The sequence below is a fragment of the Eleutherodactylus coqui genome, chromosome 8, assembly GCF_035609145.1.
Source record: "Eleutherodactylus coqui strain aEleCoq1 chromosome 8, aEleCoq1.hap1, whole genome shotgun sequence".
Lineage (NCBI taxonomy): Eukaryota > Metazoa > Chordata > Amphibia > Anura > Eleutherodactylidae > Eleutherodactylus > Eleutherodactylus coqui.
The window spans coordinates 166,123,450-166,267,628 of NC_089844.1; the positions used below are offsets into that span (position 1 = coordinate 166,123,450).

The 144,179-nt window shown below is 47.1% G+C and overlaps 1 pseudogene; it reads left to right on the forward strand.

The window, feature by feature from the left end:
• The first annotated feature begins 76,627 nt into the window (after positions 1 to 76,627).
• Positions 76,628 to 117,342, forward strand: LOC136577999 (sulfotransferase 1 family member D1-like; annotated as a pseudogene).
• The last annotated feature ends 26,837 nt before the right edge of the window (positions 117,343 to 144,179 follow it).

A 144,179-nucleotide genomic window follows, 5' to 3' on the forward strand; every position in this document is an offset into this window, starting at 1 on the left:
TTGCTTTTGTTAGTATCGGGTTTCGTGCATTAACCGTGTCCTGTATGTGGGAATATAGTACAGATATTTTCCCTGTTGTGGTGGTGGCTTTTCCTATTATGTCCGCTACTATATTAGTTGTCACTGCTATTTCTGTCGAGTTTTTTTCCGCTTGTATAGCGTGTCTAAGCTGCAAATATTTGTAAAAGTCACTATTGGGGATGCTGTAATTCTGTCTTATCTGCTCGAGGGTTTTTAGTTCCCCCCCCCTCCAGTATCTGATCCATTCTCCTGACTCCCCTGTCTTTCCACCCTTGGAAGCCTCTTAGCTTGTTGATTTCTGGCAGGTGTGGGTTATTCAATATGGGGGTATGCTGGGTGCAGCTTTTTATATTGAACATATTTCTGGTCTTCCACCATATTTTATGTGTCATTGTTAGTGTGGGGGCGCTTTGACCGTTTTTTTTAAACGCTCCACGTTCCAGGGTTTCGAGCAGGTGTGACCCCCTGAAAAAATTTTTAAGAATTCTAAAACTAGCATCTTCTGTCTCCCATCCCCTGAGATGCTGCAGCTGTGAGGCCACGAAATACGAGAACGGGTTGGGCAAAGCTAGTCCTCCCTTTTCTTTTGAGTTGCATAATAGTTCCAATTTTATCCTGGGTGTCTACCCTCCCCATATGAGCTCTCTAAATAATCCCTTGACCTTGTGGAAGAATTTTTGTGTTATCCAGTGTGGGGAATTGTGTATTAGATATAGCAGTTGGGGCATCCATATCATTTTTATTAGATTCACTCTTCCTATGATTGTCATGGGTAGTTTCCGCCATATGTGAAGTTTTTGTTTCCATTTTTCCATAAGTGGTTCTAGGTTTATTTTCCCGTATTCGCTGACGTTTTTCGTAATTTTAACTCCCAGGTATTTAATTATTGGGGTGCATTTCAGGGTTAGTTCTCTATTAGCAATTTGCATACCTGGGGTATCTACCGGTAGTATTTCGGATTTCGTCCAATTGATGGTGAGTCCTGAGAAGGTTCCGAATTCTTTTATTGCTAGCATCGCGGTTTCCAAGGATTTTTCCCCATCCCCTAAGAATAATAACATGTCATCCGCGTATAGAGCGATTTTTTCCTCTATATTTCCTCTTCTGAATCCCACTATTTCCTGATGTGCTCGAATTTTGCATGCCAGGGGCTCTATTGCAAGCGCAAACAGCAGTGGCGATAGTGGGCACCCTTGCCTTGTCCCTCTATGTAGTGGAAAGGCTTCTGAGGACCCCCCGTTAATGGTCACATCCGCCTCCGCTCCAGCATATAGAAGTTTTACCCGTTGCACAAATATTGGGCCACAGCCCATTTTTTCTAATACCTTCCACAAGTATTGCCACTCGACGCTATCGAACGCCTTGGCCGCGTCTAATGAGCATATGGTTCTATCTCCGGTGTTATCTACGGGTATTTGTAGGTTTAGAAATACCCTACGGATACTCGTTGCCGTTGATCTTGCTGGTATAAATCCACTCTGGTCTGGGTGCACCAGGGTGGATGTCACTTGTGTTAGCCGCTTTGCCAGAACTTTTGCTATAATTTTGACGTCCGCGTTTAACAGCGATATTGGTCTATACGAATCCATCGACAGGGGGTCTTTTTCTGGTTTTAGCAGAATTATTATTTTTGCTTTTCGCATTGTTTGTGGCAGTTCCCCTTCCTTCTCCGCCCCCACCAATGTCTCTAGAAGTTGTGGTAGTAAGGTGTCTGCGTGTTGTTTATAAAATTCTATTGGGAAACCATCCTCCCCTGGGGCCTTGTTATTTTGCATGTCTTTTACCGCCTCCTGCATAATATTACATTTTCAAACAAAACAGCAAGTTCCTCACCGTTCACAGGTAATAGCTCACATTATTGTGGTCGGTGCCTAAAACCTACAACTGGGCACTGTTAGGTCAGCAAGCGGATGTGGACCCGTTTTGCCACAAACTGATTTGGCTTTGGACTAAATCTGGAGGCTGCACTTGGGATACCTCGGTTTTCACCTCTTGCACCTCAAAGGGGCATTTGGTCTTCGCTGCGGGGTACCCAAGCCGTTACTCGCAAAAGTAGTCTCAGTTATGTGGCAGCTGACACTAACATAAGACCAAGGTGCAAAACCTATTAATGCTATACTCACCTCAGATGAAGCCTGTTGCAAAAAAAAGGATTACATTGTGAGCCATTACTATGCTTCCTAAGAGCAACGTGCAATACAATTACGTAAAGTTCCAACTTTTATCTATTGGCCAACTATACAAAGTTTCTGACAAGGCCTTCAATTAAAATGATCTATACTGCCGATCTGCTCATAAGTCTCCTCACTATCCCACACCCCAAACCACTTTTCGATACAGTCCACTCCCTCCTCAGCCCCAAAGAACTGGCCACCGTGACGCATCTCAGTGCTGAAGAGCAAGCCGCCCATGGCACTACACAAATAAGGATTACTATTATTTTATTATTATTATGAAGGGATCCCTAAGGTCCAAAGGCCCAAGTAAAACACAAACTTTCCACCCACTACAATTACACCTTTGGCCCGACACTTTGTAGCTATTTTTCCTAGATTGCCAGCAAACAGATGAATGCACACCTAGCAAAAAATTTAAACTAAAAGGCATAGGCCTCCTCCATATCCCCTCTAGCCCACCTTTCCATCTCCAAACGTGGTGTGCTTTCTACCATTAAAGGTAGGTAGAAAAAAATGTTCTTTCAATCTGCTGACTATCTAGGAGAAATAGAAGGACCATCTAGTAGAGCTCCTCAATATCACATATGCAGACCGGACAAGTTTACAATTTTTACCCTAATCCTTAAACTAATATTAAATTTCCAAACAAAACAGCAAGTTCCTCACCGTTCACAGGTAATGGCTCACATTAATGTGGTCGGTGCCTAAAACTTAGAACTGGGCACCGTTAGGTCAGTAAGCGGATGTGGACCCGCTTTGCCACAAACTGATTTGGCTTTGGGCTAAATCTGGAGGCTGCACTTGGGATACCCGGGTTTTCACCTCTTGCACCTCAAAGTGGCATTTGGTCTTCGCTGCGGGGTACCCAAGCCGTTACTCGCAAAAGTAGTCTCAGATATGTGGCAGCTGACACTAACATAAAACCAAGGTGCAAAACCTATTAATGCTATACTCACCTCAGATGAAGCCTGTTGCAAAAAAAGGATTACATTGTGAGCCATTACTATGCTTCCTAAGAGCAACGTGCAATACAATTACGTAAAGTTCTAACTTTTATCTATTGGACAACTATACAAAGCTTCTGACAAGGCCTTCAATTAAAATGATCTATACTGCTGATCTGCTCATAAGTCTCCTCACTATCCCACACCCCAAACCACTTTTTTATACAGTCCACTCCCTCCTCAGCCCCAAAGAACATGCCACCGTGACGCATCTCAGTGCTGAAGAGCAAGCCGCCCATGGCGCTACACAAATAAGGTTTATTATTTTATTATTATTATGAAGGTATCCCTAAGGTCCAAAGGCCCAAGTAAAACACAAAATTTCCACCCACTACAATTACACCTTTGGCCCGACACTTTGTAGCTATTTTTCTTAGATTGCCAGCAAACAGATGAATGCACACCTAGCAAAAAATTTAAACTAAAACGCATAGGCCTCCTCCATATCCCCTCTAGCCCACCTTTCCATCTCCAAACGTGGTGTGCTTTCTACCATTAAAGGTAGGTAGAAAAAAATGTTCTTTCAATCTGCTGACTATGTAGGAGAAATAGAAGGACCATCTAGTATAGCTCCTCAATATTACATATGCAGACCGGCCAAGTTTTCAACTTTTACCCTAATCCTTAAACTAATATTACATTTTCAAACAAAACAGCAAGTTCCTCACCGTTCACAGGTAATGGCTCACATTATTGTGGTCGGTGCCTAAAACCTACAACTGGGCACCGTTAGGTCAGCAAGCGGATGTGGACCCGCTTTGCCACAAACTGATTTGGCTTTGGGCTAAATCTGGAGGCTGCACTTGGGATACCCCGGTTTTCACCTCCTGCACCTCAAAGGGGCATTTAGTCTTCGCTGCGGGGTACCCAAGCCGTTACTCGCAAAAGTAGTCTCAGTTATGTGGCAGCTGACACTAACATAAGACCAAGGTGCAAAACCTATTAATGCTATACTCACCTCAGATGAAGCCTGTTGCAAAAAAAGGATTACATTGTGAGCCATTACTATGCTTCCTAAGAGCAACGTGCAATACATTTACGTAAAGTTCTAACTTTTATCTATTGGACAACTATACAAAGTTTCTGACAAGGCCTTCAATTAAAATGATCTATACTGCTGATCTGCTCATAAGTCTCCTCACTATCCCACACCCCAAACCACTTTTTTATACAGTCCACTCCCTCCTCAGCCCCAAAGAACATGCCACCGTGACGCATCTCAGTGCTGAAGAGCAAGCCACCCATGGCGCTACACAAATAAGGTTTATTATTTTATTATTATTATGAAGGTATCCCTAAGGTCCAAAGGCCCAAGTAAAACACAAACTTTCCACCCACTACAATTACACCTTTGGCCCGACACTTTGTAGCTATTTTTCCTAGATTGCCAGCAAACAGATGAATGCACACCTAGCAAAAAATTTAAACTAAAACGCATAGGCCTCCTCCATATCCCCTCTAGCCCACCTTTCCATCTCCAAACGTGGTGTGCTTTCTACCATTAAAGGTAGGTAGAAAAAAATGTTCTTTCAATCTGCTGACTATCTAGGAGAAATAGAAGGACCATCTAGTAGAGCTCCTCAATATGACATATGCAGACCAGCCAAGTTTACAACTTTTACCCTAATCCTTAAACTAATATTACATTTTCAAACAAAACAGCAAGTTCCTCACCGTTCACAGGTAATGGCTTCCATTATTGTGGTCGGTGCCTAAAACCTACAACTGGGCACTGTTAGGTCAGCAAGCGGATGTGGACCCGCTTTGCCACAAACTGATTTGGCTTTGGGCTAAATCTGGAGGCTGCACTTAGGATACCTCGGTTTTCACCTCTTGCACCTCAAAGGGGCATTTGGTCTTCGCTGCGGGGTACCCAAGCCGTTACTCGCAAAAGTAGTCTCAGTTATGTGGCAGCTGACACTAACATAAGACCAAGGTGCAAAACCTATTAATGCTATACTCACCTCAGATGAAGCCTGTTGCAAAAAAAGTATTACATTGTGAGCCATTACTATGCTTCCTAAGAGCAACGTGCAATACAATTACGTAAAGTTCTAACTTTTATCTATTGGCCAACTATACAAAGTTTCTGACAAGGCCTTCAATTAAAATGATCTATACTGCTGATCTGCTCATAAGTCTCCTCACTATCCCACACCCCAAACCACTTTTTTATACAGTCCACTCCCTCCTCAGCCCCAAAGAACATGCCACCGTGACGCATCTCAGTGCTGATGAGCAAGACGCCCATGGCGCTACACAAATAAGGATTACTATTATTTTATTATTATTATGAAGGGATCCCTAAGGTCCAAAGGCCCAAGTAAAACACAAACTTTCCACCCACTACAATTACACCTTTGGCCCGACACTTTGTAGCTATTTTTCTTAGATTGCCAGCAAACAGATGAATGCACACCTAGCAAAAAATTTAAACTAAAACGCATAGGCCTCCTCCATATCCCCTCTAGCCCACCTTTCCATCTCCAAACGTGGTGTGCTTTCTACCATTAAAGGTAGGTAGAAAAAAATGTTCTTTCAATCTGCTGACTATCTAGGAGAAATAGAAGGACCATCTAGTAGAGCTCATCAATATCACATATGCAGACCGGACAAGTTTACAACTTTTACCCTAATCCTTAAACTAATATTACATTTTCAAACAAAACAGCAAGTTCCTCACCGTTCACAGGTAATGGCTCACATTATTGTGGTCGGTGCCTAAAACCTACAACTGGACACCGTTAGGCCAGCAAGCGGATGTGGACCCGCTTTGCCACAAACTGATTTGGCTTTGGGCTAAATCTGGAGGCTGCACTTGGGATACCCCGGTTTTCACCTCCTGCACCTCAAAGGGGCATTTGGTCTTCGCTGCGGGGTACCCAAGCCGTTACTCGCAAAAGTAGTCTCAGTTATGTGGCAGCTGACACTAACATAAGACCAAGGTGCAAAACCTATTAATGCTATACTCACCTCAGATGAAGCCTGTTGCAAAAAAAGGATTACATTGTGAGCCTTTACTATGCTTCCTAAGAGCAACGTGCAATGCAATTACGTAAAGTTCTAACTTTTATCTATTGGACAACTATACAAAGTTTCTGACAAGGCCTTCAATTAAAATGATCTATACTGCTGATCTGCTCATAAGTCTCCTCACTATCCCACACCCCTAACCACTTTTCGATACAGTCCACTCCCTCCTCAGCCCCAAAGAACATGCCACCGTGACACATCTCAGTGCTGATGAACAAGCCGCCCATGGCGCTACACAAATAAGGATTACTATTATTTTATTATTATTATGAAGGGATCCCTAAGGTCCAAAGGCCCAAGTAAAACACAAACTTTCCACCCACTACAATTACACCTTTGGCCCGACACTTTGTAGCTATTTTTCCTAGATTGCCAGCAAACAGATGAATGCACACCTAGCAAAAAATTTAAACTAAAACGCATAGGCCTCCTCCATATCCCCTCTAGCCCACCTTTCCATCTCCAAACGTGGTGTGCTTTCTACCATTAAAGGTAGGTAGAAAAAAATGTTCTTTCAATCTGCTGACTATCTAGGAGAAATAGAAGGACCATCTACTATAGCTCCTCAATATCACATATGCAGACCGGCCAAGTTTACAACGTTTACCCTAATGCTTAAACTAATATTACATTTTCAAACAAAACAGCAAGTTCCTCACCGTTCACAGGTAATGGCTCACATTATTGTGGTCGGTGCCTAAAACCTACAACTGGGCACCGTTAGGTCAGCAAGCGGATGTGGACCCGCTTTGCCACAAACTGATTTGGCTTTGGGCTAAATCTGGAGGCTGCACTTGGGATACCCCGGTTTTCACCTCTTGCACCTCAAAGGGGCATTTGGTCTTCGCTGCGGGGTACCCAAGCCGTTACTCGCAAAAGTAGTCTCAGTTATGTGGCAGCTGACACTAACACAAGACCAAGGTGCAAAACCTATTAATGCTATACTGACCTCAGATGAAGCCTGTTGCAAAAAAAAGGATTACATTGTGAGCCATTACTATGCTTCCTAAGAGCAACGTGCAATACAATTACGTAAAGTTCCAACTTTTATCTATTGGCCAACTATACAAAGTTTCTGACAAGGCCTTCAATTAAAATGATCTATACTGCTGATCTGCTCATAAGTCTCCTCACTATCCCACACCCCAAACCACTTTTCGATACAGTCCACTCCCTCCTCAGCCCCAAAGAACAGGCCACCGTGACGCTTCTCAGTGCTGAAGAGCAAGCCGCCCATGGCGCTACACAAATAAGGATTATTATTATTTTATTATTATTATGAATGGATCCCTAAGGTCCAAAGGCCCAAGTAAAACACAAACTTTCCACCCACTACAATTACACCTTTGGCCCGACACTGTGTAGCTATTTTTCCTAGATTGCCAGCAAACAGATGAATGCACACCTAGCAAAAAATGTAAATTAAAACGCATAGGCCTCCTCCATATCCCCTCTAGCCCACCTTTCCATCTCCAAACGTGGTGTGCTTTCTACCATTAAAGGTAGGTAGAAAAAAATGTTCTTTCAATCTGCTGACTATCTAGGAGAAATAGAAGGACCATCTAGTAGAGCTCCTCAATATGACATATGCAGACCGGACAAGTTTACAACTTTTACCCTAATGCTTTAACTAATATTACATTTTCAAACAAAACAGCAAGTTCCTCACCGTTCACAGGTAATGGCTCACATTATTGTGGTCGGTGCCTAAAACCTACAACTGGGCACCGTTAGGTCAGCAAGCGGATGTGGACCCGCTTTGCCACAAACTGATTTGGCTTTGGGCTAAATCTGGAGGCTGCACTTGGGATACCCCGGTTTTCACCTCTTGCACCTCAAAGGGGCATTTGGTCTTCGCTGCGGGGTACCCAAGCCGTTACTCGCAAAAGTAGTCTCAGTTATGTGGCAGCTGACACTAACACAAGACCAAGGTGCAAAACCTATTAATGCTATACTCACCTCAGATGAAGCCTGTTGCAAAAAAAAGGATTACATTGTGAGCCATTACTATGCTTCCTGAGAGCAACGTGCAATACATTTACGTAAAGTTCTAACTTTTATCTATTGGACAACTATACAAAGTTTCTGACAAGGCCTTCAATTAAAATGATCTATACTGCTGATCTGCTCATAAGTCTCCTCACTATCCCACACCCCAAACCACTTTTCAATACAGTCCACTCCCTCCTCAGCCCCAAAGAACAGGCCACCGTGACGCTTCTCAGTGCTGAAGAGCAAGCCGCCCATGGCGCTACACAAATAAGGATTATTATTATTTTATTATTATTATGAATGGATCCCTAAGGTCCAAAGGCCCAAGTAAAACACAAACTTTCCACCCACTACAATTACACCTTTGGCCCGACACTTTGTAGCTATTTTTCCTAGATTGCCAGCAAACAGATGAATGCACACCTAGCAAAAAATGTAAATTAAAACGCATAGGCCTCCTCCATATCCCCTCTAGCCCACCTTTCCATCTCCAAACGTGGTGTGCTTTCTACCATTAAAGGTAGGTAGAAAAAAATGTTCTTTCAATCTGCTGACTATCTAGGAGAAATAGAAGGACCATCTAGTAGAGCTCATCAATATCACATATGCAGACCGGCCAAGTTTACAACTTTTACCCTAATCCTTAAGCTAATATTACATTTTCAAACAAAACAGCAAGTTCCTCACCGTTCACAGGTAATGGCTCACATTATTGTGGTCGGTGCCTAAAACTTACAACTGGGCACCGTTAGGTCAGCAAGCGGATGTGGACCCGCTTTGCCACAAACTGATTTGGCTTTGGGCTAAATCTGGAGGCTGCACTTGGGATACCCCGGTTTTCACCTCTTGCACCTCAAAGGGGCATTTGGTCTTCGCTGCGGGGTACCCAAGCCGTTACTCGCAAAAGTAGTCTCAGTTATGTGGCAGCTGACACTAACACAAGACCAAGGTGCAAAACCTATTAATGCTATACTCACCTCAGATGAAGCCTGTTGCAAAAAAAAGGATTACATTGTGAGCCATTACTATGCTTCCTAAGAGCAACGTGCAATACATTTACGTAAAGTTCTAACTTTTATCTATTGGACAACTATACAAAGTTTCTGACAAGGCCTTCAATTAAAATGATCTATACTGCTGATCTGCTCATAAGTCTCCTCACTATCCCACACCCCAAACCACTTTTCGATACAGTCCACTCCCTCCTCAGCCCCAAAGAACAGGCCACCGTGACGCTTCTCAGTGCTGAAGAGCAAGCCGCCCATGGCGCTACACAAATAAGGATTATTATTATTTTATTATTATTATGAATGGATCCCTAAGGTCCAAAGGCCCAAGTAAAACACAAACTTTCCACCCACTACAATTACACCTTTGGCCCGACACTTTGTAGCTATTTTTCCTAGATTGCCAGCAAACAGATGAATGCACACCTAGCAAAAAATGTAAATTAAAACGCTTAGGCCTCCTCCATATCCCCTCTAGCCCACCTTTCCATCTCCAAACGTGGTGTGCTTTCTACCATTAAAGGTAGGTAGAAAAAAATGTTCTTTCAATCTGCTGACTATCTAGGAGAAATAGAAGGACCATCTAGTAGAGCTCATCAATATCACATATGCAGACCGGCCAAGTTTACAACTTTTACCCTAATCCTTAAGCTAATATTACATTTTCAAACAAAACAGCAAGTTCCTCACCGTTCACAGGTAATGGCTCACATTATTGTGGTCGGTGCCTAAAACCTACAACTGGGCACCGTTAGGCCAGCAAGCGGATGTGGACCCGCTTTGCCACAAACTGATTTGGCTTTGGGCTAAATCTGGAGGCTGCACTTGGGATACCCCGGTTTTCACCTCTTGCACCTCAAAGGGGCATTTGGTCTTCGCTGCGGGGTACCCAAGCCGTTACTCGCAAAAGTAGTCTCAGTTATGTGGCAGCTGACACTAACATAAGACCAAGGTGCAAAACCTATTAATGCTATACTCACCTCAGATGAAGCCTGTTGCAAAAAAAAGGATTACATTGTGAGCCATTACTATGCTTCCTAAGAGCAACGTGCAATACATTTACGTAAAGTTCTAACTTTTATCTATTGGACAACTATACAAAGTTTCTGACAAGGCCTTCAATTAAAATGATCTATACTGCTGATCTGCTCATAAGTCTCCTCACTATCCCACACCCCTAACCACTTTTCGATACAGTCCACTCCCTCCTCAGCCCCAAAGAACATGCCACCGTGACACATCTCAGTGCTGATGAGCAAGCCGCCCATGGCGCTACACAAATAAGGATTACTATTATTTTGTTATTATTATGAAGGGATCCCTAAGGTCCAAATGCCCAAGTAAAACACAAACTTTCCACCCACTACAATTACACCTTTGGCCCGACACTTTGTAGCTATTTTTCCTAGATTGCCAGCAAACAGATGAATGCACACCTAGCAAAAAATTTAAACTAAAACGCATAGGCCTCCTCCATATCCCCTCTAGCCCACCTTTCCATCTCCAAACGTGGTGTGCTTTCTACCATTAAAGGTAGGTAGAAAAAAATGTTCTTTCAATCTGCTGACTATCTAGGAGAAATAGAAGGACCATCTAGTAGAGCTCATCAATATCACATATGCAGACCGGACAAGTTTACAACTTTTACCCTAATCCTTAAACTAATATTACATTTTCAGACAAAACAGCAAGTTCCTCACCGTTCACAGGTAATGGCTCACATTATTGTGGTCGGTGCCTAAAACCTACAACTGGGCACCGTTAGGTCAGCAAGTGGATGTGGACCCGCTTTGCCACAAACTGATTTGGCTTTGGGCTAAATCTGGAGGCTGCACTTGGGATACCCCGGTTTTCACCTCTTGCACCTCAAAGGGGCATTTGGTCTTCGCTGCAGGGTACCCAAGCCGTTACTCGCAAAAGTAGTCTCAGTTATGTGGCAGCTGACACTAACATAAGACCAAGGTGCAAAACCTATTAATGCTATACTCACCTCAGATGAAGCCTGTTGCAAAAAAAAGGATTACATTGTGAGCCATTACTATGCTTCCTAAGAGCAACGTGCAATACATTTACGTAAAGTTCTAACTTTTATCTATTGGACAACTATACAAAGTTTCTGACAAGGCCTTCAATTAAAATGATCTATACTGCTGATCTGCTCATAAGTCTCCTCACTATCCCACACCCCAAACCACTTTTCGATACAGTCCACTCCCTCCTCAGCCCCAAAGAACATGCCACCGTGACGCATCTCAGTGCTGAAGAGCAAGCCACCCATGGCGCTACACAAATAAGGATTACTATTATTTTATTATTATTATGAAGGGATCCCTAAGGTCCAAAGGCCCAAGTAAAACACAAACTTTCCACCCACTACAATTACACCTTTGGCCCGACACTTTGTAGCTATTTTTCCTAGATTGCCAGCAAACAGATGAATGCACACCTAGCAAAAAATTTAAACTAAAACGCATAGGCCTCCTCCATATCCCCTCTAGCCCACCTTTCCATCTCCAAACGTGGTGTGCTTTCTACCATTAAAGGTAGGTAGAAAAAAATGTTCTTTCAATCTGCTGACTATCTAGGAGAAATAGAAGGACCATCTAGCAGAGCTCATCAATATCACATATGCAGACCGGACAAGTTTACAACTTTTACCCTAATCCTTAAACTAATATTACATTTTCAAACAAAACAGCAAGTTCCTCACCGTTCACAGGTAATGGCTCACATTATTGTGGTCGGTGCCTAAAACCTACAACTGGGCACCGTTAGGTCAGCAAGTGGATGTGGACCCGCTTTGCCACAAACTGATTTGGCTTTGGGCTAAATCTGGAGGCTGCACTTGGGATACCCCGGTTTTCACCTCTTGCACCTCAAAGGGGCATTTGGTCTTCGCTGCAGGGTACCCAAGCCGTTACTCGCAAAAGTAGTCTCAGTTATGTGGCAGCTGACACTAACATAAGACCAAGGTGCAAAACCTATTAATGCTATACTCACCTCAGATGAAGCCTGTTGCAAAAAAAAGGATTACATTGTGAGCCATTACTATGCTTCCTAAGAGCAACGTGCAATACATTTACGTAAAGTTCTAACTTTTATCTATTGGACAACTATACAAAGTTTCTGACAAGGCCTTCAATTAAAATGATCTATACTGCTGATCTGCTCATAAGTCTCCTCACTATCCCACACCCCAAACCACTTTTCGATACAGTCCACTCCCTCCTCAGCCCCAAAGAACATGCCACCGTGACGCATCTCAGTGCTGAAGAGCAAGCCGCCCATGGCGCTACACAAATAAGGTTTATTATTTTATTATTATTATGAAGGGATCCCTAAGGTCCAAAGGCCCAAGTAAAACACAAACTTTCCACCCACTACAATTACACCTTTGGTCCGACACTTTGTAGCTATTTTTCCTAGATTGCCAGCAAACAGATGAATGCACACCTAGCAAAAAATTTAAACTAAAACGCATAGGCCTCCTCCATATCCCCTCTAGCCCACCTTTCCATCTCCAAACGTGGTGTGCTTTCTACCATTAAAGGTAGGTAGAAAAAAATGTTCTTTCAATCTGCTGACTATCTAGGAGAAATAGAAGGACCATCTAGTAGAGCTCCTCAATATCACATATGCAGACCGGCCAAGTTTACAACTTTTACCCTAATCCTTAAACTAATATTACATTTTCAATCAAAACAGCAAGTTCCTCACCGTTCACAGGTAATGGCTCACATTATTGTGGTCGGTGCCTAAAACCTACAACTGGGCACCGTTAGGTCAGCAAGCGGATGTGGACCCGCTTTGCCACAAACTGATTTGGCTTTGGGCTAAATCTGGAGGCTGCACTTGGGATACCCCGGTTTTCACCTCTTGCACCTCAAAGGGGCATTTGGTCTTCGCTGCGGGGTACCCAAGCCGTTACTCGCAAAAGTAGTCTCAGTTATGTGGCAGCTGACACTAACACAAGACCAAGGTGCAAAACCTATTAATGCTATACTCACCTCAGATGAAGCCTGTTGCAAAAAAAAGGATTACATTGTGAGCCATTACTATGCTTCCTGAGAGCAACGTGCAATACATTTACGTAAAGTTCTAACTTTTATCTATTGGACAACTATACAAAGTTTCTGACAAGGCCTTCAATTAAAATGATCTATACTGCTGATCTGCTCATAAGTCTCCTCACTATCCCACACCCCAAACCACTTTTCAATACAGTCCACTCCCTCCTCAGCCCCAAAGAACAGGCCACCGTGACGCTTCTCAGTGCTGAAGAGCAAGCCGCCCATGGCGCTACACAAATAAGGATTATTATTATTTTATTATTATTATGAATGGATCCCTAAGGTCCAAAGGCCCAAGTAAAACACAAACTTTCCACCCACTACAATTACACCTTTGGCCCGACACTTTGTAGCTATTTTTCCTAGATTGCCAGCAAACAGATGAATGCACACCTAGCAAAAAATGTAAATTAAAACGCATAGGCCTCCTCCATATCCCCTCTAGCCCACCTTTCCATCTCCAAACGTGGTGTGCTTTCTACCATTAAAGGTAGGTAGAAAAAAATGTTCTTTCAATCTGCTGACTATCTAGGAGAAATAGAAGGACCATCTAGTAGAGCTCATCAATATCACATATGCAGACCGGCCAAGTTTACAACTTTTACCCTAATCCTTAAGCTAATATTACATTTTCAAACAAAACAGCAAGTTCCTCACCGTTCACAGGTAATGGCTCACATTATTGTGGTCGGTGCCTAAAACTTACAACTGGGCACCGTTAGGTCAGCAAGCGGATGTGGACCCGCTTTGCCACAAACTGATTTGGCTTTGGGCTAAATCTGGAGGCTGCACTTGGGATACCCCGGTTTTCACCTCTTGCACCTCAAAGGGGCATTTGGTCTTCGCTGCGGGGTACCCAAGCCGTTACTCGCAAAAGTAGTCTCAGTTATGTGGCAGCTGACACTAACACAAGACCAAGGTGCAAAACCTATTAATGCTATACTCACCTCAGATGAAGCCTGTTGCAAAAAAAAGGATTACATTGTGAGCCATTACTATGCTTCCTAAGAGCAACGTGCAATACATTTACGTAAAGTTCTAACTTTTATCTATTGGACAACTATACAAAGTTTCTGACAAGGCCTTCAATTAAAATGATCTATACTGCTGATCTGCTCATAAGTCTCCTCACTATCCCACACCCCAAACCACTTTTCGATACAGTCCACTCCCTCCTCAGCCCCAAAGAACAGGCCACCGTGACGCTTCTCAGTGCTGAAGAGCAAGCCGCCCATGGCGCTACACAAATAAGGATTATTATTATTTTATTATTATTATGAATGGATCCCTAAGGTCCAAAGGCCCAAGTAAAACACAAACTTTCCACCCACTACAATTACACCTTTGGCCCGACACTTTGTAGCTATTTTTCCTAGATTGCCAGCAAACAGATGAATGCACACCTAGCAAAAAATGTAAATTAAAACGCTTAGGCCTCCTCCATATCCCCTCTAGCCCACCTTTCCATCTCCAAACGTGGTGTGCTTTCTACCATTAAAGGTAGGTAGAAAAAAATGTTCTTTCAATCTGCTGACTATCTAGGAGAAATAGAAGGACCATCTAGTAGAGCTCATCAATATCACATATGCAGACCGGCCAAGTTTACAACTTTTACCCTAATCCTTAAGCTAATATTACATTTTCAAACAAAACAGCAAGTTCCTCACCGTTCACAGGTAATGGCTCACATTATTGTGGTCGGTGCCTAAAACCTACAACTGGGCACCGTTAGGCCAGCAAGCGGATGTGGACCCGCTTTGCCACAAACTGATTTGGCTTTGGGCTAAATCTGGAGGCTGCACTTGGGATACCCCGGTTTTCACCTCTTGCACCTCAAAGGGGCATTTGGTCTTCGCTGCGGGGTACCCAAGCCGTTACTCGCAAAAGTAGTCTCAGTTATGTGGCAGCTGACACTAACATAAGACCAAGGTGCAAAACCTATTAATGCTATACTCACCTCAGATGAAGCCTGTTGCAAAAAAAAGGATTACATTGTGAGCCATTACTATGCTTCCTAAGAGCAACGTGCAATACATTTACGTAAAGTTCTAACTTTTATCTATTGGACAACTATACAAAGTTTCTGACAAGGCCTTCAATTAAAATGATCTATACTGCTGATCTGCTCATAAGTCTCCTCACTATCCCACACCCCTAACCACTTTTCGATACAGTCCACTCCCTCCTCAGCCCCAAAGAACATGCCACCGTGACACATCTCAGTGCTGATGAGCAAGCCGCCCATGGCGCTACACAAATAAGGATTACTATTATTTTGTTATTATTATGAAGGGATCCCTAAGGTCCAAATGCCCAAGTAAAACACAAACTTTCCACCCACTACAATTACACCTTTGGCCCGACACTTTGTAGCTATTTTTCCTAGATTGCCAGCAAACAGATGAATGCACACCTAGCAAAAAATTTAAACTAAAACGCATAGGCCTCCTCCATATCCCCTCTAGCCCACCTTTCCATCTCCAAACGTGGTGTGCTTTCTACCATTAAAGGTAGGTAGAAAAAAATGTTCTTTCAATCTGCTGACTATCTAGGAGAAATAGAAGGACCATCTAGTAGAGCTCATCAATATCACATATGCAGACCGGACAAGTTTACAACTTTTACCCTAATCCTTAAACTAATATTACATTTTCAGACAAAACAGCAAGTTCCTCACCGTTCACAGGTAATGGCTCACATTATTGTGGTCGGTGCCTAAAACCTACAACTGGGCACCGTTAGGTCAGCAAGTGGATGTGGACCCGCTTTGCCACAAACTGATTTGGCTTTGGGCTAAATCTGGAGGCTGCACTTGGGATACCCTGGTTTTCACCTCTTGCACCTCAAAGGGGCATTTGGTCTTCGCTGCAGGGTACCCAAGCCGTTACTCGCAAAAGTAGTCTCAGTTATGTGGCAGCTGACACTAACATAAGACCAAGGTGCAAAACCTATTAATGCTATACTCACCTCAGATGAAGCCTGTTGCAAAAAAAAGGATTACATTGTGAGCCATTACTATGCTTCCTAAGAGCAACGTGCAATACATTTACGTAAAGTTCTAACTTTTATCTATTGGACAACTATACAAAGTTTCTGACAAGGCCTTCAATTAAAATGATCTATACTGCTGATCTGCTCATAAGTCTCCTCACTATCCCACACCCCAAACCACTTTTCGATACAGTCCACTCCCTCCTCAGCCCCAAAGAACATGCCACCGTGACGCATCTCAGTGCTGAAGAGCAAGCCACCCATGGCGCTACACAAATAAGGATTACTATTATTTTATTATTATTATGAAGGGATCCCTAAGGTCCAAAGGCCCAAGTAAAACACAAACTTTCCACCCACTACAATTACACCTTTGGCCCGACACTTTGTAGCTATTTTTCCTAGATTGCCAGCAAACAGATGAATGCACACCTAGCAAAAAATTTAAACTAAAACGCATAGGCCTCCTCCATATCCCCTCTAGCCCACCTTTCCATCTCCAAACGTGGTGTGCTTTCTACCATTAAAGGTAGGTAGAAAAAAATGTTCTTTCAATCTGCTGACTATCTAGGAGAAATAGAAGGACCATCTAGCAGAGCTCATCAATATCACATATGCAGACCGGACAAGTTTACAACTTTTACCCTAATCCTTAAACTAATATTACATTTTCAAACAAAACAGCAAGTTCCTCACCGTTCACAGGTAATGGCTCACATTATTGTGGTCGGTGCCTAAAACCTACAACTGGGCACCGTTAGGTCAGCAAGTGGATGTGGACCCGCTTTGCCACAAACTGATTTGGCTTTGGGCTAAATCTGGAGGCTGCACTTGGGATACCCCGGTTTTCACCTCTTGCACCTCAAAGGGGCATTTGGTCTTCGCTGCAGGGTACCCAAGCCGTTACTCGCAAAAGTAGTCTCAGTTATGTGGCAGCTGACACTAACATAAGACCAAGGTGCAAAACCTATTAATGCTATACTCACCTCAGATGAAGCCTGTTGCAAAAAAAAGGATTACATTGTGAGCCATTACTATGCTTCCTAAGAGCAACGTGCAATACATTTACGTAAAGTTCTAACTTTTATCTATTGGACAACTATACAAAGTTTCTGACAAGGCCTTCAATTAAAATGATCTATACTGCTGATCTGCTCATAAGTCTCCTCACTATCCCACACCCCAAACCACTTTTCGATACAGTCCACTCCCTCCTCAGCCCCAAAGAACATGCCACCGTGACGCATCTCAGTGCTGAAGAGCAAGCCGCCCATGGCGCTACACAAATAAGGTTTATTATTTTATTATTATTATGAAGGGATCCCTAAGGTCCAAAGGCCCAAGTAAAACACAAACTTTCCACCCACTACAATTACACCTTTGGTCCGACACTTTGTAGCTATTTTTCCTAGATTGCCAGCAAACAGATGAATGCACACCTAGCAAAAAATTTAAACTAAAACGCATAGGCCTCCTCCATATCCCCTCTAGCCCACCTTTCCATCTCCAAACGTGGTGTGCTTTCTACCATTAAAGGTAGGTAGAAAAAAATGTTCTTTCAATCTGCTGACTATCTAGGAGAAATAGAAGGACCATCTAGTAGAGCTCCTCAATATCACATATGCAGACCGGCCAAGTTTACAACTTTTACCCTAATCCTTAAACTAATATTACATTTTCAATCAAAACAGCAAGTTCCTCACCGTTCACAGGTAATGGCTCACATTATTGTGGTCGGTGCCTAAAACCTACAACTGGGCACCGTTAGGTCAGCAAGCGGATGTGGACCCGCTTTGCCACAAACTGATTTGGCTTTGGGCTAAATCTGGAGGCTGCACTTGGGATACCCCGGTTTTCACCTCCTGCACCTCAAAGGGGCATTTGGTCTTCGCTGCGGGGTACCCAAGCCGTTACTCGCAAAAGTAGTCTCAGTTATGTGGCAGCTGACACTAACATAAGACCAAGGTGCAAAACCTATTAATGCTATACTCACCTCAGATGAAGCCTGTTGCAAAAAAAAGGATTACATTGTGAGCCATTACTATGCTTCCTAAGAGCAACGTGCAATACATTTACGTAAAGTTCTAACTTTTATCTATTGGACAACTATACAAAGTTTCTGACAAGGCCTTCAATTAAAATTATCTATACTGCTGATCTGCTCATAAGTCTCCTCACTATCCCACACCCCAAACCACTTTTTTATACAGTCCACTCCCTCCTCAGCCCCAAAGAACATGCCACCGTGACGCATCTCAGTGCTGAAGAGCAAGCCACCCATGGCGCTACACAAATAAGGATTATTATTATTTTATTATTATTATGAAGGGATCCCTAAGGTCCAAAGGCCCAAGTAAAACACAAACTTTCCACCCACTACAATTACACCTTTGGCCCGACACTTTGTAGCTATTTTTCCTAGATTGCCAGCAAACAGATGAATGCACACCTAGCAAAAAATTTAAACTAAAACGCATAGGCCTCCTCCATATCCCCTCTAGCCCACCTTTCCATCTCCAAACGTGGTGTGCTTTCTACCATTAAAGGTAGGTAGAAAAAAATGTTCTTTCAATCTGCTGACTATCTAGGAGAAATAGAAGGACCATCTAGTAGAGCTCATCAATATCACATATGCAGACCGGACAAGTTTACAACTTTTACCCTAATCCTTAAACTAATATTACATTTTCAAACAAAACAGCAAGTTCCTCACCGTTCACAGGTAATGGCTCACATTATTGTGGTCGGTGCCTAAAACCTACAACTGGGCACCGTTAGGTCAGCAAGTGGATGTGGACCCGCTTTGCCACAAACTGATTTGGCTTTGGGCTAAATCTGGAGGCTGCACTTGGGATACCCCGGTTTTCACCTCTTGCACCTCAAAGGGGCATTTGGTCTTCGCTGCGGGGTACCCAAGCCGTTACTCGCAAAAGTAGTCTCAGTTATGTGGCAGCTGACACTAACATAAGACCAAGGTGCAAAACCTATTAATGCTATACTCACCTCAGATGAAGCCTGTTGCAAAAAAAAGGATTACATTGTGAGCCATTACTATGCTTCCTAAGAGCAACGTGCAATACATTTACGTAAAGTTCTAACTTTTATCTATTGGACAACTATACAAAGTTTCTGACAAGGCCTTCAATTAAAATGATCTATACTGCTGATCTGCTCATAAGTCTCCTCACTATCCCACACCCCAAACCACTTTTCGATACAGTCCACTCCCTCCTCAGCCCCAAAGAACATGCCACCGTGACGCATCTCAGTGCTGAAGAGCAAGCCGCCCATGGCGCTACACAAATAAGGTTTATTATTTTATTATTATTATGAAGGGATCCCTAAGGTCCAAAGGCCCAAGTAAAACACAAACTTTCCACCCACTACAATTACACCTTTGGCCCGACACTTTGTAGCTATTTTTCCTAGATTGCCAGCAAACAGATGAATGCACACCTAGCAAAAAATTTAAACTAAAACGCATAGGCCTCCTCCATATCCCCTCTAGCCCACCTTTCCATCTCCAAACGTGGTGTGCTTTCTACCATTAAAGGTAGGTAGAAAAAAATGTTCTTTCAATCTGCTGACTATCTAGGAGAAATAAAAGGACCATCTAGTAGAGCTCCTCAATATCACATATGCAGACCGGCCAAGTTTACAACTTTTACCCTAATCCTTAAACTAATATTACATTTTCAAACAAAACAGCAAGTTCCTCACCGTTCACAGGTAATGGCTCACATTATTGTGGTCGGTGCCTAAAACCTACAACTGGGCACCGTTAGGTCAGCAAGCGGATGTGGACCCGCTTTGCCAAACTGATTTGGCTTTGGGCTAAATCTGGAGGCTGCACTTGGGATACCCCGGTTTTCACCTCCTGCACCTCAAAGGGGCATTTGGTCTTCGCTGCGGGGTACCCAAGCCGTTACTCGCAAAAGTAGTCTCAGTTATGTGGCAGCTGACACTAACATAAGACCAAGGTGCAAAACCTATTAATGCTATACTCACCTCAGATGAAGCCTGTTGCAAAAAAAAGGATTACATTGTGAGCCATTACTATGCTTCCTAAGAGCAACGTGCAATACATTTACGTAAAGTTCTAACTTTTATCTATTGGACAACTATACAAAGTTTCTGACAAGGCCTTCAATTAAAATGATCTATACTGCTGATCTGCTCATAAGTCTCCTCACTATCCCACACCCCAAACCACTTTTCGATACAGTCCACTCCCTCCTCAGCCCCAAAGAACATGCCACCGTGACGCATCTCAGTGCTGAAGAGGAAGCCACCCATGGCGCTACACAAATAAGGATTACTATTATTTTATTATTATTATGAAGGGATCCCTAAGGTCCAAAGGCCCAAGTAAAACACAAACTTTCCACCCACTACAATTACACCTTTGGCCCGACACTTTGTAGCTATTTTTCCTAGATTGCCAGCAAACAGATGAATGCACACCTAGCAAAAAATTTAAACTAAAACGCATAGGCCTCCTCCATATCCCCTCTAGCCCACCTTTCCATCTCCAAACGTGGTGTGCTTTCTACCATTAAAGGTAGGTAGAAAAAAATGTTCTTTCAATCTGCTGACTATCTAGGAGAAATAGAAGGACCATCTAGTAGAGCTCCTCAATATGACATATGCAGACCGGACAAGTTTACAACTTTTACCCTAATGCTTAAACTAATATTACATTTTCAAACAAAACAGCAAGTTCCTCACCGTTCACAGGTAATGGCTCACATTATTGTGGTCGGTGCCTAAAACCTACAACTGGGCACCGTTAGGTCAGCAAGCGGATGTGGACCCGCTTTGCCACAAACTGATTTGGCTTTGGGCTAAATCTGGAGGCTGCACTTGGGATACCCCGGTTTTCACCTCTTGCACCTCAAAGGAGCATTTGGTCTTCGCTGCGGGGTACCCAAGCCGTTACTCGCAAAAGTAGTCTCAGTTATGTGGCAGCTGACACTAACACAAGACCAAGGTGCAAAACCTATTAATGCTATACTCACCTCAGATGAAGCCTGTTGCAAAAAAAAGGATTACATTGTGAGCCATTACTATGCTTCCTAAGAGCAACGTGCAATACAATTACGTAAAGTTCCAACTTTTATCTATTGGACAACTATACAAAGTTTCTGACAAGGCCTTCAATTAAAATGATCTATACTGCTGATCTGCTCATAAGTCTCCTCACTATCCCACACCCCAAACCACTTTTCGATACAGTCCACTCCCTCCTCAGCCCCAAAGAACATGCCACCGTGACGCATCTCAGTGCTGAAGAGCAAGCCGCCCATGGCGCTACACAAATAAGGTTTATTATTTTATTATTATTATGAAGGGATCCCTAAGGTCCAAAGGCCCAAGTAAAACACAAACTTTCCACCCACTACAATTACACCTTTGGTCCGACACTTTGTAGCTATTTTTCCTAGATTGCCAGCAAACAGATGAATGCACACCTAGCAAAACATTTAAACTAAAACGCATAGGCCTCCTCCATATCCCCTCTAGCCCACCTTTCCATCTCCAAACGTGGTGTGCTTTCTACCATTAAAGGTAGGTAGAAAAAAATGTTCTTTCAATCTGCTGACTATCTAGGAGAAATAGAAGGACCATCTAGTAGAGCTCCTCAATATCACATATGCAGACCGGCCAAGTTTACAACTTTTACCCTAATCCTTAAACTAATATTACATTTTCAAACAAAACAGCAAGTTCCTCACCGTTCACAGGTAATGGCTCACATTATTGTGGTCGGTGCCTAAAACCTACAACTGGGCACCGTTAGGTCAGCAAGCGGATGTGGACCCGCTTTGCCAAACTGATTTGGCTTTGGGCTAAATCTGGAGGCTGCACTTGGGATACCCCGGTTTTCACCTCCTGCACCTCAAAGGGGCATTTGGTCTTCGCTGCGGGGTACCCAAGCCGTTACTCGCAAAAGTAGTCTCAGTTATGTGGCAGCTGACACTAACATAAGACCAAGGTGCAAAACCTATTAATGCTATACTCACCTCAGATGAAGCCTGTTGCAAAAAAAAGGATTACATTGTGAGCCATTACTATGCTTCCTAAGAGCAACGTGCAATACATTTACGTAAAGTTCTAACTTTTATCTATTGGACAACTATACAAAGTTTCTGACAAGGCCTTCAATTAAAATGATCTATACTGCTGATCTGCTCATAAGTCTCCTCACTATCCCACACCCCTAACCACTTTTCGATACAGTCCACTCCCTCCTCAGCCCCAAAGAACATGCCACCGTGACACATCTCAGTGCTGATGAGCAAGCCGCCCATGGCGCTACACAAATAAGGATTACTATTATTTTGTTATTATTATGAAGGGATCCCTAAGGTCCAAATGCCCAAGTAAAACACAAACTTTCCACCCACTACAATTACACCTTTGGCCCGACACTTTGTAGCTATTTTTCCTAGATTGCCAGCAAACAGATGAATGCACACCTAGCAAAAAATTTAAACTAAAACGCATAGGCCTCCTCCATATCCCCTCTAGCCCACCTTTCCATCTCCAAACGTGGTGTGCTTTCTACCATTAAAGGTAGGTAGAAAAAAATGTTCTTTCAATCTGCTGACTATCTAGGAGAAATAGAAGGACCATCTAGTAGAGCTCATCAATATCACATATGCAGACCGGACAAGTTTACAACTTTTACCCTAATCCTTAAACTAATATTACATTTTCAGACAAAACAGCAAGTTCCTCACCGTTCACAGGTAATGGCTCACATTATTGTGGTCGGTGCCTAAAACCTACAACTGGGCACCGTTAGGTCAGCAAGTGGATGTGGACCCGCTTTGCCACAAACTGATTTGGCTTTGGGCTAAATCTGGAGGCTGCACTTGGGATACCCCGGTTTTCACCTCTTGCACCTCAAAGGGGCATTTGGTCTTCGCTGCAGGGTACCCAAGCCGTTACTCGCAAAAGTAGTCTCAGTTATGTGGCAGCTGACACTAACATAAGACCAAGGTGCAAAACCTATTAATGCTATACTCACCTCAGATGAAGCCTGTTGCAAAAAAAAGGATTACATTGTGAGCCATTACTATGCTTCCTAAGAGCAACGTGCAATACATTTACGTAAAGTTCTAACTTTTATCTATTGGACAACTATACAAAGTTTCTGACAAGGCCTTCAATTAAAATGATCTATACTGCTGATCTGCTCATAAGTCTCCTCACTATCCCACACCCCAAACCACTTTTCGATACAGTCCACTCCCTCCTCAGCCCCAAAGAACATGCCACCGTGACGCATCTCAGTGCTGAAGAGCAAGCCACCCATGGCGCTACACAAATAAGGATTACTATTATTTTATTATTATTATGAAGGGATCCCTAAGGTCCAAAGGCCCAAGTAAAACACAAACTTTCCACCCACTACAATTACACCTTTGGCCCGACACTTTGTAGCTATTTTTCCTAGATTGCCAGCAAACAGATGAATGCACACCTAGCAAAAAATTTAAACTAAAACGCATAGGCCTCCTCCATATCCCCTCTAGCCCACCTTTCCATCTCCAAACGTGGTGTGCTTTCTACCATTAAAGGTAGGTAGAAAAAAATGTTCTTTCAATCTGCTGACTATCTAGGAGAAATAGAAGGACCATCTAGTAGAGCTCATCAATATCACATATGCAGACCGGACAAGTTTACAACTTTTACCCTAATCCTTAAACTAATATTACATTTTCAAACAAAACAGCAAGTTCCTCACCGTTCACAGGTAATGGCTCACATTATTGTGGTCGGTGCCTAAAACCTACAACTGGGCACCGTTAGGTCAGCAAGTGGATGTGGACCCGCTTTGCCACAAACTGATTTGGCTTTGGGCTAAATCTGGAGGCTGCACTTGGGATACCCCGGTTTTCACCTCTTGCACCTCAAAGGGGCATTTGGTCTTCGCTGCGGGGTACCCAAGCCGTTACTCGCAAAAGTAGTCTCAGTTATGTGGCAGCTGACACTAACATAAGACCAAGGTGCAAAACCTATTAATGCTATACTCACCTCAGATGAAGCCTGTTGCAAAAAAAAGGATTACATTGTGAGCCATTACTATGCTTCCTAAGAGCAACGTGCAATACATTTACGTAAAGTTCTAACTTTTATCTATTGGACAACTATACAAAGTTTCTGACAAGGCCTTCAATTAAAATGATCTATACTGCTGATCTGCTCATAAGTCTCCTCACTATCCCACACCCCAAACCACTTTTCGATACAGTCCACTCCCTCCTCAGCCCCAAAGAACATGCCACCGTGACGCATCTCAGTGCTGAAGAGCAAGCCGCCCATGGCGCTACACAAATAAGGTTTATTATTTTATTATTATTATGAAGGGATCCCTAAGGTCCAAAGGCCCAAGTAAAACACAAACTTTCCACCCACTACAATTACACCTTTGGCCCGACACTTTGTAGCTATTTTTCCTAGATTGCCAGCAAACAGATGAATGCACACCTAGCAAAAAATTTAAACTAAAACGCATAGGCCTCCTCCATATCCCCTCTAGCCCACCTTTCCATCTCCAAACGTGGTGTGCTTTCTACCATTAAAGGTAGGTAGAAAAAAATGTTCTTTCAATCTGCTGACTATCTAGGAGAAATAAAAGGACCATCTAGTAGAGCTCCTCAATATCACATATGCAGACCGGCCAAGTTTACAACTTTTACCCTAATCCTTAAACTAATATTACATTTTCAAACAAAACAGCAAGTTCCTCACCGTTCACAGGTAATGGCTCACATTATTGTGGTCGGTGCCTAAAACCTACAACTGGGCACCGTTAGGTCAGCAAGCGGATGTGGACCCGCTTTGCCAAACTGATTTGGCTTTGGGCTAAATCTGGAGGCTGCACTTGGGATACCCCGGTTTTCACCTCCTGCACCTCAAAGGGGCATTTGGTCTTCGCTGCGGGGTACCCAAGCCGTTACTCGCAAAAGTAGTCTCAGTTATGTGGCAGCTGACACTAACATAAGACCAAGGTGCAAAACCTATTAATGCTATACTCACCTCAGATGAAGCCTGTTGCAAAAAAAAGGATTACATTGTGAGCCATTACTATGCTTCCTAAGAGCAACGTGCAATACATTTACGTAAAGTTCTAACTTTTATCTATTGGACAACTATACAAAGTTTCTGACAAGGCCTTCAATTAAAATGATCTATACTGCTGATCTGCTCATAAGTCTCCTCACTATCCCACACCCCAAACCACTTTTCGATACAGTCCACTCCCTCCTCAGCCCCAAAGAACATGCCACCGTGACGCATCTCAGTGCTGAAGAGGAAGCCACCCATGGCGCTACACAAATAAGGATTACTATTATTTTATTATTATTATGAAGGGATCCCTAAGGTCCAAAGGCCCAAGTAAAACACAAACTTTCCACCCACTACAATTACACCTTTGGCCCGACACTTTGTAGCTATTTTTCCTAGATTGCCAGCAAACAGATGAATGCACACCTAGCAAAAAATTTAAACTAAAACGCATAGGCCTCCTCCATATCCCCTCTAGCCCACCTTTCCATCTCCAAACGTGGTGTGCTTTCTACCATTAAAGGTAGGTAGAAAAAAATGTTCTTTCAATCTGCTGACTATCTAGGAGAAATAGAAGGACCATCTAGTAGAGCTCCTCAATATGACATATGCAGACCGGACAAGTTTACAACTTTTACCCTAATGCTTAAACTAATATTACATTTTCAAACAAAACAGCAAGTTCCTCACCGTTCACAGGTAATGGCTCACATTATTGTGGTCGGTGCCTAAAACCTACAACTGGGCACCGTTAGGTCAGCAAGCGGATGTGGACCCGCTTTGCCACAAACTGATTTGGCTTTGGGCTAAATCTGGAGGCTGCACTTGGGATACCCCGGTTTTCACCTCTTGCACCTCAAAGGAGCATTTGGTCTTCGCTGCGGGGTACCCAAGCCGTTACTCGCAAAAGTAGTCTCAGTTATGTGGCAGCTGACACTAACACAAGACCAAGGTGCAAAACCTATTAATGCTATACTCACCTCAGATGAAGCCTGTTGCAAAAAAAAGGATTACATTGTGAGCCATTACTATGCTTCCTAAGAGCAACGTGCAATACAATTACGTAAAGTTCCAACTTTTATCTATTGGACAACTATACAAAGTTTCTGACAAGGCCTTCAATTAAAATGATCTATACTGCTGATCTGCTCATAAGTCTCCTCACTATCCCACACCCCAAACCACTTTTCGATACAGTCCACTCCCTCCTCAGCCCCAAAGAACATGCCACCGTGACGCATCTCAGTGCTGAAGAGCAAGCCGCCCATGGCGCTACACAAATAAGGTTTATTATTTTATTATTATTATGAAGGGATCCCTAAGGTCCAAAGGCCCAAGTAAAACACAAACTTTCCACCCACTACAATTACACCTTTGGTCCGACACTTTGTAGCTATTTTTCCTAGATTGCCAGCAAACAGATGAATGCACACCTAGCAAAAAATTTAAACTAAAACGCATAGGCCTCCTCCATATCCCCTCTAGCCCACCTTTCCATCTCCAAACGTGGTGTGCTTTCTACCATTAAAGGTAGGTAGAAAAAAATGTTCTTTCAATCTGCTGACTATCTAGGAGAAATAGAAGGACCATCTAGTAGAGCTCCTCAATATCACATATGCAGACCGGCCAAGTTTACAACTTTTACCCTAATCCTTAAACTAATATTACATTTTCAATCAAAACAGCAAGTTCCTCACCGTTCACAGGTAATGGCTCACATTATTGTGGTCGGTGCCTAAAACCTACAACTGGGCACCGTTAGGTCAGCAAGCGGATGTGGACCCGCTTTGCCACAAACTGATTTGGCTTTGGGCTAAATCTGGAGGCTGCACTTGGGATACCCCGGTTTTCACCTCCTGCACCTCAAAGGGGCATTTGGTCTTCGCTGCGGGGTACCCAAGCCGTTACTCGCAAAAGTAGTCTCAGTTATGTGGCAGCTGACACTAACATAAGACCAAGGTGCAAAACCTATTAATGCTATACTCACCTCAGATGAAGCCTGTTGCAAAAAAAAGGATTACATTGTGAGCCATTACTATGCTTCCTAAGAGCAACGTGCAATACATTTACGTAAAGTTCTAACTTTTATCTATTGGACAACTATACAAAGTTTCTGACAAGGCCTTCAATTAGAATTATCTATACTGCTGATCTGCTCATAAGTCTCCTCACTATCCCACACCCCAAACCACTTTTTTATACAGTCCACTCCCTCCTCAGCCCCAAAGAACATGCCACCGTGACGAATCTCAGTGCTGAAGAGCAAGCCACCCATGGCGCTACACAAATAAGGATTATTATTATTTTATTATTATTATGAAGGGATCCCTAAGGTCCAAAGGCCCAAGTAAAACACAAACTTTCCACCCACTACAATTACACCTTTGGCCCGACACTTTGTAGCTATTTTTCCTAGATTGCCAGCAAACAGATGAATGCACACCTAGCAAAAAATTTAAACTAAAACGCATAGGCCTCCTCCATATCCCCTCTAGCCCACCTTTCCATCTCCAAACGTGGTGTGCTTTCTACCATTAAAGGTAGGTAGAAAAAAATGTTCTTTCAATCTGCTGACTATCTAGGAGAAATAGAAGGACCATCTAGTAGAGCTCATCAATATCACATATGCAGACCGGACAAGTTTACAACTTTTACCCTAATCCTTAAACTAATATTACATTTTCAAACAAAACAGCAAGTTCCTCACCGTTCACAGGTAATGGCTCACATTATTGTGGTCGGTGCCTAAAACCTACAACTGGGCACCGTTAGGTCAGCAAGTGGATGTGGACCCGCTTTGCCACAAACTGATTTGGCTTTGGGCTAAATCTGGAGGCTGCACTTGGGATACCCCGGTTTTCACCTCTTGCACCTCAAAGGGGCATTTGGTCTTCGCTGCAGGGTACCCAAGCCGTTACTCGCAAAAGTAGTCTCAGTTATGTGGCAGCTGACACTAACATAAGACCAAGGTGCAAAACCTATTAATGCTATACTCACCTCAGATGAAGCCTGTTGCAAAAAAAAGGATTACATTGTGAGCCATTACTATGCTTCCTAAGAGCAACGTGCAATACATTTACGTAAAGTTCTAACTTTTATCTATTGGACAACTATACAAAGTTTCTGACAAGGCCTTCAATTAAAATGATCTATACTGCTGATCTGCTCATAAGTCTCCTCACTATCCCACACCCCAAACCACTTTTCGATACAGTCCACTCCCTCCTCAGCCCCAAAGAACATGCCACCGTGACGCATCTCAGTGCTGAAGAGCAAGCCGCCCATGGCGCTACACAAATAAGGTTTATTATTTTATTATTATTATGAAGGGATCCCTAAGGTCCAAAGGCCCAAGTAAAACACAAACTTTCCACCCACTACAATTACACCTTTGGCCCGACACTTTGTAGCTATTTTTCCTAGATTGCCAGCAAACAGATGAATGCACACCTAGCAAAAAATTTAAACTAAAACGCATAGGCCTCCTCCATATCCCCTCTAGCCCACCTTTCCATCTCCAAACGTGGTGTGCTTTCTACCATTAAAGGTAGGTAGAAAAAAATGTTCTTTCAATCTGCTGACTATCTAGGAGAAATAAAAGGACCATCTAGTAGAGCTCCTCAATATCACATATGCAGACCGGCCAAGTTTACAACTTTTACCCTAATCCTTAAACTAATATTACATTTTCAAACAAAACAGCAAGTTCCTCACCGTTCACAGGTAATGGCTCACATTATTGTGGTCGGTGCCTAAAACCTACAACTGGGCACCGTTAGGTCAGCAAGCGGATGTGGACCCGCTTTGCCACAAACTGATTTGGCTTTGGGCTAAATCTGGAGGCTGCACTTGGGATACCCCGGTTTTCACCTCTTGCACCTCAAAGGGGCATTTGGTCTTCGCTGCGGGGTACCCAAGCCGTTACTCGCAAAAGTAGTCTCAGTTATGTGGCAGCTGACACTAACACAAGACCAAGGTGCAAAACCTATTAATGCTATACTCACCTCAGATGAAGCCTGTTGCAAAAAAAAGGATTACATTGTGAGCCATTACTATGCTTCCTAAGAGCAACGTGCAATACAATTACGTAAAGTTCCAACTTTTATCTATTGGACAACTATACAAAGTTTCTGACAAGGCCTTCAATTAAAATGATCTATACTGCTGATCTGCTCATAAGTCTCCTCACTATCCCACACCCCAAACCACTTTTCGATACAGTCCACTCCCTCCTCAGCCCCAAAGAACAGGCCACTGTGACGCTTCTCAGTGCTGAAGAGCAAGCCGCCCATGGCGCTACACAAATAAGGATTATTATTATTTTATTATTATTATGAATGGATCCCTAAGGTCCAAAGGCCCAAGTAAAACACAAACTTTCCACCCACTACAATTACACCTTTGGCCCGACACTGTGTAGCTATTTTTCCTAGATTGCCAGCAAACAGATGAATGCACACCTAGCAAAAAATGTAAATTAAAACGCATAGGCCTCCTCCATATCCCCTCTAGCCCACTTTTCCATCTCCAAACGTGGTGTGCTTTCTACCATTAAAGGTAGGTAGAAAAAAATGTTCTTTCAATCTGCTGACTATCTAGGAGAAATAGAAGGACCATCTAGTAGAGCTCCTCAATATGACATATGCAGACCGGACAAGTTTACAACTTTTACCCTAATGCTTAAACTAATATTACATTTTCAAACAAAACAGCAAGTTCCTCACCGTTCACAGGTAATGGCTCACATTATTGTGGTCGGTGCCTAAAACCTACAACTGGGCACCGTTAGGTCAGCAAGCGGATGTGGACCCGCTTTGCCACAAACTGATTTGGCTTTGGGCTAAATCTGGAGGCTGCACTTGGGATACCCCGGTTTTCACCTCTTGCACCTCAAAGAGGCATTTGGTCTTCGCTGCGGGGTACCCAAGCCGTTACTCGCAAAAGTAGTCTCAGTTATGTGGCAGCTGACACTAACACAAGACCAAGGTGCAAAACCTATTAATGCTATACTCACCTCAGATGAAGCCTGTTGCAAAAAAAAGGATTACATTGTGAGCCATTACTATGCTTCCTAAGAGCAACGTGCAATACATTTACGTAAAGTTCTAACTTTTATCTATTGGACAACTATACAAAGTTTCTGACAAGGCCTTCAATTAAAATGATCTATACTGCTGATCTGCTCATAAGTCTCCTCACTATCCCACACCCCAAACCACTTTTCGATACAGTCCACTCCCTCCTCAGCCCCAAAGAACATGCCACCGTGACGCATCTCAGTGCTGAAGAGCAAGCCACCCATGGCGCTACACAAATAAGGATTACTATTATTTTATTATTATTATGAAGGGATCCCTAAGGTCCAAAGGCCCAAGTAAAACACAAACTTTCCACCCACTACAATTACACCTTTGGCCCGACACTTTGTAGCTATTTTTCCTAGATTGCCAGCAAACAGATGAATGCACACCTAGCAAAAAATTTAAACTAAAACGCATAGGCCTCCTCCATATCCCCTCTAGCCCACCTTTCCATCTCCAAACGTGGTGTGCTTTCTACCATTAAAGGTAGGTAGAAAAAAATGTTCTTTCAATCTGCTGACTATCTAGGAGAAATAGAAGGACCATCTAGTAGAGCTCCTCAATATGACATATGCAGACCGGACAAGTTTACAACTTTTACCCTAATGCTTAAACTAATATTACATTTTCAAACAAAACAGCAAGTTCCTCACCGTTCACAGGTAATGGCTCACATTATTGTGGTCGGTGCCTAAAACCTACAACTGGGCACCGTTAGGTCAGCAAGCGGATGTGGACCCGCTTTGCCACAAACTGATTTGGCTTTGGGCTAAATCTGGAGGCTGCACTTGGGATACCCCGGTTTTCACCTCTTGCACCTCAAAGGGGCATTTGGTCTTCGCTGCGGGGTACCCAAGCCGTTACTCGCAAAAGTAGTCTCAGTTATGTGGCAGCTGACACTAACACAAGACCAAGGTGCAAAACCTATTAATGCTATACTCACCTCAGATGAAGCCTGTTGCAAAAAAAAGGATTACATTGTGAGCCATTACTATGCTTCCTAAGAGCAACGTGCAATACAATTACGTAAAGTTCCAACTTTTATCTATTGGACAACTATACAAAGTTTCTGACAAGGCCTTCAATTAAAATGATCTATACTGCTGATCTGCTCATAAGTCTCCTCACTATCCCACACCCCAAACCACTTTTCGATACAGTCCACTCCCTCCTCAGCCCCAAAGAACATGCCACCGTGACGCATCTCAGTGCTGAAGAGCAAGCCGCCCATGGCGCTACACAAATAAGGTTTATTATTTTATTATTATTATGAAGGGATCCCTAAGGTCCAAAGGCCCAAGTAAAACACAAACTTTCCACCCACTACAATTACACCTTTGGCCCGACACTTTGTAGCTATTTTTCCTAGATTGCCAGCAAACAGATGAATGCACACCTAGCAAAAAATTTAAACTAAAACGCATAGGCCTCCTCCATATCCCCTCTAGCCCACCTTTCCATCTCCAAACGTGGTGTGCTTTCTACCATTAAAGGTAGGTAGAAAAAAATGTTCTTTCAATCTGCTGACTATCTAGGAGAAATAAAAGGACCATCTAGTAGAGCTCCTCAATATCACATATGCAGACCGGCCAAGTTTACAACTTTTACCCTAATCCTTAAACTAATATTACATTTTCAAACAAAACAGCAAGTTCCTCACCGTTCACAGGTAATGGCTCACATTATTGTGGTCGGTGCCTAAAACCTACAACTGGGCACCGTTAGGTCAGCAAGCGGATGTGGACCCGCTTTGCCAAACTGATTTGGCTTTGGGCTAAATCTGGAGGCTGCACTTGGGATACCCCGGTTTTCACCTCCTGCACCTCAAAGGGGCATTTGGTCTTCGCTGCGGGGTACCCAAGCCGTTACTCGCAAAAGTAGTCTCAGTTATGTGGCAGCTGACACTAACATAAGACCAAGGTGCAAAACCTATTAATGCTATACTCACCTCAGATGAAGCCTGTTGCAAAAAAAAGGATTACATTGTGAGCCATTACTATGCTTCCTAAGAGCAACGTGCAATACATTTACGTAAAGTTCTAACTTTTATCTATTGGACAACTATACAAAGTTTCTGACAAGGCCTTCAATTAAAATGATCTATACTGCTGATCTGCTCATAAGTCTCCTCACTATCCCACACCCCAAACCACTTTTCGATACAGTCCACTCCCTCCTCAGCCCCAAAGAACATGCCACCGTGACGCATCTCAGTGCTGAAGAGCAAGCCACCCATGGCGCTACACAAATAAGGATTACTATTATTTTATTATTATTATGAAGGGATCCCTAAGGTCCAAAGGCCCAAGTAAAACACAAACTTTCCACCCACTACAATTACACCTTTGGCCCGACACTTTGTAGCTATTTTTCCTAGATTGCCAGCAAACAGATGAATGCACACCTAGCAAAAAATTTAAACTAAAACGCATAGGCCTCCTCCATATCCCCTCTAGCCCACCTTTCCATCTCCAAACGTGGTGTGCTTTCTACCATTAAAGGTAGGTAGAAAAAAATGTTCTTTCAATCTGCTGACTATCTAGGAGAAATAGAAGGACCATCTAGTAGAGCTCCTCAATATGACATATGCAGACCGGACAAGTTTACAACTTTTACCCTAATGCTTAAACTAATATTACATTTTCAAACAAAACAGCAAGTTCCTCACCGTTCACAGGTAATGGCTCACATTATTGTGGTCGGTGCCTAAAACCTACAACTGGGCACCGTTAGGTCAGCAAGCGGATGTGGACCCGCTTTGCCACAAACTGATTTGGCTTTGGGCTAAATCTGGAGGCTGCACTTGGGATACCCCGGTTTTCACCTCTTGCACCTCAAAGGAGCATTTGGTCTTCGCTGCGGGGTACCCAAGCCGTTACTCGCAAAAGTAGTCTCAGTTATGTGGCAGCTGACACTAACACAAGACCAAGGTGCAAAACCTATTAATGCTATACTCACCTCAGATGAAGCCTGTTGCAAAAAAAAGGATTACATTGTGAGCCATTACTATGCTTCCTAAGAGCAACGTGCAATACAATTACATAAAGTTCCAACTTTTATCTATTGGCCAACTATACAAAGTTTCTGACAAGGCCTTCAATTAAAATGATCTATACTGCTGATCTGCTCATAAGTCTCCTCACTATCCCACACCCCAAACCACTTTTCGATACAGTCCACTCCCTCCTCAGCCCCAAAGAACATGCCACCGTGACGCATCTCAGTGCTGAAGAGCAAGCCGCCCATGGCGCTACACAAATAAGGTTTATTATTTTATTATTATTATGAAGGGATCCCTAAGGTCCAAAGGCCCAAGTAAAACACAAACTTTCCACCCACTACAATTACACCTTTGGTCCGACACTTTGTAGCTATTTTTCCTAGATTGCCAGCAAACAGATGAATGCACACCTAGCAAAAAATTTAAACTAAAACGCATAGGCCTCCTCCATATCCCCTCTAGCCCACCTTTCCATCTCCAAACGTGGTGTGCTTTCTACCATTAAAGGTAGGTAGAAAAAAATGTTCTTTCAATCTGCTGACTATCTAGGAGAAATAGAAGGACCATCTAGTAGAGCTCCTCAATATGACATATGCAGACCGGACAAGTTTACAACTTTTACCCTAATGCTTAAACTAATATTACATTTTCAAACAAAACAGCAAGTTCCTCACCGTTCACAGGTAATGGCTCACATTATTGTGGTCGGTGCCTAAAACCTACAACTGGGCACCGTTAGGTCAGCAAGTGGATGTGGACCCGCTTTGCCACAAACTGATTTGGCTTTGGGCTAAATCTGGAGGCTGCACTTGGGATACCCCGGTTTTCACCTCTTGCACCTCAAAGGGGCATTTGGTCTTCGCTGCAGGGTACCCAAGCCGTTACTCGCAAAAGTAGTCTCAGTTATGTGGCAGCTGACACTAACATAAGACCAAGGTGCAAAACCTATTAATGCTATACTCACCTCAGATGAAGCCTGTTGCAAAAAAAAGGATTACATTGTGAGCCATTACTATGCTTCCTAAGAGCAACGTGCAATACATTTACGTAAAGTTCTAACTTTTATCTATTGGACAACTATACAAAGTTTCTGACAAGGCCTTCAATTAAAATGATCTATACTGCTGATCTGCTCATAAGTCTCCTCACTATCCCACACCCCAAACCACTTTTCGATACAGTCCACTCCCTCCTCAGCCCCAAAGAACATGCCACCGTGACGCATCTCAGTGCTGAAGAGCAAGCCGCCCATGGCGCTACACAAATAAGGTTTATTATTTTATTATTATTATGAAGGGATCCCTAAGGTCCAAAGGCCCAAGTAAAACACAAACTTTCCACCCACTACAATTACACCTTTGGCCCGACACTTTGTAGCTATTTTTCCTAGATTGCCAGCAAACAGATGAATGCACACCTAGCAAAAAATTTAAACTAAAACGCATAGGCCTCCTCCATATCCCCTCTAGCCCACCTTTCCATCTCCAAACGTGGTGTGCTTTCTACCATTAAAGGTAGGTAGAAAAATATTGTCCAGTCTGTGGAAAATCTAGGAGAAATAATGCCATTGTTATCTGTTGCCACAAGTCTACATCTCTGATTCGTGTCCTTCGTTATGTTATTTTTTCACTTTGCCTCCTACACCTCTTTTATCTCTCTATCGGTCTAGTCCTGCTGGTCACGTCAGTTATATATATATATATTGGTTGGTTTTTTGTTTGTATTTTGGGTTCTAAGGTCTGATTTCTCATTGGATCTGTCAGCTCCTGTTAACCCTCTCGACTCTGCTTTACTTCATATCATATATTTTTTGTGTGATTGGAGGTGATTTATTCATACTGCCCCCCTATTTTTGTGCAGTCTGTTTTCCTTTTCCATTCTTACCATCTTGCCCCTGATAATCAGGCTGCAATTTGCGAAACGCATTGGGAATTTTTTCTTTGGACATCATTTTTTATTTCCTTTTGTGTTAAATGTACCTAAGCACAATTATACCAATTGTGTGCTGCTTGGCTGCACGAAACACCTTTGGGCTATTAGTGCTGTGTGTCCCTCTTAAGTGTTGTTTAGGTAATTTGGGGACATATATCTAAGTTTTGTACCCTCATACACCACCACGCAGGATTAGCGCTTTGAGACAGGAGATCATATAAGCACAGTGGCAGCTAATAGGAGTTCATGTTGGGCATTCTTTGATTAGAATTGACCTCCATGAAAGTCCACGTTCTATCTGTGGGCTCCCCTTGCTCTTTGTAGTCCGGTCTAGAACCATTTCATTTATTATATGTTTTTCACGAACCCCATTGAGGTTACTGTACATCTGGACCTCCTTGGTATTTTTTGTTTAGCCCTCACTTTGTGAGGAAGGAAAGAGTAGTTTTCTGCCACAAAAACAAATTCTTCTAGAATCCCCTTTTCTCCCCGGAGGTCGGTACGTACTTGGCTTGCACAAATCTAAGGACCTGTATTGTCTGGCTGGCCTACCCTTGATACCGAGTGAGGGCGGACTTGTTACACACTACTACAATGAAGTCGCCCGACCTCGTAGTGTCTCCACAATATGCTACATGCTGTTTGTCTTCATTTTGGTTACAAACCCCAGTGTTAATTGTATTTAATAAAGTTAATAGTTTGAGGGTGTTCGGTGACTTTAGAATTGTACATTCCCTTTACCTTCGGTGATTTCAGTGTTTAGAAGAAGTAGCCATGTGCATCAATCTGGTTTGGATTTGGCAGTCTGAACGTATTCTAAAGTCTGCACTATATCGTGAATTGGGTATTGGGGATAGGAATTGTGGATTCCGTGAGCGTTTCATCTGCGGTAATACATGAATAAGTCAAACGTATTGGATTACACAATTCTGCTGACATTAGCAGGTCGGAATTGTGTAATCTGTTCGCTGAAAATAACGCAGCATATTCTATTTTACCGTGGAATCAGCGACATAAAGCTTGTTGTTTTCTTGGGTTTCGGATATACATGCAGCTTGTATCTGCGGGTATCCGTGTCATCACTAAGTGATGGCACAGAAAATATAAGCAAACAACCAAAACAAAGGTGTACTGCACTTAACCGCCTGCAGGAGTATGCGCTCATGCACAGTACATAACACAGCCGGACGCAGGGTCATGGCATGTGAGCCTGGCTTTAGGCCCAATGTCCACGGGCGGAATTAAATTGCCTCTCGTGGAAGATCCTCAATTCCAGCCGCCCATAGGGATGCATGGGCGTCCATGCTGGAATTCAAGTATGCGGATTTGTTTTGCAGACCTTTTAATCCGGAAAACAAATCGCAGCATGCTTCATTTCAGTGCGGTTCCAGTCAATGGGAAGTCAATGGAAACCGCCTGATCCGCAGCACACCCGCAGCTGACACTGCAGACGGGCCACAGATCCCACGGGAAAGCAGAAGTTTTAAAGCAAAACTCTGTACTTCACATTTCCGATGGTGAGCCGTGCGGACCATCTGCAGCACAGATGTCCCAGCAGAAGAGAGCTCTGTGCAGAATCTGACCACCGGGGTACACGAGGCCGGACTGTGACTTAGCAGAGCCCAAGAGCTGAAGATACAGGCATTTCTTCTCAAGAGAATATTTCTTAAGCACATCAGTATTTATAGCAAGACAGAAAGATACAATCACATATCAGTACGAGGGCCGCTTCAGACGGCCATATACACAACTATGCTCGCCAGCATGGAGCGTAGTTGCGCATGAACAAGGTTTTTCGCCTGATGTTCAAACTCCACGCCATAGCGAAGGAATTTTGAAAAAAATAGCGGGTAGATAGGTCTTGGCCGATCTTTTGCACACATAGTTAATAGTACGTGCGGGAAAGATAGGGCAGGTCCTACCTCTTCCCAGCCGTACAATTAACAGGCAAGAATCCTGAGAGTGAAAACGAAACCACTGAAATCCATTGAAATCAGTGGTTTCCTTTAGTCCTAATATGCGGTTATGATTATCACTTTTATAACATTGTGAGCTTAAAGGGGTTCTGACACGAAAAAAAAATTTTTGCTCCCCTTGCCTGGCCAGGACCGATCGCCAGGCATGTCCCCTCCATCTGGCTTCTTCATCTGTGGCTTGTACAACCAGAGTAGGAGATGTCAAAATGACCGCTTCCTGCTCTGCTCCGTCCGCCAGCCACTTCTGAGGTGAACGGGCGGGCCGCCCACAGCAAGCACGTCACAAGCAGTGCTAGCTGTGGGCGGCCAGTCCGTCCTGGCTGAAGTCGGAGTTCTGCGCATGCGCAGTGGAGACGCGGCTCGTCCTGACTCCTGTCAGAGGGCACCTCTCCACTGCGCATGTGTGGATTTCCGGAGGGGGGGGGCGGCTCGTCGGAGGATGAAGAGGAGCCTGCTGGGAGATGACCCCTGCTGCAGAACAACATCGGGAACAAAGGTAAGTGTAAACTTTTTATGCTTTAGCAGCCATTGATCGTGGGTTCCCTGTGTCCATTGGGCAGACCAGGGAACAATGGCTGCTGAAGCATAGAAATCTGATTCATGTCAGAAGCCCTTTAAATACATCAGTTCAGGTCTAGTATACCTCTAAATAATGCAATCCCCATATAACAGACACCAGCTCTACCCAGTGATAATGATTACAATGCAGTTACCTCCAGTGATGACAGGGGGCGTCTCCTCTGATTGGGGTTTTTCACTTTCTCTTCTTTCTGTCTGGGATTAAACTGCCCTGGCAATTTCTTCTAAGCACAAGTTGTCCTTGAACACTCCCCATCCTGCTGCTACTTCTGCTGCCCCTCTCAGTGCCTCACACAGTAATAGCGCCCACCACAGGAGGAGCCGTTTTTTTTTAAAACCCATAGAAAGAATGAATTTTTTAATTCCATTTTAATTCAATTTCCTTGTTTCAAAAACAGGGAAAATCGCTAATGGGTGCTAACACTGGTGTGAACGACCATTACTATGTGCAGATACAGAGGAGTACAGTAACTTTGTGGGAGCACACAGGGCACTATTTTGTGGAGGTACACACAGGGCACTTACTTTAGTAGGCATAGAAGGTGTATTATTTTCAGGTTTACTATGAGAGTTTTATTACCAAATGGGGTGATTATGGCACAGTGTTTTTGTTTGTTTACGTTCAATTTCCGTTTTTTTTTAAACGGAGCAAACAGCGCGGTCTGCGGCGCTATTTGTTCGGCGCGGTCTGCGGCGCTATTTGTTCGGCGCGGTCTGCGGCGCTATTTGTTCAGCGCGGTCTGCGGCGCTATTTGTTCAGCGCGGTCTGCGGCGCTATTTGTTCAGCGCGGTCTGCGGCGCTATTTGTTCAGCGCGGTCTGCGGCGCTATTTGTTCAGTGCGGTCTGCGGCGCTATTTGTTCAGTGCGGTCTGCGGCGCTATTTGTTCGGCGCGGTCTGCGGCGCTATTTGTTCAGCGCGGTCTGCGGTGCTATGTTTCAGCGCGGTCTGCGGCGCTATTTGTTCGGCGCGGTCTGCGGCGCTATTTGTTCAGCGCGGTCTGCGGCGCTATTTGTTTAGCGCGGTCTGCGGCGCTATTTGTTCTGTTTATAAAATGGAAACTGAACGGAAGCGAAAGGAAACATTATTATAAAAACCCATTAAAATAAATGGGCCAAAAATGTAAACATTTAATTCCATTTCTCGGCTCCTATAGAGGAACAGAAATCTCTATCGCTGAGCGACTGCCCCAGCGGGCAATATGCATCCCCATACCCGACTCCGCTTTCTGCTCTGAAGCAACGGACGGAGAGCAGGAGGAGGAGTTGGTATGTGAGTAAAAACTGCCGCGCGGTGACAGCGGCTCAGCGGGACCTGAAAGCCATTAAACAGATGACCGCCATCACTGCTGTTCGGTTGCCCTAAATACTGAGGTTTTAGTTTACATAAAACAACACACACATTAACATCTTTTGTCTTAAAAGAAAAACCAATATAAAAAAGAATGGTCACCGCTATCTCTGTCCGGCAGCCATCTTATCCAATCTGACTTTAACTCCAAAATTGGCCATTATAACACAAATCCCCACTATAACCATGCCGTACGTTCGCCCCCACTTATGGTTTCCTTCAAAGCGCCGATTGTAAATGTAAGAATGTATACTAATATTGACCCCCATAGTGGCCACAGTATTAATAGTGACCCACCCACAGTGACCCCAGTAGTAATAGGGTCCTTGATAGTGATCCCAGTAGTAATAGGAAACCCCAGTAGTGATTCTGTCCCCCATAGTAGCCCCAGTAGTAATAGTGACCCCCATAGTGGCCTCAGTAGTAATAGTAATCACCCACAGTGACCCCAGTAATAATAGTCACCCTAATAATAATAATAGTGAAACACATAGTGGCCTCAGCAGTAAGGATCTCCCATAGTGGCCCTGTAAGTAATCCTGCCATAGTGACCCCAGTAGTAATAGTGACTCCCCCATACAGGCTGCAGTAATAAAAGTGATCACCATAGTAGTGTCCCTATATTGGTGGCCCCAGTAATAATAGTGCCCCATGTAGTGGCTTCAGTAGTAATAGTCCCCTATATTGACCCTAGTAGTAATATGTGACCCCCATAGTAATCCCAGTAGTAATAGAGCCCCCTACATTGGCTCCAGTAGTAATAGAGACCTTTCCTAATGGCCTCTGGCCAGGCAGCATCCCTACAGGTGTTCCACTCACCTTGCTTGCAACTTCTGTCCGGCGTCAGCCGCTTCTGAGCCTGTGACTGCTGACCTCTCCCCTCAGCATCTGTGCTGCATGCCGGACGGCGCACAGAGACATCGGGGAAGAAAGGTCAGCGGTCACAGGCTCCACACTGGTGTTGCTGGACCAGAGTTGGTTGGGTAAGTGGAAGGCTTGTCAGCGTGCTGCACAGCCGGTGGGCCACATAAAATGAGTTGGCGGGCTGGATTCGGCCTACAGGCCTTGTGTGTGACATGTGTGGTCTACAAGGTATGCCTGATGCTATTTGGCATATACTGTCACCATGGAAAACAATGCAGTGTTTAACTGTATCCAAAAATAATGGCGCGCAAGGCGCCTTCATTTGCAGATCTTAGGAACGTGAATGCATTCCTCCCAACCTTCTAGGATCCTTCGCAACAGTCCCGGATTTTGGCAGTTGTCCCATCTACCCAGGATGCAGGAGGCATAATATCCACTGGGGACCAGTGGAAGTGCATATATAAATTATCTAGTTAACAAGAACCAAATCCAGTAGTAGCATACCCATTGTGGTCCATTGTCTATCTTCATACCTCACATGGGACCTGGGAGCTGTCAAACCGGTGTGGCCTAAAAAGAAAACATGAGTCAGGTACATTTTGACTTAGGGTGACGACCCACTACAGTTTTTTTTAACTGCGAAATTCCCTGCAGGGGTCTATGGGACTTGTAATGTTAAAATCGCGATCGCGCAAAATCACGATTTCGCAGTAAAAAAAACTGTAGTGGGTAGTCACTCTTAAGGGGATCTTAAGTTATGGTTCTCATAGGACAAGTTCCCCAAATTTTTTTATACTAACCTCCTAGTGTAAAGGTACCTTAAGGCCTCCTTCCCACAAACGGATTTCCACCGTGTAATTCGCGACGGAAATCCGCTGCATTGCCCGCAGCTATTAGGTTCTATTGAACCTAATAGCTCAGGGCTCACGGTGCCAAATTCCACCGCGGAATTCCGCACTGTGAATTCACCCGTCCTCACCCGCGGCATGCTCTATTTGCCGTGTGTGTACGCGCGGACGGCTTCCATTGCAGTCAATGGAAGCCGTCCATTCATGCTATCTTCTGCTGTAGCACAGCGGAAGATAGCGTGAAAATGCTTCCACGCCCACCGCCGCCGCGTCGTATGACGCGGCCGGCACGTCATACGACGCGGCCGGCACGTCATACGACACGGCCTGCAGCATCATGTGACACGGCCGGCTGCGTCATGTGACGCGGTGAGCGTGTCACATGATGTGGCGGAGGTGGGCGGGGAAGCATCATGCGGGAGCGAGGACGCCGGATCCGCAGGTAAGTATGGGATCTCCTGGGGGGCGCCGTGACGGGCTCCGCCGCGGAATTTCGCGGCGGAGCCTGTCACGGCCGTGTGCAGCCGGCCTAACACGGGGTAATTACCTTCCAAGTAATTGCTTCAAACAGTGCTTACGAGTGATAGACACGGCCCCCGACATGGCACTCGCATTGTGTGAAAAATATGGGGGAAAATCACCCATTATTCCCTATGGGAGAAAAAAACCTACCGCATGAAACTCACAGGTCCATTATTTATTGTTCTGCACCCAAAGGGAAGAATGGCCGATTCTTCAACAGAATCACTGAAAAATTTGCTACAATTTTTCTCTCCCATCACACTGGTTTTTTTCTGTGCATCTCTCCATATAGAAGCATCCTTAACCCCTTAAGGACAGGACCTGTTTTGGGCTTAAGGACGCAACGATTTTTGGCAGATTTTAATCGCCATATTTCAAAAGCCATAACTTTTTTATTTTCCGTCGACGCGGCCGTATGAGGGCTTGTTTTTTGCATAGCAAACTGTAGCTTTTATCGGTTCCAGTTTTGGGTACATGGACTACATTGTAAAACTTTTAGTATTTTTTTTTGATCGCAGGGAGAAAAAACGCAATAAATCTGCCATAGATTTTTTTTTTTTTTAAAGCGTTAATTATGCAGCATTAAATGACGCGAACTACTCTTTCTACGGGCTGGTACAATTACGAGGATTCCAAAATTCTTATATTTTTTTAGGTTTTTGCACTCCTCTGCAATAAAAACGCTTTTTTTTTTAGAAATCTTTTTTTTTCTAATTCTGCATTCAAAGTCCTATAACTTTTTTATATTTCCATGTATGGAGCTCTGTGGGGGCTTATTTTTTGCAAGAGAAGCTGTAGTTTTTATTGGTACCATTTTGGGGTACATACGGCTTTTTTTGATCATTTATTTTGTGGTTTTGGGAGGCAAAATGCTAAAAATTAGCATTTTGCCTCAGTTTTTTAGTTTTTTTTTTAACGTTTTTTGCCGTGCATGATAAAAAGCATGTTCAACTTATTGTACGCTTCATTAAGGACACGACAATACCAAATATGTGGGATTTTTTATGATAATATGAGAAACAGCCTCAAAAAAGGGTTTTTTTTACATTTTAAATTTTTGTACATTATTTTGATCTTTTTTTTTTTTTACACCATTTGTGTCCCTCTGAGGGATTTACACCATACAAGCTCTGATCGCTATGATAAGACATTGCAGAACTTCTCTCCTGCAATGCCTGATCACTTATTACAGCGATCATAGGCAACAGCAATACAGGACGCTGGTATCTGGCATCCTGTTACCATGGCAAGCAGCCGGGCTCTCTGCGATTATATCATGAGAGCCCGATAACATCACAGAAGGAGTGCGCTCCCTCTGTGAACTCCTGCTATGCCGTGATCTACATAGATCGCGGCAGGGAAGGGGTTAACAGCAGGGGGCGCATCTCCGATGTCCCCCGCTGTTGCAGCAGGAGGCCGGCTATCAGTGACAGCCGGCTCCCACTACTGGATAGCGCGAGATGGCTTATGATCTCGTGCTATCCACATGACGTCAGGGTACGTCCAGTTGTGGGAAGTACCCCGCAACCATGACGTACCCTTATGTCATATGGAGGGACGGGGTTAATGATGATGTATTGCAGAATATTGTACATGAGATCAGATGATCACTAGTTAAAGTCCCATACGGGGACTAAAAGAAGTAAAAAGAAGATAACATTTTTCTATAATTATTTGTACATTGAAAATGATTGACAGTAAATAAAAAAAAATCCAATTGTTTATTCGGCAGATTGAACGCCGTCAGTTTAATGAAAAAAAAAACACAATGCTAGAATTGCGCATTTTTGGGTCACCAATAAAAGATTAAATAAAGGTAGATAAAGGAGATTAAGCAAGAAAAACAATGTAGTAGATGTGCAATTTCTTTATGAATGCATAACAATACTACCCTGGACGTTCTTAATTGCCTGCAAGAGCGGAGCTGCCCAACGTGATCCACTGCCCTGCGTGGGGTCTGTGCGGCACGAATGTCGCCAACCGTCTACATCTTCTATCAATAAATACTTTTGAAGCATAAAATATTCCCGCGTCTCTTCATAATATTCTTCAATAAACGATGTTTAGAGTTCCGAGTAATAGAATGCGGCTCAGACTGGGATTCTTGTAGTTTCTGTTTCCCCATTGGCTGCGTTCCTCCTTTCTTCTTCAGCTCATAAGACGATTGGATCCGGCGCTCTGGATAGCTTTTTCCCTAAAACAGTCAATTAAAATTTCTGATTGTTCTTTATAAACTCGAGGTGAGGAACAATTCCGTCTGATCCGTTTGAACTGTCCAAACGGGCCGTTAACCTTCCACTACTTGGCGTGGCAGCTGAAAAAAATCTAAAAAACTATTAGAATCAACGAGCTTATGTTAATGCAATTTAGAGAGAAAAAATAAAATTTAATTATTTTACAAATATGTCATTTTAAAGACAGGATTTTTTCCTATAGTGCACATGAAAATGAGAAATTACACCTCAAAATGGATCCCCCAGTTTCTCCCGTGTTCAGAGACATACCCATTGTGGCCCTAATCTTATGTCTAGATGAACAACGGGGCCCGAACCAAAAGGAGCAGCCAGTGGCTTTCAGAACAAACATTTTGCTTGCAGGTGATTTAGGCCCCATTGCCCACTTGTAGAGCCCTTGAGCCACCAACATGATGGAGAACCCCCACAAATGACCCCATTTTGAAAACTAGACCCTTAACGAATTAATCTAGGGTCTTCTTCAAAGCAGAAAAAAATAATTATGATTTTCATTCTTTTGGCAATTGTGTCATTTTAAAAACAGCTTTTTTTGTACAGCACACACATGAATGAAGACTTGCACCCCAAATTTGATACCCCTGCTTGTCCCGTGTTCAAAAACATACCCATTGTGGCCCTAACCTGCATACAGGACACATGGCGAAGCCTATAATAGAGGGAACACCCCTTGGCTTTCAGGGCACAACTGAATAAATTCTATGCCCCATTGCCCACTTGTAGAGCCATTGAGCAGCCAAAACAACAGAGAACCCCAACAAATGACCCCATTTTGAAAACTAGACCCCGTAACAAATTCATCTAGGGGTGTACTGCATATTTTGACCCTACAGTATTTGAATGAATCTAAGCAAAGCAGAAGGAAAACATTACGATTTTCTTTTTTTTTTGGCAATTGTGTCAATTTAAAAACAGCTTTTTTAGTACATCACACACATGAATGAATTCACCCCAAAATGGATACCCCTGTTTTTTCAGAAACTTACTCACTGCAGCCCCAAGCTACTTACAGGACACATGGCTAGGCCTATAACGGAGGGAACACCAATTGGATTTCAGGGCACAACTGAATAAATCCCAGGTCCCATTGCCCACTTGTGCAGTAACAAAATTTGACTCCCTGAAAATAACCCCCCCCCCCCCTTCGCCCCATTTTTTGGCGTTCCCTGAATCTTAGATAAAAAAAATAATAATGTAAAACTGTGTGCTATGTCCGAAGACAGGGGTAATTCCGGAGGCTGGTTGGGATGGACACATGGGGCAATAAAACCGTGTATCCCCCTTCTCTCTCGCTTTTTTGGGGGGTATTGCTTGAACTCGGCCGCAGAGATGGGGTGTAAAAGGTGGCGCTCTGTGAGGCTTTGTAAGCTTGCTGAGGTGCGGCGGTCTCACACAGAAGGCGCTCAACAAGCTGCTCCTGGAACTGCAGGAAGGCGAGCGTTCCCGGGGCTTCTTGTAAATTACAGGTAGCGCTCTAAATAATGCCGGGCTCACATAGCTGTATGTGGAATCCGCTTGCGGAGGCCCGCAGTGGATCCCAGCTATGAGCCCGGCCCAGGGATCTTAGTTATGTAATGTCATCTCCCCTCACGGATACGATGCGTAAGGGGAGATGAAACTAACTTTTTTTTTTACACTTTTTAACTTTACCTGATCCCCGTTATCCGATGGATAACAGTTATCATGTGACCAGTAACATCTCCCTGCACTCAGCTATCTTTGACAGCCGGGTGCAGGGGACTTTTAGATTTGCTAGGCTCTCCGAGCTTCTGTGCATGTGCCACATGAATAACAGCGATCACAGGGCCAGGGACCGCTCACCGCAGTCCCCGGTGACATCTCCTGCCTCTCGGCTACCTTCAGGAGACCGGATGGTCTATCTAATGAATATTCTTTAATTTGCCAGCAGTCTTGCCCCATATCTTTTGAAGATCTTTAACCACACAGTTCAAAAGGGCTCGCTTCCCTCCGAAATGATAAACGCATCAATCATCACACTCTGGAAAGCAGGTAAGCCGCACACGACTCCTGGAACTTTTAGGCCCATTTCTTTATTAAATTCTCACGTAAAAGTTTTTGTAACTATTTTGGCCTCACAAAACATTCTACCAAGCTTAATTCAAAATGGTGTGTTGGAAGCGGAGAAAGAAGCATCTGACCGGAAAGGACGTCAGACGCCAGAAGCAAGCCGGGAGCAGGGTGGAAGGGGCCATCAGAGCGGCACAGGAGCCGTCGCCAGGAGACCGAGGGAGCCGTTGGAGGATTTCCCACTGAAGGATCCGTCTAGCGGGCAGAGGTAGTGGAGCGGATCCCGGAGCGGCATCAGGGCAGAGAGTGCGGCTGCAGGGAGAGGGGTCCGGACGCTGAGCCTGACATTATGGGCTGCTGAAGAGGAGTCTGCTGCTGCTGCTAAGGGCTGATAAGTATATTCTGTGTGAGGGCCCGCCAGTAAGTGCCTGTGTGTGAGGGCCCGCCAGTGTCTATGTCTGCGTGTGAGTGCCCGTCAGTAAGTGCCTGTGTGTGAGGGCCCGCCAGTAAGTGCCTGTGTGTGAGGGCCCGCCAGTAAGTGCCTGTGTGTGAGGGCCCGCCAGTAAGTGCCTGTGTGTGAGGGCCCGCCAGTAAGTGCCTGTGTGTGAGGGCCCGCCAGTAAGTGCCTGTGTGTGAGGGCCCGCCAGTAAGTGCCTGTGTGTGAGGGCCCGCCAGTAAGTGCCTGTGTGTGAGGGCCCGCCAGTAAGTGCCTGTGTGTGAGGGCCCGCCAGTAAGTGCCTGTGTGTGAGGGCCCGCCAGTAAGTGCCTGTGTGTGAGGGCCCGCCAGTAAGTGCCTGTGTGTGAGGGCCCGCCAGTAAGTGCCTGTGTGTGAGGGCCCGTCAGTAAGTGTCTGTGTGAGGGCCCGTCAGTAAGGGTCTGTGTGTGAGTGCGATGTAAGTGAAGCAAAATTGGGTGACTGAATGAGAGCAAGCAGTAAGTGTGTGAGCATTTAAAAAAAAAAAAAAAGTGTGAGCAATTGCCAACGGGCAGAGGTGTGTTTGGAGTGTGATCTAGTCTATCTTCACTACTGCCAGAAGTAAATTGTAGATCCCCATTAGGATGATCTTCATGCCTGTCAATGTCATCCAGTGTGCTACTTGTGCAATGTATGCGGTCCTTGATCAGCCGATCGAGGGTGCATACTGTTGCACAAGATGCGTGCACGTTGCACATTTAGAAGCCCAAATCCTGGATCTGAATGAGTGATCGGCGACACTGAGATCCATTGACATCATGGAAAGAAGTTTGGTGCTCACTGAGCAGGCACTCGCTGGGGTAGAGGCGGGGGCGGATGGTAGTACGGAAGAGCAGGCAGCTAGCTGGGTGACAGTTAGAAGGGGGGGGGAGGGGGTAGAGGGAAGACAACCGGGGAGGCTAGTCCTGAACTGGCACAACAACCCAAAAAGTTTGCAAAGTTGGCGGATGAGGGGGATGCCATTACAGAGCCAGCACTGCTGCGGCACGACATGCCCTCTGAACACTAGGGAGATGACTGCTCCAGTGAGAAGGGGACAGGGAGCACAGGGCAGGCTAGACAGGTCCTAGTGGTGGTGGACTCAATTATAAGGGGGATAGATGGCGCAATCTGCCACAAAGACCGGGATTGTCGAACACTGTGTTGTCTTCCTGGCGCTCGAGTTCGACACACTGCGGATCAGGTTGACAGATTACTGGGAGGGACTGGTGAGGATCCAGTGGTCATGGTGCACATCGGCACCAATGAACAAATGAGAGATCAATGGAGAGCCTTCAAAAACTATTTCAGAGATCTAGGATCCAGGCTTAGGGTGACGACCTCCAAGGTAGTTTTCTCGGAAATACTGTGTGCACCAAAAGCCACACTAGAAAGGCAGCATGATCTTAGAGAGGTTAACAAGCGGCTCCGGAGTTGGTGTAAGAAGGAGGGGTTTGGGTTCCTGGAGAACTGGGCTGACTGTGCTGTCGGCTAGAGGCCCTACAGTAGGGACGGGCTACATCTTAATGGGGAGGGTGCAGCTGTGCTGGGGGAGAAGATGGCTAGAAGGCTGGAGGAGTGTTTAAACTAGGGACTGGGAGGGAGGGCAAAAAGAAGCAGAGGGTACAGTGTAGATAGCAACTTGGGACCAAGTAATGGGAGTGGCGGTTAAGCAGGGTGTGGGGTTAGTACAGTTAGAACTGACAGAATAGCTAATAGTACCATTAGTAGCTAAATGAATATAAAGATCAACAACAACCATATAAATTGTATGGTAACGAATGCACGAAGTCTGATTGGTAAAGTGGATGCGCTCGAAGCGAGAATGTCTGATGAAAATTACGACATAGTGGGAATAACGGAAACATGGATTGATAAGTGCGATTGAGCGGTGAATTTACAGGGTAACAATCTCTTCAGACAAGACCATGGGGAACAAGAAGGGGGAGGACTGTGTTTATGTTAAATCCTACCTAATGCCAAGGCTATCTAGGTGCAGGAGATAAAAGCGTAGCATCTCTGTGTGTAGAAATACAGGGAGAAAAAAAAGAGCAAAATCCTAATAAGGGCTTTCTATAGGCCACCAAAAGCAACAGAAGAAACAGAAATCTTATTATTTAGGCAAATAGAAGAGATGACAAACCGCAATGAAGTAATTATTATAGGGGACTTTAATTATCCAAATATAACATGCAAAGACAAAACTCTCAAATTGAGAACAATTAAAGACGTCTACCTTTCCCAACTTGTGAGAGAGAAACTAGAGGAGGGCCACTCTGGAATTATTAACTAACAAACCAGACCAAATCATGGGGGTGCAGGTTGAGGGGCACTTGGAAAATAGTGACCACAATATAATTAATATCCAGCTGTCATTCAATAAGAAGCCTTATCAGGGAGCGACAAAAAAAACTAAACTTCAGTAAAGCAAAGTTTGATCAGCTTAGAATTACTATCGGTAACTTTAATTGGGACAGCAGCCTCAAAAATAAGGACAAATGACAAATGGGAGAAGTTTAAAAACACCCCAGGTTTCCATCTTCGATGCAGAATGCTATATAGGGACAGAAACCAGGATGGAGCCAGGACAGTACCATACAGCCCAATATGTGAGGAGGAGACCTCTTTGGTCTGTATTTCGCACGGTTTCCATCCCTGTCAGTCTTTATAGCTGGATAGAAGATATGCTGACAGGGAATGAATGTAATTGGAGTTAAGTGGCCCTACTGAGATTCCTACACGGGGCCCCATTTACAAGGAATTAAAGATTTAATAAATGTTACAAATGGAAATGTTTATACGGTTAAATTGGTAGAACTAAACAGGAACTGTAACATATATGTGGACCTTGTAGAATTCAAGGGTAGCTGTCACCTTCTATAGGCACCATAAACTAAGTATGATGCTTATAGGGCAGGTCCTGCGGAGTCCCGGGATGTAATGTTTATACTTACCAGGCTCCCCAGGAAGTCAATGCTCCCTCTATCAGCGTGACTCTTCATTCACTCTGTGTGCGCACTCCCATAGAGAACAGTGGAGCGCGTGCGACAGTATAGGAATGGGGAGTATATACATTACATCCCCGGACTCCGCCGGACCTGTCCTATAAGCATGTGTCTTAGTTTGTGGTGCTCATAGGAGGGGACAAGTTCTCTTTAAAGAGTTTGTATGAGATGGGAATAATGGATCTGACTGGGCATGAGCTGTGATACCAGATGCCACATATTGACAAGAGTGGCGCTGTTTCAGGATAAAAAGGCCCCTTTTACCCAAATCTCACACATCATCTTTCTTGTATACTAGAAAAAACGAGACGGCACACAGGATATATGTCTAGGGTTATCGTTTATTTCCAGTATATACTTTTATTATATCGCTAGTATTATTACACTGTTTTACTATCACTGTTGTTATAATATCACTAGTATTATCATTCCATCACTATTATGCTATTGTTATTCTAACGCCATTATGTTGTATATAAAGCTACAGACTACTGCTAGACTCATTAGACCATTTGTACCCTATCACTAGTATTATAAGGTTACTGCTATTATCAGTGTACTATGTTGTTCTATTACTAATTCTAAGATGCCTAACCCTAACATTGTTGATCCAGAAGAAGGCGAAAACACCCTGGACACATTCAGCCAATTGGTGACCAGGGAAAAATTCCTTCTTGACCCCGGGAAAGAGGCGATCGGTCCTAGAACTCCGGATCAAAGATTCTTAAAGGGGTTGTCCCGCGCCGAAACGGGGTTTTTTTTTTTCAACAGCCCCCCTGTTCGGCGCGAGACAAACCCGATGCAGGGACTTTAAAAAAAAAAAACGCACAGCGCTTACCTGAATCCCCGCGCTCCGGTGACTTCTTACTTACCCGGTGAAGATGGCCGCCGGGATCTTCTCCCTCGGTGGACCGCAGGGCTTCTGTGCGGTCCATTGCCGATTCCAGCCTCCTGATTGGCTGGAATCGGCACGTGACGGGGCGGAGCTACACGGAGCCGCTCTCCTGCACGAGCGGCCCCATTGAGAAAAGAAGAAGACCGGACTGCGCAAGCGCGTCTAATCTGGAGATTAGACGCCGAAAATTAGACGGCACCATGGAGACGAGGACGCTAGCAACGGAACAGGTAAGTGAATAACTTCTTATAACTTCTGTATGGCTCATAATTAATGCACAATGTACATTACAAAGTGCATTAATATGGCCATACAGAAGTGTATAGACCCACTTGCTTTCGCGGGACAACCCCTTTAAGCAATTAAGAAAATAATATAATAGTATTTATAATATAATAGAGTATTATTACTATTGTTCCTATTTGCTAGTATCGCACGGTTATTACTGGTATGCTATTATTCCTCAATATTACTATATTTTAAACCATAAACTACTATATTTTTACAGTATTACTCATGTTTCTAATAGGAAACAAGAGTAATTACTAATATTACATGTATACTAATATCACACTGTTATTACATATATACCAATATTACACTATTACATGTATACTAATATTACACTGTTATTACATGTATACTAATATTACACTGTTATTACATGTATAATAATATTACACTGCGCCTAGCCCTAACATTGTTGATCCAGAAGAAGGCAAAAAAAACCTGGACACATTCAGCCAATTGGTGACCAGGGAAAAATTCCCATAAACATGGCCACACAACAAGACAAAAACCAAAAAAGAAAACCCCGTATCACACCATAATATAAAACAAGATCTTTATTGTAATTACACATTTGTAAATAAAAACACATAAACAATGCAAGGGGGCGCCCCGGACAAAGGCAGCTGTGGGGCCAAAACATATGTTGTGTACCCTGGAGCCCTCTTGCATGGGTTATTTTGCCCCCTGCCTACCCGTTGTCCCGGCCCTGGCAGAGCCATCCCTCACAGCAGATGATGAAGACAATGAAGAGTCCTACCTGATCCAAAGCCGAGGCTGCTGGGCTCTGTAGTCCACATTGTCTCTGATAACCTGCATCACATCCAAAGCACAAAGAAAAAAGTGGTGAGAAAAGTTCTTTCATAAAAGTCTTCCAATACATTATATGGTCCATTAAGTCCTCATATAGATATGTGACCCCACAAAATCAGCCTTGTATACATATTAATATTCGCTTATTACATAACCGCCCGGCTCCACCCACAAGTGCTTATACTGGAGGCGTCTTTGGGTTACATTACAGGGGAATAATACAATGGAGTCATCAGGAACTTTCTAGAACTGTGAATTAAAGGGGTTGTGCCAAGTTATAAAGAGCCTCCTCTCCACAGGATCCACAGGACGGGGTAACTTTATGATCAGCGGGGGTCCGACTGCTGGGAAACCCACCGATCCCAAGAACACAGTTCTGGTCAGTCCCTGAGTGAATGGAGCAATCGGACCCCCACTGATAATTCGGGATAACTGTATAACTTGGCACAACCCCTTAGAACATAGAAGAGACATCATTCCATTACCTGACATCACGCAGAAACGTGCGGCTGTCCGTCGTCACTCACTGCTGAGCTCTAGCAGACTGAGCACAAGTGACAGTTGGAAGACTTTCAAACTCCAATCCTGCGATCCTATTGGTTGGTCACTGATGCTGTCGCCATGGTGACAGATGTAGCTGCAGACTCACTATATGGATATCCTTATATCATGGTGTGAGATGTGACGCCGTAGAGCTGAAGTGACGCCATTATTCTGCTTCCGGCCACATTCACACAACATTTAGGAAGATTACTTTATCTTTCAGTTTTATTAGTTTTCCCCTAAATGATAGAAAATGCTTTATCTGCTGTATTCCGACTATAATAAAGTAATGTTTTATCTCCGTGCCCCGTACACTGGGGTCACATTTAATGCTTTACTACTAGAGATTTTTCGGGTTCCTGTTTTTTTCATCCCCACGTTCCAAGCTATAACTGTTTTTGAGCCCTTCCTTTGCCCGCCGGCAGCCACGGAGCGCCTGCTTGTAGTTTGCAGGACAAGTTGCAGTTTTTAATTGTACCATTTAATGTGCCATATAATTATACGTTTTTAAGTGGGGGGAAATGGAAAAAAAACGCATATATGTGATATTTGGTGGTGTAAATGGTGACTTACAAATGACGTCCCCTTCATCCTGTACGCCGGCACCGTTACCAGGATTCCAGATTTAGAGTTTTTTCATTGTTTACTTCTTAGAAGTAAACTTTTCCTAGTTCGATTCTGAGCCCCGCGACATCTTTACTTTTCCATCGATGGGGGAAGGGGGGGAGGGGGGAGGACTTGTTTTCTGTAGTTTTAGTGCTATTTTGGAGTACAGACAACTTTCCATCACTTTTATATAATTTTACTTGTGAAGTCGGGGGCCCAGACGGGCTATTATGGCATTATGTACTTGTGTTTTCTGACAGTGTTTGATAAATAATGTGATACTCAGGCCGTCCGTCCACGGGCGAGTTGTCATTGTGAGATCCGCGATGAGAAATCGCCCGCAGACCTCGCATGACACGCTTTCCATAGGCTAACTACAGAAAGTGCAGCCTGGCGTCTAGAAGAAGAGAATCATAGCGATTCTCCGCTCGCAGGACTGAAATCGCGGCATGTTGTGATCTGCCTCAGTGAGACCATCTATCAGATAGGCTCATCATGGAGGCCTGTCAGCGCGCCCCCTCCTCCCCTGTGGTGGAATATCAATAGCGATATTCTGTCACAGCCGTGGACAACCAGCCTTAGAAAGTTCAGGCTTTTTCAGATGCGGTGATGACAAATATGTTTGTTTTTTATCATTTTGTGGAAAAATATAGAAAGAATATTTTTACATTTTCCACTTTATTTCACTTAAGTTATACATTTTTTGGTGTTCTCAGGGGACATGAACTTACAATTGTTTGATCACTTCTACAATATACTGCAATACTCCAGTATTGCAGTATATTGTATTTTTTACATTCAGATATTAGGGCCAGCCACAGGCAAGGATTCATGTGATTAAAGGGGTTGTCCTAGTTGTACCACCCCTGGACAGCCCCTTCCCCATGCACTAATGTAACAAACTGTCATGCCGGTGTCAGAGGCAGAAGAGACAGAAGTGTAATAGATGCTTCAGCTTGCATTGATTTCAGTCAAAGTGAAGCCATCTATGACATTTTGGCTGTCCTCTCCTATGACGACGCTTGGGGCTGCTGCATTGACAGCGGGCTGGGCGATCAGTGCATCACCAGAGATCCCAAGTGATTAACTATTGATGACCTAACCTGAGGATCGGCCATCAATAGGTTTGTACCTGGAAAACCCCTTTATGTATTTGCATTCTGCAGGCGGATGTCTCTTATCTGTGTCGGACAATTTCTGCACACAGTTCCCATTTTTCGTGTATGAGGGTCTCCACTCAAGGACCAGTGCTGTCTGCTTGCCCCCAGGTTAAAATTTGGCAGCCAGCCCCTGAGTGTTCTTCAAAAGACCCCTGCACATGGGCGGAAATTCCGCGGCGGGATTTCCCGCAGAATTTCCGCCCGTGGAAGCTGCCATAGGATTGCATTAGAAAACGCAATCCTAGGCAGACGGCCGCCATTTGTCCGTGTAAAAAACACACGCGGCAAACAAATCGCGGCACGCTCTATTACTGTGCGGGTCTCACAAATTGTAGGTCTGATCTGTTATACATTTGTTAGGAACCTATTGGGGCTGGGGGGGGGGGGCAGTTATTATTTCTGTACATGATTTAATATCTTATTCATTCACATAATAAAGCTTACTTTTTCTTCTGTGTATTTTGCGGTATTTATGCAATTCTGCTTTATACTCGGCCGCTCTGGTCCGTGGGATGCAAGGGTTAATATGTCAGCTGCTACTAATTGGTTTTAAATATTCAGATACAGAAGAAAGTGATGCAGTCTGTGATGAAGGTGATCCAGATTCGTACTGCGGATTGAAACGCCTCCTGTCTTTGCATCTGACTAGAGGTGAGCGAGCCTACTCGGCCACGCCCCTTTTTCGCCCGAGCGCCGCAATTTTCGAGTACTTCCGTACTCGGGTGAAAAGATTCGGGGGGCGCCGTGGGTGAGTGGGGGGTTGCAGCGGGGAGTGGGGGAGAGAGGGAGGGCTCCCCCGTGTTCCCCGCTGCTACCCCCCGCTCCGCCACGCCTCCCCCCGCCGCTCCGAATCTTTTCATCCGAGTACAGAAGTACTCGAAAATCGCAGTGCTCGATCGAGTAATTACTCGAAATGAATATACTCGCTCATCTCTACATCTGACCTTTAAACATGTTCACACTGATTTAATAAAGGCTTTGGATGTTTTTCCCTTTTAAAAGCAGCAAGTTTTTTTCTGCATCTTATTCCTGATCGTTATTGCCGTGGAGGACTGAGCGGTGAAGCTGCCGAAGTGATAAACCAAGCCGACATGAAGAGGGTGTAATACGGGGAGAGACGGGGAGCACTTTTCTCTTTTTTTGCTTCTACTCACTTCAATAAGACTCAGCATGCAGTACCAACCCAGGCCACTGTTCAATGTACGAAGCTGTCTGCAATCTACAGCAAAAAACACAAGAAACAGAGCAAACCCTTTAACCCCTTAGTGACCACCCCAATTTTTTTTGCTCCCTGGTTTGCTGGGCTTTAATCCCCAGGGTCGTAAAAACACGCTTTCTCTGGGGATTAAAGACCTGCAGGCTATGGACATGACAGCTCCATGCTGCCAGCTGCCGGAAGTAGCTGACAACCTGGAGCTGCCATGGGAAGCTTTCCCCGGTCACACAATTGCCGCTATCCACCTGGATACCGGCGATCGCATTAAAGTCAATACAAAGTTAAAAAAGTTAAAGTTTCAGCTCCCCTTATGGACCGGATCCGTGAGAGGAGCTGAGAATACTCACCCCCGTCCTCCGTGATGTCCCGCAGCGTTCTGGTCCTCAAGGACCAGACGCCGGGGTCTGCGTATGTGCGCCAGACATCATTATGTTATGTACACAGGGCTGGCAGGCCAGGGAAATGTAAAAGCTCTCTGCTCCCGGCTAGTATGAGTAGCCAAGAGCAGGGAGCTGTCACCAGGAGCCGTTGTATGCGGTTCCCAGTCACATGACCGCTGCTATCCAATGGATAAAAGCAATCATGTTAAAGCTAAAAAAAAAAGTGTAAAAAAAAAAAAATAAGTTTGTTTCATCTCCTCTCATGGATCATATCTATGAGGAGAGATGAAATTACATATCAGAGGGGGAGGGGGGCATGGTCCTTTGTCGCGTGAATGTCGCTATTCAATAGAAAAACAGCGATCACGTAAAAGTAAAAAAAAATAAGTTTCACCCCCCATCTCTGATCTGATCCGTGAAGGGAAATTACTTACCTAAGGCATCCGGCGATGTCCCCGACAAGATCTTTAACAGCGGACCTTTCCCCAGCTTTGGCGCATGCGTCTGTGCCAAAATAGCAGACACAAGCGCAGAAGCTGGGGAGGGCCCGGGAAATGTAAAACGTCCTTGCTCCTGGCTACTGAAGGTAGCGAAGAGCCTGTAGCAGTGACCGAGGGCCGCGGTGAGCCGTCTCAATGGCCATCAGGTAAAAGACAGTTGAAGTTTGATACTCAGTTCGGTTTGGGCCCCGTTGTGCATCCAGACATAAGATTAGGGCCACAATGGGTATGTCTCTGAACACAGGACAAACAGGGGTATCCATTTTGGGGTGAAAGTCTTCATTCTGATGTGTGCTGTACAATAACAAAAACTGTTTTTAAAATGACACAATTGCCAAAAAAATGAAAAATTGCTATTTTTTTCCTTCTGATTTGCTTAGATTCATTCAAAAACTGTGCAGTCAAAATACGCTGCACCCCCCTAGGGGAATTCGAAGAGGGGTCTAGTTTTCAAAATGGGGTCATTTGTGGGGGGGGGGGGGGGTGTCTCTTGTTTTTGGCCACTCAAGGGCTCTACAAGTGGGCAGTGGGCCCTCAAACACAATGCCACGCTCCTTCAGTGTGTTATTTCCTTACATTTGGTGTATATTCTCTTTTTGGTCCCTGTTGCCTTTTTCTCTAAGTGCCGCCTGCTTACGGTCCGGCGTTAATATACTTACCTCCATAGGAAATAAATAAAAGCAAAAAAACACTAAAGCCTCTAAAATAAAATCTCTGTCTCGTCTATTGGGGGACAGCTTAGGACCATGGGGTATAGCTACTGCCACTAGGGGGCAGACACTAAGCAATAAAGTGTGAGCTCCTCCTGCCAGCTGTTCCCCTCCCGCAGGCACCAAGCTAGCCAGTTTGTACACAAGCAGTAGGAGCAGCAAGTAGACTAGGAACAGGTTAAAAACCAGAAACAATGTAACAGAGTTCAGAACCACGAGTTAAAGGGGTGAGCTCTATGACCTCTTCAGCCCTCTGCACACAGGCAGAAATGCCGTGGCACGATTTCCCGCAGAATTTCCGCCTGTGCCCGCTGCCATAGGATTGTATTAGATAATGTAATATGCAGACAGCCATGATTTGACACGGTAAACAAATCACGGCACGTCCTATTTTTGTATAAGCTTCCCAGAGGCCCGCACAGAAACGTCACCGCTGACGCGCCGACTCTGCACTGCGCATGAGCAGCTGTGCGCCAGCCGGCACATCCCAGTGCAGAGAGAGTAGATGCCAGACGGGTGAGTATAGGTGAATACCGGGGCATGGGTCGCATCCCGCTGTGAGAATTCTTGCAGGCCGCCTTCCTCAGACGGTGATGTCACATTCATCCGTGCCATGACATTTATATAACTCTGCCCCATTCAAGTGAATGGACTGAGCTGCAATACAAGGAACCAGCACTACACACTGCGCAACACTGAGCCTGGTATACAATAAAGAGGCCGCAGCGCTCACCCAAGCATCGCAGCCCTATTAAAAAGCTGATGCCAGAAGTCAGCCCACCCCACTGATTAGATATAGATGACCTATGACAATATGGAAGACCCAGAAAACCCCTTTAAACAAACACCTGATGTCACCGGGTGCCACATACTGCTTCATGTTCCTCACAGTTACTTAGTAGCGGACCTGTACATATAGAACATCCCGCTCATTGATGAGCAGTAGTGATTTCTTACATTCCCCCCGTGTATCGGCACATCTGCTTCTATATCATCATAATGCAGAAACTGTAACGCATCCCACCAGTCACAATGTGAGAACCAAGTTCTTCCAATGCCCTTGCCAACGCCCGGCAATTAGAGATGACCCGTTTCTGCTACAACCTGAACTCTGCAGTCATAGCTTGTTTGTGTCACAGCAATACCTGGAATAAATCACCATATGGAATATATCGGATGAAACCAGAAAGGTTTGGTGGGTGGTGGATACACCATAAAGCCCATTTAATGTCGGTGGGTCGTACCTGCAATAGCGTGATTATGGGGTCCACCTTGTAAGCCAGGAAACACAGCTGATTAATCAGACTCATAATTGTACAGCATTTTCTTCCCCGTCTTTGGATCCAGACTGCGAACTCCTGAAGAAATCCCATTAGTTCAGCATTCGTAAAAGTCCCTCATTCAATCCCCCTGAGGAGGACAACGCACCCTTTCAGTAACAGATAACGCCAGCTCGGCAGCCGCACAGGGCCTTGTGGGTTGTGGTGGTCCCAACATCACAGTGTACAAAAGGAGAAGGCACAGGGGGCGTGGCCTGGAAGGGGAGCTGGATGGACGCACGTTGTCACAGCTCTCCTCCTAACCTGTCTAGTGACTGAACAAGCGACGGCAAAACCAGCTCAAATCACCGCCATTCTACCCCTGGAGACCACCACCCTCTTACAATATGCCCAAAAGGGTGAAAAAGCTCTCCCCCAAGAAACCTTTATGCCACACGAAGCCGGCGAGAGGAGCTTAAAGATGGCGGACCCGGATTCCTGTGCTCCGTGGGAGAGGAGGGGCCACAGGACGCCATAATAGGACCTGCTGGGGGAGACACGGGCCACGGCGGAGGAAGAAGCTTTCCCAAACTACCTCCAGGAAGGAGGAATCTCCCCTCTGTTTCACCGTGTGAGACACTGCTGACAGTGGTCGCCGCTGATATGGAGGGCTGCCGCTCAAAGCAGAAGCCGGGAGATTCCCCTGCCGCTGATGTGGTCGGCTCCCCAGTGGATTTCCCTGCTATGCACCCTGACGCAGGCGCCGAGGGCTGCTCGAACCAGAGTCCCGGAGCCTCCCGCGCCACACCTGCGGGATCTTGGGCCGCGATCTGTATGGAGGCAGGCAGTGACAGCTCGTCCAGACGCATGAAGGCTCTCCTGCTCTTCCCGGGCACGCAGCTGCGCCGCTTGCTGTTAGTGCTGCCGCTCACTTAGACCGGGTGCATACAACTTCTGCTGACATGGTGGACTGCCCCCGGACTGTCTCAGTAGCGGGGCTCCCAGCCGGGATCGCTTCTTCAAGCCCCAATAAATGCCTGCACCCTACCTTTGGGGCCCCCGCGGGCAGGGGAAGTCCCTTTCGGGAGGCATCTCCTGCCAATCTTTGGGCCGCCAGCCCTGGGGCGGACGCTGACAGCCGTCTTAAGCCGACAATTAAAGCCTTCACCAATACCGTGTCTGCTTCCTGGGCCAGTTCAAATGCTGAACTACATAAGCCAGGTACTTTCCTGGAAGATCACAATAACCCAGCATGGGAGGATGATGCCTCTTCAGACATACGAGCCCCTCCTCACACAACTTCTCCTGAGGAGTCTCTGAGTAAATTGGCACCCATAGCTGACAACAGCCACCCAAACCGGGCATGCAAAAACCACACCGACATCTCCTTTGCCAACTATGCCATGACTAGCAGCAAGAGAGGAAAGCAGAACTCGCCATCCAATACAGAGGTGACAAAGAACAAGAAATCAAACTCTTCCAGCCCTTGAGGCAGCGAGCTCGCTACTCCTCTAATCCCGATTACTCGCCCGAAATGACCCTACAAGATATGCCAGCTTACAACCAAGCAGCCTCTGAAATGTTGATGAAGGAAGCAATGCTGGCATTACCCACCTCAATACAAAAAGACATTGCCAACAGCCTCGCTGGCATAAGCGCGTCGGTGGAAGAATTGGGAGGTCAAGTGGACCATACAGAGCGTAAAATGGGAGAATTCGCCCACAACTCATTGGTGGACTCACATCACAACTAAGAAGAAGAAGTTGAAACTTTGCGAAACAAGTCGGCGGATATCGAGGATAGAAACCGCCGGAATAACGTCAAATCCAGAGGTATCCCAGAATCAACACCCCCTACTGAACTCGCCTGATCCGGGCGGTCATCCCACAGTGCTCCTCTTTAGATCTTACCATCGACCGAGCCCACAAACTACCAAGAGTTCAGAATCTTCCGACTTCCTGCCCTCGAGACAGTATTGCACGAATCCCCTTTTTTCATATTAAAGACCAACTGATGCGGGCCTCGAGACAACTGCGGGCATTACCAGCTCCTTCCAGAACATTACGCTCTTTGCCGACCTCTCAAGCCACAATAACAGCAAGGAAAAAGTTGGCCCCTTATTGTAAACTTTTGCAGCAATGCAGGTGAGCCATTTGTAGAATTGATGTAACTAGAGGATGGCAGTTGTAGTGCTCACCAGCAATCATTAGTTTGGGATGAAACAAGCGGGCATCTTCCTCTAGTCTGTCGCAGTCTATATAACCGGCGTTTGGATTCACCTGAAACGCAGCCGCATAAATCATCTCATAATAGAAGAGCCATATAGACAGAGTGCATGAAACCAGAGAATAAGTGACATACAAGGATGTCCTCAGTGTAACGGCCATCACCAGAGCTCTGCAAGGACCCGCTGCAATGGCTGCTTACCCGGTACGGCATAGATCCAAAGAAGATGGATGTGGCAGAGGTTTTCTTCTTGCCAGTCATGAAGCCATGGGTAAGGTGCCCCCCATCAGGCAGGTCCAGTCCCATGATCCGTCCATGAGGCTCCACCAGAGCCGTGTACACTGCAACGTTTGCAGGGGAACCTGAAACCAGAAGTTATAAGGAGATTAGAGCAATAAAGTCCATCAGGTGACGGATCCAGCGCTCCACAACACATCCACAATACCCCGGATGTCCGCATCTTCTGGCAACCTTTATTCAGTCAGGAACACGTACAAAAGACCCCCATCTGTGAGGGAAGTGTAGCCAGCCCTATATAAGTGACCAGGCCACACTGTAGTTTCTGCACAATGCCTGGTGAGGGCGCTGTTGGACACGGATAAGCAGTGAAGGGGCCACAGTGCTAGATCAGTGCTGCAGTCACTTCATCAACCAGCGAGGAGCCCAGCGATGGTAAAGTGCCGACCTCCATCAGCAACATATCACCAGTGTATAATATAGGAATACTCCCTTAAAGCGACCCTCCAGCCCCGGACAAACAGACGGCCGGACCGCTATGCCCATCTGATGCGCATGTGTGTTAGTGTGCAGCCGCAGTCTAAGGATGTGTTCACATGCGCAGTCCGTCCTTGAGTCTCTCCCTTTATGAGCCTCGCCTGGTTCTGGTTTCAAAATCCACATCCAAACCTCCATGTGTAAATGACCACATCCTGAGATACGGCACGCTGCTCCGACTGGTTAATGCTGCGCACGTGGGCAACGCTGGCCAATCACAGCAGGTGTAGTGTCTTAGACTACCGATGTGTACTCATTCACAGTGTGCAGCAGTCAGAGAACCAGTGCGGCCATGTTGGGTTGTCTAGGACTGGAGGGTTACATCAGGCTTTAGTTTCCCCACTGAGACTAGTGTCACACGGCCGAGCGCTATTTCGGGCAAGGAAACTGGTCCGAGTATCACGCTTGTGCGATGTCCCTGCGGATGCTGGGCATGTGTGTCAAAAACGCCTCCCATGACTTCAGTGCGGCTGCGATCCAATGGGAAACCTCGCATAGCACGCTGTGTAATATATCCAGCCCCATTAAAAACAAGGGGTGAGGCGCCCAGAGATAAGACATGCAGCGGGGGAGGAGAACAAAAAGCTCATGCATATTACCCCAACCAAGAGAACAGGGCTCATATTCGTGCGTCTCGCAACGCGGGATTTTCTTGCCTGCATGAAAGCAGCCCGAATGGCACAAAGACCTCCAATACTGTGGAGTGTAACATGGCATAATGCAGGTGTCCACGACATGCAGAATCCATGGAAAGCTGGATGACAACTGCGATGGCCACCGTAATGGATTCCATTAGTGGTCAGCACAACAACAATCACAGGAAATGGCCATATACTTACTGACTTAGGGCTTATGCAGACGAGCGTATTTCGGCCGGGTATTCACGCCGTCCCTCTCTGCAGTATATAAAGGTTGGGTGTCAGCGGCTCATAGTTTTTAGAGATTTCAATCTCGGTGAATAATGAACAAACTCACCTGGTGCTCAGCGGGACTCCCAACCTGAGAGCCCGCTGGCACCCCATATCCACGATCGCCCGTAAACCACCCTGGGTTCCAAATCCGAATTGTGAAGAGTCGACTAAGGGATGCAGCCCACCATGGGCTGTGATACAAAGCAGCAATCCAAAAAATAAACAAAAAGTTCCCCGCGCTCATGGATCCCAAGGATACGCTGTAGGACTCTGCCGTCCGTATATTACGTCTTTATTTTACATGCAACACATTTCGGCAAGTTCCTAAGCTCGCCCTTTTCAAGCATAAATAAGCTAAAACAATACTCACATTTAGACATTTCAATAAATTACAAAATGTTACTCCCATTCCATGATGGACACCGCTGCCGGGATTGTCTCTCTCTGCAGGGGGAGGAGGAAGAGTCGGGAGCAGTGCTCTGAGCTCCTGCCACCTCTCTGCCTCCTCTCCACCCCCTCTCCGCCCCTCGGCACTATCTGCAATGAGAGGAGGCGGGACAGGGCAGGGCTAAGTTGTGGGGTTTTTTTAATTAGCACCGCCCCCGTCCCACCTCCTCTCATTGCAAATAGTGCAGAGGGGTGGAGAGGAGGCAGAGAGGGGGCGGGAGCTCAGAGCACTGCTCCTGGCTCCTCCAGCCTCCTCCCCCTGCAGAGAGAGACGCCGTATATCGGCCTGCGTGAATACGCGGTCGATATACGGTCGTCTGAATAAGCCCTAAGGAGGGCAGATTGCTGCATCCTCTCACCATGCAGGTAGCAGACTACCAGATGAGGGAGCTAATTACACCTGTGAGGGACACTACATGCAAGGAACCTTGACGAGGTTAGTGGGCCGATGTATCTTGGCCAAAATCCAACTAATGCCTTGCATTTATTATCTATCATTCACATGCAGTGCGGCTTTAAGACTCCAGGGGGAGCCCAGCGTGGCAGTACCAATGTGGTTCACTGATGGAAGTGCAGGGCAACCTGCCAAACTATTATGGCGTCATTAATAGGTTGCTGGTCTGCATGGTGCACTACATGTATCAGAATGGTCTGCCACTTTGTATTTACTCTGTGTGGGAGTATACACCAAGCAGCCACCCCCACTATATAGGAGGCTGTGTGAGTGGCTGTCTCATCGGTGTCCCTCACAGGTGTAATTAGCTCCCTCATCTGGTAGTCTGCTACCTGCATGGTGAGAGGATGCAGCAATCTGCCTCCTTAGTCAGTAAGTATATGGCCGTTACCTGTGATTGTTTTAGGTTTCCCCTTCTGTGACGTACCATTAGTGGTCAGCACCCGGCATCTATTACCCGATGGAGGGAACCAAGATGCCTTGGAGACTTGGATGTGCGGGTCATTCTGTAAGACCCTTTTACATGGGAACAAACATTTGTCAGAAGGTTATCTCCCCGATCATCGGCCCGCCTGAATGCGCCCCAATCAGCTGATGAACATCCAGAACGCCCGCTCACCGGCTGACTGGGTCTTATCCGTGGGCAGGACATCCTCCGTGTAATTAGGGGGGCGGCTGCTGACAAGAGCTGCTGCTGGTGAAGGATCACCAATATTAGTGACCGTTCCCCCCAATACTAGTGATCCTCCGCGCCGCGAGCGGCAGAGCGAGGACTGATCGGCCGGCTATACTGTCAGCCGCTCATTACAGCCAGCAGGGGATCCGTCTTCTGTGTAGAAGCGCCTATAGTGCAGTGAGAGCGGAGCGCCTCGATGTCTGACCTCTGGACCATTTGTTTCAGGAGGTTCCAGGACCATCTGGTTATGAGATGCCCACAGATCGGCATGCCCGCCATTCATCACCGGGGAGTCGGCCGTCATCCTGCCTCAGATACTTCACCCCTGGAGCAAAGACAAAACACAAAGCTTTAATTCTGCAGCATTTCAAGATCTTTGCTTGCTGTTAATGAATGGAAGCATTCTTGTTTACTCCCAGAGTTGTATCCGGTCCGGGTAATCCTCTGCGAAGCCGGACCAAACACCCAGATACCGGGGTCTGAGGGAACAAAGCAAAGCGCTCTTTAACCCCTTAACGCTGCAGGGCGCCGGATCTTTATTACAGCTGACACCTGTGGGCAATAGCTGCAATCAGCCACGTGGCTGCTTGGCACTATTTACACTTTAAATGCCCTCAATGGTGTTCAGTGGTCCCATATTGCCCCCCTACCCGAGATGAGATCGCAGGGAGCAGTGTGGGTGTCATGGCAACTGGGGGTCTTCTGAAAGGCCCCAGGGCTGTCTTGGCAGAATGCCTTTCAAGCCGCCCCCGTGGGGATGCCCGATCGCAGTATGATGTAAAGCATCGCCAGTTGTGGTCCCCTGTGGGGGCTAAAAAGGAAAAAATTTGAAAAAAGTTGTACTAATTATTAAAAAAAATGCTGAGTTTAAAAATTTTTTTTTCCATGTTTACAATAAAAACCTGAGTAATAAAACAAAAATACATATCTGGTATCGCCGCATCCGTAAGAGTCTGATCTATCAGAGTAACACGTTATTTATGTCACATGGTAAACGGCCGGGAAAAAAATAGTACAGAACACCAGAAATGCCCCCCCCCCCCCTCCCGTCTGAAAGTAAAAATGCAATGAAAAGCGATCAAACAGTTGTATGTATTCCAAGATGGCGGCAACGCAAACAACAGGACGTACCGCGCAGAATGAGCCCTGCGACGGGGAAATAACTAAGTTACAGCGGTCGGAGGACGGCGGCAGAACAACTCAAAAACATTAAATGGCTGAAAAACAAGAATCTCACAGAAAATAACGTTCTGTCACTTTTGTTGCGGTTTTTGTGCCGTAGAAACGAGACAAACGAGAAAACGGCGGAATGTCGGATTATTCATCTTACTGCATTTAGGATTCCTGCACATTATATGGAACCGCGGAAAACTACAACAAAACACCCTGATAACAGCGACAGCAACGGGCAATAACGGAGGCGGGAAAAACCAAGATGGACAAGAGGACGGCGTCCTTAAAGGGTTAAGGGGCAACTGGGACCAACCTTTGTACCCGCTGCGGCTCACCAGCAATCACACTACTTAAAGAACGGTACCACAAACTAAATCCCCATCTGCCGGGGCAAAGGGTGACCTCCTCCCCCTCCTCCTGACAGCACCCGACCGCAGGGGCAGAGGCCGACCTTCCCCCGACAACCCTCGTCCGCCGGGGCTGAAGCCGACCTTCCTTCGCTCAGACAATCCCCGTCCGCCGAGGCGGACCTCAATGACAGCCAACTTGATATCACAGTACAGCCCGCCCGCGCCCCCCTCCGCGCCCCCAGCTCCTCTGTGGACCCCCGGGCTGCCCCCCGTACACCCTCCCCGGTCACTCACCTCTCCGCCGCCCCCTGTCTGCTCCCGATCCCACAACGCGGCACAGTCTGACAGCCATAGCTGGGTGCTGAAATCTTACTGTCCAATCATCCAGAGGCACACGCAGCGATTGGCCAATCACTGTCAAGTACTCCTTCTCGCCAGCCAATGAGAGGACGGCAAATTTCACGCGGGAAAACGCAGTTTCTGTCAAAGTGACAGGCGGGATGAAGGAAGGAGAACGTGAGAGAGTGATACATGCCCCGCTATATGTCTGTGCAGGGGCCCCGGGGGCCACAGTGTGGGGGATATTACCTCAGATGGCAGAAGAGGGCAGGACATTGCTGGACTAGCAATCCCTCCCCCCAGCGTCTGGTCACTGTGTATTACGTCTGCAGTGTGTGGTGTAATACGCAGGACCGATCTCCCATAGACTTTACTGTGACTCAGCATGAGAAATACGTGCGCGAAACCATCATGGCGCGCCCCATGTTGGCACACATACCCATCAATACTGGGTACGGGGCATGGCGGCACGCAGCAAGTACCCATGTCACTGCATACCTCTTGGCACGCAGCTAACTGCGCCCGTGTGAGAGGCCTTAGGCCGTGTTCACACGCAGCGGATCTGCCGTGGATGTACCACATGGGCCCTCGCACTGACAATCATCCACACGCCGGGGACGAGATCCGCCGCGGACATTGACTGCGGAGGGGATTGTGTGTACGCCGAATGCCAATCATAGCGCCGGATCTTGTGCCGATTCACCTCGTCAGATGAAGGGCGAATTCTGCAAATCCGTGCGGACATAGCCGCAATGTGCGCGGTGTTAGCAGCCACGGCTATGTATTGGGCCCCACCCCCAGGGCGTTGGTCCCGGACCGGATTCACGCACGGACGTGTTTTTGCGGATGAGTATTTGTGCCACAACTGCAGGTTTTACTGAACTTTTTGCACAAGCAAGTCGTGCGCAATTGTGTGTGAAAAACGACCGCCGACGCTTCCAGCCAGCAAAACGGACAAATTATTTAATGTGCGCCAAACATGTTCATTTACTGCGCAGGGAAATAGAGCGCGCTGTTTGTTCGTGTAACGTAATTGTGTACGCAAAAAAAGCGCTTGTGCGCAAATTCACTGAAATCAGCGGTTCTGTTCTCAGCATATCGCACAGACGAAAATGTAATGCGCAAATGTGCCCGTGTGACTCCGCCCTGAGACTTGCCACAAATGGGCACATTTGCATGCGGTTTTTGCGTCTGAACATTTTGTGCGCGCGATATACAGAACATAGAACCCGTATGCGTTCACGCACAAGTGCGGTTTTGCTTGCGTAATTCCATATCTCAAACAATAAACGCGGCTCGCTCTATATTCCTCCACATTTGCACAGGAAGAGAACTCATCGTGAGCCCATTACACTGATTGGCCATTTCACTGGCTGCGGCATTGTTACGTGTTTTTCTGCACGCACAAATACGCAACGCTCATTCCGAAAAACCGCAGCACAAATGCGAACGCAAATCCGCTGCCGCTGGTGTGACGCAGGCCTAAGGCTGAGCCGCGCATATTATCACACGCCCATAATACGTACGTGTCATACGCACATGCTGCAGGTGACATCACAGCCGGACGCCATCAGCATTGGAGGTTTTGGATTCCGCATATTTTATCTTACTGGACGAATACCGATCCAGATTTGTCCAATAGGAAAGAACAACAAAACGAGGCGAAAACAGAAAAAATGCAGAATTTTTTAAAAATGGCTGCAAAAAATACGTCGGAGTGAAGAGATGCACAGATTTACATTAGCGCCGCATTACAGTCCGCAAAACACGGACCAAATACGGAAGTAAAATACGCCCATCTGAACGCGGCTGAATGTGATGAAAGTTACCATCCGGGAATTCCTGTTTCCTCTGAAATAAACCAAGTGATACAAAAACGGCGAATAACATAAAATGGCGCTAAACGCTGCCGCTGCTGTAAGTAGGAAGAAAACCCATTTGAGAGCCCAAAGCAGATTGTAGAAAGTGACCCGAGCCGAGAGCGTGTGACTCTATCCTGCTCAGCAGGGACCGGCCGGCCACTGAGCACTGGCCCATGAGCAGCGGCCCCCCTGGGGGCTGTTCACACACGGACGGTTTGGGGGGATTTTCTGTCCCATTTTCTGTGGATTTTGATACGCATTTTGGTCCATATCCACAGCAGATTTCACCTCTTTAGGCCTCGTGTCCACTGGTTAAATAGATTTAGGAAATCTGCGCTGGTGTCCCGCACACGTGATCCGCGCCCATAGGGATGCATTGGACACCCGCAGGTAAGTAAATACCTGCGGGTGTCCTTTTTCCCTACCGTGTGGATCGCACGTGTGGCAAATCACCCGCAGCACGCTCCATTGTACTGGATCTTATTTTCCTCCAGCAGGTTTCAGGGTATTCTGTAGCTTCCTAATTGCACAGATAATGAAAGAAACCAATCGGACACAAGCCATCAGCCTTGAATCTCAACCAGCTCTCCGGAGTTACAATTCCCAGAGCCCTAATTTATTGAAACACATTTACCTGCCCTTTATGGGCGTGCAACAGATTACATCAGTAACATACACATATTCTTATTCGCTGGGTCATATAGAATTCCCCGCCCCCCTCCCCACCTTCTCTCAAGTCTCAAGTGTACCTGTGGACTTTGTCCTCTCAGCATGCACTCAAGCTAAAGGAATTCCTTTGAGAAGTTTCAGTCTGGGGGAGGTAGAGCTGGGGAAGCACCCAATAATGAATACAAGTATACATATAGTATTGTGATTTAACTCTTAGAAGCTGCTGTGGAACTTTGTATTAGTCTAACATTATAAAACACACACATCTTTCACTATGCCATTGTCCAGCAATTACCATAATGAGATTATGCAGCCATTTGCCTCTACAGAGTTAAATCACTACAGCTGCGTAATACATCTAGTTTATTACAAATCAATAGACATTTTACGCTAACTAATCATCATGTCTACTACAATCCCCCCTTAAAATGTCTATTCTCTAACTCTCCCCGTCAAGTTTTCCCAGTTCTCTGCGCGTGAGCCTATAACTGGAGCACGTTGAAGGTTCGATTTAGGGTCTTCAAGGCGGTGTAGGACTTGTCCACTCCTTCTGGAGATACATCCAGCAAACTCATTGTGGAAGCGGCTTTTCCAGCATCAGTTTCACAGGTCTCTCTGACACGGGATAACACAGCAGACTAGAACGGAAAAGATAATCAGTTCACATACAACAGCGACACCTATCTGAGCCAGGATCCTTTGCCACCACTCATCCATGGAAAGTACTGGTCCCGAAGGTTAGCTCTTTTTAGTTAGTACGGTCAGCTTCTTAATGGCAACTGCGTCTTTACCCGCGGGTCACGTGTCGTCTGAGATGTAGGTACAACAAGTCTCCCCTATCATCTTACAGACACTCCCCTTTTTCAGTTAAAATCATATCTAAGGCCATTCTATTTTGAAAAGTCATAGTCGAGGTAAGTCCTAATTGGTCAACTAGTCCCTATAAGGCATCTCCAGTGTAATTTATAAACCGCTGCTAATTATAATAAACATAATTAATCCAGTCAACATTTTATTTACCATAATGATCGGAAAAATGGACTCGAATCCAGCTTTAACTCGGCCTCTAATTTTTAAAACTCGTCAGGTAACCCCATTGGCTGTCCTATGACGTCAATGTATGCGTGAAGATCAAAACTACCACCAGGGGTCTTTCTTCTCGCTCTAGTGTAATGTTACAATACTAGTAGTGTGCACAGGTACGCACAGTGTGGGACTCCCTGATCTTCACCCACACCAATGTCCCTCCTGGAGATAGCCCTGAAGGTGGTCAGGTCCAGGCCGCCGACACTGACCCTATACTGCCTAGTGACAAGACTGGAAGGAACCGCCGTACCTATGCAGAAAACAAGGATAGACCAACATGACAGGATAACCACAGAACACAGCAGAGTTGGATCGAGATAAAGTAACTATTGGGGGTAACCTCATTATCCTCAATGCTGTCTGACAGGATGTGGAGGAGCATAAGTGCTTTACTAAGGCACACTCCCCTGCCCAATTACCTTCCAGGCGGGTCCTGCACCTCATGTTCCCACAAAGCCAGTAAACGTCTCCTAAGGACTGGACCTGATTCTGCATCCATTCCCCTCCTATCGTACCGTAGGAGGAGCAATACCCGTTAGTGAATTCCCCAAAAATCTCCCTCCCCCCTGCCCGTTTGCATGGCAGGTGTAGTTTCCAGGGTAGTCAGTAATACTCTCTCTGGTGCAAAACACTTAAGTAGTTATAGAGTATTCCTTTTTCCACTTCTCACAAACAGTGTAATTGGTGGAAGTGTTAATGACGAAACTAAGGAAACACTCTTCAGCATCTACAGTGAGATTTAGGGGGACCATCCCTGAGTGTGGTCGGGCACTACCGCACACGCAACAGTTAGACTTGTTGCTCTTGTTATCATTGTACCTCATCAACTCCAACCAGAGATTCTGGTCGGAGTAGCCAGTCTCTTCTGTCAAGGTGTCCTCAAAGGTAGGGTCGGCTATGATCATCATGTTCTTTAAGGTCTTTATCTTACGGCGGAGAGGGTTAATTATGGGCAGAGGACTAAGTGAAGGCCTCCATTCGGGAGCATCTACCATATACCTTATTTTAAACTTCCCTAAGGGATCTGTCCTCCCGTACCGGTATGTCCCCAAACTGTAAGTCCCCCGGGCTTGGATTTTTCATGGTTAGTGTAAGAACCATATTAAAACCAAGTAACATACTAAGTTCAGCCTTCCAATACCCACTGTCCTTATTATTCCTAAGGAGGGTCATACGACTCATTAGGGATTTCCCGCTATCCTTATTATAGGACCAGTCGGTTCCTGTGTTCCATCCCACTGATCCCCAATAACGGCAGTCTTCTCCCCAGACATTATCAGTGGCGCACACATATTGTATTCCCCGGGTATATAAGTCATTTAACCAGCTGGACTGAGCTAAATCTGATCTGCGGTGGGATTTTGCGCCTAGACACTGGACCACAGTACAATAGTCGAAGGAATATGCGGCCACTTGAGTGTTGGACGAGTTATACCAGAAGGTAACCGTACCCTCATATTCTTCCGACTAAGGATTCCAGTTGCCACCCTCCTCTCTCACTAGCCCCAACCAGAGTAATGTCCTCGGCACAACTAAGACTGGTCTCCCGGATCTGAGGCTTTCTTACAGTATGAAGCGTGGATCCATATAGGTCTTTCGGCTAGTTTCACAGCTGTGGCAGTAGTCAGAAGCACCTGGTAGGGACCATCAAATCGGGGCTCAAGAGGGTGCTTCCTGAGGAACTTCTTGACACACACCCAATCCCCAGGCTGCAAGATATGTGTCGCAGTGTCTGCCTCTAAGTCTGGAAGAGAACACCTGTGCATAGGTTTTGGTTAGTGCTTTAACAACGGACATCACATACTTAGTCAACACATCAGATTGTAATTGTAACTACTGAGGATAGTAGCAACCTATCCTTGGGGCTAGCCCAAACAATCTCGTAGGGAGATAATGCATGATCCCCCCTGGGTTCATATCTAACACTGAATAGGGCTATTGGATGACAGTCTTTCCAAAGTAGCCCCATTCTCGGCGTCATTTTAAGTATCGTGCTTTTTAGCGTGCCACCAAGTCTCTCCACCTTTCCACTACTCTAAGGGTGGTAGAGTGTGCAACAGGCCTGGGATACACCCAGAGCAGACATGACATGTTACATTCACCTGCGAAGTTTGTACCTCTGTCTGACTCTGAATCACTTCTGGTACCCCATATTCACAGTTTACCTCGTTCATGAGCTTCTTTGCGGTTACTTACTTGTTTGCCTTGGTAACAGGGTCGGCCTCCAACCGGCAAAGACATCAACAACAACAAGCGCATATTCATACTTCCCAACAAGTGGGAGCTGAATGTAGTCAATTTGCAATCCCTGAAATGGGTAGAGTGGTCTAGGCAAGTGTGATGTGGCAAATTTACTTCTGCCCTGTCTCACCTATGGCATAGATCATGCTAAACTGGACAAATGATGCAGCAGCTACAGAGAACCCAGGAGTCGCTCGTCCTCTTTCAAGCATCGACGTCATTGCTGCTTTACTAGGTGGGTCTTTCCGTGCGTCAGCTGGGCCATCATGGGATACAGGAACTGTGGTAGGCAAGTGCTGTTGACTGTTCACCATACACGGTTCTATTTCTGCTGCTCCCATTTTAGTCCATTTATCCTTTCCTTCCTTGCTGGCTTGTAACTGTAAAGTCTTTAGCATATCAAAGTCCAAATTCTGTCAATGTCCAAAGTTTTTGCCACTGACTCATGCTGTCAGTATCTTTTCTTCTTTCTTCCAAGGCTTGAGGGCCGCTGCCTTTGCTGTGCTGTCGGCGAGGGTGTCGTCTCTCACTTCTCCATTGTAGGAATCCGTGTGAACTCTCCTCTGCCAGGTAGTAGTAGGGCCTCCATGAGACTCTGCACCGCTGCACCATTCTCAATTGGTTGTCCTGCTAAGGTAAAAAACTGTCTGGCCTTCCATATTGGGCCGTAATCATGAGCTATGCCAGATGCATACCAGGAGTCAATGTAAAGGGTTGCCGCCTTACCTTTCGCCACTCTACATGCCTCAGTGAGGGCTTTCAGTTCCGCTTCTTGTGCTGAGACATGCGGAGGCAGAGCTTCTGCTTCTAGGACATCTTGTTGTGTGACCACTGCATATCCGATGTGGAGTCATCAATCCTCACCCTAGTACCATCTGCAAAAAGCTCAACATATGCATTGTCAACAGGGGTTCCAGTAACTGTTTGCATACCTGCAGTTTCTTGCTGTATCAGTACTAAATAATCATGTTGATGTTCTATTTCACATGGATCAGAGTCTTGTAGCACAAAATCATTTATTTCCTTTTTATTTTATTTATTTATTTTTTTAAAATCCAATAGCTGATCTACAACACCTAGATCACCTATGACCTAGATCACCTATGCCTCCCCCCTTTTGAACCGGAATACTCAATTGAAAAAAGAGTAGTCGGGTTCAAACTAGTACAATGTTGAAAAAGGAAACCAAGAGGCACAAAAACAAGCACTTTGTAGGTCAAGGTGACATTGTATGCAGCGAAGTCTGAGCGAAAATATCCTTTTTTTTCAAGTCGCAGTTAGCATTTCTAACACAAGGAGGCGCAACGCAAGCAAAATTTACAGCCACCCAGTGAAATAGCATCCAGGGAATTTCACCGTTTAACTTTCACTATCCTGTCAGAATATAATTATACCTTCAGTGTAGACTGACACTAGAATATACAAAGACATAAGGAAAAAAACTAAAAAGAATGCGGATGAATTGACATCCTACTCTGAGCAATTAAGTCCCTCTTTCTCACGTAAAAACCAAAACTACTTCGTCAAATTACGTGAAAAAGTTTGCTGGGTGACTGTAGGGAAATTATTCCATCTGTAGGATCCTTCCTTAACATCATCTGTCGGAACATCCATTGGAGAAGCAGGCAGCGGAAAACAGAGCCCCTGGGAACACACCATGAGAGGGCGTCCCCTACTCATGGGTTCACGGCTTCTGTCCTCCATGCATCAACTCCAATCTTCTATACACTATAAACCAGCTTAGTCATCTACTATGTCCTAAGCTGCATCTTCTCAAAGAACAAAGGTTTGTTTCCCTGAACTAATCACACATCCAAGGTGGCCACATTTTGGAGTGTAACAAAGTCTGGTCAAACAAGACCTTACTTCAGACAATCTTGATGTTAGCACTAGATACAGTGGCATTGGGGAATGTAGGCCTCCCAAGTGCAGCAAGATGGCCACCAGAGGCAGAAAGGGGCAGGGCTACAAATCTCCCAGGTGAGGCAAGATGGCTGCTGGAGGAGGAAGGGGCAGGGGCTTAGTCCTGTCCCGGATCGGAATGACCGGAAGTAACGTCACACACCCTGAAAGTGAGCAAATGGGGGGAAGTAATTTCAGGATGGGGGCAGGGCTCACCACACTTGCTGCAGAGTCACACTATGTGGGGGTTTTAAACATTGGAAGTGCAGCCGCCATTATAGGGATGGGCTATAGTCAACACAAAGGCATTACATTGTTCATGATACAGGCAATACACATCCCCCACTACACTCCCCCCCCCCCCCAATTCTGCTCCCGAACCCCTTTCCTACATTATACAACCTCCTAGCAATCTAAAGCACCATTCTGTCTGCCAGGGCCTCCTGCTTATCTTCTGAAAACTTTTCTGCGGTCTGTCTACAACCCAACATTCCTTTCTTTCAGCAACTTTCCTGATCCTTATCTTTGCTTGCTTTTTTTCCCACCATTCTCTAGAATTCCTAGACAACCTAGATCTATGCCGTATTCTATTCTGCCTGCTCATTCTATCCTATTTGAAATTTCTGGACGCAGTAAAACTTTACTAGATTCCACCTATCTCTTCTTACCTCGCAGATCACAATGTACATTAACTGTATAAACACAAAACAAAAGGAACAGACGGGTTAACTGGGAAATGCTCAGTGGCTTAACATCAGCCCACTCTCTTATCAGTAAAACCCCCAGTAACAAACACTGCACATTCTTTAAACAAGACCTTTGACTATACACAAAGACTGACGATTATATTCAGTGACCAAGACTAACAGTATTTGGAGTATCAAGCCGTCTCACACCACGGCTATAATCCCCGCGTATCCCTTTCCACATATGAGAACATAACACGCTCAATCATACAGGTAAATACGCCTATTTTAACCCCTGCGTATCCCTCCTTACGTATGAGAGCATATACCACGCTCGATCATACAAGTGCATACGCCTATTTAAAATTTTCCTGGCCTCGCTCTCCAAGTGTATTAGAGCAAACCGTGCACTATTACATAGGAGAGTGCGCCCCGGGCGCACTCCCTCAGGCTTATACAGCCAAGTCCGCCCTTCTGACACATTAACCCTCACAGAATCTGTCTCTTGGTCTTGTATACACAATCTTTAACCGCCTCAGACACAACATTCACAGCATACAGAATACCACTAGACAGGTTAAACGGTGATAATCGGGTAGACAGAACTATATTACCTGCCTTTCAGTGATTTATTACTCTGGCTGTAGAGGTGGGCAGATAAACAGACAGAAGTCATCTCACACAGGTAGATTAACATAAAGCTATCTTACCATATTCCGTAGATTTTCGGGCCCCTGAGTTCTGCGTTTTATCTACCAGTCTCTGTATCTTTCCAGAATAAAAAAAAAATCACAAATCTACCCGGCCCACCAAGGGACGCCAAATTGTACTGGATCATATTTTTCTCCAGCAGGTTTCAGGGTATTCTGTAGCTTCCTAATTGTATAGTGTGCACACATAATGAAAGAAACCAATCCGACAAAAGTCATCAGCCTTGAAGCTCAACCAGCTCTCTGGAGTTACAATTCCAGAGCCCTAATTTATTGAAACACATAATACCTGCCCTTTATGGGCGTATAACAGATTACATCAGTAACGTATACATATTCTTATTCGCTGGGTCATATAGAATTCCCTGCCTCCCTCCCCACCTTCTCTCAAGTCCAGTGTACGTGTGGACTTTGTCCTCTCAGCATGCGGTCAGTTAAAGGGGTTGTCTCGCGAAATCAAGTGGGGCTATACACTTCTGTATGGCCATATTAATGCACTTTGTAATATACATCGTGCATTAATTATGAGCCATACAGAAGTTATTCACTTACCTGCTCCATTGCTAGCGTCCTCGTCTCCATGGTTCCGTCTAAATTCGCCGGCGGCTTGCTTTTTTAGACGCGCTTGCGCAGTTCGGTCTTCTGCTCTGAGCACGAGCCGCTTCAGTGTGCTCGCCGCTACAGCTCTTTTGCGCATGCGCAGACGAACTGTATCTTCTCGGGAGCGCGCTGGAGCGGCCATTCTGCTACCATCCTCTCTTAGAGGAAGGTGCAGAGCCGCCCAGCCCTCCAGCAGAGCTGCCCAGCCCAGCCCAGCCCAGCCGCCCAGGTAAGTGATTGGTGACGGACTGACGGGGGTGACGCGTGACTGACTGCCGCTGTGGCCCCGGAGCCTACCATTGTGGCCCCAGAGCCTACCGCTGAGCCCCCGAGCCTACTGCTGTGGCCCCGGAGCCTACCGCTGGGCCCCAGAGCCTACCGCTGGGCCCCGGGGCCTACCGCTGGGCCCCGGAGCCTACCGCTGGGCCCCGAGGCCTACCGCTGGGGAGCCGGGGCGTAGCGCTTGGGAGCCGGGGCGTAGCACTGGGGAGCCGGGGCGTAGCGCTGGGGAGCCGGGGGCTAGCGCCGGTTACCTGCTCCCTGGCGATGGGTGACTGGTCGGCCGCGTTCAATCCCGGGGTCCGGTCGGCGGCTGCGGGGCGTCTGGTTGTCAGGGAGACACAGCTGGTAGCGTCTCGGGAGCGCGCACGTCGGGCTACAGCAAGCGACGGGAAAAGAGCCGGCGGCCATCTTGGGAAAATTTTTATAAGTTGCTGAAACGCTGGAACTGTAAGTACAAACCAGCTAGAAAAGTCATTTACAGGGGGGCTTAGTAATGTATGCTTAATTAGGGGGACTGGGCAAAAAAAAAATTCACTGCTTCCTCGAGACAACCCCTTTAAAGTAATTCCTTTGTTGGAGAAGTTGAAGGTGGGGGGAGGTGGGAGGAGAACGCCCAAAATGCATACAAGTAAAACACACAGTATAGGAATGTGATTTAACTCTTTCCTTATGTAGTGGAGCTTTATATTAGGCTAAAGTTATAAAACACACATCTTTCATCATGCCATTGTCCTGCAATTACCATAATGAAATTATGCAGCCATTAGCCTCTACAGAGTTAAATCACTACAGCTGTGCAATACTTCTAGTTTATTACAAATCAATAGACATTTTACGCTAACTAATCTTCATGTCTACTACAAATGCACTGCTCAGATATGCTGATGTGAAGGAGCCTGCAGGCGGGTGGTGCTCCACCGCAGGCACAACGCTGCTCCTGCCTCACACTTTTGGGTTTCTCTAGTCTGGCTGTCTTGGCCTTGCGCCCTTTGGGGGACCCTACACACCGGTATACACCCTGTGAGACCCAACGCTCAACCACCTCCTAATTCCAACTGAAAAGGTAAAAGTGTTATCAATTTGGTACATTGCACACTCTCTCATTGCATCATTTAAATGCCCCAATCGGCGTTTGGAGGTCCTGAACGTCCCACTCTGCCTTCAGTGTTATCGGAGAGTTAGGATCGGTTGTCATGGCAGCCTAGGGCCTCCTGAAGGCCCCCAGGGATGCCATGAATGACCATCTATCAAGGCACACCTTCATAGATTACCCTTTCAGAACGCGGTATAATGCAATACTATTGTACTGCAGTATACTGTATGAGCGATCAAAAGATTGCAAGTTTAAATCCCATTAAAAACAAGTTTATAGGAGTTTTTTATTAAATATTAGAAAGAAAATTAAAACTTGTAACCCCCCCCCAATAATGGCACAATTTTATTTCCTAGGTCTTTTCACACATTAATACTTCAGAGTTTTCCAGCACATTATGGGGTACACCAAAGAACGGAGAAAGGCTGCAGCAGGAAGGGTTAAACAAGTTCTATAATTATGCTCTAGTCACATCCAGAGCTGCATTCTCTTCTCTTATATAGGCTACAGCCATGGCTAATCGTCCTGCGATGAAGGTGGTCGGTGGGATGCCCCTCCTAGGGCCTTTTGCAGAAAACTGGGAGAGTGTTCAGTGTTTCCAGGCCAGAGAAGAGGACTTGCTGATCGCTACATACCCGAAATCTGGTGAGACTGAGGAACTTTATACACAGGGGCGTCCCTATCCTTGTCAGTCCCAGAGTCTCTGCTCTTCAGGTAGTGGCACTGCTGGCTGGGGTATCGGTATGTGGCACCGCTCCTCTTCCACCGTCCTTGTAGCTTCACCAGTCTTGTTGCGGGTCTGACTTGTCGCTACCTCTGACCTACCCTATAAACCTGCCCTTGTGTGCTCTGCCCCGCTCCTGAGTGCTTCATAATACCATCTTTAGGCTGCCTGTCCACGGGCGTTGCGGTATCTTGCGGCAGATCTCTGCCATATGGGAGCAGGGGCTGTCAGACGGATCTCCGCTGTCAGCCTATCTGACAGATAGGCTGAACGCAGAAAATCGCAGCAAATCACAGCATGCTGCGACTTGCTGGCTGCAGCGAAGAATCGCAATGATTCTCCACTCGTGGACAGGGGGCATGCGCATACTGTCAGGGGTTGAACCGGCGACCCAGCCCCTGTGCTTGAGGGGGCCCAGAGGCCGTCCTCCACCATATACAGGTACACTTTCAGATCGCACTGTCTGCGGCCGCCTGATTAGTGCGGTCTGGCCGACAGCATGAGCCAGAGACGAGAGTAGGAGGAGGAAGGACTAGATGAGGACAGGGGAAGAGGAGGGGGGATGAGGGAAGGAGCAGAGAGGACACAGACTCGTGCACAGCATGGCATGGAGCATGGATGATGAGGTCCTCTCCTTGCTGCTTCCCTCCTGCTGACACTGTGTACAGCTGCTCTCCTCACCACAGAAGTAGTCCAGGCCCCGGGGTATCTATCTAGTATCTATCTGGCCTCATGTCCACTCGCACGCACGGATTTCACTGCTGAATCCTGCACATGCGCACCAATTTCTTTTAAAAAATCTGTCTTTCCGCATATCCGCGGCACAGCACAAAAACAGCTGCGGATACGGACATCTTCCATAGGCTTCAAAGGAAGCTGCGGGAGCCGCCTGTGTGGCAGATCCACAGGAAAATGGAGCATGCTGCGATTCCTTCTCGTGCATGCGACCCGCACGCCAGGAAGGAATTTATCTGCATGCTTTTAGCTGCCTTACTGATGCTAATGCATCCCTATGGGCAGCAAGAGGCACGGATCTCCCTGCAGGGGCCACGCGCCAGTTTTATAAGTAAAATCTGCACGTGGGCATTGGCCCTCAGGTATAGGGAGGGGGGGAAAAAGGGCCTGGGGGGGAGGGCGGACGGCCCAAGCTGAACTTTTGCACCCGGGCCCGTGGTACGCCTTTAGGTATGCCCCTGGTTCACTGCGTTCCCTGCGGCCGAATTATCACTACAGGGAATACAATCCAAACCCGCCCATGGACCACCAGCCTTATGCCTGCATCACACGAATGTATTTGCAAAGTGTTTGCACGTACAATATGTAGTGAATAGAACGCTCTGCAGCTCGGTAGCCTCACGCACGTGCCATGCCTGGCCCACGTCTTTAATTTGGTGGTTCAGCGCTTTCTGAAAAGCTACCCACGCTTGTCAGACCTGCTCGAAAAGGTGCGCCAGCTCTGCGCACATTTCCGCAAGTCCCACACAGACGCTGCCACCCTGTGCACCCTGCAACATCGGTTTAATCTGCCAGTGCACCGACTGCTGTGCGACGTGCCCACATGGTGGAACTCTACGCTCCACATGTTGGCCAGGCTCTATGAGCAGCGTAGAGCTATAGTGGAATACGAACTCCAACATGGGCGGCGCAGTTGGAGTCAGCCTCCTCAATTCTTTACAGAAGAGTGGGCCTGGTTGGCAGACATCTGCCAGGTCCTTGGAAACTTTGAGGAGTCTAACCAGATGGTGAGCGGGGATGCTGCAATCTTTAACGTCACCATTCCTCTGCTATGCCTCTTGAGAAGTTCCCTGCAAAGCATAAAGGCAGACGCTTTGCGCTCGGAAACGGAGGCGGGGGAAGACAGTATGTCGCTGGATAGTCAGAGCACCCTCCTGTCTATATCTCAGCGCGTTGAGGAGGAGGAGGAGGTGGAGGAGCATGAGGAGGAGGGGAAAGAAACAGCTTGGCCCACTGCTGAGGGTACCCATGCTGCTTGCCTGTCATCCTTTCAGCGTGTATGGCCTGAGGAGGAGGAGGAGGAGGAGGATCCTGAAAGTGATCTTCCTAGTGAGGACAGCCATGTGCTGTGTACAGGTACCCTGGAACACATGGCTGACTTCATGTTAGGATGCCTTTCTCGTGACCCTCGCGTTACACGCATTCTGGCCACTACGGATTACTGGGTGTACACACTGCTCAACCCACGGTATAAGGAGAACTTTTGCACTCTCATACCCGAAGAGGAAAGGGGTTCGAGAGTGATGCTATACCACACGACCCTGGCGGACAAGCTGACGGTAAAATTCCCATCCGACAGCGCTAGTGGCAGAAGGCGCAGTTCCGAGGGCCAGGTAGCAGGGGAGGCGCGGAGATCAGGCAGCATGTATAGCATAGGCAGGGGAACACTCTCTAAGGCCTTTGACAGCTTTCTGGCTCCCCAGCAAGACTGTGTCACCGCTCCCCAGTCAAGGCTAAGTCGGCGGGAGCACTGTAAAATGATGGTGAGGGAGTACGTAGCCGATCGCACGACCGTCCTCCGTGACGCCTCTGCCCCCTGCAACTACTGGGTGTCGAAGCTGGACATGTGGCCTGAACTCGCGCTGTATGCCCTGGAGGTGCTTGCTTGTCCTGCGGCTAGCGTCTTGTCAGAGAGGGTGTTTAGTGCGGCTGGGGAATCATCACGGATAAGCGTACCCGCCTGTCAACCGACAGTGCCGACAGGCTTACACTCATCAAGATGAACAAAGCCTGGATTTCCCCAGACTTCTCTTCTCCACCAGCGGACATCAGCGATACCTAAACAATACGTAGGCTGCACCCGCGGATGGAAGCATCGTTCTCCATCACCATCAAAAACGGGGACCTTTTAGCTTCATCAATCTGTATATTCTATTCATCCTCCTCCTCCTGCTCCTCCTCCTGAAACCTGACGTAATCACGCCGAACGGGCAATTTTTCTTAGGCCCACAAGGTTCAGTCATATAATTTTTGTAAACAATTTTTATACGTTTCAATGCTCATTAAAGCGTTGAAACTTGCACCTGAACCAATTTTTATTTTAACTGGGCTGCCTCCAGGCCTAGTTACAAATTAAGCCACATTAACCACAGCGATTAATGGGTTTCACCTGCCCTCTTGGTTGGGCATGGGCAATTTTTCTGAGGTACATTAGTACTGTTGGTAATTTTTTTGGGCCCTCACCTACAGTGTAATCCAATTAATTTTTTGCCCACCTGCATTAAAGCTGACGTTACATCAGCTGTGCTGGGCACTGCAATAGGATATATTTATGTACCACCGGTGGGTTCCAGGGAGCCACCCATGCTGTCGGTCCACACGGAGTTGTAACTGCATGTGTCCACTTCTAAAGAACCCCAGTCTGACTGGGGCATGCAGTGTGGGCCCAAGCCCACCTGCATTAAACATGACATTACCTCAGCTGTGATGGGCAATGCAATGGGATATATTTATGTACCGCCGGTGGCTTCCTGGGACCCACCCATGCTGTCGGTCCACACGGAGTTGTAACTGCATGAGTCCACTTCTAAAGAACCCCAGTCTGACTGGGGCATGCAGTGTGGGTCCAAGCCCACCTGCATTAAACATGACATTACCTCAGCTGTGATGGGCAATGCAATGGAATATATTTATGTACCGCCGGTGGGTTCCAGGGAGCCACCCATGCTGTTCGTCCACACGGACTTCACAATAGGGAGTTGTACCTGCCTGTGTCTACTTATAAAAATCCCCAGTCTGACTGGGGCATGCAATGTGGGCCGAAGCCCACCTGCATTTAATCTGACGTTAGCCCTGCTGTCCAGGGCACTGCAATGGGATACATTTATGTACAGCCGGTGGGTTCCAGGGAGCCACCCATGCTGTGGGTGCACACGGAATTCCCATTGCGGAGTTCTACCTGCCTGTGACTATTTATAAAAAACCCCGGTCTGACTGGGGCATGCAGACACCTTGACAGAATGAATAGTGTGTGGCACATAGGTTCCCCATTGCTATGCCCACGTGTGCAGCTCCTGATGGCGGTGGCACAGGATTATATTTCTCATTGCTTCTGTACAGCATTGTGGGCTATCGTCCTGCCCCTTTTAAAGAGGGTCGCTGCCTAGCCGTGCCAACCCTCTGCAATGTGTGCCTGCGGTTCCTCCTCATGGCAGACGCACTTATAAATAGACATGAGGGTGGCGTGGCATGGGGGCAGCTGAAGGCTGCGCAGAGACACTTTGGTGTGTGCTGTGGACACTGGGTCGTGCGGGCGGGGGGGGGGCAGCATCTAACCCAGGAGAAGTGGCAGCGGAGTGTCATGCAGGAAGTGATTGTGCTTTGTTGGAGGTAGTGTGGTGCTTAGCTAAGGTATGCATTGCTAATAAGGGCTTTTCAGAAGTTAAAATTGTTGGGGGGGGCACTCTTGCCGCTATTGTGGCTTAATAGTCGGACCTGGGAACTTGAGATGCAGCCCAACATGTAGCCCCTCGCCTGCCCTATCCGTTGCTGTGTCGTTCCAATCACTTTCTTGAATTGCCCAGATTTTCACAAATGGAAACCTTAGCGAGTATCAGCGATATACAAAAATGCTCGGGTCGCCCATTGACTTCAATGGGGTTCGTTATTCGAAACGTACCCTCGAGCATCGCGAAATTTTCGTCCCGAGTAACGAGCACCCGAGCATTTTGGTGCTCGCTCATCTCTAATTGGTACGGGTTGAGACCTCAGGTGCCAGTTCAGAAGAGTTTTGTAAACTAACTGCTCTCTTGGTGGATCCGGCTCATGTATTTGTCTTGACAGCCACTGCAGAAACTGAGCTTTCCGCAGGTCCTGACAAATAGTAAGCCACGTCCAATTCTGCAAAACAAAGGTTCTCCTGGGTCATCGCTTAGCCCAAGGAACTAGACATCTGACATAGGAACAAAAGCCATACCTGTACTTACACCTGCTTCTAAACTCCGCACCTTTCTGGGCTTTGTTTCATGCTGCCGCCCATGGATCCACTCTGTTTCCTCTCTTATGCAACTACTCTATGACTGTCTTTCAATCATTCTTTTCTCTCTCTCACCCCTGCACCCTTTTACACTTTATCATTTATTCTTTTCTGTACTGAATTTTCTGGCCATATGACGACAGTATTGACACAAAAGCACGGGGGACAACCACGGCCACTTGGATACTACTCCATGAGGCTGGATCCAGTGGCTCGAGGAGCTCCCTCATGTATGTGCGCGGTGGCAGCAGTACAGGCAATGGTTGACAAATCTTCGGAGTTGGTATTGAACTACCCCGTAGTGGTCCTCACCCCTCATGACATCCGGAGCATATACACGCAAGTGCAACCCAAGCACTTCTTTCTGGCCCATCAAATCTAGCCACAATGTGCTCCTGTCATTCTTTTCAATGTTACTACTACCTTGAACCCGGCTACTCTTCTTCCAATTAAGTATCCTAGTTCAAAAGGGGGGGAGGAGAAGACATAGGTGATCTAGGTATTGCAGGTCAGCTATTTTTAAACAAGGTTCTGATCTGTTTGAAATAGAATACCAGCCTGATTGTCTAGCGGTAATCGGTGCAAGGGGTTTCAGGAGTTCCAATTCAGCTGGCAGAAACTGAACCGCTTGAGGTAATGTTTAAAGGGTAGTGATGCCTCACGCGCTTCCTTGTGCTGGAAGGTCCTGAAAGCATATTGGGAACCGATGTGATGGGACCCTTGGGATGTTGTATCGAACTTCACCCGTCCGGTGAGGCTCGTATACACCCCGGGTCTGAAAGTCACCCGACCTTCTGTCGGATGGCAGCAGACCAAGCGACACCTCTCCCTGTCCTCACTCTTATGCACGCAGAGGAGCAAGATTTTAATGTCATTCTCCGAGCCTTTGGGCTACCAGACAGACGGACCTTGGCAGACTGTCAGTCTCATTGGTAATGGTCTACCTAAAGGAAGGGGAAAAAGCCCCCTTGGTCCGTCAGTACCCCCTGGCACATGTCCAGGAAGATACAATTGCAGACACTGTCTCTTCTTTATGTTAACTTAATGCCCTTAAGGACTGTGTCTTCCCAGCCAATACCCCTTTTGTTCCCCGTTAAAGAGAAAGAGTTTAAAGGGCCAGCCAGACTGTCAGTATTTGTTTGCATTTATTTTCAGAGGAAAGCAGTACTGTTGGACAGTGCTGCCATAAGGGGCACAGAATAGCCCAAAACCAGTTCACCAGATGCATGAAGCTGGTATTAGATGCCTGGCCAATTCCCGAGGGCACCGCCCTCTTGTAATATGTTGATGATTTACTTTTTTTTATGTACTCCTGACCCAAATAGTTACCTCAATTCATCACTAAGCCTTCTGTGTTTCCTCCATCAGAGTAGAATGGCCGCAAAGCCAGCAAAGACAAACTTCAGTTCTGCAAATCTCACGTAGTGTTCCTGGGCCACTGCCTAGGTCCAGGTGCTAAACACCTGACGCCAGAGCGCACGAAGGTGGTAAGTGACATGCAACTTCCCACCTCCCATGCCCAGTTGCGTACCTTCTTGGGACTGGTTTCATACTGTCGTCCGTGGATACGCTCTGCCTCCATGACCATGCAGCCTCTGTACGACTGTTTGGGTTCACGGCCATTTGCCCTAACCCCGCAGGCCGAGTCAGCCTTCCATCAGCTGAAAGTACAGATAACCAGACTGCCAGACTATGACAAACCTTTCCAAATGTACATCACTGAGATGGCGGGACACGCCACCGCTGTACTGACACAAATGCATGGTGACAAAAAGCGACCTGTAGCATACTACAGTGCCCATCTTGACGCGGTGGCTAGAGGGTCTCTATCATGTGTCCGAGCGGTTCTAACAGTCCAGGCGCTACTGGACAAAAGTTCTGACGTTGTCCTAGATCAGACCATGGTGATCTACACCCCACATGACATACATGGTATCCTGACACAGGTAAGCCATAGACATCTGTCTCTTGCCAGACAGATAAAAATTGAACTCGCAGTGCATTCCTCCTCGAACATCTCATTCCAAAGGTGCACCACCTTGAATCCAGCCACCTTACGTTTACTAGGTGACGTAGATTCAAATGGGGGGAGTAAGTACAGGGGACCAGTTGTTTTACAACTCCCTGAGTGACGAACAGGAGGCATTTGACACCCGAAACCAGCATGACTGTGTGGCCCTCATGGCCCAGGAAATGGCTGGGTTTGCGCATGTCACAGACAAGCCCCTGCAGAACCCCCAGTTTGAGCTGTTTGTGGATGGATCCAGATACATGAATGACGAAGGAAGGTTTGTAACCGGTTTTGAAGTAGTCACACTGAATGAGATACTTGTACAAAACCACTGCCGCCACACATGTCAGCGCAGGCCTGTACAATCGCGAAGGATACCACTGCTAACATCTACACTGATTCCAGGTACGCCTTTGGTATTGCACTTGACTATGGGCCTATCTGGCGCGCGCAGAGCTTCACAGCTCAAGGCAAGCCGATCAAGAATAGAAAAGCTGTAAGTTTACTAATGAAAGCCATCATCTTGCCAGAACAGGTGGCCATAATAAAGGTTACTGAAGCCCCTGTTAACAAATGCATATTTTGAGTTGTTTTTTTTTTATATACATGGTCCCAGGGTGAGGATGGACAACTCCACACTGGATATGCAGTGGTCACACAACAAGATGTCCTAAAAGCAGAATGCCTCCGCATGTCTCAGCACAAGAAGCGGAACTGAAGGCCCTCACTGAGGCATGTAGAGTGGCAGAAGGTAAGATGGCAAACATTTACACTGACTCCCGGTATGCATTTGGCATAGCTCATGATTACGGCCCAACATGGAAGGCCAGACAGTTTTTTAACCTCAGCAGGACAGCCAATTAAGAATCATGCAGCGGTGCAGAGTCTCTTGGAAGCCCTACTTCTACCTGACAAAGTGGAGAGCTCACACCAATTCCTACATCAGAGAAGCAAGAGGCAACGTCATCACAGACCACACAGCAAAGGCAGCGGCCCTCAAGCCGTGGAAGAAAAGAAGAATTTGACAAAAACTTTGGACATTGACAAAATCTTTGAACTTTGATATGCTAAAGACTTTACAGTTAAAAGCCAGCAAGGAAGGAAAAGACAAATGGACTTAATATGGGAGCAGCAGAAACAGTACGGTGTATGGCGGACAGTCGACAGAACTTGCCTACCACAGTCCCTGTGCCCCATGATGGCCCAGCTGATGCCCGGAAAGACGCACCTCTCAAAGTAGCAATGATGTCGACGCTTGAACAAGGAAGGGTGGCTCCTGGGTTTTCTGTAGCTGCTGCATCATTTGTCCAATTTTGTATGATCTTTGCCTTAAGCAACAGGGCAGAAGTAAATTTGCCACATAACACTTGCCTAGACCACTCTACCCATTTCAGGGATTGCAAATTGACTACATTCAGCTCCCACTTGTTGGGAAGTATGAATATGTGCTTGTTGTTGTTGATTTCTTTTCAGGTTGGAGACCTACCCTGTTACTAAAGTAAATAAGCAGGTAACTGCACAGAAGCTCATGAATGAGGTAATCCGCAGATACGGGGTATTAGAGACAATTGAGAGTGACAGAGGTACACATTTTACAGGTGAAGTGATGCGAGAGGGGATGTCAGCCTTTGGGGTGGAACAAGCGTTTCACACCCTATACCACCCGCAGAGTTCAGACAAGGTTGAAAGACTAAATGGTACGCTTAAGTTGAAAGAAGTGTTGTTTGGCTCTATGCCAAGATTGGGGCTGTATCATCCACAGGCCCTACAGCAGGGCTATGACACAGTAGCCGGATATGTAAAGCACCTGTGTGACCAACTAACAATAACACAGAATCTAGTCTTTTTCTTCCATTCCAGACCCAGACAATTTAGAGGTATCACACTCTCTACAACCTGGAGACTGGGTGCTCGTAAAGAGGCGTGTCCGGAAATCCCTAGGGCCCAGATTCAAGGGGCCCTATCAAGTCCTGCTGACCACACCTACTTCAGTAAAAGTTGAAGGAACTGTTGCTTGTCTTGGGACTAATGGGACTTTTCACGCCCTGCTTTGCCCCCCCCCCCCCCCATGAGAAGGAAAAATGAAGGACATTTTGTTTATTGATGGACTTTTTGGACTCCTCACTCCATGCTTCGCCCCTATGAGAGGGTGCAAAATGACAATGCCCAGAACTACTTTGTTAGACACCACCAAATACTGGTAGATGGACTGAACACCGCACAGGTGAAGGACTGTTGGACTTGCACACACACACCTGGTGCCACTAGTTTTCTTTTCCTGGTTGTTACTGTTCCGCCGAAAGAATTGCTTACATGGACAAATGAAAACTCAGAAATCTGAGATAGCTGGTGGGGTAACACATTTAGTTCTTTGAACCCTGCCAATTGGTTCTCTGGTCTGGGAGGGTGGTTCATGGGAATTTTACAAGGTATGCTTCAAGTAGCAATGATTTTGCTCGTCACATATATATTGCTTTAAAGTTAATCACGTCTTGTACCACACGTTGTAGTGAAAAAGCTTTTGCTAAACTTTAACCCAGATGGACTTTGGGACCACCACATGACTCTAGGGAATCTGGCAGGAGCTGGCACCACTCGGGTGAAGTACCTAGCATGATGGTGGACCCTATGTCCAAATGGGGGAATGTGAGGGGTTAATTCGTGTTTATGCTTTTCTAAAGAGAAAGATAAGTGTATTTCATCTTCTTAAGCTTAACCACAAATACGTGTAAGGGTTGACGCTTTTAAAATGGACTACAAAGACTCCATTTTGTCTCTTTGCTTGTCTGCTATAATACACATATATTTTGTATTAATTTCAACTTTCACTTGAGAAAAATGTTAGATTTCAGTTAGAATGATCCACCTGGAAATATTAATTGGATTACCACTAGGTTTCTGTCCTGTTCTTATCTTTAAATATTTCTAGTTGAAACTTAGTAACAAGCTTACAGGAATGTACCTCCCGATTACACCTACACAGAGGAAGACATACCGATAAGAGGCTGAGATGTTTTAAATCAATACATGTGCTTATTAATTGTAATTGTATCTGGCATAAAGCCACTTGCTTCGTAGAAATGTATAAAGATTGAATACATTGTACATTAAACAGGCATTTCTTTGGTTAACACATACGGTGTGGTGTCCATTGAACTCCTCAGAGTATACTCGCAAGATTCAAACAGATTGGGAAGCAGACAGCATCAGCTGACGGGTCCCCTTGTGACCCCCCCCCCAAACAATATGGTGTGTATGGTGGCAGTGAGTCAGGGGGGCAGTGATATGGTCTGTATGGTGGCAGGAGGTCAGTGGGGCAGTCATATGGTCAGTATTGCAGCAGGAGGTCAGTGGGGCAGTCATATGGTCTGCATGGCGGAGGGGTCTCTGCATACACAGTGTATTATAGAGGTAATGTATCCATTGTTCCCATATAATCTTATTTCCCCCTATTTATACTTGAGTGATGTATTATATATAAGGGATGCACTATATACACGGTGCAGACAGGATCGCTGAGCAGAAGAACAATTTATAAAAAATCACTGATTACAGTTGTTTGTATTAGTTTGTAATCAGTATCTTCTACCACCAGGTGGCGACATTGCACTGCTGAGGCACTCACTAGTACAATGCAATGGTGTGTTGCTGCCACCTAGTGTTTCTACATGGAATGTGGATTGTGTTTAATATATTACCGTGTATTTAATGTCAAAGCTGTTCTACAGGTCCCTCCCCTTTATAATGGCTCCTCCTCTTTGTAGAGGCTGCACCCCTCCATTTATGCATAGGAATTATCAAACAATTTTGTCCTGTCACCAGTAGTTTACTTTCTTGTAGTTTATAACTGTTTTGCCCTTACCATCATGAAAGTCATTTTTGCAGGAGGTGGCAGGAGGTCAGTGGGGCAGTCATATGGTCTGAATGGAGGTAGGAGGTCAGTAGGGCGGTCATATGGTCTGTATAGTGGCAGGAGGTCAGTGGGGCAGTCATATGGTCTGTATGGTGGCAGGAGGTCAGTGGGGCAGTCATATGGTCTGTATGGTGGCAGGAGGTCAGTGGGGCAGTCATATGGTCTGTATTGTGGCCGGGGCTTAGTTGGGCAGTCATATGGTCTGTATGGTGGCAGGAGGTCAGTGGGGCAGTCATATGGTCTGTATGGTGGCAGGTCGTCAGTGGGGCAGTCATATGGTAAGGATTGCAGCAGGAGGTCAGTGGGGCAATCATATGATGTGTATGGTGGTAGGAGGTCTGTGGGGCAGTCATATGGTGTGTATGGAGGCAGGCGGCCAGTGTGGCAGTCATATGGTGTGTATGGTGGCTGGAGGTCAGTGGGGCAGTCATATGGTGCGTATGGTGGCGGGAGGTCAATGGGGCAGTCATATAGTGTATATACAGGCAGGAGGTCAGTCGGGCAGTCATATGGTCTGTATGGTGGCAGGAGGTCAGTGGGGCAGTCATATGGTCTGTATGGTGGTAGGAGGTCTGTGGGTCAGTCATATGGTCTGTATGGTAGCAGGAGGTCAGTGGGGCAGTCATATTGTGAGGGTATATATATATATTGCCATATGTTTTTTATGCTTTATACCTATATGCAAGTTTTATTCAATTCCAAATGAGAAAAAACTTATATGTCGCCTTACATCAGATATTCCAAGGCTTTGCAAGGCTGAGAGATGTTCTAGAAATTCAGAGATGATACCGAACCAGACATGAAGGCCGCGTGTACTTGGCCGTTTTCCCAGAAGCGCTGGAACAAGATATCAAGATGTTCAACCATGTACATAATTTTCACTGTCTCAGGCCGGAAATCCGGACTGCCCATATATGGTTATTAGCCCATCACCCCTTGATGGTGATGGGACAAAGGGTATAAGATCTCATGTAATCTGTAATAAAGCTCGACACGTCGGCAAAGCGCAGCCATGTCCCGTGTGAGGAATTATACCAGACCTCCCTGTGTGGTGTCTCTTCTTACCGCCGGCAACGGGGCAAGTGGGGTGGGCCCGATTGGTGCTCTACTTAGAATATTTTACCCTGACAATATGGTGTGTATGGTGGCAGGAGGTCTGTGGGGCAGTCATATGGTGTGTATGGAGGCAGGAGGTCAGTGGGGCAGTCATATGGTGTGTATGGAGGCAGGAGGTATGTGGGGCAGTGATATAGTGTGTATGGTGGCAGGAGGTCTGTGGGGCAGTCATATGGTCCGCATGGCGGAGGGGGTCTCTGCATGCACAGTGTATTGTGGAGGTAATGTATCCATTGATCCCATATAATCTTATTTCCCCCTATTTATACTTGAGTGATGTATTATATATAAGGGATGCACTATATACACGGTGCAGACAGGATCGCTGAGCAGAAGAACGATTTATAAAAAATCACGGATTACAGTTCTGTTTGTATTAGTTTGTAATCAGTATCTTCTACCACCAGGTGGCGACATTGCACCGCTGAGGCACTCACTAGTACAATGAAGTGGTGTGTTGCTGCCACCTAGGGTTTCTACACGGAATGTGGATTGTGTTTAATATATTACCGTGTATTTAATGTCAAAGCTGTTCTACAGGTCCCTCCCCTTTATGATGGCTCCTCCCCTTTGTAGAGGCTGCACCCCTCCATTTATGCATAGGAATTATCAAACAATTTTGTCCTGTCACCAGTAGTTCACTTTCTTGTAGTTTATAACTGTTTTGCCCTTACCATCATGAAAGTCATTTTTGCAGGAGGTGGCAGGAGGTCAGTGGGGCAGTCATATGGTCTGAATGGAGGCATGAGGTCAGTAGGGCGGTCATGTGGTATGTATAGTGGCAGGAGGTCAGTAGGGCAGTCATGTGGTCTGTATGGTGGCAGGAGGTCAGTGGGGCAGTCATATGGTCTGTATGGTGGCAGGAGGTCAGTGGGGCAGTCATATGGTCTGTATGGTGGCAGGAGGTCAGTGGGGCAGTCATATGGTCTGTATGGTGGCAGGAGGTCAGTGGGGCAGTCATATGGTGTGTATGGTGGCAGGAGGTCAGTGGGGCAGTCATATGGTCTGTATGGTGGCAGGAGGTCATTGGGGCAGTCATATGGTCTGTATGGTGGCAGGGGGTCAGTGGGGCAGTCATATGGTCTGTATGGTGACAGGAGGTCAGTGTGGCCATCATATGGTGTGTATGTTGGTGGGAGGTCAGTGTGGCAGTCATATGGTCTGTATGGTGGCAGGAGGTCAGTGGGGCAGTCATATGGTCTGTATGGTGGCAGGAGGTCAGTGGGGCAGTCATATGGTGTGTATGGAGGCAGGAGGTCTGTGTGGCCGTCATATGGTGTGTATGGTGGCTGGAGGTCACCGGGGGGCAGTCATATGGTGCGTATGGTGGCGGGAGGTCAGTGTGGCTGTCATATGGTGTGTATGGAGGCAGGAGGTCAGTGTGGCCTTTATATGGTGTGTATGGTGGCTGGAGGTCAGTGGGGCAGTCATATGGTGCGTATGGTGGCGGGAGGTCAGTGTGGCTGTCATATGGTGTGTATAGAGGCAGGTGGTCAGTGTGGCCGTCATATGGTGGGTATGGAGGCAGGAGGTCAGTGTGGCCGTCATATGGTGTGTATGGTGGTTGAGGTCAGTGGGGCAGTCATATGATGCGTATGGTGGCGGGAGGTCAGTGTGGCTGTCATATGGTGTGTATGTAGGCAGGTGGTCAGTGTGGCCTTTATATGGTCTGTATGGTGACAGCAGGTCAGTATGGCCATCATATGGTGTGTATGTTGGCGGGAGGTCAGTGGGGCAGTCATATGGTGTGTATGGAGGCAGGAGATCAGTGTGGCCATCATATGGTGTGTGTGTTGGCGGTAGGTCAGTGGGGCAGTCATATGGTGTGTATGGAGGCAGGAGGTCAGTGTGGCCGTCATATGGTGTGTATGGTGGCTGAAGGTCAGTGGGGCAGTCATATGGTGTGTATGGTGGCAGGAGGTCAGTGGGGCAGTCATATGGTCTGTATGGAGGCAGGAGGTCAGTGGGGGAGTCATATGGTCTGTATGGTGGCAGGAGGTCAGTGGGGCAGTCATATGGTCTCTATGGCGGCAGGAGGTCAGTGTGGCAGTCATATGGTCTGTATGGCGGCAGGAGGTCAGTGGGGCAGTCATATGGTCTCTATGGCGGCAGGAGGTCAGTGTGGCAGTCATATGGTCTGTATGGTGGCAGGAGGTCAGTGGGGCAGTCATATGGTCTGTATGGTGGCAGGAGGTCAGTGGGGCAGTCATATGGTCTGTATGGTGGCAGGAGGTCAGTGGGGCAGTCATATGGTGTGTATGGTGGTATGAGGTCTGTGGGGCAGTCATATGGTGTGTATGGTGGCAGGAGGTCAGTGGGGCAGTCATATGGTGTGTATGGTGGCAAAAGGTCAGTGGGGCAGTCATATCATCAGTATTGCAGCAGGAGGTCAGTGGGGCAGTCATATGGTCAGTATTGCAGCAGGAGGTCAGTGGGGCAGTCATATGGTCAGTATTGCAGCAGGAGGTCAGTGGGGCAGTGATATGGTGTGTATGGAGGCAGGAGGTCAGTGGGGCAGTCATATGGTGTGTATGGTGGCAGGAGGTCAGTGGGTCGTCATATGGTCTGCATGGCGGAGGGGTCTCTGCATGCACAGTGTATTGTGGAGGTAATGTATCCATTGTTCCCATATAATCTTATTTCCCCCTATTTATACTTGAGTGATGTATTATATATAAGGGATGCATTATATACACGGTGCAGACAGGATCGCTGAGCAGAAGAACGATTTATAAAAAGCACGTATTACAGTACTGTTTGTAATCAGTATCTTCTACCACCAGGTGGCGACATTGTACTGCTGAGGCACTCACTAGTACAATTCAATGGTGTGTTGCTGCCACCTACTGTTTCTACACGGAATGTGGCTTGTGTTTACTATATTACCCTGTATTTAATGTGAAAGCTGTTCTACAGGTCCCTCCGCTTTATAATGGCTCCTCCCCTTTGTAGAGGCTGCACTCCTCCATTTATGCATAGGAATTATCAATTAATTTTGTCCTGTCACCAGTAGTTCACTTTCCTGTAGTTTATAACTGTTTTGCCCTTAGCATCATGAAAGTCATTTTTGCAGGAGGTCAGTAGGGCAGTCATATGGTCTGTATAGTGGCAGGAGGTCAGTGGGGCAGTCATATGGTCTGTATGGTGGCAGGAGGTCAGTGGGGCAGTCATATGGTCTGTATGGTGGCAGGAGGTCAGTGGGGCAGTCATATGGTCTGTATGGTGGCAGGAGGTCAGTGGGGCAGTCATATGGTCTGTATAGTGGCAGGAGGTCAGTGGGGCAGTCATATGGTCTGTATAGTGGCAGGAGGTGAGTGGGGCAGTCATATGGTCTGTATGGTGGCAGGAGGTCAGTGGGGCAGTCATATGGTCTGTATGGTGGCAGGAGGTGAGTGGGGCAGTCTTATGGTCTGTATGGTGGCAGGTCGTCAGTGGGGCAGTCATATGGTCTGTATGGAGGCAGGAGGTCAGTGTGGCCGTCATATGGTGTGTATGGTGGCGGGAGGTCAGTGGGGCAGTCATATGGTGCGTATGGAGGCAGGAGGTCAGTGTGGCCGTCATATGGTGTGTATATTGGCAGGAGGTCAGTGGGGCAGTCATATGGTCTGTATGGTGGCAGGAGGTCAGTGAGGCAGGGATATGGTCTGTATGTTGGCAGGAGGTCAGTGGGGCAGTCATATGGTCTGTATATTGGCAGGAGGTCAGTGGGGCAGTCATATGGTCTGTATGGTGGCAGGAGGTCAGTGGGGCAGTCATATGGTCTGTATGGTGGCAGGAGGTCAGTGGGGGAGTCATATGGTCAGTATTGCAGCAGGAGGTTAGTGCGGCAATCATATGGTCAGTATTGCAGCAGGAGGCAAACGAGGCAGTCATATGGTCTGTATGGTGGCAGGAGGTCAGTGGGGCAGTCATATGGTCAGTATTGCAGCAGGAGGTCAGTGGGGCAGTGATATGGTGTGTATGGTGGCAGGAGGTCAGTGGGGCAGGCATATGGTCTGTATGGAGGCAGGAGGTCTGTGGGGCAGTCATATAGTCTGTATGGTGGCAGGAGGTCAGTGGGGCAGTGATATGGTCTGTATGGTGGCAGGAGGTCAGTGGGGCAGTCATATGGTCAGTATTGCAGCAGGAGGTTAGTGCGGCAATCATATGGTCAGTATTGCAGCAGGAGGCAAACGAGGCAGTCATATGGTCTGTATGGTGACAGGAGGTCAGTGGGGCAGTCATATGGTTAGTATTGCAGCAGGAGGCAAACGAGGCAGTCATATGGTCTGTATGGTGGCAGGAGGTCAGTGGGGCAGTCATATGGTCAGTATTGCAGCAGGAGGTCAGTAGGGCAGTCATATGGTCTGTATGGTGGGGGGAGGTCAGTGGGGCAGGCATATGGTCTGTATGGTGGCAGGAGGTCAGTGGGGCAGTCATATGGTCAGTATTGCAGCAGGAGGTCAGTGGGGCAGTCATATGGGCTGTATGGTGGCAGGAGGTCAGTGGGACAATCATATGGTCTTTATTGCAGCAGGAGGTCAGTGGGGCAGTCATATGGTCTGCATGGCGGAGGCGTCTCTGCATACACAGTGTATTATAGAGGTAATGTATCCATTGTTCCCATATAATCTTATTTCCCCCTATTTATACTTGAGTGATGTATTATATATAAGGGATGCACTATATACACGGTGCAGACAGGATCGCTGAGCAGAAGAACGATTTATAAAAAATCACTGATTAGACTTGTGTTTGTATTAGTTTGTAATCAGTATCTTCTACCACTAGGTGGCGACATTGCACTACTAAGGCTCTCACTAGTACAATGCAATGGTGTGTTGCTGCCACCTAGTGTTTCTACACGGAATGTGGATTGTGTTTAATATATTACCGTGTATTTAATGTCAAAGCTGTTCTACAGGTCCCTCCCCTTTATGATGGCTCCTCCCATTTGTAGAGGCTGCACACCTCCATTTATGCATAGGAATTATCAAACAATTTTGTCCTGTCACCAGTAGTTTACTTTCCTGTAGTTTATAACTGTTTTCCCCTTACCATCATGAAAGTCATTTTTGCAGGAGGTGGCAGGAGGTCAGTGGGGCAGTCATATGGTCTGTATGGTAGCAGGAGGTCAGTGGGGCAGTCATATGGTCTGTATGGTCGGGAGGTCAGTGGGGCAGTCATATGGTCTGTATGGTCGGGAGGTCAGTGGGGCAGTCATATGGTCTGTATGGTGGCAGGAGGTCAGTGGGGCAGTCATATGGTCTGTATGGTGGCAGGAGGTCAGTGGGGCAGTCATATGGTCTGTACTGTGGCAGGAGGTCAGTGTGGCAGTCATATGGTCTGTACAGCAGCAGGTCAATGGGGCTTACATATGGCCTGTTTGTTCACAGGAGGTCAGTGGGACAGTCATATGGTCTGTATGGTGGCAGGAGGTCAGTGGGGCAGTCATATGGTCTGTATGGTGGCAGGAGGTCAGTGGGGCAGTCATATAGTCTCTATGGTGGCAGGAGGTCAGTGGGGCAGTGATATGGTCTGCAAGGTGGCAGGAGGTCAGTGGGGCAGTCATATGGTCAGTATTGCAGCAGGAGGTCAGTGGGGCAGTCATATGGAGTGTATGGTGGCAGGAGGTCAGTGCGGCAGTGATATGTTCTGTATGGTGGCAGGAGGTCAGTGCGGCAGTCATATGGTCTCTATGGTGGCAGGAGGTCAGTGGGGCAGTGATATGGTCTGTATGGTGGCAGGAGGTCAGTGGGGCAGTGATATGGGCTGTATGGTGGCAGGAGGTCAGTGGGGCAGTGATATGGGCTGTATGGTGGCAGGAGGTCAGTGGGGCAGTGATATGGGCTGTATGGTGGCAGGAGGTCAGTGGGGCAGTGATATGGGCTGTATGGTGGCAGGAGGTCAGTGGGGCAGTCCTATGGTCAGTATTGCAGCAGGAGGTTAGTGGGGCAGTCGTATGATCTGTATGGTGGCAGGAGGTCAGTGGGGCAGTCATATGGTCTGTATGGTGGCAGGAGGTCAGTGGGGCAGTCATATGGTCTGTATGGTTGCAGGAGGTCAGTGGGGCAGTCATATGGTGTGTATGGTGGCAGCTCGTCAGTGGGGCAGTCATATGGTGTGTATGGACGCAGGTCATCAATGTGGCTGTCATATGGTGTGTATGTTGGCAGGAGGTCAGTGGGGCAGTCATATGGTCTGTATATTGGCAGGAGGTCAGTGGGGCAGTCATATGGTCTGTATGGTGGCAGGAGGTCAGTGGGGCAGTCATATGGTCTGAATGGTGGCAGGAGGTCAGTGGGGCAGTCATATGCTCAGTATTGCAGCAGGAGGTCAGTGGGGCAGTGATATGGTGTGTATGGTGGCAGGAGGTCAGTGGGGCAGGCATATGGTCTGTATGGTGGCAGGAGGTCAGTGGGGCAGTCATATGGTGTGTATGGTGGCAGGAGATCAATGGGGCAGTGATATGGTCTGTATGGTGGCAGGAGGTCAGTGGGGCAGTCATATGGTCAGTATTGCAGCAGGAGGTCAGTGCGGCAATCATATGGTCAGTATTGCAGCAGGAGGCAAACGAGGCAGTCATATGGTCTGTATGGTGGCAGGAGGTCAGTGGGGCAGTCATATGGTTAGTATTGCAGCAGGAGGCAAACGAGGCAGTCATATGGTCTGTATGGTGGCAGGAGGTCAGTGGGGCAGTCATATGGTCAGTATTGCAGCAGGAGGTCAGTAGGGCAGTCATATGGTCTGTATGGTGGCGGGAGGTCAGCGGGGCAGGCATATGGTCTGTATGGTGGCAGGAGATCAATGGGCCAGTGATATGGTCTGTATGGTGGCAGGAGGTCAGTGGGGCAATCATATGGTCAGTATTGCAGGAGGAGGTCAGTGGGGCAGTCATATGGTGTGTATGGTGGCAGGAGGTCAGTGGGGCAGTCATATGGTCTGCATGGCGGAGGGGTCTCTGCATGCACAGTGTATTGTGGAGGTAATGTATCCATTGTTCCCATATAATCTTATTTCCCCCTATTTATACTTGAGTGATGTATTATATATAAGGGATGCACTATATACACGGTGCAGACAGGATCGCTGAGCAGAAGAACGATTTATAAAAAATCACGGATTACACTTGTGTTTGTATTAGTTTGTAATCAGTATCTACTACCACCAGGTGGCGACATTGCACTACTAAGGCTCTCACTAGTACAATGCAATGGTGTGTTGCTGCCACCTAGTGTTTCTATACGGAATGTGGATTGTGTTTAATATATTACCGTGTATTTAATGTCAAAGCTGTTCTACAGGTCCCTCCCCTTTATGATGGCTCCTCCCCTTTGTAGAGGCTGCACCCCTCCATTTATGCATAGGAATTATCAAACAATTTTGTCCTGTCACCAGTAGTTTACTTTCTTGTAGTTTATAACTGTTTTCTCCTTACCATCATGAAAGTCATTTTTGCAGGAGGTGGCAGGAGGTCAGTGGGGCAGTCATATGGTCTGTATGGTAGCAGGAGGTCAGTGGGGCAGTCATATGGTCTGTATGGTGGCGGGAGGTCAGTGGGGAAGTCATATGGTCTGTATGGTGGCAGGAGGTCAGTGGGGCAGTCACATTGTATGGTGGCAGGAGGTCAGTGGGGCAGTCATATGGTCTGTATGGTGGCAGGAGGTCAGTGGGGCAGTCATATGGTCTGTATGGTGGCAGGAGGTCAGTGGGGCAGTCATATGGTGTGTATGGTGGCAGGAGGTCAGTGGGGCAGTCATATGGTCTGTATGGTGGCAGGAGGTCAGTGGGGCAGTCATAAGGTCTGTATGGTGGCAGGAGGTCAGTGGGGCAGTCATATGGTCTGTACTGTGGCAGGAGGTCAGTGGGGCAGTCATATGGTCTCTATGGTGGCAGGAGGTCAGTGGGGCAGTGATATGGTCTGCATGGTGGCAGGAGGTCAGTGGGGCAGTCATATGGTCAGTATTGCAGCAGGAGGTCAGTGGGGCAGTCATAAGGTCTGTATGGTGGCAGGAGGTCAGTGCGGCAGTGATATGTTCTGTATGGTGGCAGGAGGTCAGTGCGGCAGTCATATGGTCTCTATGGTGGCAGGAGGTCAGTGGGGCAGTTATATTGTCTGTATGGTGGCAGGAGGTCAATGGGGCAGTGATATGGGCTGTATGGTGGCAGGAGGTCAGTGGGGCAGTGATATGGGCTGTATGGTGGCAGGAGGTCAGTGGGGCAGTGATAGGGGCTGTATGGTGGCAGGAGGTTAGTGGGGCAGTGATAGGGGCTGTATGGTGGCAGGAGGTCAGTGGGGCAGTGATATGGGCTGTATGGTGGCAGGAGGTCAGTGGGGCAGTGATATGGGCTATATGGTGGCAGGAGGTCAGTGGGGCAGTCATATGGTCAGTATTGCAGCAGGAGGTCAGTGGGGCAGTCATATGGTCATTATTGCAGCAGGAGGTCAGTGTGGCAGTCATATGGTCTGTATGGTGGCAGGAGGTCAGTGGGGCAGTCTTATGGTCTGTATGGTGGCAGGTCGTCAATTGGGCAGTCATGTGGTGTGTATGGAGGCAGGAGGTCAGTGGGGCAGTCATATGGTGTGTATGGAGGCAGGAGGTCAGTGTGGCCGTCATATGGTGTGTATGGTGGCGGGACGTCAGTGGGGCAGTCATATGGTCTGTATGGTGACAGGAGGTCAGTGTGGCCGTCATGTGGTGTGTATGGAGGCAGGAGGTCAGTGGGGCCGTCAAGTGGTGTGTATGGTGGCTGGAGGTCAGTTGGGCAGTCATATGGTGCGTATGGTGGCGGGAGGTCAATGGGGCAGTCATATGGTGTATAAGGAGGCAGGAGGTCAGTGGGGCAGTCATATGGTCTGTATGGAGGCAGGAGGTCTGTGGGGCAGTCATATAGTCTGTATGGTGGCAGGAGGTCAGTGGGGCAGTCATATGGTCTGCATGGCGGAGGGGTCTCTGCATGCACAGTGTATTGTGGAGGTAATGTATCCATTGTTCCCATATAATCTTATTTCCCCCTATTTATACTTGAGTGATGTATTATATATAAGGGATGCACTATATACACGGTGCAGACAGGATCGCTGAGCAGAAGAACGATTTATAAAAAATCACGGATTACACTTGTGCTTGCATCATTTTGTAATCAGTATCTTCTACCACCAGGTGGCGACATTGCACCGCTGAGGCACTCACTAGTACAATGCAGTGGTGTGTTGCTGCCACCTAGTGTTTCTACACGGAATGTGGATTGTGTTTAATATATTACCGTGTATTTAATGTCAAAGCTGTTCTACAGGTCCCTCCCCTTTATGATGGCTCCTCCCCTTTGTAGAGGCTGCACACCTCCATTTATGCATAGGAATTATCAAACAATTTTGTCCTGTCACCAGTAGTTTACTTTCTTGTAGTTTATAACTGTTTTCCCCTTACCATCATGAAAGTCATTTTTGCAGGAGGTGGCAGGAGGTCAGTGGGGCAGTCATATGGTCTGTATGGTAGCAGGAGGTCAGTGGGGCAGTCATATGGTCTGTATGGTGGCTGGAGGTCAGTGGGGCAGTCATATGGTCTGTATGGTGGCAGGAGGTCAGTGGGGCAGTCACATTGTATGGTGGCAGGAGGTCAGTGGGGCAGTCATATGGTCTGTATGGTGGCAGGAGGTCAGTGGGGCAGTCATATGGTGTGTATGGTGGCAGGAGGTCAGTGGGGCAGTCATATGGTCTGTATGGTGGCAGGAGGTCAGTGGGGCAGTCATAAGGTCTGTATGGTGGCAGGAGGTCAGTGGGGCAGTCATATGGTCTGTACTGTGGCAGGAGGTCAGTGGGGCAGTCATATGGTCTGTACAGCAGCAGGTCAATGGGGCTTACATATGGCCTGTTTGTTCGCAGGAGGTCAGTGGGGCAGTCATATGGTCTGTATGGTGGCAGGAGGTCAGTGGGGCAGTCATATGGTCTGTATGGTGGCAGGAGGTCAGTGGGGCAGTCATATGGTCTGTATGGTGGCGGGAGGTCAGTGGGGCAGTCATATGGTCTGTATAGTGGCAGGAGGTCAGTGGGGCAGTCATATGGTCTTTATGGTGGCAGGAGGTCAGTGGGGCAGTCATATGGTCTGTATGGTGGCAGGAGGTCAGTGGGGCAGTCATATGGTCTGTATGGTGGCAGGAGGTCAGTGGGGCAGTCATATGGTCTGTATGGTGGCAGGAGGTCAGTGGGGCAGTCATATGGCCTGTATGGTGGCAGGAGGTCAGTGGGGCAGTCATATGGCCTGTATGGTGGCAGGAGGTCAGTAGGGCAGTCTTATGGTCTGTATGGTGGCAGGAGGTCAGTGGGGCAGTGATATGGGCTGTATGGTGGCAGGAGGTCAGTGGGGCAGTGATATGGGCTGTATGGTGGCAGGAGGTCAGTGGGGCAGTGATATGGGCTGTATGGTGGCAGGAGGTCAGTGGGGCAGTGATATGGGCTGTATGGTGGCAGGAGGTCAGTGGGGCAGTCATATGGTCTGTATGGTGGCAGGTCGTCAGTGGGGCAGTCATATGGTGTGTATGGTGGCAGCTCGTCAGTGGGGCAGTCATATGGTGTGTATGGACGCAGGTCATCAATGTGGCTGTCATATGGTGTGTATGGTGGTTGGAGATCAGTGGGGCAGTCGTATGGTGTGTATGGTGGTTGGAGGTCAGTGGGGCAGTCATATTGTGTATATGGAGGCAGGAGGTCAGTGGGGCAGTCATATTGTGTATATGGAGGCAGGAGGTCAGTGGGGCAGTCATATGGTGTGTATGGAGGCAGGAGGTCAGTGGGGCAGTCATACGGTGTGTATGGAGGCAGAATGTCAGTGGGGCAGTCATATGGTCTTTATGGAGCCAGGAGGTCAGTGGGCCAGTCGTATGGTCTGTATGGTGGCAGGAGGTCAGTGGGGCAGTCGTATGGTCTGTATGGTGGCAGGAGGTCAGTGGGGCAGTCGTATGGTCTGTATGGTGGCAGGAGGTCAGTGGCGCAGTCATATGGTCAGTATTGCAGCAGGAGGTCAGTGGGGCAGTGATATGGTCTGTATGGTGGCAGGAGGTCAGTGGGGCAGTCATATGGTCAGTATTGCAGCAGGAGGTCTGTGGGGCAGTGATATGATCTGTATGGTGGCAGGAGGTCAGTGGGGCAGTCATACGGTGTGTATGGAGGCAGAATGTCAGTGGGGCAGTCATATGGTCTTTATGGTGCCAGGAGGTCAGTGGGCCAGTCGTGTGGTCTGTATGGTGGCAGAAGGTCAGTGGGGCAGTCATATGGTCTGTATGGTGGCAGGAGGTCAGTGGCGCAGTCATATGGTCAGTATTGCAGCAGGAGGTCAGTGGGGCAGTCATATGGTCTGTATGGTGGCAGGAGGTCAGTGGGGCAGTCATATGGTCTGTATGGTGGCAGGAGGTCAGTGGGGGAGTCATATGGTCAGTATTGCAGCAGGAGGTCAGTGGGGCAGTCATATGGTCTGAATGGTGGCAGGAGGTCAGTGGGGCAGTCATATGGTCTGAATGGTGGCAGGAGGTCAGTGGGGCAGTCATATGGTCAGTATTGCAGCAGGAGGTCAGTGGGGCAGTCATATGGTCTGAATGGTGGCAGGAGGTCAGTGGGGCAGTCATATGGTCTGAATGGTGGCAGGAGGTCAGTGGGGCAGTCATATGGTCTGAATGGTGGCAGGAGGTCAGTGGGGCAGTCATATGGTCAGTATTGCAGCAGGAGGTCAGTGGGGCAGTGATATGGTGTGTATGGTGGCAGGAGGTCAGTGGGGCAGGCATATGGTCTGTATGGTGGCAGGAGGTCAGTGGGGCAGTCATATGGTGTGTATGGTGGCAGGAGATCAATGGGGCAGTGATATGGTCTGTATGGTGGCAGGAGGTCAGTGGGGCAGTCATATGGTCAGTATTGTAGCAGGAGGTCAGTGCGGCAATCATATGGTCAGTATTGCAGCAGGAGGCAAACGAGGCAGTCATATGGTCTGTATGGTGGCAGGAGGTCAGTGGGGCAGTCATATGGTTAGTATTGCAGCAGGAGGCAAACGAGGCAGTCATATGATCTGTATGGTGGCAGGAGGTCAGTGGGGCAGTCATATGGTCAGTATTGCAGCAGGAGGTCAGTAGGGCAGTCATATGGTCTGTATGGTGGCGGGAGGTCAGGGGGGCAGGCATATGGTCTGTATGGTGGCAGGAGATCAATGGGCCAGTGATATGGTCTGTATGGTGGCAGGAGGTCAGTGGGGCAATCACATGGTCAGTATTGCAGCAGGAGGTCAGTGGGGCAGTCATATGGTGTGTATGGTGGCAGGAGGTCTGTGGGGCCGTCATATGGTCTGCATGGCGGAGGGGTCTGTGCATGCACAGTGTATTGTGGAGGTAATGTATCCATTGTTCCCATATAATCTTATTTCCCCCTATTTATACTTGAGTGATGTACTATATATAAGGGATGCACTATATACACGGTGCAGACAAGATCGCTCAGCAGAAGAACGATTTATAAAAAATCACTGATTACACTTGTTTGTATTAGTTTGTAATCAGTATCTACTACCACTAGGTGGCGACATTGCACTACCAAGGCTCTCACTAGTACAATGCAATGGTGTGTTGCTGCCACCTAGTGTTTCTACACGGAATGTGGATTGTGTTTAATATATTACCGTGTATTTAATGTCAAAGCTGTTCTACAGGTCCCTCCCCTTTATGATGGCTCCTCCCCTTTGTAGAGGCTGCACACCTCCATTTATGCATAGGAATTATCAAACAATTTTGTCCTGTCACCAGTAGTTTACTTTCTTGTAGTTTATAACTGTTTTCCCCTTACCATCATGAAAGTCATTTTTGCAGGAGGTGGCAGGAGGTCAGTGGGGCAGTCATATGGTCTGTATGGTGGCAGGAGGTCAGTGGGGCAGTCATATGGTCTGTATGGTGGCGGGAGGTCAGTGGGGCAGTCATATGGTCTGTATGGTGGCGGGAGGTCAGTGGGGCAGTCATATGGTCTGTATAGTGGCAGGAGGTCAGTGGGGCAGTCATATGGTCTTTATGGTGGCAGGAGGTCAGGGGGGCAGTCATATGGTCTGTATGGTGGCAGGAGGTCAGTGGGGCAGTCATATGGTCTGTATGGTGGCAGGAGGTCAGTGGGGCAGTCATATGGTCTGTATGGTGGCAGGAGGTCAGTGGGGCAGTCATATGGCCTGTATGGTGGCAGGAGGTCAGTGGGGCAGTCATATGGCCTGTATGGTGGCAGGAGGTCAGTAGGGCAGTCTTATGGTCTGTATGGTGGCTGGAGGTCAGTGGGGCAGTGATATGGGCTGTATGGTGGCAGGAGGTCAGTGGGGCAGTGATATGGGCTGTATGGTGGCAGGAGGTCAGTGGGGCAGTGATATGGGCTGTATGGTGGCAGGAGGTCAGTGGGGCAGTGATATGGGCTGTATGGTGGCAGGAGGTCAGTGGGGCAGTCATATGGTCAGTATTGCAGCAGGAGGTCAGTGTGGCAGTCATATGGTCTGTATGGTGGCAGGAGGTCAGTGGGGCAGTCCTATGGTCAGTATTGCAGCAGGATGTTAGTGGGGCAGTCATATGATCTGTATGGTGGCAGGAGGTCAGTGGGGCAGTCATATGGTCTGTATGGTGGCAGGAGGTCAGTGGGGCAGTCATATGGTCTGTATAGTGGCAGGAGGTCAGTGGGGCAGTCATATGGTCTGTATGGTGGCAGGAGGTCAGTGGGGCAGTCATATGGTCAATGGGGCTTACATATGGCCTGTTTGTTCGCAGGAGGTCAATGGGACAGTCATATGGTCTGTATGGTGGCAGGAGGTCAGTGGGGCAGTCATATGGTCTGTATGGTGGCAGGAGGTCAGTGGGGCAGTCATATGGTCTCTATGGTGGCAGGAGGTCAGTGGGGCAGTGATATGGTCTGCATGGTGGCAGGAGGTCAGTGGGGCAGTCATATGGTCAGTATTGCAGCAGGAGGTCAGTGGGGCAGTCATATGGTGTGTATGGTGGCAGGAGGTCAGTGGGGCAGTCATATAGTCAGTATTGCAGCAGGAGGTCAGTGGGGCAGTCATATGGTGTGTATGGTGGCAGGAGGTCAGTGGGGCAGTCATATGGTCAGTATTGCAGCAGGAGGTCAGTGGGGCAGTCATATGGTCAGTATTGCAGCAGGAGGTCAGTGGGGCAGGCATATGGTCTGTATGGTGGCAGGAGGTCAGTGGGGCAGTCATATGGTCTGTATGGTGGCAGAAGATCAATGGGGCAGTGATATGGTCTGTATGTTGGCAGGAGGTCATTGGGGCAGTCTTATGGTCAGTATTGCAGCAGGAGGTCAGTGGGGCAGTCATATGGTGTGTATGGTGGCAGGAGGTCAGAAGGGCAGTCATATGGTGTGTATGGTGGCAGGAGGTCAGAAGGGCAGTCATATGGTCTGTATGGTGGCAGGAGGTCAGTAGGGCAGTCATATGGTCTGTATGGTGGCAGGAGGTCAGTGGGGCAGTCATATGGTCAGTATGGTGGCAGGAGGTCAGTGGGGCAGTCATATGGTCTTTATGGTAGCAGGAGATCAGTGGGACAGTCATATGGTCTTTATGGTAGCAGGAGGTCAGTGGAGCAGTCATTTGGTCTGTATGGTGGAAGGAGGTCAGTGGGGCAGTCATATGGTCATTATTGCAGCAGGAGGTGTGTGGAGCAGTCATATGGTGTGTATGGTGGCAGGAGGTCAGTGGGGCAGGCATATGTTCAGTATTGCAGTAGGAGGTCAGTGGGGCAGTCATATGGTCAGTATTGCAGCAGGAGGTCAGTCATATGGTCTGTATGGTGGCAGGAGGTCAATGGGGCAGTCATATGGTCTTTATGGTAGCAGGAGATCAGTGGGACAGTCATATGGTCTTTATGGTAGCAGGAGGTCAGTGGGGCAGTCATTTGGTCTGTATGGTGGAAGGAGGTTAGTGGGGCAGTCATATGGTCATTATTGCAGCAGGAGGTGTGTGGAGCAGTCATATGGTGTGTATGGTGGCAGGAGGTCAGTGGGGCAGGCATATGTTCAGTATTGCAGCAGGACTTCAGTGGGGCAGTCATATGGTCTGTATGGTGGCGGGAGGTCAGTGGGGCAGGCGTATGGTCTGTATGGTGGCAGGAGGTTAGTGGGGCAGTCATATGGTCTGTTTGGTGGCAGGAGATCAATGGGGCAGTGATATGGTCTGTATGGTGGCAGGAGGTCATTGGGGCAGTCTTATGGTCAGTATTGCAGCAGGAGGTCAGTGGGGCAGTCATATGGTGTGTATGGTGGCAGGAGGTCAGAAGGGCAGTCATATGGTGTGTATGGTGGCAGGAGGTCAGAAGGGCAGTCATATGGTCTGTATGGTGGCAGGAGGTCAGTAGGGCAGTCATATGGTCTGTATGGTGGCAGGAGGTCAGTGGGGCAGTCATATGGTCAGTATGGTGGCAGGAGGTCAGTGGGGCAGTCATATGGTCTTTATGGTAGCAGGAGATCAGTGGGACAGTCATATGGTCTTTATGGTAGCAGGAGGTCAGTGGGGCAGTCATTTGGTCTGTATGGTGGAAGGAGGTCAGTGGGGCAGTCATATGGTCATTATTGCAGCAGGAGGTGTGTGGAGCAGTCATATGGTGTGTATGGTGGCAGGAGGTCAGTGGGGCAGGCATTTTGGTCAGTATTGCAGCAGGAGGTCAGTGGGGCAGTCATATTGTGAGGGGTTAATTCGTGTTTATGCTTTTCTAAAGAGAAAGATAAGTGTATTTCATCTTCTTAAGCTTAACCACAAATACGTGTAACGTTTGACGCTTTTAAAATGGACTACAAAGGCTCCATGTTGTCTCTTTGCTTGTCTGCTATAATACACATATATTTTGTATTAATTTCAACTTTCACTTGAGAAAAATGTTAGATTGCAGTTAGAATGATGCACCTGGAAATATTAATTGGATTACCACTAGGTTTCTGTCCTGTTCTTATCTTTAAACAATTCTAGTTGAAACTTACTAACAAGCTTACAGGAATGTACCTCCCGATTACACCTACACAGAGGAAGACATACTGATAAGAGGCTGAGATGTTTTAAATCAATACATGTGCATATTAATTTTAATTGTATCTGGCATAAAGCCACTTGCTTCATAGAAATGTATGAAGATTGAATACATTGTACATTAAACAGGCATTTCTTTGGTTAAAACATACGGTGTGGTATCCATTGAACTCCTCAGAGTATACTCGCAAGATTCAAACAGATTGGGAAGCAGACAGCATCAGCTGACGGGTCCTCTTGTGACCCCCCTAACATTACTTGGCGCCAGAACGTGGGGCAAAAGTTAACTTCTTACCTGCAGCCGATACCTGACGACCCTACCTGCCGACCAGCCGGACCAGAGGCCACGGGACCCCAGATCTACAAAACACCGGTGTAAGGTAAGCCCTTGACTTACCACTTCAGCTCTGGGCTCCCCTGACTTCGGTAACGTGTTGACAGGAGGTGAGTCGCTGCATCTTTATAGGACGCTACTGCCTGTTATTTACGGTGTTCTTAGTAACCGTGCTAGACGGAAGAACCCTTGTGTGTATATTGCCATGCTGTCTGCTGTAGAAATTATTGCTTTTTGCTGCACTCATAATGTTAGCTGTAATTTGTAATAAGATTACTAAAAGCCGCCCAGCAAGGCAAGCTGTGGTCCTTCCTCTATCCCCGTAAGAAGTAAAGATATTGCCAATGAATATCCTGCCTGTTGCGGACGTAGCAGAAGGGACTGAAAAGTCCATAAGTATTTCTGCCAGTTGCGGACTCGCAGAAGAGAAGTATCCTGCCAATACTTGGCAGGAGGGCCCTAAATAAATATCCTGCCCGTTGCGGACGTGGCAGAAGGGACTGAAAAGTCCATAAGTATCCTGCCAGTTGCGGACTCGGCAGTAGGGACAATAGTGGTAAATCGAGAGCTAAGTCCATAGTTAGAATGGGGTCCGACCAGTCTCAGACTTTCTTGACACCCATTGAAATAATAAGATTGGGGAAAGGGAAGGACATTTGTAGGCAAGCCTATAAAATATATCAACAGATAGGACTTAAAAAGAACAGACAATATAGAAAACCGCTAGAGAATGTAGTAAGTTGTTGAGAAAAGCAGGTGTTTAGAATTTTGGGAACCTTAGACCAACGAGTTTGGGAAAGATTCAGAGATAGTCAAAGGTTGGATAAAAGTAAGCTAGACAGATGGATTGAGGCAAGTGTAGATACGGCAGTTATCAGAGAAAGGGAATCCTTTATAGTCTGTGTTCCTTTGGGACATAAAGCAAGTTCATGCAGAATCTGTTGACAATTATGTGACAAATAACCATCATTGTTTGTCTTGTATGTCTTGATGTTATGTAATCTAATCTTTGTTGTACGTCTTAGTCTCCGTCATACAAGTGTAAGAAAGTGTAAGAAAGTTATACCCTCCTCACGGCTGTGGGGGCTTTTAAGAATACAAGGGTTAAAAATGCTGCCATGTCAAAAGCGCTTAGCATGTTGTCTTTTCTATGTGTTTAACTATTCCCCTGCCGTCCGTGTTTGATAGTCTGTGCAGAGAAATATACCTCTTGTTGTTGCTAATGATTGGTGTTGTTTGGAGTCTGAATGTTCTGGCCACTTTCTAGAGTCTTGGTTGTTGTTCTATTTCATAGAGAGATAAAATTCAAGGTCATAGAAAGAAAGATGTTGATGAAATAAGAAACTTGTAATGAATTACATAAATTAATTGTCTTGAAAGTGGAAAGCATGTAGGGATTTTGAGGTATGTTTTTGCTTTTTGGGTAAATGTCAGTTCTGTGATTGGTTGGATGTCTGTATCACTGCTGAATGCTGTTAGTACTGTACTGTCTCTGAGAGAATGTTCTGCAGGGGCTTGTTGTAATTCATGTCTTTTGTTATTTGTACTGATATCTTACAAGCCTTATCTGCATCCATCAAATTCTCACCAGATGGATCGGTACTAGAGATGAGCGAACGTACTCGTCCGAGCTTGATACTCGTTCGAGTATTAGCGTGTTCGAGATGCTCGTTACTAGAGGCGAGCACCACTCGATGTTCGAGTTACTTTCACTTTCATCTCTGAGACGTTAGCGCGCTTTTCTGGCCAATAGAAAGACAGGGAAGGCATTACAACTTCCCCCTGCGACATTTAAGCCCTATACCACCCCCCTGCAGTGAGTGGCTGGCGAGATCAGGTGTCACCCGAGTATATAAATCGGCCCCTCCCGCGGCTCGCCACAGATGCATTCTGACATAGCTCAGGGAAAGTGCTGCTGATGGTGGAGCTGCTATAGGGAGAGTGTTAGGAGTGATTTTAGGCTTCAAGAACCCCAACGGTCCTTCTTAGGGCCACATCTGACTGTGTGCAGTACTGTTGAAGCTGCTTTTTGCAGTGTTGCACTTTTTTTTTTTTTTTGTATATCGGCCATGCAGAGCATTGCGTCCTAAGTCTGCAGTAATTTTACATAGTCCAGGGCCAGTAGTGGTGACGCAGGGACAGTGAAAGTGATATACTGTGTATATAGGCAGTGGGCTTTTCCAAAAACATTTGTGAAAAAACATTCTATTTGGGCTGCTGTGACCGTCCTGAGTGTACTGCGTCTCTGCTGGGGGTAGTAGTCCTAATTAATACGCAGCCAGCTAAGTGTTAGAGCAGGCTTGCGCAAAATTCTTTCCTGGCTCTGCTGTGCGTTACACATCACCGCTGTCATCCTGTCCAGAGGGAAACAGTCTGCAGTAATTTTACATAGTCCAGGGCCAGTAGTGGTGAGCCAGGGACAGTGAAAGAGATATACTGTGTATATAGGCAGTGGGCTTTTCCAAAACAATTTGGGAAAAAACATTCTATTTGGGCTGCCTGTGACCGTCCTGAGTGTACTGCGTCTCTGCTGGGGGTAGTAGTCCTAATTAATACACAGCCAGCTAAGTGTTAGAGCAGGCTTGCGCAAAATTCTTTCCTGGCTCTGCTGTGCGTTACACATCACCGCTGTCATCCTCTCCAGAGGGAAACAGTCTGCAGTAATTTTACATAGTATAGGGCCAGTAGTGCTGAGGCAGGGACAGTGAAAAAGGTGAAAGAGATATACTGTCTATATAGGCAGTGGACTTGTTCCAAAGAATTTGGGGAAAAAAAATCTATTTGGGCTGCCTGTGACCGTCCTCAGTGTACTGCGTCTCTGCTGGGGGTAGTAGTCCTAATTAATAAGCAGCCAGCTAAGTGTTACAGCAGGCTTGCGCAAAATTCTTTCCTGGCTCTGCTGTGCGTTCCGTAAACGAAGTCAGCCTCCAACCACAGGCCAATAAGCGGCACATTTAATTACAGCATTCTGTTTCTGCACTACTGGTAATACACCATGCTGAGGGGTAGGGGCAGGCCTAGAGGACGTGGACGCGGGCGAGGACGCGGAGGCCCAAGTCAGGGTGTGGGCACAGGCCGAGCTCCTGATCCAGGTGTATCGCAGCCGACTGCTGCAGGATTAGGAGAGAGGCACGTTTCTGGCGTCCCCACATTCATCTCACAATTAATGGGTCCACGCGGTAGACCTTTATTAGAAAATGAGCAGTGTGAGCAGGTCCTGTCATGGATGGCAGAAAGTGCATCCAGCAATCTATCGACCACCCAGAATTCTGCGCCGTCCACTGCTGCAACTCTGAATCCTCTGGCTGCTGCTCCTCCTTCCTCCCAGCCTCCTCACTCTATTACAATGACACATTCCGAGGAGCAGGCAGACTCCCAGGAACTGTTCTCGGGCCCCTGCCCAGAATGGGCGGCAATGGTTCCGAATCCTCTCCCACTGGAGGAGTTTGTCGTGACCGATGCCCAACCTTTGGAAAGTTCCCGGGGTCCGGGGGATGAGGCTGGGGACTTCCGGCAACTGTCTCAAGAGCTTTCAGTGGGTGAGGAGGACGATGACGATGAGACACAGTTGTCTATCACTCAGGTAGTAGTAATTGGAGTAAGTCCGAGGGAGAAGCGCACAGAGATTCGGAGGAAGAGCAGCAGGACGATGAGGTGACTGACCCCACCTGGTTTGCTACGCCTACTGAGGACAGGTCTTCAGAGGGGGAGGCAAGGGCAGCAGCAGGGCAGGTTGCAAGAGGCAGTGCGGTGGCCAGGGGTAGAGGCAGGGCTAGACCGAATAATCCACCAACTGTTTCCCAAAGCGCCCCCTCGCGCCATGCCACCCTGCAGAGGCCGAGGTGCTCAAAGGTCTGGCAGTTTTTCACTGAGAGTGCAGACGACCGACGAACAGTGGTGTGCAACCTTTGTCGCGCCAAGATCAGCCAGGGAGCCACCACCACCAGCCTCACCACCACCAGCATGCGCAGACATGTGATGGCCAAGCACCCCACAAGGTGGGACGAAGGCCGTTCACCGCCTCCGGTTTGCACCGCTGCCTCTCCCCCTGTGCCCCAACCTGCCACTGAGATCCAACCCCCCTCTCAGGACACAGGCACTACCGTCTCCTGGCCTGCACCCACACCCTCACCTCCGCTGTCCTCGGCCCCATCCACCAATGTCTCTCAGCGCACCGTCCAGCAGTCGCTAGCGCAAGTGTTGGAGCGCAAGCGCAAGTACGCCGCCACGCACCCGCACGCTCAAGCGTTAAACGTGCACATAGCCAAATTTATCAGCCTGGAGATGCTGCCGTATAGGCCTGTGGAAACGGAGGCTTTCAAAGGTATGATGGCGGCGGCGGCCCCGCGCTACTCAGTTCCCAGTCGCCACTACTTTTCCCGATGTGCCGTCCCAGCCCTGCACGACCACGTCTCCCGCAACATTGTACGCGCCCTCACCAACGCGGTTACTGCCAAGGCCCACTTAACAACGGACACGTGGACAAGCACAGGCGGGCAGGGCCACTATATCTCCCTGACGGCACATTGGGTGAATTTAGTGGAGGCTGGGAAAGAGTCAGAGCCTGGGACCGCTCACGTCCTACCCACCCCCAGAATTGCGGGCCCCAGCTCGGTGGTGGTATCTGCGGCGGTGTATTCTTCCTCCACTAAACCACCCTCCTCCTCCTCCTCCTCCTACGCAACCTCTGTCTCGCAATCAAGATGTGTCAGCAGCAGCACGTCGCCAGGAGTCGGTGTCGCGCGGCGTGGCAGCACAGCGGTGGGCAAGCGTCAGCAGGCCGTGCTGAAACTACTCAGCTTAGGAGAGAAGAGGCACAGGGCCCACGAACTGCTGCAGGGTCTGACAGAGCAGACCGACCGCTGGCTTGCGCCGCTGAGCCTCCAACCGGGCATGTTCGTGTGTGACAACGGTCGTAACCTGGTGCCGCCATTGACTTGAATGGGTTTGTTTGCATAAATGCATCTGGTGTCCACGGGCGTGATGCTGGCGGTAAATCGCTGGCAAATCACGCTGTCTGAAGCTTTCGCGAATAGTTGTGATTCTCCATGGTCAGCCTAGCTGTCAGATAGGTTGACAGGGGAGATCCGTCTACCGTTTCCTGCGGCGACCGCAATGCCCGTGGACAGGCAGCCTAAGCTGCTTGACACATGGTGATTTCCACACTGGTGTGGAAGACTGGGGCAGGCAGAATAGAGAAGCTTCCTGGTCTGGGTCGGGTGCAGGGGCTATTTAGGAGGCTGTCGGCAGGGCGGGTTTCCCTAGGATGGGTGCAGGGGCTACTTAAGCCCCCGGCAGGGCAGGTGCCTTCTGGATGGCTGCAGGAGCTACTCGGGAGGCTGCCGGCAGGGCGGGTTCCTCCTGGTCAGCTGCTGAGCACCCTTGGCGGTGAGTGACATGCCAGCCGTTTCCTCCAGTACGGCTGAGCTGTGTCCATGGTGTGCTTGATGGCAGGAGACGTACCTGGCTTGGTGTGGAATTATCTCTCTAGCATAACTGCACTTAACAACAAAAGTTACAGACTGTTTTCAATAACTGAAGTCGTAGAGCAGTAACCCATGACTATTGGCACCGTGCACAGTGTCAATTCCCACAACTCCTCTAATTACCATTGACAACGGGGACCTTCACATGACCATGCTCAATAGATGTTGACTCTTTACAGGTACCACTTGGGTGAGCAAGGTTGTGGACTTAATGCTCCAAAATGGAGATGTTGCAAAAAGCCAACGTGGAGCCATATTTGAGCGGGTGCCCTTTCTGGAGTATGCGGTGCCTGACATGTCGTCAGGTAAGTGGTGCCAATAAAGTTATTTTACAGTGTTTTTTTGGGGTTTGAATTTCCCAATAAATGAGCAGGTAACACCAAAACCTTGATGAACCATCGGCCTTGTAGGAGTCCATGTCTTATGTTGTCATCACATTCCTTCATACATAAGTCCAACTTGTCACCTCTTCCTCAGGAACGGAGATCCTTGATGCTATGGACTCTCCCCGCGTGATTAAAACTCATTTACCCGTGCACCTCCTGCCAAGCAGCTTCTGGTAGAAGAAGTCCAAGGTAGTGAGTTCTTTGTAGACCACAGCTGATCTCACTGGAGTCTGGTTTGATATGGAGTCTTGATTTCCTTCACTTTGGTGTGAATCCCCGTTTTTCCTCCCCTTATAGCCAGGCCTTTTACATTTTCCCTCCCATGCTATAATGGCTGGCCTATAACTCTTGCTGTAGTTCTTGATTTATCAGTATAGAAGGCTTGTATGATGAGGTCTACCTCTCTCTAGATAACAGGCTGGTCCATATAACAGGTCGGTCTTTCCTTCTTTACAGCCTGATTCTTTTGCTATCTGTCTTCCCTTAGAACCTGGTCTGTTTTTTTGCAGTGCCTATTGGAAGAGTCTGGTCCATTTCTTGCTTGAGCAAAATCTGTCTTGTAGAGTTTGGTCCCCCTACTACAATGTATCCAGGTCTATTGGACTTGCTGTAGAACCTAATCTGCCTACTTGCCTGCAAACAGCCTATATAAAGAGTTGCACAGTCTCTTTTTCCCTTTAAAGCAGGGGTGTCAAACTCCTTTTCACCGAGGGCCACATCAGGCTTATAGTGACCTTCAAAGGGCCGATTGTAAGACAGTATAGTGAGGTCCTGTTCACACCAGCGTATTTGCGTACAAAATATGCAGTGAATAGAAGCCATTGATTTCAATGAAAACATGAAGTCAGAAAAAAGAATCTGCGCTCAAAGATGGAGTCAACTGAGGACAAATTCACATGAAAGTAATAGTGAGGTGTGACACTTACTTGAAAGGAGGGGGGTATGATCCACAAATGCCCCCTCCTCAGAGTGTCCTCAACACAATGCAGAGCTGTGCTCCAAGATGCATAATAGTAGTCCAGGAGTTTAAAGTCTGACGAAACTTTTAATAAGGCGACGCGTTTCAGTGCACAACAAAGCACCTTTCTCAAGCCATACAGATTTGATTTCAATGAGTCATTCACATGAATATAGATTTTCACAAAGCATGACCTATTATGTTACATACTACGTACCGCAATATATTATGTTACATACTACGTACCGCAATAGGCCATTAAAGTGAATGGGCCGCGCAAATACATGGTGAATGCGCAGGAAACCTGTGTATTCACTGCTTATTTGCGCACCATTTCAGTGGGCCCATCTGCGTGTTTTTTTTTTTCTCTATTGTGGAAATACGCAGTGTATTTGTACGACCGAAACACTATTACGCCCTCGTGAACGAGCCATAATGGTGACACCCTCACCCCCCTCTAGTGGTCGCAGTAGTCATAGTGACTCTCATAGTAGCCCCAGTAGTAACAGGGTACCCCCACAGTAATAGTAACCCCCCATAGTAATAAATCCCCGTCAGTAATATTAACCCCATAACAATATTAACCCCAACCCATATACTTCCTCCTTGCTGTCAGCACCGCTCCTCCTCTGCTCGCGCTGAGCCTGGATGCACACTGACGTCAGCGTGTAGCCTGGCACACTTCCTCCCTGAGTCCTCTCCTGCGGAACTGAGGAGCAGAGGACTCAGGGGAGGAGGATCCTGGCTGCACACTGACGTCAGAGTGTGCGCCAGAATCAGCGCTGCCAACGTGATTTCCAGTGGGGAGCTACGGCACCCCAGCTGGTAATCACTACAGTGGTGAGCGTCTGTCGGCACGCCGCGAGCCACATAAAATGAGGCAGCGGTCCTTGTGTTTGATACCTGTGCCTTAAAGGCACTGTTTTGTTTTGTTTTTTGCTTCTCCAACTTACAAAAAATCTTAACTCTTATTTTTCCAACAATGTGGCTGTCTGAGGGCTTATTTTTGTGGCGCAAGTTATATTTTTCAATTCTACTATTTTTAATGTATCATTCACATTAATGTAAACATTTATATATGGTGTAAAATGGAAGAAGACACTATTTCAATATCTTTGGTGGGAGGGAATTGTTTTTACAGTGTACACACAGCGGCAAAAATTACATGATAACTTTATTCCATGGGTCAGTAGGATTATGACGATACCAAATTTATACATATATAATTTTATTTTTTTATTTTTTTTACGACTTTTTGATCACTTCATTAAGTTTCTACTTGGAGATGGGATGACCAATAGAAGTGCAATTTTGCCTTTTTTTATTTATTAGTATTTAAATGTTTATTATGTTCACCATGTAGTGTTGATGTGAGGAGAGAGAACCGACCCCAACTTCTTAAAAAAAAAAAAAGCAGGTACCCATTCACAATACAGGTGTTTTTCTATGCGGCCATCCGACTCTAGGATGACCGCACAGAGGTGCTTGATTGTGACACCCATGCGTATGTGGGGTGTATCTAGGCTAAGCCTTTTCTGGAGTAACTGCCTGCCAAAGAGTCTGTGGGGGGACTCCTTACCCCCCCCCCTCCTCCTCCTCCTCCTCTGGAGTGTATTGATCCTGTGTATCCTCCCTGCCTCTGAGCTATAGCCTGTCAGTACGTCAAGCGACTTGTACCTGTAATACCTGTTCAAGTCTTTTTTCAGGTAAAAGTTATACTGGGCCTTAACTGTTCCTAAGGACTCGAGGTTATATATCTATATCTTTCTCTGTGTTTATTACTCCGCCGCATAGAATAATGGTATGTGGGAACTGTTGCATCACAAGTGATATCTACTACAACACCCACACACACCACTATCATCCCCTTTATTGGCACTCCCAGCCAAAGGAGTGTTGAAGCCTGGCATGCAATCTACACTGGCCTTGGCAGCATGTCATCCCTCCGGGACCAGAGCATGGCGAGTGACACGTCAGCACTTAACCTTCCCAGCTCTTCACGTTAGCCAGGTGCCCAGGGTCACCCCTCTGGAGTGTTGCACAATCTCATCACTGTGGAGCCATTCGGGACACCCTAATGCCGATTGGGTCATTTGAATTCCGCTGTCAAAAGTGGTGTGACTGCTGCTTGCAGTTGTTGTGGATGGTGTCAGAGGCAGTTGGCCCTCGCTGTGTATGGAGCAGGATGGGCTCACCATCCATACAAACCCTGCTGCTGCTGGGCGTCTATGTATGCCATCTAGTGTCAAGGAGTTAAGGTGGTCATACACGTTCAATAGCTTTCTCCCCTCCTGTAGACCCTGATCACCCCCTGCTCCTATACCCAGGGCCATCTCTCTTGCGTAGAGCCTGGTTCATAAATCAATGTGTTCCCTCATCAGGCCGATCACATCTCTATCTCTAGTTCGCCCTCCTTTCATGGCAGAATCAGTAACTTCTTGTCGCCTTTTCTCCCTGCAGATAATTTACGTGGCTCGGAACCCTAAGGATGTATTTGTGTCATATTATCACTCTTATCGCATGTCCTATGTGCACACAGATCCGGGGACGCTTGAAGAATATCCAGAAGATCCTAAAAGGAACAGGTACAAGTAATGTATCCTCTCATTATGCTGGTAGCATAAGGGTTAACTCCTATAGGGGTCTGTAGTAGGGGAACTGGACTGCAGCCTTCTCTGGTGCAAGGAAATGCTTCCTCTACCAAACACATACCAGTTACTAAACCGGTGGTCTGCAGCCTGTGAGACCCCCGCTGTTATAGAATTACGACCCTCAGCAGGCACCTTCTAGATGTCCTGTCCATGCTCATACTTGTCCTTTCTCCCATAGTTGCCTTTGGGCCATGGAGTGACCATGTGAAGTGCTGGTGGAAGATCAGACAGCAGAAGGACGTCCTCTACCTGTTCTACAAGGACCTGTTAGAGGTAGCAATAGATATTTACTCATCCTAGGTATCCATTGTGGATTAGATCCGAGTGCAGAGCACCCTGGAAATGACCAAGATAATGTTCACTTTATATTAGACAGACGGGGGTTAGCCAAATCAGTAGCTATATTGTGCACACCAGGGGCCGATTACGGTTACCAAGGGTCTTGGCCTGTCTGGAAACTGTGGACCCCCAAGGAGTCTAAAGTTCTATAATAATCTGATATTTACTACAGAGACAATACCAGAACCAAGCTCATTCCATAGATACGATAACAGAACCAAGATATCTACATACCAACCTCTAAACAAGAAAAAAAGGACCCACCATGATCACATAGTATCACCATATAGTAACTAATACCACCATAGTGTTACTAAAGTAAGACCACTGCAAAGATCAGTACTGCTAATAGTGAAACTATATAAGAGCCAAATAATACCGCCATACTGTTACTGAGAAAAATACTATACAAAGACCAATATTGCCGCTATATAGTGGTAGATATCTGCTCTAGACAGGCTCTCTGCAGACCATATCAGTAATTACAGTACCGTTACCTCTAATGATAACAGGTTATGTCCTCTCTGACTGGAGTTGTTCACTTTCCCTTTTCTTCTCCATCCGACCCAGAATACCAAGATGACTTTACCAATTCCCCATAATGTCCCCTCTGTGGCCCTGCTTCCTAGTAGTGTCCCTTCTAAGGCCCAGCTTCCTATTAATGCCCAAATTTGTAATATTGCCCCATCTATGGCCCTAATTCCTAGTTGTCCCCACTGTGGCCCCAGTTACTACTAGTGTCCCCTCTGTGGCCCCATCTGCTTATAGTGCCCCTTCTTTGATTCTGCTTACTAAAGTGCCCAGCCACCACCCAATACAGGCTTCAGTCTAACAATCCCACATGCGTTGCGCTGTCTGTTGCTTGATGCTGAGCGCTCTATGTAGAGTTTAACATGTCTCCTCTCTCCCGTCTCCTGCGGTCAGTACAGTGACCCAGGAAGCAGCAATGTTATAGCACCCCTGCTGCGCAGTATGAAGGTACATTTAGTCACCGAGTAACCTTTGGTTTCATAGAATTGCACAGTCCCTGTTAGTAGTGATGGTCCGGCCGCTAACGAGCCGGCTCCTGTAAGTAAACGATGGGGGTGGGGGAAGTAGGACTTCATGGAGCGGTGCCACACACCCATAGATGCCGCTCTAAGCCCACATAACCTGCAATGATGACAGTTTTTTTCGCTTTTTGCTGAGCCAGATCATTTAGCTCAGTTCAACAAGAAGAAGACGCTCACTGTTCAACTAGTCCCAACTGGGGTCGTTGCTGCGCAGAAGAGAATTTCAAGTTATCCACTAACCACATGATAGGGAATAACTGATTAATGGGGGTCTCACCTCAATCTTGAGAACAGGACTCCCATGTCCTGCTCTCCTGTCCTTATGGGGATCGCTTCTCTCCCCGCAGTGACGTCACTCTGAATGCAGCATTGGCTGCTCATGTGCGGTCAGTACTCCATTCACTTCAATGGGGCTGATGGAAATACCCGAGCGAGAAGTGAATGTATCACTGGTATACTTATATGACCAGCGCTTCATTCAGTCTCTTCCTTACTGGGGGGTGCAGTAACATCGCACTGAGGAGGATGGGGGACATGAGACCCATCGATCAGCAAGTTACACTTTGCCCTGTGGATAGGGAATAACTTGAAATTCTTGTACAGCTCCTTTAATGATACTCTACAAATTCTGTGCAACTTTCTTACCCTTGACGTACCCTTGGATGAGGGGTTGAGGCGGTTTTCTAAACTTCTCCATCTGCTTGGTACAGGACTCAAAACGTGAGATCAGGAAGGTAATGAAGTACATGGGGAAGTATCTACCTGAGGATGTTCTGGAGAAGATCCACCAGCGTACAACCTTCAAGACCATGAAGGAAAACCACATGGCCAACTACAGCTCCATCCCGACCCATGTTATGGACCACGAGGTCTCTCCTTTCATGAGGAAAGGTACCGTCTATTTCCGCGTTACTATTAACTACTGATAGCGTGTTACTTATGGTCACTAAATCCTGCACTTCTGCCTTTCTAGGAATTTGCGGCGACTGGAAGAACCATCTCACTGTGGCTCACAATGAATTACTTGATGCCTGTTATAAGAGGGAGATGTCTGACACCGACCTGACCTTCCGCTTCGAGGTCTGAGTCAATGACCTGCTGACTGTCTCGCTTCCATTCCCAGTCTCTGCCCGCATTGCACATGGACAGACATCCTAAAGAATACTATTACTGCCCCATGACTTCTTATCACCTTTTCTTCTGTATTTACCCCGTTCCAAAAATAAAGACATTTCATGATTTATAGCAGTGGAGGAATACGTCTTCTGGCAGGTAAATGGCAGCCAATTTGTGTACGGGTCATTACTTAAAGTCTAGGCTGGGGACGAGGAGGTAACAGTGCTGTCGGGCTTTCGGCACCTTAATGACCCCCACACCTGATTAGGTCTGTAGTGGAGATTACCTTCATCATTAATACACGCACTAGCTGTCTGATGCTGCGTGCGATGTGCACCGTATAGCTTTTTTACTCCTCCTCCTGGCTCCAGTGCTCGGAGTACAGCGAGTACCGGGGAGAGGAGGAGTAACGAAGCTATGCGTGTAACATTGCCAGACTGCTATTGTGTGTATTAATGATGAAGGTAATCTCTACCATGGATCAGATACCAGTTCTGGGGTGATAAAGGGAGTTCTGTTACTAGATGGGGCCACACAGAGGGTCCAATTATTAGGTGGGGCCACTAAGGGTGGATCTACGTAGCGGGATCCCTTTTACTAGATGGGCCTACACAGAGGGTCCAATTATTAGGCGGGACCACAGAGGGTGTCTCATTATAAAGGTGGGTCTACATAGTGGGATCTCTATTACCAAGTGGGGCCACATAGGGGATCCCTATTCCCAAGTGTCAGGAAACTACTGAATGTATGAATATTTAGATTCAATTTCATTTTAATTCCTTCAGTCAGGAGTATACAGTGTGTGATTCTTTCAGACATGACTTCTGAACCATCATTGTTGTGGACCGAGAGCCAAGGCAGATAGTCGTGTCTGGGGAGAGGTATTTATTGGTGTATGCACACACCAGAATCAACATGTTGAGTGTGTAGTTTGAGATATATCTTGTCTTGGGTAGAGAGACGTACAATGGATGGGGGTAAGTGGTGAGTCCCTATTACCTAGTGGGGCCATGCATAGGGGGGTAGTCCCTATTACCCAGTAGGGCCATGCATATGGTGAAGGGGGGTCCCTGTTATCGAGTGGGGCAATACATTGGGGGGGGAGACCCTATTACCGAGTGGGGCCATGCATATGGGAGGGGAAACCCTATTACTGAGTGGGGCAATGCATATGGGAGGGGAGACCATATCACTGAGTAGGGCCATGCGTGGAGGGAGTCCCTATTACGAGTTGGGCTATGCATGGGGGCAGGGAAGTCCCTATTACCGAGTGGGGGCATGCATGGGTGGGTGTCCCTATCACCTAGTGGGGCCTACATATAGGGGAGGGAGGGGAGGAGTCCCTATTACCGAGTGGGGCCATGCATATGGGGGGGATGTAAGTCCCTATTACCGAGTTGGGTCATTCAGGGGGTAAGGGGGAAGTCCCTATTATCTAGTGGGGCCATGCATATGGGGGAGAGGGGGGAGGGAGTTCCTTTTACCAAGTTGGGTTATGCATATGGGGGTGGGGGAGTCCCTAATAATGAGTTGGGTCATTTATGAGGGGTAAGGGGGGTGTCCCTATTACCGAGTGGAGCAATGCATACGGAAGAGTCCCTATTACCGAGTGGGGCCATGCATATGGGGGGTGGGGGTGAAGAGTCCCTATTACAGAGTTGGGTCATTAATGGGTGGTAAGGGGGGGGGGGGGGAGTCCCTATTACTGAATGGAGCCATGCATATGGGGTATCCGTATTACCAAGTGGGGCCATGCATATGAGGGGGGTCCCACACATTTGTTACCTCTAAAGCAGTATCCTAGGGTGTCCGTGTATATGAGGTAATTGTCACATCCATAAAAGGGACTGAGTCTTTATTGAGCCCATGTAAGAAAAGACGTTTCGGTTGCTAACTGCTTTGTTAAGCCAATATGTGGTTTATTTACATTGGGGGGAGTCCCTGTTACCTAGTGAGGCCATGCATGTGGAGGATGGGTGAATCCCTATTACTGAGTGGGGAAATGCATATGGGCGGGGTCCCTATTACCTAGTGGGGAGATGCATATGTGGGAGTCCCTATTACCGAGTGGGACCATGCATATAGGGATGGGGAAGGGGGAGAAAGACCCTATTACTGAGTTTGGTCATTTGAGGGAAGGGGGGGAGTTCCTATTACCAAGTGGGGCCATGAATATTGGGGGGGGGGGGGAAGTCCCTATTACCGAGTGGGGTCATTTGTGGGGGGGTAAGGAGGGAGTCCCTATTACTGAGTGGGCCATGCATGGGGGGGGGGGGGTTCCTGTTACAGAGTGGGGCCATGCATATGGGAGTGTCATAATTACCCAGTAGGGGCATGCATATGGGGAGAGGGAGTCCCTATTACGGAGTTGGGTCATTCATGGGGGGTAAGGTGAAAGTCCCTATTCTCTATAGAGAGAAGAAAACCGTATATGGACGATTGCAAGCTGAAATGTCACCTGTGATCACTGGAGGTAACTGCACTGTAATGACTATCACTGTAGAGAGCTGTTAATTGAGTACATTATATGGTGACTGCATTATTTATAGGTAAACTAGAACAGATCCGCTGTACCTAAGCCTGCCACATTATAAGGTGGTTATATAGGGTGAGTTTAATATGTTCTTCTTTCCTGTAGTTCAAAAGCAGCGCATATACATATTTATTCCCCTACCTCATGTTTTGAACAGATGACACGAAGAGTTAAAAGGTATAGAGCAGCCCTATAAAAGGGTCCTAAGCCCCTCCCCCTTTGTGTATTTTAAAAGAAGGTACCAGAAGCATTAACTAAAAAAAAACTTGATTGGGAGGGAAGTTAAGTGCTGCTGTTTGGACTACAGCAACAAAGGCCAGCATAATAAATTCTACCATCTGAAACAGCAGCTCATATATATATATATAATTAGTGTGTATGTGTATTATAGCACAATTTCTTAAGGGTGGGAAATACCAAAAATTTTATATTGAAGGTCCAACGGAAGATTCTTCCCTTGCTGAGAAGTCTAGTCTATAATGGCAAATGAAGGTATTAAGAGTTCTCCACCATGTCACCCGGCAGATGCTTTCAGTTGGAACTTGAGCACCTCCTGCTCATAAAGTTGCTGTTGGTCTAGTAGAATGAACCTGAATTCCATCAGAGGGAAATATTCCTTTCTGCTATAACAAGATCTGGTAGCCACCATCAAGCTATGGTTAATTTTGAGGTCTTATCCCCCTTTTTTGGGCCACTATTGAGCACAAAAGATGATCTGTCCTCCAGAAGTCTTCTGTCCGGGCCAGATAGAGCCTTAGACTTCTGCTTACATCCAATGTCTAGTGTGATTGTTCTCAGTAAGAGAAACCAGGCAATCTTGTAGATATGATACCTTTTAATGGCTAACAAAAATACATGATGTTAAAGCGAGCTTTCGGATGGTTCTGTTATCCACACTTCATCAGGCTAAAATGAAACTGGTTTGGATGGCACACAATTATAACACACAGATGCGGAGGTGAGGGGGAGGGGTGGGAGATACACCTTTTGATCTAAATAAATGTTCACAAACAGAAATTTGAGACTTAAGGCTGACTTGGACACCGATTTTCCCTCAAATCGCTCAAAGCCATCTTTTGAGCGATAATCGTTCGGTCTAACTGCACTGAGATTGTGCAGTTTTCGTTAACTGATTGCTGATCCTTCAGCAACAACTTATCAGTGATTCACAGTGGGATACAGCTGATACTATTGTTTCAGCTGTATCCCGCTACCTGAAGACAGGCGAGGTATGAAGAACACAGCTGTCCAGCTGCCTTCTTCATACCCCGCTCGGAGCGCTCAGCTGTATAACAGCTCGGCGCTCCAAGCAGAGAAAAGCTGGATGCAGAAGACAAGTGATACGGCTTGTCTTCTGCATCCCCCGCTTGAAGCGCAAGGTGATCGCTCAACGTTTTTTGGTTTTAGTTTATCGCTCAATCTAAACAAAGACACAGATGCTTAATTAGTCCACTGAGCTGCAGAATGTGACAGTTTTATGATGCCTCTTATTTTTACTTGAACTGCACATGGAAAGATGGTAATACTAGCTCTGTAGCACCACCTATTGGATGGCAACATTCCTACAATAAATTTCAGAATTTTTATTAGAAAAACAAAACACAGACAATGGTTGTGAAGAGGACAAAGTCTTGACTTTCTTCAGACCTTTCATATTCTCCACTTATGCAAGAATCTCGGGCTGAGGTTCATTCCATTCTTGAGGGTATCAGACATTGCCATAAATTTATACCCCCAAATTATTCTGCGACGCTGTGACTTGAAGGTGCCCTCTGAACGCCAGGGGGATGACTGCTCCAGTGAGACGGGGACAGGGAGCGCAGGGCAGGCTAGACAGGTTCTAGTGGTGGGAGACTCAATTATTAGGGGGATAGAGAGGGCAATCTGCCATAAAGACCGGGATCGTCGAACGGTGTGTTGTCTTCCTGGCGCTCCAGTTCGACACATCGCGGATCGGATTGACAGATTACTGGGAGGGGCTGGTGAGGATCCAGCAGTCATGGTGCACGTTGGCACCAATGAACAAGTTAGAGGTCAATGGAGGGCCCTCAAAAATGATTTCAGGGACTTAGGGTCCAAGCTTAGGGCGCGGACCTCCAGGGTGGTTTTCTCGGAAATACTGCCTGTACCTAAAGCCACACTAGAAAGGCAGCAGGAACTTAGGGAGGTAAACAAGTGGCTCCGGAGTTGGTGTAAAAAGGAGGGATTTGGGTTCCTGGAGAACTGGGCTGACTTTGCTGTCGGCTACAGGCCCTACCGTAGGGACGGGCTGTATCTTAATGGGGAGGGTGCAGCTGTGCTGGGGGAAAAGATGGCTAGAAGGCTGGAGGAGTGTTTAAACTAGGGACTGGGGGGGAGGGTAAAATGAGAAATAGTGGGGTAGCCAGTGTAACTAGCGATCCGGGTCCAAGCAAAGGGAATGGGGGTCGAGCAGGGGGTGGGGTTAGTACAGTTAGAACTGATCGATCAGCCATAAGTACGAATAGCATCAAAACAAATTTAAAAAACAAAAAAAATGATATAAATTGTATGACCATGAATGCACGAAGTCTGATCGGTAAAGTAGGTGAGCTTGAAGCGAGAATGACTGATGAAAACTATGATATAGTCGGAATTACTGAAACATGGCTTGATGATAAGTGCGATTGGGCGGTAAATTTGCAGGGGTACAATCTCTTCAGAAGAGACCGAAGGAACCAGAAAGGGGGAGGGGTATGTCTGTATGTCAAATCAAACTTGAAGCCGAGGCTACGGGAGGATATAGGGGTAGGAGACGAACAGGTGGAATCTCTGTGGGTAGAAATACAGGGAGGAAAAAATAACAAAATCCTGATAGGGGTCTTCTATCGACCACCAAAAGCAACAGAAGAAACTGAAAACTTACTACTAAGGCAGATAGAAGAGGTGTCAAAGCGAAACGAAGTAATTATCATGGGGGACTTTAATTATCCAGATATAACATGGGAGAACGAAACCTGCAAATCTCACAGGGGTGATAAGTTCTTGAGAGTAATTAAAGACAATTACCTGAACCAACTTGTGCAGGAACCAACAAGAGGGAGGGCCATTCTGGACCTAGTACTAACCAACAAACCGGAACGTATAAAGGGGGTGCAGGTTGAGGGGCACTTGGGGAACAGCGACCACAATATAATCAACTTCCAGCTGTCAATCAATAGGAAGCCTTATCAGGGAGTGGCAAAGAAACTAAACTTTAGTAAAGCAAAATTTGATGAGCTTAGAACTACTATCGGTAACATTAATTGGGACAACATCCTCAAAAATATCAGTACGGAGGACAAATGGGAAAAGTTCAAAAGGATCCTAATCGCCTCATGTGAGCAGTCCATTCCCTTTAAAAATAAAAGAAACTCAGCTAAAAGGAAACCAATGTGGCTCGACAAGACGGTACGAGGGGCAATAAACGAAAAGAAGAAAGCGTTCAAACTACTAAAGCAACAAGGCAGCGAAGAAGCGCTAAAATCGTACAGGGAAAAAAACAAAATATGCAAAGATACGATCAAAACTGCCAAGGAGGAAGCAGAAAGACGGATCGCAAAAGAGAGCAAAAACAACCCGAAGCTATTTTTCAACTACATTAACAGCAAAAGGATTTGCAGGGAGAGCGCTGGCCCTTTAAAAAACAATGCAGGAGAAATCATTGATGAAGACGAAGGGAAAGCAAATCTACTAAACAGTTTCTTCTCAAGTGTATTCACCAAAGAAAAGGAAATGCCACACGAGATGCAGGGGAATAAAACGAACCCCTCACAAAATATCTCATACCTGACGCAGGAGGAGGTGCGGAAGCGTCTAAAGAAAACTAAAATTGATAAATCGCCGGGCCCAGATGGATTACACCCAAGGATACTAAAGGAACTAAGTGACAAGATAGCTAGGCCGCTATACCTAATATTTCTAGACACTATCAAGACCGGAGTAGTACCATTGGACTGGCGCATTGCCAACGTGGTTCCAATTTACAAAAAAGGGAGCAAAAGTGAGCCTGGTAACTACAGGCCAGTAAGTCTCACTTCAGTAACGGGAAAAATTTTCGAGGGGATTCTGAGAGACGCCATCGATGAGTACCTCAAGGAGATTAAGGGAATAACTCCTCACCAGCATGGATTCATGAAGGGTCGCTCATGTCAAACAAATCTGATCAGTTTCTATGATGAAGTAAGCTCTAAGCTGGACCAGGGAGAATCTATTGATCTTGTATATCTGGACTTCTCTAAAGCCTTTGACACCGTGCCACATAATAGGCTAATATACAAAATGAGGCAGCTCGGACTGGGTGAAAACGTGTGTAAGTGGGTAAAAAATTGGCTCAATGATAGAAAGCAGAGGGTGGTAATAAATGGCTCATACTCTGATTGGACCACAGTCGCTAGTGGGGTGCCACAGGGTTCAGTACTAGGCCCCACTCTGTTCAACATATTTATCAATGACCTGATAGAGGGGCTGCACAGCAAAATATCAATATTTGCAGATGACACAAAATTATACAATATAATTAATGCAACGGAGGACAACGTGCGGCTACAAACGGACCTGGATAAGCTGGGAGCTTGGGCAGGAAAATGGCAAATGAAGTTCAATGTTGAAAAATGTAAGACTATGCACATGGGCAGGAGGAACGGATGTCACAAATATTCACTTAATGGGGTACCACTAGGGAAAAGTGATATGGAAAAGGATCTGGGGGTATTAGTGGATAATAGACTAAACTGGAGTAACCAATGCCAGCCAGCTGCTGCAAAGGCAAATAAAGTCTTGGGGTGCATTAAAAGAGGTATAGGGGCGAAGGACGAGAACGTTATCCTTCCATTATATAAGGCACTTGTCAGGCCTCACATGGAATACTGCGTACAATTCTGGACACCGGTGCTCAGGAAAGATGTCACAGTGCTTGAAGGGGTTCAAAGAAGGGCAACTAAACTAATACATGGAATGACGGGACTGGAATACCCTGAGAGGCTATCCAAACTGGGACTATTTACTCTAGAAAAAAGAAGGTTAAGAGGCGACCAAATAACCATGTATAAGTACATGAGGGGACAACACATGGATCTCTCCCACGATCTGTTTACACCCAGGACCATGACGGTAACAAGAGGACATCCGCTACGATTAGAGGAAAGTAGGTTTCATCACCAACATAGAAGGGGATTCTTTACTGTAAGAGCAGTTAGACTGTGGAACTCTCTGCCAGAGGAAGTGGTGATGGCAAAATCCATAGAGGAGTTTAAAAGGGGACTTGATGTCTTTCTGGAGAAGAAGGATATTACAGGATATAAATATTAGGTTAAGTGTCAATCCTGGTATATAGGCAGGTAGGAACTATTAGGGGTTGATCCAGGGAACAGTCTGATTGCCATTAGGGAGTCGGGAAGGAATTTTTCCCCCAAATGGGCTAATTGGCTTCTGGCCTTGGGTTTTTTTGCCTTCCTCTGGATCAACACAGTAGGATAGACAGGCTGGACTAGATGGACATTGTCTTCATTCGGCCTTACATACTATGTTACTATGTAGTATATCATGTATTTAGCATCATGTATTTTTGTTGGCCATTAAAAGGTATCATAGCTACAAGATTAACTGGTTTCTCTTAATGAGAACAATCACACTTTGCTCTACTGGCTAACACAGTACCAAACCCCCTTTTTTTCATACATTCAGTGTCTGTAGTGCCTTTCCTTCTCCAAGAATGGTTCAATGTTGGTATGGGAAGGACACTTGGGTTTGAATGAGAGGAGAGTTCTTAGTAGCACCTTGTCTTGGTGAAACAATAGAAAGGGTTCTTTTGCAGCTAGTGCTTGCAATTCACTCATCCTCTTGGCCGATGTAATTGGTACTAAGAATACAACCTTTCAGTAAGAGATGATAACTCTGCTTCTGCAATGGCTCAGAGTGGTTCATGCAATCTTCTTACTACCAACAGCAGGTCCTGTTTTGAAAAAAAGATTGGTTGTGGATTGACAAAGCTTTTGGATAGCCACCAGAAACCCTTTTTTTTTACCATGGTTGCTTGGCAAGAGATTTTCCAAAGAAAGCTGATAAAGTCGAGCCCTGAACCCTAATAGTATTAAGTCTAAGCCCTTTTTCAAATACATCCTATTAAGAATTGTAACAGGCTTGCTATTGAGGGTTGTTCTGCTGAAAGCCTTCTTTGGTCACACCATATTTAAAGGTGGACACCATAATGGAGTAGGCCTTATTTTTTGCAACACCTCTGGCAGCCATCAAGGTTGAGACTACTGAGTCTGACTGGCCTAGGTTTCCCTAATAGGGACCCGTCAATCTCCAGGTCGTCAGGCTGACTATATTAATGTCCTTAGACAACAACCTGTTCTGATACACCATGTGCGGTCTAAGCGGAAGACTCCATTAGGTTTCTTGTCTCATCCTCAGGAGCAGGGGAAACCACGCTCTTCACGGCCAAAATGGTATGACGGCAAACACTGGGGCTTGGTCTTGCCTGACCTTTGCCAGGACTCTTGAGACCATCGGCACAAGAGGCAACACAGTAGCCAGCTGAAAGTTCCGCACGATGGAAAAGGCATCTAGCAAGTACGGTTTCTCCCGGTGATAGAGTTAAATTTCTCAAGCTTAGTGTTGGCCCTCATTCAACAGCTGGTGGGCAGATGGGATCTGCCCAAAATTGACCTGACAGCAAACACTTTTGGGTATAGTGCCTATTTACATGGAATCAGTTGAAACCAGCTTAGATAATCAACCCATATGTTCAGCTTTTCCCGAATGTGAACCATTTCTGTAGGACCCTGAAGTGCCATATAGTCCATGAAACAGCCTGTTAGTTGCAGACATCATCCCTGGACCTGTCATCACCTAGCGAAATGAGACTTGACCCGGTATCAACAATGCCTGTACCTGTGAGTTCAGGCTTTTAAATCTTCTCAATTGCAACTCTGTTAGCTCCTCACCTCTGAAGAGGAGCAGCCAACTTCATTTACTGACTTGAAAATCTCTTTCAGAGGGGCAGGAAGTTAGACTTTTACCCCATCGGCACTCTTGAGAAGATCCCTGGTCTTGCAAGTTCTCGCGTAGCTCCCTCATGGATGTGCGAACAAGGTCCTTTACCCAGGACATCATCCCCTGATAGGTGGTAGAGGAAGCTAGTGCTGACTCCCAATTTAGAAAGTCCCCTAAGGAGAAGGATAGGATTATAGATTAAAATCTTTTACCTTCAATACTAAGGAAGGTTAGGCAAAAAAGAAAAAACCTTTACTGCAAAGCCAATCTCGACAGCCATCTGGAAGTGGTATTACACAATTCTTACAAGATGCATGATGTCTTTTTGAAGTCCTCACTAGATATAATTCTACAAAAGAATCACTGATCAGCAATAGGCAGAGAGAGAAGGATGCTTACCTTGCACACATCCTATGGTTTAAATAGCTCCCCCCCATTAATTGGGATGCAGGCTCTACAGCACAGCGTTCTGCCCCAGTGTTGGCACAATGTGCCCATAAAAAGACCAAACACAGCACATAGAATGCAGAACAATGAATCCCTGTCTGATTAGGAAGCCTAATGTGCTTCTCCCATTATAGTGCACCACTTTCCAAGTTGGCAATGAGGCAAAAAAGGTAACTTTTTAACAGTGCGACTTTTAGCAAGAAGGCCACTGCTGCTTCACCCATAGACTCCCTAGCAGGGACACTGACAATTTACTTTTTGCTTATCAGATCACTGCTGTCCAGCTTTAGCAAGATGGCTATGACAGCTCCACAGTCCAATATAGCGCAGCTTTGATGTAGAACCATAATGGAATTATCAGCATAGCTGGATATATCGGTGCAGGCTTGTCATCCTCAGCTGTAGTGAAAACACTGTAATGCCCTTTACGTGGGGCGAGAATCTCACAATTCTCGTTTGTCCCATGGTACGAGCTGTTGACGAGATCACCAGCTCACTCGCACCAGCGTCGCTCGGGCACTCATCATTCAGTGTTTAAACTGCCCGACCGACACACCGCCTGGCGTTGATTTTCATGTCAGCTGAAACCCAATGACGAACAAAAACCACACAATTCTCGTTCGCGTCCAGTCGTTGGCTCATGTTTAACCCTTTCAAATCCAATTTCCCTGCAACCTGCAAATTCCACAGCGCTTATATATTTTGGGTGGGAAATAGCGTTGTGGATTCCTTGGAGTTACTCAACAGAGATGCATAGAAATGATGGCATGATGATTTTATTAGCACTTTTTTGAAAATTAAACGTGAGTTATGAGATTTTCACGTTGGGAAACTGATTTATAATAATCCTGTAAATATATTGTGAGACGGTGACCGGCAAGGTGCTGGAGGGCAGGTATGTGTCACCGAGGATGCTCTCCTATGCTGCCTTGGGGAGCGCTTGGTCAGATGCGTGCCACCGAGCAGCCTGGGCTCGGTGGAGGAAGCCGGCAGTATAGTGTTAGTAGCATTAAGCCACTAACACGGTGTAGTATGTAAGTGGCTCCAAGCCACATAATCCGGGCCGGCTTTTCCTGGAGTGACCAAAGTGAAGGGTGGGATGGTCACTCCCACGTACCAGGTGGGGCTGGTACCAGGCCATATAAAGCCTGGGCCTACAGGGCCAGGAGGAGAGCTGACACCCCTGCAGGTCTGAGAGTCCTGGCTGGCTGTGTGCAGGAGCCACTTTGTTACCAGTGTGTAGACAGGGACGCTACATGTATAGTAAGTGCTCAGACGAGCAGGATTTACTTTGTGTTTGCCTGATGTTAAGGCCTGTATTTTGCTTTTGTTTGCTTGGAAATAAACCCAGGAAAAGCCTGGACTAAAGACTTTATTCTATGTGTCACTGTCTCTGACTGCTTATGCCCAGGGTGCAACCGATCCTAAACGCTAATCCCCCACAATATGTATATTGATATAACATATCCGGCGTCCAGGCGGCAGGCAGACTAATGCGTGGGAGACCGCGGGTAATGAAGATGGATGTCACGGGTGGCTCTGTGAACTCTGCCTACAATGGTGGCAAAACGGCCCAGCTCAGCCGCGCAGTGGAACAGGGATAATAACTTTAGCAATTAAGTTAACGGTTGTGTCACGGTGACGCCAGTACCTTTTGGGGGGTGAACTTCAGTAGATGGTAATGAAATAATTGAGACAAGTCCACTGTAGCTTAGTTGCAAACTGAAGGTACACAGTTTACTCAGCAATGTGTTAAATAACAAAGAAATTACACAGTCCACTGTGATGCAGGGTTAAGTTCAGCATTCAAATAACGTTCTTCCAGTACATCAACATCACAAGCAACTTTATTTTCAACACTCTCGCTCTCTTTTTGTTTAAGTTTACTCAAGACAGAATCCCATCAGTCTAAGTTATCTGAGCGTTGTGTCCAAAGGATTGCTTTACGGACATTTGTAGTTATGGAGAATGGGGTTACTTGTATTTTCCCTGACTTTAGATTTAGCAGGGCCTCGTATCACTCACTGTTGTGTCAGGGAAATTCTGCGTACAGCACCAATCAGGCCCACCCCAATGCCCCGCTGCCGGCGGTAAAGAAGAGAGACCACACACGGAGGTCTGGTATAGTTCCTCACACGGGGACATAACTGCACACTTTATTACAGATTACATGGGATCTTATACCCTTTGGTCTCATCACTAGGAATGGACGATGGTCTCATTGGCTCAAATTCACCGCATAACCATATATGTAAAGTCCGGATTTCCGCCTGAGACAGTGAAAGTTATATACGTAGTTGAACAGTCGTTATCTAGATACGGCGCTTCTGGGAAAACAGCCAAGCACACGGCCTTCGTATCCGGTTCTTCCTTGCGGTGTTTAAGATACATTTTGTCTTCGCCTTGCAAGGCCTTTGGAATATCTGATGTAAGGCGACAGATTAAGTTTTTCTCATTTGGAATTGAATAGAACTTGCATATAGGTATAAAAGCATAAAAAACATATAGCAATATATACATATATCCTCACAGTTGTGTAGAAAGATCCAAGCTTTTCTCCTCCATCCTGCACTTTGTTCTGCAGCTTATGGTCTCTCACTCTTCACTCCAGGTAACATTCGATTCTGCAGCACCGCTGCACACCTCCTTCCCTGTCGACCTCCAGATGACTACTCCTCAAACTCCTCCTTCACTTCCTGTCTCTTCTCCCACACTTTCTCTCTAAGTCCTCCTCACATCCTGCCTCGCCCAGCTCACTTTCCCGGGCTTGCATCTCCTCCACCAATCAGGGATTTTTATTAACAGCAACCAATCAGGAGCCAGCGTTATTGGGCAGAATAGCCTATCGCCCATGAAGAAAGGGGAAAGACAGGGTCTTTCTCACGTTGATACCGGTCATGTCTTCGGAGGAGTACATAACCAGGTGTTTTAGGACCTGCGATTATGTTACTATCCTGTAGGACCTCTCGGGCCACTACACATACATTTATATAATAAGACTATTAATTTCTAATTTCCTTAATCATAGATAGATAGATAGATGGAGAAATATGAGATACATAGATATTAGATGGATATATAGATATTAGATTGATACATACATATGAGATACATATAGATTAGATAGATATCAGATAGATATTAGATATATAGAGATATAAGATAGACATTAGATATGAATTCGATAGATCAATATTAGATAGATAGATATGAGATATATGAGATAGATAAATGATACATACATATGAGATAGATATCAGCTAGATAGACAGTGAAATAGATAGCGAGATAAATAGCTAGATATGAGATAGACAGATATGAGATAGATAGATATATAGGTATTAGATAGATTGATACTAGAGATGAGCGAGCGTACTCGGAAAAGCACTACTCGCTCGAGTAATGTGCTTTATCCGAGTATCGCTGTGCTCGGGCCTGAAGATTAGGGTGCCGCTGCGGCTGACAGGTGAGTTGCAGCGGGGAGCAGGGGAGAGCGGGCGGGAGAGAGGGAGAGAAAGATCCTACCTCCGTTCCTCCCCGCTCGCCCCTGCAGCTCCCCGCTCCGTGCCGGCATCCGAATCTTCTGACCCGAGCACAGCGATACTCGGATAAAGCAAATTACTCGAGCGAGTAGTGCTTTTCCGAGTACGCTCGCTCATCTCTAATTGATACATACATATGAGACAGGTAGATATCAATTATTAGATAGATAGTAAGATAGATAGGGACATATGATATAAATATATATGAGCTAGATAGATATTAGATAGACAGACAGATATGAGATAAATATTAGATAAATGCTAAATGTATATGAAATAGATAGATTAGATAGATATGAGCTATATATGAGATATCTATCTATCTATCTATCTATCTATTTCTGTAATGAAGTGCCATACAGAGACATCCTCTAACTGCATACAATGTATATAGCATATGTTTCTTTCTGCTCTCTTCTGCATATTATTATAAACATGTGTCAGACTTCGCCCTACATGGAAGCTTCACAGGGAAATCTCAATGTCAAACGACGTCCAGCACTGGATTGGAGAGGGTTAAACTGAACGATAATCGTCCCATGTAAACGCAGCATAAGAAAGTGCTAAATTCCATACCAAGCCACTTCACCCATGGTCCATGGTGCACTATGAGCACCATAAGGGCCCTTTTACACAGACTGATAAATCATTTAGATTGCTGCACCCAGTGTGAATCTATATGATTATCCTTCAGTTTCTGCATGCACAACTTATCGGCCATGTAAACAGGCAGTCTAAGGTGACCAGATTTTCCCAAGCTCAAAGCAGGACAAATGGGTGTGGTCAGGGGTGGGGCTTATCACAACGTATGAATTTGATGTTTTTTTCCATTCCTTGCATTGCATTCCTACCAAATGTAATCCGTCTCTTAATCTCAGGTCCAGATTGCCCGTTGCAATCGATTTTGGATCCATGGAAGGTGTGATTTTAACTTTGTCGTTATAAGAAGTACAGGGCCGTTCAGAAAAAGACAGGGAGCAAATTCTGCAGCATTTCTGCATCCACAAAACATTCAAAATCTCTACCAGCGGATTTTGACTGGAAAATATCCATGTACTCACAGCTGATGTCATACTATGCGGCGCTCCCTCTCATCTCCTCTGTAGGCTTCCCGCTGTCAGCGTTCCCTGGCTTCAGGTTCCCAGCTACCTGTAGTGGTCTCACCTGAACAGCGCAACCGGAATCTGGGGAGCGCTGATAGCGGAAAGCCCTCGGAAGAGGTGAGGTGGAGCGCCGCTGCATATCTGCAGCTGATTCTTAGTCAAAATCTGCACCAATGGTGCAGCATTTCCGCCATGTAAAAAACATAGCTTAAAGGGGTTGTCCCGCGAAAGCAAGTGGGGGTATACACTTCTGTATGGCCATATTAATGCACTTTGTAATGTACATTGTGCATTAATTATGAGCCATACAGAAGTTATAAGAAGTTATTCACTTACCTGCTCCGTTGCTAGCGTCCTCGTCTCCATGGTGCCGTCTAATTTTCAGCGTCTAATCGCTAGATTAGACGCGCTTGCGCAGTCCAGGTCTTCTGCTTTTCTCAATGGGGCCGCTCGTGCCAAAGAGCGGCTCCTGGTAGCTCCGCCCCGTCACGTGCCGATTCCAGCCAATCAGGAGGCTGGAATCGGCAATGGACCGCACAGAAGAGCTGCGGTCCACGGAGGGAGAAGATCCCGGCGGCCATCTTCAACCGGTAAGTAAGAAGTCACCGGAGCGCGGGGATTCAGGTAAGCGCTGTGCGGATTTTTTTTTAGGTCCCTGCATCGGGTTTGTCTCGCGCCGAACGGGGGGGCTGTTGAAAAAAAAAACAACCCCTTTAAGTCAGCTTGAGGTACGCTGCCATGTGCAGAGCAGCCTCAGTAGTAAAAGTGATTAATCACAGAGGCAAAAATCTATTCAAGTAGTAAGGCCCTTCACAGTATAGGTTAAATAAATTATTTAATCTATACTATGAAGGGCAGTAGTAAATGTGACCCCCACAGTGGCCTCAGTAGTAATAATGACCCCTATACCAGCCCTAGAAATAATAGTGACCCCCCCCCACAGTGGCCCCATTAGTATTAGTGCTCCCCTATACCAGCCACAGCAATAATAGTAACCCCCAAAGTATCCCCAGCAGTAATAGCAACCCCACAGAAGCCCCAGCAATAATAGTGACCCCCACAGTATCCCCAGCAATGATAGTGACCCCCACAGAAGCCCCTACAATAATAGTGACCCCCACAGTATCCCCAGCAGTAATAGTGACCCCCACAGTATCCCTAGTAATAATAGTGACCCCAAAGAAGCCCCAGCAATAGTAGTGACACCTGTAGTAGCCCCAATAGTATTAGTGCTCCCCTTTACTCACCCAAGCAGTAATAGTGGCCCCCACGGTAGCCCAATAGTATTAACGCTCCCATGCACTCGCACCAGCAATAATAGTGACCCCCACAGTATCCCCAGCAATAATAGTGACTCCCAAAGTATTCCAAGCAATAATAGTGACCTCGACAGTATCTCCAACAATAATATTGACCCCCACAGAAGCCCCAACAATAATAGTGATCCCACAGTATCTCCAGCAATAATAGTGACCCCACAGAAGCCCCAGAAATAATAATGACCCCCACAGAAGCCCTAATACTATTAGTGCTCCCATATACTCGCCCGAGCAATAATAGTGACCCCCACAGTAGCCCAATAGTATTAGTGTTCCCCTATACTTGCCCCCGCAATAATTGTGACCCATAGTATTTGTGTCCCCTATACGAGCCAAGTGACCTACACAGTGACCCATATACTTACCCATCTCCTGGTCTTCACATCACAGATGATCACATCTCAGCACTGCTACCGACAGCCGGAAGTCTGTGCACCAGCAACAGCGCTCCTTCCCTCCTTCTCCTCTTTAGTGGCACCAAAGAGGAGAGCTGAGGGGAGGGGTGAGAACGATCCCAGATACACACACAGCTGTCAGTGTATGCATCCGGTCCGTGGCGCTGCACAGTGATTACTGGGCAGGGAGCTGCAGCACCTCGCCTGGTAATCACTTTAATGGTGACCAGATGTCACCAGAAAACCAGACAAATGTCATGAAAGTGGGACAAATGCCTGTCCCGCTGGGGTCCAGGCGGAAGGCGGGACACAGGGTCCCAAAGTGGGATGTCCCACCTAAATCGGGGAGTCTGGTCTCATCTTAGGCAGTCGCTCGTTGATGAACTTTTGTGAATGAAGACGGGCGTGCCAGAACAACAAAAAGCATCGGAACAATTATCACAGCGATGACGGTCAAGCTTCTGCTTCCAACAGGTCAGCCCATGTAAAAGGGCCCAATGTACCATACAAAGCAAATACTGATGTACTCTGGGTATTGGGAAAAAAATACAGGATGTCAGATTAATCAGCCTACTTGTAAGAAGAAACCCCATGGAGAGGAGCAGCCACCTGTCCAGTACAATGGCAGCACAAAAAATACAACAGGGAGGAGCTTAGGACCCTGTTATAGGATTGGGGTGGCTCTTTACTTTTGAACTCACCATATTTGTGTCGGACGCCCAGGAAATGTAATTTTGCTATGTTGGGAGTTTGGCTATGGAGCCCCATGACTTCTATATACATCCCCGGCTTCTGATCAGCCCACTCACTTTATAGATCCCTATGATCCTGTGAGTTCAGCTCAGTAGACCCACGGTTGGGCTAGAACAATCGTCTGTAAAATGTGTCCGTAATAATACGTTTGTCTGAAAGTAGCCATATCGAGAAGAAATATAGTTTTTGGTTCTGGTGCTGTATTTGTTATGAGCTTGGTTGGTGCTGTAGTTATATATTAATTCTGGTTCTGGGGTTGTATATTTCTGTACTGAGGTTAGTTCTGGTGCCGCATGAAAGGTATGAGTTTGCTTCTGGTGCTTGTGAGAAAAGCAATATACAAAAAAAATCACAGAAAGCACCCATCTTTTTTGTCTGTTGCTATATTTCCCTTTCTCTGATTTTTTTCACTTATGTTAGTGTAGAGACAATATGTGAGGACCCGTGACGCTGGGTTGTGGGCTCACGTATTTTGGCCAAAATATCAACTAATACCTAGGATTTATCAGTATTTATCAATGACATGCAATGCAGCCTTAAACCTTGGGTCACCCAGGGTGCCAGTGTGGCTCGCCTGTGGGGTGCAGGGCAACCTGCTGGATTCAAGTATGGCATCTCCAATAGGTTGTAGGCCTGAATGGTGCACTACACGTACCATGTGGCCTGACACCCTGTATTTACTCTTCTGTGCAGGAATAAGCACTAAACAGCAGCCCCCTTCTGTATCAGGGCTCAGTCCTTGGCCCCCTTCTCTTCTCTATCTATATAGCCCCGATTGGACAAACCATCCTTAAATTCGGCCTCCAATACCATCTCTACGCTGACGACACCCAACTAAACACCTCTTCCTGTGAGATCTCTGAACCTTTCCTCCAAAACATCACTGAATGTTGACCGCTGTCTCTAATACCATGTCCTCTCTTTATCTCAATCTTAACCTCTCTAAAACTGACCTTCTCGTCTTTCCACCTTCCAACCGACCTCCCCTCAACATGTCCAATCCAGTGTCTGGCACCATAATAACCCCCAGATAGCATGCCAGCTGCCTTGGGGTCACACTGGACTCTGACCTCTCCTTTACCCCCCATATCCAATCTCTGGCCCAAACATGCCACATGCACCTCAGAAATATTGCTAAAATCCGTCCGTTCCTCACCACGAACACGCTGAAGACACTCATGGTCGCCCTTATCCACTACTGACTAGACTACTGCAACTCGCTATTCATCAGCCTTCCTGGGACCAGACTCGCTCCACTCCAATCCATACTAAATGCGGCAGCTAGGCTCCTTTTTCTATCCAGCCATTACTTAGACACCTCTGCACTATGCCAGTCGCTGCATTGGCTGCCCATCCATTGCAGAACTAAATTTAAACTCCTCACCCTCACCCACAAAGCTCTGCATGGCACCATGCCACCATACATTGCCTCCCTCCTGTCTGTACACCACCCAGCCGGCTCACTCCGATCCGCTAACACACTCAGACTAAACACCCCTCTAATACGAACCTCACATGCATATCTTCCGCGCGGGATCTTGCCACAAGTACCACTGTTATACTCAGGAATACTTTCCTTTCTAAGGAGTTAGGGAGGTGGTGATCGCTCCTTCTGGCCACTATTTGGCATTTCAGGAGCTCCTGGTAATTCGCTTCGGCATAAAGTGATGATAAAAAACTCATCTGTATGGATTCTCTCACACAAGCATTTTTTTTTTACAGCGCACCGTCGGCATATCTTCCGCGTGGGATCTTGCCACAAGTACCTAATGAATTGCGTTCTTGCTGCATGCCAACAATCCACATACATTATCTTAGCGTGTATGCGTGCATAATGCATGCCAAGATAGTGCTATATGAAGGAGCATCACAGCTACAGTCCCAGAAGTAGTCCAGGGTGACCCAGAGTGTGAAAGTAGAGCAGCATCGTGGGGTTGGCCAGTTGGAGGGGGGTAAGCTGTCCAGAGATAAACCACCAGCAAGCCCTGATGACATAAGGGCGAAGATGAAGAACCAGCTGTATCCCTGGGGTGAAGCACCCCATACTGTGCACAGAAGGAGAGGGAGACTTGCTCCCCACATGGCTGGTCACTGCATTGGCGGTGCAGAAGAATTGCACCACCACTGTGGTGGTGGGGTAAACGGACTCACAGGACTGTTGGTAATGTAAAGGGTTAATATGGCAGTATAGTTAATAGTTGAGCAAGGTCCTGCAAGGTTTACTTATGTGTTATTAAAGTGTAATGGTATATGGGATGTTTATAATGTTATGCATAAAGGGTTAATGGCGATGGTGTAATGTGCCTGATGGGATGTAATAGACTGTAATAATGATGAGGTGTAATGGTGCAGTTAGGCACATGGCATAGAGTGTATATGGGATTGAGTAATGAAGCCGGAAAGTGAAACTGCTAGTTGATGATGTGACGACCTCTAGACTTTAGTATCGTGTATGACATGTTTTACGCCTTCTGTAAGTGGCATTGGAAGTTAGGGCCTATAGCCAGTATAAGGATGTATTTAGCAATTACACTGCAAGGAATACGATGTAAAGCTATTCTGATAAAATATGTTTAAAGTCATGTGCCTTTTTGCTGCCAGGAGGAACTAATGAGGTACTGCGCTGTATATGTCAGCAAAGGACGAAAAACATGTATTTTGAGTCACTTTATGTAAAGTACTGTTGCTTTAAGCGAGAGTTTACAGTAAAGTTATATCGCAACATCAAAAGTACAGGAACCCTCCTATGAGGTATAACTATGTTTATTATGCCATCCTGAACCCGTGTCATACCCTCACCTGTGACTAGTTACAGCACCCAGGAGTCTAGAGGAGGACATAGGGGTCTGGAGGAAGACAGAGGGGTCTGGGGGAGGACAGAGGGGTCTGGAGGAGGACAGAGGGGTCTGGAGGAGGACAGAGGGGTCTGGAGGAGGACAGAGGGGTCTGGGGGAGGACAGAGTGGTCTGCAAGAGGAGAGGGGTCTGCAAGAGAACAGAGGGGTCTGGAGGAAGACAGAGGGGTCTACAAGAGAACAGAGGTCTCTGGAGGGCACAGAGGGGTCTGCAGGAAGACAGAGGGGTAAGGAGGAGGACAGAGGGGTCTGGAGGAGGACAGAGGGGTCTGGAGGAGAACAGAGGAGTATGGAGGATAGAGGAATATGGAGGAGGACAGAGGGGTCTGCAAGAGGACAGAGGGGTCTGCAGGAGGACAGAGGGGTCTGCAGGAGGACAGAGGGATCTGGAGGGCACAGAGGGGTCTGCAAGAGGACAGAGGAGTATGAAGGAGGACAGAGGGGTCTGGAGGGCACAGAGGAATCTGCAGGAGGACAGAGGGGTATGGAGGAGGACAGAGGGGTCTGGAGGAGGACAGAGGGGTCTGGGGGAGGACAGAGGGGTCTGGGGGAGGACAGAGGGGTCTGGGGGAGGACAGAGGGGTCTGGAGGAGGACAGAGGGGTCTGGGGGAGGACAGAGGGGTCTGGAGGAGGACAGAGGGGTATGGAGGAGGACAGAGCGGTATGGAGGAGGACAGAGAGGTCTGGAGGAGGACAGAGGGGTCTGGAGGAGGACAGAGTGGTCTGCAAGAGGAGAGAGGGGTCTGCAAGAGAACAGAGGGGTCTGGAGGAAGACAGAGGGGTAAGGAGGAGGACAGAGGGCTCTGGAGGAGGACAGAGGGGTCTGGAGGAGGACAGAGGGGTCTGGAGGATAGAGGAATATGGAGGAGGACAGAGGGGTCTGGAGGAGGACAGAGGGGTCTGCAAGAGGACAGAGGGGTCTGCAAGAGGACAGAGGGGTCTGCAAGAGGACAGAGGGGTCTGGAGGAGGACAGAGGGGTCTGGAGAGCACAGAGGAATCTGCAGGAGGACAGAGGGGTATGGAGGAGGACAAAGGGGTCTGGAGGGCACAGAGGGCTCTGCAGGAGGACAGAGGGGTATGGAGGAGGACAGAGGGGTCTGGAGGGCACAGAGGGGTCTGGAGGGCACAGAGGATCTGGAGGAGGACAGAGGGGTCTGGAGGAGGACAGAGGGGTCTGGGGGAGGACAGAGGGGTCTGGAGGAGGACAGAGCGGTATGGAGGAGGACAGAGGGGTCTGGAGGAGGACAGAGGGGTCTGGAGGAGGACAGAGGGGTCTGGAGGAGGACAGAGTGGTCTGCAAGAGGAGAGAGGGGTCTGCAAGAGAACAGAGGGGTCTGGAGGAAGACAGAGGGGTCTACAAGAGGACAGAGGTCTCTGGAGGGCACATAGGGGTCTGCAGGAGGACAGAGGGGTAAGGAGGAGGACAGAGGGGTAAGGAGGAGGACAGAGGGGTCTGGAGGATAGAGGAATATGGAGGAGGACAGAGGGGTCTGGAGGAGGACAGAGGGGTCTGCAAGAGGACAGAGGGGTCTGTAGGAGGACAGAGGGGTCTGGAGAGCACAGAGGGGTCTGCAAGAGGGCAGAGGAGTATGAAGGAGGACAGAGGGGTCTGGAGGGCACAGAGGAATCTGCAGGAGGACAGAGGGGTATGGAGGAGGACAAAGGGGTCTGGAGGGCACAGAGGGCTCTGCAGGAGGACAGAGGGGTATGGAGGAGGACAGAGGGGTCTGGAGGGCACAGAGGGGTCTGGAGGGCACAGAGGGGTCTGGAGGGCACAGAGAGGTATGGAGGAGGACAGAGGAGTTTGGAGAAGAACAGGGGTCTGGAGGGCACAGAGTGGTTTGTAGGCGTAATGAGTGGTCTGGAGGAGGAAAAAGCGGTCTGGAGGAGGAAAGAAGGGCCTGGAGGAGGAAAGAGGGGCCTGGAGGGCACAGAGGGGTCTGGCAGCAGCTTTTTCGCTGCTGTACATTCAAAACACATGCCCACCCGCTCTCAGTATGTATGTGTATGGGGGTGTTGGGCAATATACCCTCTATTGGCCTCCATTGGGTGAATGGGGGCCTGATGCTATGTTTGGTGTATATGCCAAGAGAATGCCAGGTGCATACGTTGTATGTTGTATGTGTTCACAAAATGTGATCTGAGTCTAATGTGTGGCTGCGGGATGCCCTGTAATTTGTCTTGCTTGCCTCCCGTAGTTTCTTATGGACCATGGGGCTATCGCGTTAAGGACTTTTGGAAAATAAGACAGAGAGACATTCTCTACCTCTTCTATGAGGACATGTTAGAGGTGAGGAGATTACGTCAGAATAGGCTTCTTTATACAAATGTGGCCGTCTTGTGAGAGCTGATCAGAACTTCTAAACTTCTACTTAGGACCCAAAGCGAGAAATCAGAAAAGTGATGAAGTACATAGGGAAGGATCTACCCGATGATGTTCTGGAGAAGATCCACCAGCGTACAACCCCATGGCCAACTACAGCACCATCCCGAGCTCCGTCATGGACCAAACCATCTCACCCTTCATGAGGAAAGGTATGAATGCTTACCTCCCATTAATGTCTATTACAGTAACATCTATGTCTGCCATCCTAGTCACTAAATCTTGTACTTCCTTCATTCCAGGAACCTGCGGAGACTAGAAGAGTCATTTCACAGTGGCTCAAAATGAAATATTTGATGAATATTACAAGAAGGGGATGTCTGACACCGACCTGACCTTCCGCTTCTAGGAGCATGAAATCACCTGTATACACCTGTATACATTTTTAGAACTTTTTAGATTCGGATTCTACTCTTTTTGGCCTTTTATCTTTTTGGTATTAGATCTAGTATTACTATTCCCTGTATGGAAGACACAGGATCCTCCTCCTCGCATTCATTTACAACCTGAATTGTCTTTTGTACCTGTTAAATGTTAATTATGTGTAACAATATCCTAATTGTGTTTGTTTATAGTCAGGAGTGCATTGCCCTCTGACACACAAAAAGGAACCTATCCCTGTAATGTAAGGAGCTGTAAGACCTGCTCACATATACTGACTGTGGACAGGATACGGATCCCCAACACACAGCAGGACTATAAGATCCCGGGGATATTCACATGTTCCACGTCCAATGTTGTGTACCTGATCCTGTGCAGTAAATGTCCTGTTGGGGGGCTTTATATCGGGGAAACAGGACAAAAACTGAGAGCCAGGATGAGATCTCATCACCACTCAATTAAAGAGGGAAAGACGGAATTACCTGCGCCTAAACATTTTTCTAGTCACGGACACAACATAGCACAGATGGGATGAGAGTTATCATATTTAAGGGCAACTTCAAGTCTCAGCGTCACAGAAGAATTTGGGAGTATTAATTTATGGCCATTTTTAATACCCTCAAGAATAAAATGACCTCGGAGTGGGGTTCTTGTATCAGGGGAGAATATGCAAAATCTGAAGTAGAGCTAACACACAGGCCTGGTGACCCCCTAATATCAATTTAGAGACCATATAACTGTCATATTCCTTAGCAGTGGACTAATTAAGTATTTACTTCTCTGCTCATCTTGTCTGGTGTTTGTTACCATGCAGGGCGGCGCAGGGTCCCGCGGTCGGCGCGCGTCGCTCTGGTGTCGGCTCCGGCGTCCTGGAGCTCTGGAGGCGGTGCTCGCCCGGCAGCGTGGGGCAGCCAGTGTGCGGCGGCGTGGGCGTGTCCGCCCGTAGGGTGCCGCCCGCACTCCTCCATCTTTCTTATGCAGCTGTGGGAGAGTCGGCTCCTCCCACTCTCTGCCCCTGGGCTGAGTCTTGCAGTTATAAGGCTGGCAGTGACCTGAGCTCACTGCCAGTTATTGGTTCTGTCAGCGTCTAGTAGGTCCTGTCTGTCTCAGTTCAGCCTCTAGTTTGTTTGTCAGCTCCTTTTTTCTCCAGCTTTGCTTTTGCTCTGCCTTTTCTGTCGGTCATTTCCATCTGCCTTTCTGTCGGCACTCTGTCCCCTACTAGTTAGATCCATCTTGTGCAGTCGCCAGGTCCCTAGCCAGGGTAGGGACCGCCATCCAGTTGTCCGCCTGGGGTTAGCCAGGACCGAGGCAAGTAGGCAGGGACAGTGGGGTGCGGGAAGTTCAGGGCACCCCACCTGGCGCTCGGGGGTCAGAGTGCCGTAACATAATTACTGGCCCTTAAACTGTTTTCTATGGAGGCGATCAGCGCCCTTGCGAACCAGCTGCAAGCCCTGGTGCCGGTGGTCCAGGATTTATCCGCCCATATGGCAGCCCAGGAGCAGCGGGTGTTGTCACAGGGTCCGGACGCCTTAACCAGCCCAGAACCTAAGTGCCCTCTTCCCGAGGTGTTTTCTGGGGAGAGGAACAAATGTTTTGTTTTCCAACAGGCGTGTCGCTTGTTTTTTCGGCTGCGCCCCCGTTCTTCCGGGTCGGAGGCCCAGAGGGTCGGGCTTATAATGTCCCTGCTGCGGGGCTTTTTCCATCGCCGAGGGTTCCTCCTGCCTGCAGTCCGTGAACTCCTTTTCCCAGGAACTCGGGGGTATCTTTGACGAAGTGGACCGAGCGGGGTTGGCGGTTTCGCGCCTGTTGGCGCTGCATCAAGGGTCATTTTGTGTGGAGGCTTATTGCTCCATCTTCAGACGCTATGCGGGGGATACGGCATGGAACGATAGCGTTCTGAAAGACGTTTTTTCTGCAGTGCCTCTCGGACGCAGTAAAAGACCTGTTGATTTCCCACCCCGTTCCCGGGTCTTTAAGGGAGGCAATGGAGCTAGCGGTGAAGGCAGATAGGAGGCTCAGGTCTAGAAAGCAAGACAGGCAGGCCCGTAGAGTCAGGGAGGTCGTTTGCCCTGGTCCCTCTTCTTCCTTACCAGTCTCTGTTCCCGAGCCGATGGAGGTGGATCCGCTGGACACCAAAGAGCGATGCCGGATCCGATTGTTGCATAGTCTCTGCCTCTACTGCGGGAAAGCTAGACATCGGGTGATAACCTGCCCCCTGAGGTCTCAACGCTCGCAGCCGGAACCATCGGAAAACTCAGAGTCCTAGGCAATTGTAGGGAGCATCGCCTAGGACTTCAGGTACTTCCTAAACTTTTGGTACCGTGTCAGGTTAGATTCCGGGATTTTTCCCGATCAGGGCAAGCGTTTATTGATTCTGGAGCAGCCGCTAACTTGATAAGCCTGTGTTTTGTCCGATCCCTGATGGATGAATTTGTGGCGCTGAAGACGCCAATTCATTTTACCAGTATTGATGCTACCCCTCTCTCCACAGGCCTGGTATGATGGAGGACCCCAGGATTACAGTTCACAGTGGGGATTCTCCACTCGGAAGAACTGTCTTTCCTGGTTATGGAAAAAATGTCGGTTGATGTGGTGCTTGGTATGCCCTGGTTGGCACTGCACAATCCCCAATTTGATTGGTCCACCTGGGAGTTGACTCATTGGGGATCATCCTGTCATAATCACCTATCTACTATAGCCATGTGCTCCGCAGATACAGTGCTCATTCCGGAGTATTTGTCAGACTTTCAGGATGTATTCTCCAAAAAACTGTCTGAGGCTCTACCTCCCCATAGGGAGTGGGACTATGGTATTGATCTGATTCCCGACAGTCTCATCCCTAAGGGAGCCATTTTCAATTTGTCAGGCCATGAGCATGAGGCCTTCAAGTCCTATATCTCAGAGGCTCTGGCAAACCGACATATCTGGCCGTCCAGGTCCCCTGCCGGGGCAGGTCTCTTCTTTGTAGAGAAGAAGGACGGGACACTAAGGCCTTGTTTGGATTATCGGGCCTTGAATAAAATCACAGTGAAGAACCAGTGCTCCTTGCCCCTAATTCCTGACTTGTTGAATCAGGTGGTAGGGGCCCACTGGTTCTCCAAACTGGACTTACGGGGGGCTTACAATTTAATTCGCATTAGAGAGGGAGATGAATGGAAGACGGCGTTCAACACCCCGTTAGGACATTTTGAATGTCTGGTCATGCCTTTCAGACTCTGTAACGCCCCCGCTGTGTTTCAGGGTTTTATGAACGCGGTCTTTCATGACTTCCTGGGGGTATTTCTGGTCATATATCTTGATGACCTTCTGGTGTACTCGCCTGACTGGGATTCACATGTGCGGCACCAGAGGTTGGTCCTGACCCGTTTGCGCGAGTATCAAAGTTAGAGAAATGCACATTTGGTTCTAAACAAGTATCTTCCTTGGTTATGTAATTTCACCCACGGAGATTCAGATGGAGTCTGATAAAGTAGCAGCAATCTCCCAATGGGTCAGACCAGACAACCTTAAGGCTCTCCAGCGGTTCTTAGGTTTTGCAAATTTTTACCGCAAATTCATTAGGAATTACTCGGGTATTGCTCAACCCCTGACCGATCTGACTAAGAAGGGGGCCGACTTGGAAAAATGGTCGCCTGCAGCCCTTGAGGCCTTTAGTCATCTAAAAGGGCCATTTACGACTGCCCCGGTGCTAATACAGCCGGACGCACGACTACCCTTTTTCATTGAGGTAGATGCGTCTGAAGTGGGGAGAGGAGCAGTATTGTCGCAGGAAGTCAGTGGGAGATCTGGGTATAGCCCATGAGCGTTCTTGTCACGGAAGTTTAATTCAGCAGAACGCAACTATGACGTGGGTAACCGTGAATTACTGGCTATCAAATGGGCTCTGGAAGAGTGGCGACACCATCTTGAGGGTGCTAGACACCCAATTACCGTGTATACTGATCACAAGAATCTGGTATATCTCGCCAATGCTAAAAGACTCACAGCTCGTCAAGCCAGGTGGGCGTTGTTCTTCGCCAGGTTTAATTTCGTCATGACATATATCCCAGGAGAGAAGAACGTGAAGGCGGACGCCCTGTCACGGAGTTTCGGGGTGCCAGATAGTGAGACTATGACTCCCGAGAATATCTTGGCCCCTGGCGTGGTGGTGGCAGCTGTAGAGTCTAACTTCGTCCCTCAACTACAGAATGCTCAGCAGGACGCTCCTTCGGGGGTGCTGGAGGGCAGATGGTTTGTGCCAGAGACCTTACGTCTTAGAGTC